This window comes from Elgaria multicarinata, chromosome 6 (assembly GCF_023053635.1).
Source record: "Elgaria multicarinata webbii isolate HBS135686 ecotype San Diego chromosome 6, rElgMul1.1.pri, whole genome shotgun sequence".
Taxonomy (NCBI): domain Eukaryota; kingdom Metazoa; phylum Chordata; class Lepidosauria; order Squamata; family Anguidae; genus Elgaria; species Elgaria multicarinata.
The window spans coordinates 63894811-64038989 of record NC_086176.1 but is presented as its reverse complement, the minus strand read 5'-3'; positions in this window follow the sequence as shown (position 1 = coordinate 64038989).

Genomic DNA, 144179 nt, shown 5'->3' with positions numbered 1-144179 from the left:
GATATTTCAGCCTACTGTTGTGGAACTATTAACTTTTTAGGATGCTACACTTAATTTGTGGGTTTGGCAGGCAGTGATAAATATACATTTTGTTTCACATATTCCTCACTTACTGAGTATTCTTAACCCCAGCTTGCTGCAGGGGAATGAAAAAGGCAGAAGTGCCTCTCCATTAGCTTCCACTACTATATAGCCCCCTCTGTGGAGAGCTCCATGGACAAAACTCATAGTGTTTCCATGAAGAGTAGCCAATAGAAGCCCTTCCAAGGATAGGGTGAAGGTAGTGTGAAGGCAGCCTTGGGTTCTCTGAATTGAAAACTCCTCCATTCCCCTGAGGGGCTTCGGGATTTGGTCCTTTATCTACTGTCCCATTGTAACCAATGGGAAGGAGAATTTGAAGGATACTGATTATCTAGACCCATTCCAGTCTGGGTTTCGATCTGGTTATGGGACTGAATCAGGCTTGGTTGCCCTGATGGATGACCTTTATCAAGAGAGGGACAGGGGGAGTGCATCCCTGTTAATCCTTCTTGATCTCTCATCAGCTTTTGATACCATCGACCATGGTATGCTCCTGGATTAACTCCATGGGATGGGCATCAGAGGAACTGTGCTACAGTGGTTCCACTCCTACCTATGGGGTCATTTTCAAAGAGTAGCATTGGGTGACCACTCCTCGGCCCCTTGCCAATTGAGCTATGGGATGCCGCAGGACACCACCTTGTCCCCAATGTTATTTAACATCTATATGAAGCCATTGGGGGCAGTCATTAGGAGATTTGGAGCTAAATGCCATCAATATGCTGATGACATGCAGCTCTATCTCCCTGTGACAACTGAATCAGGTGAGGCTGTGCAGGACCTGGTAAGACTCAGTAATGGACTGGATGAGGGCCAATAAACTGAAACTGAATCCTGGCAAGACAGAAGCCCTGCGGGTGAGTGGTTCTCAAGTCCAGGAGATAGGCTCATTGCCTATTCTGGATGGGGTTGCACTGCCTCTGAAAGATCAGGTTTGTAGTTTGGGGGTACTCTTAGATCCATCTTTGTCGCTGGAGGCTCAAGTGGCCATGGCGGCTCAGAATGCCTTTTATCAGCTTTGGCTGGTTCACCAACTACAGCCTTTCCTGGACAGGGATAGCTTGGCCATGGTGGTACAGGCATTGGTAACCTAAAGATTGGATTACTGCAATGTGCTCTATGTGGGGCTGCCCTTAAAGCTGCTCCTGAAGCTGGAGCTAGTGCAGAATGCTGCAGCTCAGCTGTTGTCTGGAGCTGCCCCTTTCCAGCATGTAACTCCTCTGCTGAGGGAGCTGCACTGGCTGCCTATTCACTACCAGGCCAGGTTTAAGGTTCTTGTACTTGTGTACAAAGCCCTAAACAATCTTGGGACCAGGATATCTGAGAGAGCGCCTTCTTCTCCCCTACCAACCTGCCCAGTCACTGAGGTCATTTGAGGGCCTGCTCCTGGTGGTTCCACATAGACCCATCCTCTGATTGGAGTTGACAAGGGCAGGAGCCTTCCATGTGGTGGCCCTCCTCCTATGGAACTCCCTGCCTTTGGAGGTCAGGCAGACACCAACTTTGTATTCATTGTTCAAGGAAGCCTTTCCTTAATGACCAGCCATGGTTCACAGTTCACCTTTCATTTTGCTCTTAAAGATCTATTTTAAGGTGTTTTATTCTGTTTTTATTAAATTTTATCTTGTACACCACTCCAAAATTTTGAATGGAGAGTGGTATATAAATATTGTGAATAAATAAATAAATAAATAAAATTTTAAGACACCCAAACCACCTTGGACAAAAGAAACAAAACACCTGCTTGGCCAGGTTATCCTACAGAGCTTTAGATGGGGCCAAAGACCTGCTGCTTCACTCCCCCCATGATGCCCCCTTTGGATCACAGTACTAGGCATTCCTAGCACATATGTTGTAAACAGAATAAGGACAAAACACACAGCCGGAGAACCTTTTGTGTAACAAATCTGAAAGATACAAACACAAGAAAAGAACGCCAGTGTCAGACCAATCCTATTGCCTCTTGTAGGATTGCCAGCACAGTGTTCAGAACTAAAGCCCTCAAGCTCTCGCACAAACAGAGATGTTTGGCTTCCAAACTACTAATTGTGCTATTGACAAACTTCTTCCAACACTTTGATTCCTCATGTGCAGAGAGCTCCTACCAGACATTGGATGCATGCACAAGGTCACAAACTGTTTCATCATCTAATTTTGATTGGACAATGGCTCTTCATATATACTTTCACTTCATGTGCAATTTGCTCGCAGAGTTAACACTTATGTTGCTTTTGGCTTTGTGTATACATGTATGTGGATGTGGATATAAGTGTTTGTTTTGAACATTTATCTGTACTGAGGAATATGCAAATGTTTCTAGAGAGAAGAAAAGATGGATCTCACCACCCTTAAAATAAACCTGTTTCTTTGCCATATGATTGGAAATCATTCAGGTTAGACAGGCTTTACCCAACCTGGTCTCCTCCACTTGAGCTGGATGAAACTCCCATTATGGATTAGGCTAGTAATCCCCTTCAAAAGAAGAATTGTACAGTTTCCATCAACCTGCTTTCCCCCCCCTTCTTTTCTTTCTTGAATTATGACTTATGTTAAGTAGAAAAAGAAAGAAAGGAAGATTGCTGGCATGCTACCAAGAAACTTAGGTATTGTGGGATCTTTAGGTGCTGTGTCTCAGGCACTTTTACATTCATTTTAAGAAATTAAAATGTAATTAAACATTCCAAACCTTCTCCTTTTTCTTCTTGTAATTACTATTTATGTTAAATAAGGAAAAAAAAGAAGAGATATTGCTTGTATGGCTCCAAGGTACTTAGGTGTTATGGGATCCTTAGGTGCTGTGTTTCAAGCACTTTAACATTCATTTTAAGTAATTAAAATGTTGTTAAGCATTCCACATATGTGAATAAATGTGTTCTGCATAGAGCTGAATCAATTTATGAAACATGCCAACATTCAAGTCTAAAGATAAAATCTCAGAGTAGGAAAAAATCATTTTTCACCCAGTCATTTCCATCTTCAAGATACTGGTTCATTGTCTCCAAGACAGGTTTGCAACTTCACAACTTTATAGAATATATATAGCATGTTCACCTAAAATGGAATTCGCTTTCCTATCAAAACATATTGGTATTTATTCTGAGAAGTTGGTGCTGGGTTCAATGACATGACCTCTGGGAAATCCAAGAGCTACATGAAATTTCTAAGTGAAGTCATCCAAAGGTTAGGCTGATATAATATCAGTATGCAGATAACACACATCTCTATCTCTCATTCTCATTGTCTAATCCCAGGGTGGCAGTGGAGAGGATAAACTGGTGTCTGGAGTTAGTGCAGCAAGGGATTGGCGTAAAGAAGCTGAAACTTAATCCAGACAAGAACACTGATGATGTAGATGGGTTTCCATTCTCCTTGAAGTAACAGTTATGTAACTTTGGGGCACTCCTGGATCTATCAATTTCCCCCCTGGATGCTGAGGTGGAGGTTGCTGGGAGTGCCTTTTATCAGTTTTGGCTAGTTTGCCAGGTGTTGCCAATCCTAATGAAGGTAGACTTGGTTTCATTCAATCATACTTCATTTACTTCCAAACTGGCCATTCTGCCACGCCCGGCATAGCCTGGGCATGGGGAGGCGTTTGTGGGTGGGGGAGATAGGAGACGTGCTTTGAGCCCCATGGCCTGCCTGGGAGATAGGACCTACCTTTGGGGCCGACCCTACTCACCCACTCAGAGCTGTACGGCCTGAGATAGGGCATGACAAAAGAAGGTCCCCCCGATCCCACAAGGGCCAGGAACGGGGGAAGGCGAAAGACGCAGTGCCTACCCTTGGGCCACGAATGGCTCACCCAACTTCAGGCGCCTGGCAACAGGCCATACTGAATGCCCGGTAGGATTCATCCCCTTTTGCAGATCATTTAATAAAATGTGGCCCTGTTTAAATCCCGCTGTTGTTGTCTCGTCTCCTTATTTATCAACCTTTGCACCACAATGTATGATTGTAATGCACTCTATATGGGATAGGTCTTGAAGATGGTACAGGAGCTACGATTGGTCCAAAATGCAGCACCCAGACTTTCTGTATATTTTATATCAGCTCCATTGTCTTATTATTGGCTTCTGGGCTCAATTCAAATAGTTGATTCTAGGCTTTAAAACCTTACATGGCTTAGGACTAGGTTACCTTGGGAATTGCTTTCTCTCATATAGGTCTGCCTGGGAATCAATATCAATATTAGAGGCCTTGCTCTTGGTGCCATCTTGGGAAATAAGGTGAGAGAACTACAGAGACAAAGGCCTTTTTAGATGTTGCTTGTTAGTTCTATTCCTACTTTTACTGGTGATGTTACCTTACTTTATGATTAATGGCACTTTGGGTACTTTTAACAGAAGAGCAGGAAATTATTATTATTATTATTGTTATTATTATTGATGATGATGATAACTACTACTTTTAAATCATCATTATTATCATTTTCTTCTCTTGGTTCCATGGAGATTATCTTTGACTGTAGGCATGTAGGTTTTTTTTTAAAACAATATGTTATTCTTTATCAGAAAACGCAGTCATGTGAACGCTTTCAAGTGTGTTTAGATCTTAGCACATTCATTTTGTTGCTGGTTTTACCTTGGTTTTATGTGGAGTAGTGTGGAAGCTTCTGGGTTCATCTTGGTTTTATTATATGCTGTTTTTATTCACTGTTTCATTGTTTGCATTTTATGTTTCAAAAGTATTGTACACCACCCAGAGAATATGGGTTATTGGGCAGTTTAAAAATGCAATAGATAAATACATAAAATATGATAATACTATATACTCTGTTTTAGATATTAAAACAGGGGCATCTGATATAGTAGACAGTTTGCTGGACATGGAACTAGACTTTCTCATCACAGTGTATGATCTGGCTACAATCGTTTTAGCTTCTCCATTCATAAAACTGGGCTGCAGATGAAGTGTCTATTCAGATTCTGTTGTATTCCACCAGAAATGTTCATCTAATAAAGATTGGGATTCACACTTCTTAGGACAGTTGTTCAGAGCTTCAATATTGTGTTTCATTCCACAGGGTAGGCCACTTGGCTTCCCCGATTTCTGGGTTACAGTCTTCTGAGTGTTTCATGAGTAATGGAAGACATCCATGGGAGAAACAGGTGGTCTTGTTACTCCAGCTGCTAAACACTTTGCTTCTCACTTCTGTCCAGTCAGCTGTGATGAAAGGTCTAAGGACTGACAGTATATGCTAGACAAGGAAGGAGCAGCTGAGATAACATTCAGTCTGTTTACAAGAGATGAATAGGATGAAATGAGGAGCTTAGATATCAACAATGTTCTCTTCTGTCTTGATTCTCCCCAATAAAAACAAACAAACAAACGAACACTGTTAATTCATAAAATGACTACATAATCAACAATTTTATTTATTTGGTTTGTACCCTGCCACTCTACCAAGACAAATGTCACTCGTGGTGTTTTACAGTTGCAAATAAAACTTGATTAAAACAAAAATAAATCAGTTCAATAAAACACCATAAAAAGAATAAAAGCAGTATCTATCCCAACAGAGCTGCTTACTTGCCAAGGCTTGCTTGTAAAAATGAGACCTTTGCCTACTGGAGAAAGGACAGCAGAGAGGGAACAACTAGTCTCCATTGCGAGGGTGTTCCACAGCATGGGAGTGGCCACCAAGAGGGCCACCACCAAAATTCCTCTGAAGGTGGCAGTATTGAAGGTCTTAAGATGATGGTCTTTCAGGTAACCTGGTCCCAATTATATAGGGCTTTATAGGTCATAACCAGCCCTTAGAACTCTTCCAGAAACAGACTGTCAGCCAGTGAAGCTGTTGTAAAAAGGGAGTCACATGCTCCCTGTAACCACAGAGAAAGTGACTTCCTCTCAACAGATGGCCACAGCATACTAGACCAGCTGAAGTTTTTGAACAGTTTTCAAAGACAGCTCCACATAACGTGCATTACAGTAGTCCAAAAAGCCAGAATAGACATCTTTAGGAATGGGCTTAGCTGGCGAACTAATGTACACATGCAATTCTTGGCCACTGCTGAAATTTGGGCATGCAGGCTCAGGACCAAATCCAGAAGTAAATTGAAACTGCAGGCCTGAGTCTTTAGTGGGAGCATAACTCCATCTAGCACAGGCTGTTCCCTGATCTGCATTTCAGCTAATGAGGAACACCTTGGTCTTGTCTTTATTAAGCTTCAATTTGGATTAAGCTTCAGTTAGAAAAACACCCACTCAATGTTGGTGAATTGAAAAGACAGTGAGGAACAAATAAATGTCAGCCTGCCACTGATATTATATAGTCTGCGGCAGGAGTACACAACTTGCAGCCTATGGGATGCATGTGTCCCTCTGCCACTCCATGTGTGGTCTGACATTCTGCAGGTGCTCTCTTCAGTTTTCCATGGATCCTAGTTGATCAGCTGGGCCATGGGGAAAAGACAGTTGCTCCAGCACTGGTAGTAGCAGCGCTGGAACAGTAATCCCAATGGAGGTGCCAGGAGGGATTATTGGGAATTTGAACCAGCTGGATTACTGCTTTACCACTGCTAATGGTGGTGGGAAAACAGTCCTTCCAGTCAGGATCCTTCCTCTGGGCATGTATGTGTGATACACATGTGCACTCCCTAGCCCCCAGCCAACATCAAAAGGAACCCTTGCAACCAATATGGTTGCACACTGCTTGTCTATGGAGAAATATTTGGGGCACTGAATCTATTGCCTCTCTTTCACTATCTAAAACTCCTTTCCATTGGCCAGAAATTCCCTTGCTCAAATATAAAACTAGACTCTCCTTGATTTATACAAAACATATGCTTATTTAAAGTGTCCCTTTCATGAACAGAAAGATGATCCTATCACAGATGGACTACTTCCATCAAAGGTTGGAAGGCTGTGGACCAAGCAACATAGATCACATAGTTCCACTCACACAAGGTCCCTCAGCCTGATTGTGGGTTATGCCCTCCTCATCCAGCAGCCCGCAAAGGTACATCACATATTATTCTGGCAGGACATAAGGATGTTTTTGCAAAGTACAGTGGGCTATACAAGGAAGGAGGCAAGAAAAAAGATGGATTGTCCCTGTGACCTCCTATGTATGCAACCTTTGGATGCAATCTAATTAATTAATTAATTAATTAATTCCTTGGCTGTCTTTAAGAACAGAAGCATTCCCAAGATAGCTTATAGCAGTAAACCTAATGACAGAGTACATGCTTATTTCACTTGGAACCTCAGCTTTATGAAGATTCCACCTCACCCTACTGAACTGCATGTTTTCTGTATGCCTCAAAAGTCACATTTGATCCCCAAACAGGGGAAAACAGACAACTATAAACTGTTTTATATATTTAAAAATATGCAATTAGGATGGATTGTGGTACCTCTTCCACATTATGGGGATTTCTCACGTATTTTCAGTCGCTTGTTGAATATGTTGACAGGGATACAGCTTGAAACGTAGGCCTATTGACATCTGTCGAACAAGCCACCGCAGGAATTACTGAGACAGCCGTGCCTTTAGGGACAGCCGGTGGAGAAAGAAATACTTGATTGCTTAAAACTCACAAATGAAAGCTATTAATGAAAGGTCATTGTATGTACACAGATGTCTTCAGTCTGGAGTTGTTCAGTTTCCTAAGGGCCATACACATTGAAAACATTTGATGTATTGACTTCGTTCAATGACAATGACATTTGCCTTTTTGATCAGCTAAAATATAAACGCAAAAGTTATTGCACTAATGACTTAATTTTTATTATAGCACAACATTTTGATACTAGGAGCATCATCAGATGAACTTTTTATAGAACACTTGTTACTGCCCACTCAGGGTTTTTTGCGCATCTGTTTGACGACGAGGTCCACCTCCTATGCATCTCCCTCCCCTTCTGGTCTCAGAGAAGTCTACTGCTTTGTTGGCTGCCAGTCTGGGTCCGGGCCCGATTCAAAGTGCTGGTATTAACATTTAAAGCCCTAAACGGCTTGGGGCCAGGCTGTCTGACGGAATGCCTCCTCCCATATGTACCTGGCCAGACCCTAAGGTCATCCTCAGGGGTCCTTCTCCGTGAGCCCCTGCCAAAGGAAGTGAGGCAGGTGGCTACCAGGAGGAGGGCCTTCTCTGCTGTGGCACCCCGGCTGTGGAATGAGCTCCCTGAGGAGGTTCGCTTTGCACCTATATTATATGCTTTTAGACACCAGGTGAAGACCTTTTTATTCTCCCAGCATTTTAACTGTCTATAAATAAATTTTAACTTGGTGTTTTAAATTCATAATTTTGCATTGCTGCTGTTTTTATCTGGTTGAGCTTTTATATTGTATTTTATATTATGGTTTTATACTGTTGTTTTATACTTTGAATGTTTTTAATTTTTGTGAACCGCCCAGAGAGCTCTGGCTATTGGGCGGTATAGAAATGTAATAAATAAATAAAAATAAATAAATAATAAATACTTCAAAATTTGCTAAAATATAAAATTTGTGAAAAGATTCTGTTCTTTCCCCTTGTTTTCCAAAATACCCATGTGATATTATGTCTCTCACTTCCTGCAACTACCTCTTCAAAACCCACCTTTTCAACAAAGCCTTTGGTTCAATTTTCTAGTCCTCATGTCCTAATGCAACTAAATCTGCAATTGATCTAAACACAAAGAAATGGCTGCATAGCTTCCTTTCTCTATCCCAGTTTCCACTTCTAATTCCCTCCCTTTTCTCTGTTTTTTCCCCCATGGCAAATTTAGATTGTAAGCTCCTGAGGTGCAGTAAGAGTAATAAATAGCAATCATCTGCCTTAAAAATAGAAAAGAACAATTGAGTGAGATTTGACTATTATATTTAGCAATGATAGAAAATGCCTGTAGTTGGTTGAGCTGTATAAAATGATTTATTATAATCATTTATATTTTTAAAACATGTTTTAAAAGTAAGTAATGATTTTTATATAAATTTTGTTTGTGTTTTTAAAAACTCCTGGAGATGGAATTGTATTTCTGAAATGTGTTGGGCAAAATGAATAGTTCAAGTACTTTGTTCTTGTTCAGCATCTAGCAACCTTTTGTTGGTTGTCTGATGCATTTAGTCCGGAATTTTTCATAACTTTTGGAAAGTGGTAGATTAATGTATGTGCGTGCGTGTGGGTGCTTGTGAAGAATGTTCAGGTTTGGTGTGGGCTTACTTTTAAATGTGAGGTAGCCAATGTTTCTTTCTTTATTTCAGAGAAGAAGAAAATGCTTTGATGCTACTTCGGCCAATAGAGGCAGATATCTCCCTTCCCCTCAAAGATGGCCCTGGAAGTCATGGTAGTTCATGACATAGTGGCATTTTCAAGGGGCTTTCTGTCCCAAGCTACAGAAGAAAACCCTCTGGGCTGTTGACCTGTCACCTGAAATGGTGGCAACGCTTTTGTTTCTGTAACACTTCACCCAATACCCCCCTGCCACCTCGTGTTTAAAAGTAAACCCATTCCCATCAGAAAATCCTTTCAGGGGATGTCTAAATGTGGGGAAAGCCCCAGGGTGGCTCTGCAGTGGTGCTGTGTTGTTTATACAAAGCAGAAGCCACTGCTGTGCCATCCCAGGGCTTCCCCCTGAAGCTCCAAAATAAAAAAGACTGGGACTTACCCTGACTTTTTTTTTTTTCGCAAGCAACAACAGCACATCTGCCTTCTGTCACTGCTCCGGAGTTGTGACGGAAGTGTGGCTGGGCAGGTGGCAACCCCTGATTGGTCGCCATCTGCCTGGACAGGGGGGAGGGGTGGCCTAGCAAGCTGAATGACCGCTGGAAAGCCTCTGTGCTTCTTTGGCATGGGGAGAAGGAAACGCTTGGCAGGGAAAGCCAAGGTGAAAGAAAGGTTAAAAAAATTGTGGAGGGATGTGCGGCCGCACAGCAATGTGCAGTGGCATGGCAGTGAATGGGCAGTGGTGCACAGGTGGCAACAGCTCCTCCTTCAATGCAAACTACACACTCACTCCTTAGTGTGGGGACAACCCTACAGGAGTGCAAGTATGGGGTTTTGGGGGCTCGTGGTGCCAATGTGTCTTCAGCAAGACACCCCCTCAATTTGCCTGCCCCCCTGAAAGTGGCCAATATTCCCAACTACACACTTTTTCAAGAGAATAAAAATCCCCACAAAAGGGGGTTGTGTAATATCATTTTACTTCTTTTGTATTTGCCCCCAAAGGTTCATGTTTACCAAATGTGTGACAGAAGTAGAGAAAAATCTTCTCTCAATGTTAGCCTTTGTGTGGAATATGGAGGAAAAAGAGCAAAATTGATGCCAATTAACATAGCTGTTCTGGAGGTACTAGGATGTTTAAAGTAAAACTCAAGGACAATGATTTCAACTCTTACAGCTAAGAAGGACAATGATTTCAAATCACTTAAAGAATTTCAAATGGCTGCAATGAAAGTACATCTCCTGCTATGATATAAGATTTGATTTTCTATAGTTTGCAAAGTTAACAGCACAAAAACTTCCCTAACCTAGGAAGAATTCACAAAGGCTTCGTCCCATCCAAGTTTCATTTAGAGTAGAGCTGTGCATGGACTCCCCAATCTGCTCTGGATCCCAATCTGAAACTTCCGGATCAGGTCCGCGTCGATCCGCCTATGGTCCGCTCTGCTCTGCTTCGCTGCGGAGCTCTGGATCCGAATCGGAGCTCCGTTTCCCCCCATACACTTGCATTGAAATCCAAATTCCTATAACTTTTTTTCTGTTAATGTTAGAAACCTCAAAATTGGCACCATGAGATCTTATCCATGTATCTACATTCATGCCCAGTTGGAAGGAAATCTGAGCCTCCACTGATTTTTGGGGAATATTTAAAAATCCCCCACCCCATTTTCAGAAATGGGATTTACTCTGACATCTTTACAGATACAAACTTGAAAGTGGGCACCCTCAGAGATGCCATCTAGATCCACATTCATGCCAAGTTTCAATCCAATCCAAGCATGCCCTGATTTTTAGCATTTTTTTTAACTTTTAACCCTTAACCACTAACAATCCTTTTCTAGATCTCTGTCAGTTTTCATGTAGAAAACTCAAAATGATCACCATGAGAGCTTATCCATGTTTCCACATTCATGCCCATTTTGAAGGAAATCCAAGCATCCAGTGATTTTTGGGGAATATTTGAAAATCCCCCACCCCATTTTCGGAAATCCAAATATCTCAGAGATTTTTAAAGCTGCAGACAGCTAAATGGGTTTCCTTATTCAAGGCCATTTCAAAGGAAATCCCAACATGCCATGATTTGGGGAGTATTTAAAGATAAACCTTCCACACTTCAAAAATTGACTTGAAACTTCAAGAAGTCTAAACAGGGTGAGTGCAGGAAGGACTAATCCCCTGAGTCAAAGCAAGACATGCACAAACCGTCCCTGTGAGGCAGGCACAGAGGGGGAGAGGCAGCAAGCGGCTATGCCGTTGTAGCACTTGGAGCAAGCATGCCAGAGGCTGGTAGGGTTGACCCACAAAGCCCATCATCTAGTACCTCTCCTAGGCACCAAGAGGGCAGAGAGGCAGGCCCACGATGTACGACTAAGCCATAGCTCTATGGGGAAGCAGGCACAGACAGGCAGGCAGAGAGGCGGGCACAGGCAGGCATTGGCAGGCAGGCACAAAGGAGCTGGTACCTTGCACAGGTAAACCATAGATCTCTGGGGAAGTCAGTCCCAGCAGATCCAGCTACCCCATAAGGACGGCTCCCAGGCAGGCGGGCAGAGAGGTGGGCACAGGCAGGCAGGCAGATGTTTCTGCGGTCACAAGTAAGTGAGCCAAGGATTGTTCCCACTCCAGGCCAGTATTGCAAACCAGCCCTGTTAGGCGGGAACAGCACAGACAGATGTCTTTTGCAACCCATAACTAATAGGGGGCTAGGAGGAGAAGAGTAAACTTTTGTCTTCTGGGCACCTGCTGTCTTTTCTCATGATGAATACTTATTATAAATAATATTATAAAAAACTTATTATAAATAATAATAACAACAACAATGATAAATGTATTTATTATTTGGGGAAATGGGACAAGTGTGTATGCTTTGCACAAAGTTTATTTCAATGCCTCAAACTTTATTTGAATGCTTATTGCACTTAACAGTGCATGGCAAACACACTCACACAATCACACACAGTCCAAAGAAACACACACACACACACACACACACACACACACACACACACACACACAGTAAGAGAGAGAAAAAGAGAATAATTTTGGGGGGGTATTTTTTAAATCTCTTTTATATAGAAGAAAGAAGGAAGATGAAACACAGTAATAGAACACAGGGTTTAAAAGAGGGGGAAGGGGTTGGGGGTGGGTAACCAAACAAACATTCCAAAAATGAAAAATTAAAAGTTTATATAAATCAAAGTAAGGGAAAAACAAAGAGCAAGATAAGCAAACAGTCACAAACAAACAAACACACAACCCAAGCTAAATCCTAATCCTAATCCTATATGTCCTCCAAAACACAGCTGCAGCACAGAACTAACTCCTATCTCCACAAAGTCCAACCCCACAAAGAGAGAAAGGAAAAACTGTGTCTGGGTGGGTCTTCCTTAGTCCCCCCTCCAACATTGGGATTGGAGGATGCTTCACATGAGGTGATCACTTCTCATCATGATTGGGAGTTGAATCTACCTATCATTGCTTCAAAAAACCGTTACCCCCTCCTGCTTTTAGCCATTCAAAACAAAAATGTTATACGTTAATCTTTTCTGCAATGCAATCCTATGGGAAAAAATATCCAAAATGGCATGCGGAGCACTTCGTGAAAAGCGGATCGATGCACTTGTGGTCGCTTCTCTTCGCTATACTTCGCTAGCCACCTGACTCGCTTCTCCTCCACCTATAACGGAGGCGAAGCACCCCACTCCGCTATCGCTTCTAAGAACCGAAGAGAAGCGGAGCACAGCCCTAATTTAAAGCCTTCTTTGTGATCTCTTATATAATTACTAGTCTCACCTCCCAAATCTACAATTCCACATTTGCAATAGAAATTGCGTGGGGAAAATAAGTCCATAATGTATACTTCCTGTTCGTCTGCTGCTTTGACTTCAAAGATCACGTTGGGGTTTCTTGTTCAATAGAGAAATCTATGTGGATCATCTGGAAAACTTTATTTAAGATCTTTCCTGTCGGGTATCATCTGACTCTAATTCATGTTTGTGCAGTTATATAAGAAAAAATCACCAACGTAACGATGTTTATTCTTCAAGCTATTGTCCCAAAACTCAAAACTCAAATTCACTTTAATTGAAAGTCAATGTTAGGTTATATGACGTCTGGACATATTACATATGACAAGTGGGTGGCTACAGTCATCTGACTCATTCAAGGCATGTGGCTGAAGTCATAAGTGTAGTTTCTTAGTTCAAAGAGGGTCACGGATTGTTGAATGGGACCACCAACCAATAATGCAGATTTCTTTTCATGCATGTCCAAAGTTAGGGAGCACAAAATGACTCTCGCTTTGTAATGAACCTTTTTGACAAATTATTTATTTCAGTACTATGGCTTTTTGACACAGACAGAGGAAGAAGTACTTTAAGACAATGAAGGTCTGGATTATCTTGTGAGGTCTGTGAAAACATGAGGATGTGCACTTGAGAGATGCCAGTCCTAGGCTTACCAGCGGGAGAGTGGAAAAGGGTCATTAAATGGGGGAAATTGAGTTGGTGGCATAGATGATGCAAGCAAGAAAGAAACGGGGGATATCAGAACTGCAGGAAAGGAACATCAAGACCTCGAGCTGTAAAAAGAGAAATATGGGATGGGACAGATGAAGCGTATCATCACATCACAATGGTGAAATAAAAGTCACCATATGGATGAGATATTAGGGTACTTACTGTGGGCATAGAAATACAAATGAGGTGCCATATTAAAGTAAATAATGCATTGATTTGAAGGGGAAACAATAGCTTCAAAACAATAGTGAGATGATCATTGTCCCAAAAGGTCAAAGGAGCTTGAGGGAAAAAAAGTATAAAATCTCAGATAAATGCAGGTTGAAGTCTTTATGGCCACCTTAGCATCTGTCTGATACAGGCTGCAGTCTTTTATGACAACCTTAAGCATTTGCCTGCTGTGATAGCATGGAAGTCTGGAAGTGAGAGATCCCAGAACTTCACTTTATTGAAATGAGTTCTGCCTCTGAGCACTAGCAGTGCTACTTTGGAAGGTTCACGAACATTCTAACTGTTCAGGCGCTAATCTGCCATCACAAATACCAAAGTGGCTGTAAGCAGGGAAAGAATGCAGAGGAGTGAGGAGGCAGTACTGTTGTAACAATGACTAGTAGCTATTAGGTTGAAGGGTAACCCTATCCCCCCTGTATTGGAGGTGATGACATCATCTATAGGAAAGAAAGTGATTCTTGGATTCATTCCTGATGCTTCTTTCCCATAAATCACAGCTGTGATGGCATTGCCTCTGGGGAAGTTGGGAAACGAGCAGGGCATTGGATTACACTTCCACTCTGCTTATCCTTTCTTCTGTAAAGAAGGATGAAGGGGAGTGGGTGTTTAGTTCCTTGATGAGTCCCTGCAGTCCTCCCTTATGTGATATGTATATATGCATATAGCTTTAAGAAGCCTGCAGCTGTTAGCTTCTTTTTCCTTTCTCGAGGTCTGGATGAGGCCCCTTCTCTGTTCTCTTTGCGTAGGTTTTGGAGCTGGGCAGTCTGGTGTATGTTGCTCCCCAGGAATTTGTCTCATCTCATGTAGATATCAATAAAGAACCGTGTTGTGGAATCTTTGGAGCCAGAAGTGCATGACTAGGAGAGTCATGGATTGGAAGTTGAGCAGGTAGGGTGACCATATGGAAAGGAGGACATGGCTCCCGTATCTTTAACAGTTGTATAGAAAAGGGAATTTCAGCAGGTGGCATTTGTATGCATGCAGCACCTGGTGAGATTCCCTCTTCATCACAACAGTTAAAGCTCCAGGAGCCCTGCCCTCTTTTGTATCTGGTCAAGAGTACAGGGGTCTTGCAGCTTTAACTGTTGTGAAGAGGGCATTTCACCAGGTGCTGTATGCATACAAATGACACCTGCTGAAATTCCCTTTTCTATACAATTGTTAAAGATTCAGGAGCCCTGTCCTCTTTTCCATATGGTCACCCTAGGTTATGGTAAACTCACTCCCATCCCCATTAACCAAGGACTGTTATATCTTTTTTCTTGTTCTTCAGACATAGCAGAAAAATCATACTGCTCCCATACTTTTATTATGGGCATCTACCTGTGAAACTATCATATAAAGCCATGAATTCCAGATATTAAGGGAATAATAAGTTCTTTGGACTTAAGTACTGCGTAAAGGCATTGCTTACTTGCATTGGTTCTGTATTTATTATACTAGGAATTAAAGAAAGGAGAACATTGAAGCCTCATTTAATAATGAAGTGCAAAATTCCGTTCAAATGCACATTTTGTTCAAGCCTGTAGAAGAGACATTTCCTGCTAATTTCTCCCCAATTCATTTTACTTACAGAAAGGAATTGTAGTGGCTCACATTGTATGTTTCAGTTATTTTGGGTCCCCCCTCCAAATGACTGCTATAAATCTAAAAAGCAACTTGTACTGGGAGGACATGCATCTTGAGTTTACGTATCTCCCACATGCAGTTTCACTTTCAGCTATCCCCTCACATATCTACTGTTGGTGACTTCTGTATTAACATCAGAAGGGTATATGTAAGGGAAGGAGGTCTGCTAGGTATCCTGTTCTCAAATTGTTTAGGACTTTGTATGAAAATAACATAACCTTGAACATAGCCCAGTAGCTAATAGGCAGCCAGTGCAGTTCTTTTAACGCAAAAGTTGTGTTAACATAGCTGGGTGTCTCTCTGAGCACCATAGCTGCTGCGTTCTGCACTAGCTGCAGCTTCTGAACCAGGCAGAAAGGCAGCCCCACATAGAGCACATTACAGTAATCTAACCATGAAGTTACCAGTGCATGGATCACCATAGCTAGGCTATCCCTATCCAGGAACAGGCATAGGCATACCAATCAAAGATGGTAATGGGCACTCTTGGCCACCAAGATCACCTGGGTCTCCAATGGCAAAGATGGATCCCGTAGCACCTCCAAACTACATACCTGCTTCTCCAGAAGGAGTGCTACCCCATCCAAAACAGGCAAACAGCCCAATTCCTAGATCTGGGAACTACCAGTCTATAGGGTCTCTGCCTTATCGAGATTCAGCTTCAGTTTATTAGCCCTCATCCAAGCCCTAACTGCATCCAGCCAATGGTTCAGAATGTGCATGGCCTCTCCCAGTTCAGATGATACAGAGAAATAGAGTTGGAGACACCTTGGGGACAAGATGATGCCCTCTGGCACCCTACAGTTCAGCTGCCATGAAGGTCACCAAATGCTATTCTCTGGAACTGACCCTACAAGTATGAATCAAACCACAGTTCCTTTAGCTCCCAACGCACTGAGGCAGTCCAGGAGGATAAAGTGGGCAGCACTAAAAGCTGCTAAGAGGTCAAGAAGAATTAACAAGGTCACATTCTCCTGTCTCTCTCCCAAAGAAGGGTGACCAAAGCTGATTCTGTCCAAAAACTGGGCCTGAATCCAGACTGGAATTGATCCAGATAACCACTTTCATTCAAGAGCATCTGCAGCTGAAACACCACCACTCTCTCAAGAGCTTTAATCAGAAATGGGGTGTTTGTGACTAGAAGATAGTTAGCATAGATTTCTGGATCCAGGGAGGTTTTTTTCAGTGGTGGTCACACCACTACCTCTTTCAGGGCAGTAGGGACCACACCATCGTGCAATGATGCATTCACCACTCCCTTGAACCATCCAGTCAGTCTGCCATGGCTAGCTCAAATAAGGGCAAGGGTCAAGAGACCATGTGATTGGTTGTACAGATTCCAAAAATGGAAAGTGATCCCACAAAACAGGATAAGACAGTACACTGAACACCTTGACAGACATTGCAACGATAAATGTGCGGAAGGAACATGGTCATGCCCATTGGATCTGTCCCCAACCTATGCATGACTGCAAGTGCCTCCTGCATGTTCAGCAGAAGGTCTGAAAAGCCCTTCTATATGTGTACACTTGGGTTTGTGCATAGGCTCTTCCATGTGCCTGGAACAGGGACAGGGTTCCTTCCTGATTGGATAAAGAGCCTATGCATGGGCATAGGCTGTACAATAACCTTCCTAAACCTGGTACCCTCCAGATGTGTGGGACTGCATAATTCTAGGAGGAATTATGAAAGTGGCAGTCCAACACACCTGGAGGGCACCAGGTTGGAAAAGGCTGCAGTACATGCATAGAAGCTCTTTTTAGATCTTCTGCTGAATTTATGGAGGTCAGAGCAGTGCCAGTAAGCATGATCTCATTTCTTTTTTCACTTATTCATGCTATGTGTCGGGCAAAAAGTAACTACTAAGTACCAGTGTTAAGAGCCTTTTTATAATTTTTTTCTAACCCTAACTCCAATGTATTTTTACATGTCAAGCTCTAGGAAGTCTTTCTCTTTCTCTGTGGCTTGACTGTCTGCGTTTTACTATTACTCTTATAAATCTCCTCCATTATTCTTCAAGCAGCCAGCAACATTAATCAGGCTCTATTTTCTATTTATGTTATGTGAACAAAACTCTCATTCTATCCAGATGCGGAGACAAAAAAAAAAAAAAAAATCAAACCAAAATAAAAACCAGTCACTGAGCATGCACGCCTGTGAAATTCAAAAAACATGAAAGCTTTTCAGTATTTACTTTACAGTAAGCAAAGAAATACAAAAGGGGAAAAGGTTATGTTTTTAATAATAACCCACCCCATCCCAATCTTCTGTTTTAAAGGCTTGCTGGAGGTTTTTGCCATTATTCAGCAAGTGGTGATGTGTTGTAGCCCACTTAGCGGGGGGTTGCTTAGTCTTGTTGCATCCAGCAGATGCTGAAAAATCAGATGAGAAATGAAAGAAGGGCAAATGGTTTTTACTTTTTAGGATCCATATGGTATCATTTGCTCTAGAAACCACCCGAATGCTATTTATCAAGTCTACCAGATGAATATTTAGCTTTATGTTGTGCTGGAATATGGTACAAGAGTGAAATCAGGGTGTTTAACCTCAGATGGTCGTCACCTTTTCCACATCTCTAGGTGGTTCCTGCTCCCCCCTCAACCACCAATTATTTGGTGGCTTCCTGTTATTTGAATATCCCCCCCACCCAGTCTAAAAGACTGAAATGCATATCCTAAGGGTTAGTTTCAGGCAGTAAGAGCTTTAAGTTAAAACTGCTGGGATTTTGCCCCTGAGAACTTTTCCAATATTGAATTCATACCTCAGGCTCAAAGGGGTTCAACACCCCTGGGCTAAATCTTTGGAGACATTTCATTGAGAGTTCTGTGTCACAGAGAAAATATGCATTCTGTGTGTTTCAAGAATCATATCCTAGCTTGGTTTCTCAGTCGTTACCCTGTTGCTGTGCATTACCCCCTGACTCCCCTGTGCAGAACAACTGGGCAAGTCTGAAATGGGAAGCCATTAGGGTCAGAATTCGCTCCATACTCAGCATGTTATGGCTTTTTCTGATCATCCCCAGTGGCAAAGGAATTTAGGCTACATTGGTGTCCAGGTAGTGATGCTCTATTTGTTGCTTCATCATAACAAGGGCAGAAAGAGGGAAACCCCACAAGAGATGCCCCCCAAATCTTTATATATATATATATTTGATACCCATCTTTGAAATACATTTTTAATAATACATTTCATAGTGTATCTCTTAGGTTTTAATAGAAGATTTTTGTGTGTGTAAAAAACAGCAAATAACAAACAGGGATATTGATGGTTATATAATATGGACTAGGGCTTATGGGCCGCTAATATTATATTATATTGGCCCTGATATATATTCTCATACAGTCACAAGATGTCTGTGTTCCTTTTTATAGACTACACTGTTCTGCACAAATTTCATCTCTCTTGAGCAGCTAAAATAGAGAATGGGTCTTTCTTTACTGTATTCAAAATGCCCACCAGCTGTGGCACAGTGTTAAAAATACACAGTGTATGACTGTAGTTTCCTAAATCAATTGGTCATGTCCTTTTTTGTATTCATAAGTGATTGATCTTATTCTGTACTCCCTTTTCAGGCACTCAAGACTCTTAGGGAATGAACTGAAAAAATATGCATATTTTCCAATTAAAATCCCCCATCAGATCATTACCATTTATTTTCATTAAAACTTGAAATTAATCTTGCAGGAACGTGCCTAGGGGACATCTTGAAAACCTTTGGACATTTTATCTTTCAGTCACTCATTTAGGTTTTGGTAGCAATAACCAAGGGCTCTACTCTCTTGTCTATCTTAGAAGTTGAGGCAGCTCAGCACTATCCAGAGAACACTGAGCACCTTGCCAGAATGCAATCACTGCACTAACTCAGCATCTGAATTCATTTACTCACAGTGGATTTGTAAAAGTATCATTCTGACTGTAAATGATGTGATTTACATCACAACTGTACTGTAGGATGCTGAATGCTGCCAGTGAGTGAGAATAAGCATGTTGCCCAAAGCAGAATTTGGATTTCAAAATGGATGAAAAATGCTTATTTGCTATACATACTGCAGTATTTATTCTCACTGGCCAGCTCTCTTCTTGTGAGTCAAGTCGTGGAGCAGTACTGGTTAAAGAACAGAAAGCAGAGTAGGAATAAATGCTGGTAAATTGTAAAAAAAAAAAAAATCATAACAATGGTAAATTCTCCCAACAGAAGGATGTAAATGGTGGGGTGCCACAGGAATCTTTATTGGACCAATGCTTTATAACTTCTTCAGAAACTGTCTGGAATTAGGTATGAGCAGTGAGGTAGGCAAGGTAAGCTGAAGAGCTTCAAAAGGATATCTCCAAATTCTGAGAATGAAAATAAAAAATGACAAATCCATTTCAATGGGCAGTAACTGATGGGATTCCTGTGCTCATGCTGGTTGTGTTGTATCAGCAGGAGTGACCACTTGCACAGTGGGGATTTAGTGCTTTGTAAAACAATCCCAGCAATACTCATTACCCTTCTGTGGGCTCTGTTGACCTGCCCCATTCTGGAAACTAATGTTACCATTACACAAGCAGTTCACTTCCACTGGTGCACAGACACAATAGGATACTGCTCACTGTAAACAAGTGTAAAGTGATGCATTTTGGGGCAAAATAATCCCAACTTCATATATGTGCTGATGGAATCTGAAGTAGCAGTGATGAACAAGCAAGATCTCTTGGGTTGCAGAGAACAACTCAATGGTAATGTTGACACAGCAAATTCATTGCTGTGAAAAAAGGCAAATTCCATGTTAGGCGTAATTAGAAAAGGAATCAAAAATAAAATTGCCATATCGTATTGCAATTGTTGTTGTTGATGATGATGAGGATGGAGAAATTCTTTGAACAAACGTTATCTGTCCCGTATCCTCTGTCTACCCAAAGGAAGGCTTGGCAGAGGTAGATTCCCAACTGTGTACCAGGTCCTTGACTTCTGTTGCACCCAATCACTTCTTGATCAGGGTCACTGTGTTATTTACTTTCTGGTATGGTGGGACATTACCAAAGCATAGCAAAATAAAGACAGATGAGCAAAAAGCTTACATTTTGAATAAGCTCCAGGTTCACTACCCAGCAGAAGAGGTTCTGGGCCATGGCCCTGTAGAAGCAGTCAATAGCAGCATGGCAATAAATAATATGAAAATGAGACAGAGGCCCACGACTATTTTATGTAAGTAGTAGATTATGTTTTAGAATCACTCATATAATTAGCAGAATCAACTGTAGCATTTTTATCCATTGTGCTAATTGTAGTGAAGCCAAAATCTGTGGTATTCAAAAATAGAATACTTACGATGTGTTTCTGTACTGTTAAGACATAACAGCCATTAACAAGAACTGGCACATAGGATTGGAAGCATTTCTGAAGTGCTTGCGATAGAGAAACAGACTGGCGTATTTGCCAAGATGCAAGAGAGAACAGCAAATGAGCAAAGCAAAATGGCAAATTTGGATGTTTTCACTGACTATTCATAAGTCGTTTGGATCATTTATTCAAGTTCTGAAGACAGTTGGGATCTTTATTTTACAAATGTTTTGAGAAATGCCTAGAGTCAAGTATGCTCTTAGGAAGGAAAGGCAAAAGCAAAGGTAATTTCCAAAGTATATTTAAGCCATTTATCAAAATTAAGCTTCATGAATAACTCACATCAAGCTAACAGAAAATACATTTTAGCATCATCCCTTTTTTTCAATTTCCAAGTCAATTGCATAGGGGGAAAATGTAAAACACATCTTAGATGCATTTGAAATATAACAGAAAATTACTGTAGGCTGCCAGGGTATACTTATAATTCCAAGGCATCAGATTATAAAAGTGAATCCATTAGGTTTCTAAGCATATGAATAATTCTGCCCTATATTTTGTATTTCCTGAATTTTCTCAGTGATGTTGATAGAATGCACATGGAGAAACTAGAAATTATGAAGCCTTCATTAACTGCATGATGAAAAACTGAACCTGCCCCCACCTATTAAAAATGTGTTTTCTGTATTGCTTATTATTACTCTTTTAATAAATAGCTAGCTAATATACCTGGTGTTGCTCGACCCCCCTAAGATATATGTCTGCAAGGTAATCATCTTAAAGTGGGAGGGTGGTGCTAGGCTATGAGAACTTTTAAACGAATCAAATTTGTCTCTTTTTTACCCCTCTCTCACCCTCATGACAACCCCGCAAAGTAGGCCAGTGCTAGGCTGTGAGATAACTTTAAATTGAATTCAATTTGTTTCTTCTTCTTCTTCTTCTTCTTCTTCTTCTTCTTCTTCTTCTTCTTCTTCTTCTTCTTCTTCTTCTTCTTCTTCTTCTCCTCTCTCTCTCTCTCTCTCCCTCTCTCTCTCAGTCCTGAGGCCAGGGCTACCTTGAGGCCACCGCCATTGCTTTCTGATTGGATAGGGCAATTTTAAATCTATCTATCTATCATCTATCTATCTATCTATCTATCTATCTATCTATCTATCTATCTATCTATATCTTATGGCTAGTTCACTACAGACAACAGTAATGTCTGTCTGTATGTGTGTGTTTTAAAACTCCTGTGCTCTCTACTGCTGATTAAATGGGCTATAACAGATAATAATTCAAATATAACACATGAGCAATATTTGGCCATGTTGAAAACAAATATGTTCCACATAAAAATACTTGCCACTTTTTAATGAGGGTTATTTGTGGCATTATTTTTATATAGCTCAACTATAGCACATGCAGGATAATTAGATGCCAATATCCAGGCCCCTGGCAAAGGAAGTATTGTAACCTGCAAAGAAAATATTAAGTAGGACTGCTTGCATTGGCACTCTCTGCTGACTTAATGTTAGATGGCCATTGGAATTGCCACAACTGTAGCCATTATTGAATTTATTTATTACTCAAGTGTATATACTAGATCTGTGTGAAAGTAGCCTCTCAAAGTTCTCCAGCCTATTTGTGGGTAGAGAAATTGGAGGGGGGGGCCCAATTACTCCAGGGAGAGTAGAAATTCTCCAACAATTTCACACAGGTAGGCGTCACCATTGGCGAGGTTTCTAGAATAGCTTCTTCCCCCCCCTTAAGGGCTTTTTGTTTTTTGCACTGCCACTACTAATGACAACAGCATCAACTGTGTTGGCAGCCTGGACCCCACAATACCCCATATACCTAGCATCACTCCAGGGCACTGATGGGAGGGAATAAAGCCACCACACACAAAAAATGAAAAGTGACCTTTTATTTCTAGAGGATAAGAAAAGAAAATTCTCAGGAATTTTCTGAACATTTCCTTTCCCCATGAAAGGGGCTTCCATTTTTTCTGCCTCATTCTCAGGGGAGTTTATAATATATTTTGAATGTGTGTTGGTGGTGTTTTTGACCTGACCGAATCAGTGTGCGGTGGCTGATGGTACTGTCTGTATTTTCCTTTTTATCACCATTGCTCTTTGGCAGTACAGTTCTTTTAGCTGGCTGTTGGAAAGAGGTCCCGGTTAACAGCATCGACACTACATTCTGCACTAGCTGCAGCTTCCGGACCAAGACCAAGGGTAGCCTCACATAGAGCACATTACAATAATCCAATCTTGAGGTTACAAAAACTTGAACCACTGTGGCTAAGCTGTCATGGTCCAGGAAGTGCCATAGATGCACATTGATGGTGCTATATTATTATTATTATTATTATTATTATTATTATTATTATTATTATTATTATTATTATTGGCATACCAGCTGAAGCTGGTAAAAGGCACTCCTAGCCACTCAGGCCACCTGAGCCTCAAGTGACCAAGATGAATCCAGAAGTACCCCCAAACTCTGCCCCTCTTCCTCCAGGTGCAGTGTAACCCTATCCAAAACTGGGAACTGACCTACTGCCCAGAACTGTGACTCACCTATTCACGGTGCTTCTGTCTCACCAGGATTCAAACTCAGTTTATTGGCTCTCATCCAGCCCAGCACTGCATCCAAGCACTGATTGAGAACCTGCACAGCCACACTTGATTCAAACGTTATAGAGAAATAAAGCTGGGTGTCCTCTGCAGACTGATGACACAACACTCCAAATCCCTGGATGACTGCTCCCAGTGGCTTCAGATATACTGCTTTAATAATGTTAGAAAAGCCATAGCTATATAAAGTACCTTCATTCAGTGTGCACATGGCCCGTAATAAGCCATCCTGATCACTCACAGGAAAGGACAGTGCATAGATGCAACACAATCCACAGACTGGAAGTTGAGGTGCTGATGTGAGAAATACTACCCCTTATCCCTTATTTCTCCTCCTTCCTACAATGATGCCTGTGTAATAAGGCACAAGATGAGGGCTTTGGAAAGCTTCCATATAAACGTGTCCCTGGGTGAAATATATATATATATATTGTAATATCCATGGAATTCCAATGGTTTGCACCAGCCTTCCCCATCTGGTGCCCTACAGATATTTTGGACTGCAACCCCCATCAACTACCATGGCAAATGGTCAGAAATCCAAAATATCTGGAGGGGACCAGGTTGGGGAAGATGGTTTACACTAACTGAGGGTCTTACTCTTTTGTTCCCCCACCCAGCTATACACTGTCAGTTAATTCTTCCCAAGTTGTTGCTGTTGTTGTTTTACTCCTTGATTTTAGAAATCTATTTTCGATTCTTTCTTCTCTTCAGGGATGAGGAAATTCAGTATCATAGGCACTGACATGGCACATTAGGTTAATTTCCCCTAAAGTCAAGCTAGCCATTTTTCCTTTGACACAAGCAGAACCAGCAGTTGATCTGCTGGGATCAATCTTCTGATTTTCATGCACTGGCAGTGCCAGGAGCTTCTCTAACAACAGATGTGTCAGCATCTGGAGCAAGCTTTGCTCATACTTTAAACCAATGTTCATGAATGTGTTCAGCCAAATATCTCTCCAAGATCTGCAATCATGTGAATGCTGGATTGTGTCTTTGATTATACATAAGGAGGAGTCTAGCTTGTTGCTTAATCAAGTGAGCAATGATGCCTCTTAATTTAGTATTTTAAAAGTGCATAACTGCAGAGTGAAGAGTACTTGTATTATGCTTGGTCTTGTTTTGCTTCATTTCAGTGATTCGGCCAAATTTTGGCAGTGGGCATTTTGGTTGAATCCCCAAATGAAACAAAATGGGAAGGGCATCTAGAATAGCTAGATCTTAGTTGATCATGTTATCTACTCCACAGAGTAGTGTAGGCTTCGTTCTAGGTCCAAGATCATATAAAGAAGTAAGTGGGTTTCTGGAGAATGACAAGACAGAGATAATACCGGATCCTTTGACAACAGTAATACTGTAATACAAATGTTACCATAAATTGTCAAAGGATGTCAGTGAGAGTATCAGTAATTTACATAGATACATCTAAACGAGCCACAGGTTTCTAACATTCACAGTATTCATAATGACATTTAGTCCATTTCTACATGAAGCATATGTCATGTGCTCTTGATTTTTCACTCATGGAAGTTTGTGGGTCCTTTTAATGGTATCATCAACTTCCAGTGCTTTCCCCATCATTTAGAAGTGGGAATCTGCCATTTTCTAAATCACCAAAAATACAGTAATAAATATAAACAACACAATTTCTGGTATAAATGAAACATATGTAAAGGAACTGGCAAAAATAAAGTGGAGGAAGTGTGTGTATTGTGCCCACTGTAAACCTGCAAAGACTCTGGAAAATGAAGCCCTGGTACAGCTGCAGGATTTTTGCCTACTGTTGAGAAGCCCATGCTCATACTCCTATGTTTAACTGAAGGTGAAGTACAAGTCTATGGCTTGGATCCATAGATGTCTTGTGTAAGTGGAAAGTTGCTTTCACATTCTTCTAATTTCCCCCATCCTGTTGAGACCTCTTGACCTGCAGAATCAGCTTTGGGAGCAGTGCAGGCCAAAAACCTGTAGGTGGAGGACAGCTGGAGGTGGGTGGCTTGGAGAAGGAGCTAAGAAAACCCTGTTGAATGGGTAGAATTCCATTCACTCTACTCTGGATCCAACACCATAACTTCTCTTCTCTGAAATGCCAAAACATTTGTTCTTAGCTCTGCTGTGAGATCTCAGGTAGAAAGAGGTGGTGCACTAGAGGAGGCTTTTATTGTGTAATTGCCCTGCCTCATTCTCTGTGAAGTTTGAGGGGTTCCAGAGGATGCCATCTTCACTTTGTAACGCTCCTGTGTTTTCCACCATTTTTTCCCATCATTTTTCTTACCAGAAAAAAATAGTCAAGGATGAAAAGATGAAAGAGCTGCCCAATGCCTTTGTTGGTAGTGCTGGGAGACTTCCACCTGGAAATACCAAGGTTAATACATATTCTTGTAGACTAAGGTCTCACGCTCCTCACTACTTCTGGCATCCTATTGAGTCTACTGCATGAGCTATTGCCACCGTAGGGTCTTGTGCTGAGGTAGCTGATCTCATGCCCAGTATTGTCTATGCAATATTGTTTTGCATGCTACTGCAAGGCTAGCTTTATGAGACCTGAGAGATCCATGCAGTCAAGGGGCTAGAGCATCTCCCCTATGAGGGAAGGTTACAACAACTGGGACTGTTTAGCTTGGAAAAAGGAGGCTAAGGGGAGACACGATAGAGGTGTACAAAATTATGCATGGTGTAGAAAGTGTGGATAGGGAGATATGAACCCAGTGTCATCCCATGAAGCTGATTGGTGGGAGATTCTGGACAGGTAAAAGGAAGTACTTCTTCACACAGCACATAGTTAAACTATGGAATTCACTACCACAAGATGTGGTGATGGCCACCAATTTGGATGGCCTTAAAAGGGAGTTGGATAAATTCCTGGAGGAGAAGGCTATCAATGGCTACTAGTCCTGATGGCGATCTGCTATCTACAGTATCAGAGTGTTAGAAATATGGCAGGTTCTTGTCCCTGACCTTAGGTACGAAAGACGAGCGTAGAAAAACACTGCAGAGGACACCACGTATCAGTATACTGAGGTGCGACTCGAATAGGGTCGGACCCTGATCGGAGCTTGCACACCACTTTTATTCACATAGGGTCAGCTGACAATGGAAAAAGGGGAGTGGAATGAAGGGGGTGGGATGCACAAAGAAAAAGGGGAGTGGAATACATTTACACAACCTGTGTGAGAGAAGTGGGATACAATTATAAAACCTGTGTGAGAGGAATGGGCTAAACAGGATACCTTTACCTAATCCCATCTCCCTTCCCTGCCATTCCACATCTTTCTGGAATGTGTGAGTCAGCCACTTCCTCTTGCAGGGTCCACAGAAAGCACAAAGGGCAGCTTAGAGTTCAATTAACCCCTTCATTTCTTACAATCCCCCCTTTGAGACTCACTTCCTCTTTAAAATGATGTGAAGTCTCACTTATTTCTTCTACTCTCACGGGGTATTGTAGTGTATTCTTCTCTCAAGTCTCGATCTTGCTGGCTTAGGGTCATGTAGGTAACTCTTATTTGCTTTTGAGTGACTGACTCAGACACATTACGAATCAAAACAGTAAGGCAGGGAATACAGCATGGCAATAAAAGAAACAGTAATGACACCATGAGCACTATGGGAACCAGACTGTGAAGCCATCTAATATCAAGCAACCATGACCATAACCAAGAAAAGATAGAATCACTTCCTTCGTTCTTCTAAGGACCTTCTTGAATCAGCGTTTCTATATGATGGATAGTGCGTTCAATACTTGGTGCATAATCAGAAATATACATACAACAATGGGACTTGATCAAAACACACACACTTCTTTTCGCGGCTAAAATAAAATCAAGGGCTTGGCGATTTTGTAAGGCCACATTCTTAATTTCACTTTGTTCTTTGGCTAACATTTTAACACTAGAAATTGTATCATTGAGCAAACTCTCTGTCCAATTGGATAATAGGTGTAAGTCTCTATAATTAAAGGCAACTCCCACTCCTGGAATTATTCTTCTAGCAACCTCCGTCCCTCAATTAAATCTTAAGGGAGAGTTAACTTCCCTTCGATTACGAAGCCTTCTTTTGATTGTGACCTATGATGAATAATTAAAGGGGATAGCATGCACTACCAATCTTTTACTCCCCCCCTTCCCGGTGGAACATGCAGACACATCTAACAATCAGATACATTTAGGGTTTTTGACAATTGCTTAATATCCTGAAAATATGCATTTTTCTCTCATAAATGTTTTTCTTCATATTCAAGAGCATATACCTGGGAAAGAATGGTAAGGAACAACACAATTTTTGCCCACATTCTCATGATTTCGCAATTGCAAACCTCAATAGATTTTCTTGTGTGCTACTGTTCATAGGTACAGATTTTAAGCTTAGCCTTCCCAAGGTGCTTTGACGTGTATGTCTTTTCCTTGCTGGCTTCTTGTGTGGGACCTCTGTCAGCTTCCGGTACTGTGGCAGAGGGACCTACGTTGGTGTCCTCAGGGATGTATGGCTTTAACCTATTACAATGTGTCCACTTAGTTGATCCTAGCAATTTTATACAGGCATGCGTCACCAGTCCAACCACATATGGCCCTTCCCAAGACTCCCCCAAAGTCACTTTATTCTACTTGTTCAGCCACACTCGGTCTCCTGGCTTGTATTGATGCAAGGGGGCATCCAAGGGAAGTGTCTGGGTCGTCACTGCATATTCTCGAAGCTGTAAGAGACATAACTGAAGGCCAGTTAAATGTTCTCGTAATTGGCTGTCTCCTATCTCCCATGTAACTCCAAATGAATGTGGCCAGGGAATGGGGGGGTGGAAATCCAAAAAGCATCTCAAAGGGAGACACCCCCAACCCCTTTCTGGGCATGATTCGAGCTTTTGTCAGGGCTATTGGTAACGCCTCTACCCAAGACATCTGAAGTTCTATTTGTAATTTTTGCAACGTGCTCTTCAGAGTCCTATTCATTCTTTCAACCTGCCTTGAGGCCTGAGGCCTCCAGGGTGCATGCAGCTTCTACTCAATTTGCAAAGCTTGTGCAAAAGCCTGTGTTACTTTTGAAGTAAAATGAGACTTTAAGTCACTCTCTAAACATTCAGATACTCTATACCTGGGGACAATCTCTTGTAACAGTTTAACAACCACAATGCGAGCTGTACAGTTTCTACAAGGAAACGCTTCTACCCACCCCGTAAGCTGGCAAACAATAACTAAAAGATATTTATATCCCTTGGAGGGCGGGAGCTCAGCAAAATCAATTTGCACTCATTGGAAAGGGTAATATGCAAGCGGACGACCACTTGGTGGCACTTCCTTTGCAGAAGGTCCAGCCTTCTGACATACTTGACAACTCTGGGTGACCCGCTTCACTGCCATGGTGATCCCTGGGCAAAACATTTGCCCTTTAACATATTCAATCAGGGCTGTCATTCCTGGGTGCCCCAACTGGGCATGAATCATTACAGCAAGGGGGTGTACTAAGGCCTCTGGGATACAAATTCTTCTATCTGGGAGGTCCGTCACGGTCAGCTCTTTTTCTAGCGGCCTTTTGCGCTGCCTCATCTGCTATCTGGTTTCCTTTTCGAAGGTATGGATCAGTGCTCTTCTCGTGTGCCCGCACATGCACTATGGAGACTTTTTCTGGAAGCTTGACAGCCAAAAGCAGTTGTTCTAGCAAACTCTGGTGTTGTACAGGCTGTCCATTTGAAGACACAAACCCCCGAGTGGATCAAAGTCTAGCATGGGTGTGGCAAACCCCAAATGCATACAAACTGTCTGTATAAATGTTCACTTCTTGCCCCTCTCTAAGTTCAAGGGCTCTCATTAATGCCACTAACTCAGCTGCTTGAGCTGAATATTACTGGGCAATTTCTCTAGGTACTTTCGAGCAGGTTTAATCATGATTACAGCACATCCGGTATATCTCTGTCCATCTTTAACAAAGCTGGATCCATCCACAAACATCTCAAGGTCTGGCTTCACAATTCACCTGGTCCCTTCTTCTGCCCCTCTCCTTCCTTCTAAAATGCTGCTATCATCTTCACAGTTCTCTTTTCCTTCGCCCTTTCTTCTTCTTCGTCTCTTCTCTCAAACACCCCCCTTTCTATCTCTAGTAAGGCCAGCAGGGGCAATCTCAGAGCTCCTGGAGTCTTTTGGAGCTTTCTCTGAATATCTGGGGCAGCCTGCCCGATAAATTGCATAGTCATTAAATGCAAATTCTCTGGTAGGCTCATATCAAGGTCCATATTCTTCTTCGAACTCTGTCTTCAGCCTTTCCAAAAAGGCAGCTGGAGTCTCATTCTTCTCCTGCCTGATATCAAGGGCCTTACTGAGATTCGGGGCTTTCCTGGCTGACTTTCGCATTCCTTCTAGTAGCAGAGAAAAATATCTCTGGTGCCTTTCTCTTCTTGCATCACTATTCACGTCCCAACCAGGGTCTTGTGTAGGAAGGGCAGCTGTAATTTCATTTTCAGTGGCCCCAGGCTTCCCGGACAGAAACTGCACTCTTGCTCTTGCCAATATCGTGGACTTAATCTCCGGCAGGCAAGAATTAAGGAGCGTTTGGGAGTCATGCCATGTGGGGCAGTGGGTACCAGCGAGAGATTCACTCTCCTGACGCGGATGCCATGGGGGCCGTGGGCATAGTATATGGAGTAGGCACAAGATCATCATCTTCTCCTTGCTGAAACACTTCCTTTTTCACAGAATGTTTCAATGATTCTTCTTGAGGTTTTATTCTACGGATCACCATGACAGGGTTGCAGGCAAACACCCATTTGGGTGGTGGCTTAGAGGTGACCACAGTCTGCCAAGGATTAATAAAGGAAACTGATCTAGTCTCCCTGTGTCTGTCACTACAACATGAACAGCGCTAACAAGTGCCGGGGAGAAAGAACCCCCCCTTTTGGCCAAGAAGGACACAGAACAGGCCATTCTTTTTCACATAAGTGCTGCAACCTATCTCTCTTCATCTTAACACCATAATCACCACAAAAAGCCTTAAAATTCTTTAAACAACATCCTAGGGGCGTTGCCCCTCCTGAACGGGACTGTGCACCACCCATCGTGACGGGGTCCTAGGGTCTGCTCCCAAACACTCTTGCCAATCGCTTTGCTCCTCGCCGGCCCTGATCCGCCTTTCAGCTTGCAATCAGAGAACCGCGGCTAAGAGCTCCACACTCGCTCGGACCGTCGGACCCTGCTCGGAAGGTCTCCTTAGTGTCCTTCAATCAACTCTACACAAGCAGACCCTGCCCTCCCTCTATGTGTCTGGCGTTTCACAGATCACACTCACCGGGTCTCGGTGCACTCCTTCCGTTCCCCCGGCCGACCCTTTAGGCGCATCTGCAGTGGCTCGAGCCTAGCCCGTTTCCGACCAGTGGGTTCTACGGAGCTCCAAAGCGCGGTCCCACGTTGGAGAGACAGCTGAACTCAGCCGGTCGCGACTTCTCTTCCACCGTGCCTTCACAGCTTTGGATTACCGCAGCCCACTCAGGGACGGATCCGAGTCCACGGCACCAGAAATTGTTAGAAATATGGCAGGTTCTTGTCCCTGACCTTAGGTACGAAAGACGAGCGTAGAAAAACACTGCAGAGGACACCACGTATCAGTATACTGAGGTGCGACTCGAATAGGGTCGGACCCTGATCGGAGCTTGCACACCACTTTTATTCACATAGGGTCAGCTGACAATGGAAAAAGGGGAGTGGAATGAAGGGGGTGGGATGCACAAAGAAAAAGGGGAGTGGAATACATTTACACAACCTGTGTGAGAGAAGTGGGATACAATTATAAAACCTGTGTGAGAGGAATGGGCTAAACAGGATACCTTTACCTAATCCCATCTCCCTTCCCTGCCATTCCACATCTTTCTGGAATGTGTGAGTCAGCCACTTCCTCTTGCAGGGTCCACAGAAAGCACAAAGGGCAGCTTAGAGTTCAATTAACCCCTTCATTTCTTACACAGAGGCAGTAAGCCTATATACCCAGTTTTCGGGGAACATGGATGGGAGGGTGCTGTTGCATCATGTCCTGCTTATGGGTCCCTGGCCACTGTGTGAACAGAGTTCTGGACTAGGTGGACACTTAGTCTGATTTAGCATGGCTCTTCATATGTTCTTATGTCCTATGGACTGAACTTGTAAGAAATTATGCAGGTAGTAATTGCGATAGAACACAGTGTCAGACAAGTGGTATTCCTTCCAGAAAAGCAAATCTAGTGTAATCACCAATTATCAGACAGTAATGAAAATTATGGACCTCTTATGTGCTGTCCTCCAACAGGGGCTTTAAGAAGGTATAATCTGTGAAATCGGTACGATATTGAATAGGATATCGCTTAGGCAGTATTAATATTTTCAGTTCTGTAATTCTTCTTTTCTTTTCTTTTTAAGCTGCAGCATCTAACTCTCCCTCAGGAGTAAAATCTTTTAGCAGAACTGTTTAGGACCATATGTAGAGAGAAAAGTTCAGGTAGGCTGTGTGAGCAATAGAAATTTCTTCTTATTCAGCCAGCAGATGTGTGTTTATCTCCCTTCTGAATGACTCTTATGTCCTCTCATTATCTGTGTGATTAAACAACAAAACGTTTAAGCATGATTCAAGGAAGAAGAGAAACCTGAGCAAATTACAGATCCTAGTAGCAGGAGACACAGATCTTTTGTGAGATTGGTTCCTATTTATTATCATTGTAGTTTTCATGTAGAAGGAAAAAGGAAATCAAAGAATTATCTTCAGGCCTTATCAGCATAAAATGGGTCAGCTGGAGCTGCAATTAGCCCCGTGTCTGCCTCTTTTTCTCTCCACGCTGTAATTCTATTGGTTTCTTCAGAGCTATTCCCTATGTAAATGAGAGTGAATTATGCCCAGTGTAGTCCTTTATATCTGAACCACAGGGCTCACAGCTCATCTCAGGAGGGGAAGGAGATTCGAATGGGTTTTTGCTTTCTTGGAAACATCTAGGCATTAAGTTGCTCCTTGGCAAAAATTAAAGCTGCCTAATGTTTGTTCTAATTAATGTTGGCTGCCAGTGGGACAAAGCAGCAAATGCAGATGCCAGGAATGGTTGTCACCCCCCTTTCCTTTCAGCTACATGTTTATTTCAATAACTTAAACAGGCTTATGTACCTTTAGGGCCTTTGGGGGATTTCTGATCATGCCATTTCTGATGTGCACCTCTCAGGGAGGAGAAGATCAGGGTCAACTCCTAGTACCACCATGCCACCCCAACATACAGTGCGCAAAGCACGCCATGTCCAGTGGCACATCAGTTGTCTTCAGGCAGGGCTGGCAATTAGGGAAGAGATATGGGGTAAGGATAGACAAAATTCTCCATTCCGTTTTCTCCCACATTCGTTTTTTTTTAAAAAAAACTCAAATTCTTTCTGTGCCAAACATGAACATAAAGGCAATTTTTTGTTAAATTATTATAAAAAATGAATTGAAACAAAATTCTCCCCTATCTCTAGTTGGGGGCAGTGACTGAATGGCTGTTGTGGGTCTTACAAACAATTACATGGGGCTGTGTCTGAAGTATACAGGCCAAAGGTACAAATACTCTTCCTCCTATCTATCTTTTTTCATTTATTACATTTCTATACTGCCCAATAGCCAAAGCTCTCTGGGTGGTTCACAAAAATTAAAACCACAAAGTACAACATAAAAACAATATAAAATATAAAAATTGTAAACTACAGTGACTGTGAGTTATAAAAGAGAGTAAAATGCCTTTCTAGCTCTCCTCCTCCTCATCTTCATCGTTAATTTAACCTCGAATGGATTCAATAATTTGACTTGTTGTCCAGGACCCATGTCCCTGGATAAGACTAACCCAGTGGGAGACATTATGAACCCTGACAAAGCAGATAAAAGCCACCCAGGGGAAATAGGGTTGATTGGCTATACCAACAAAAATGATGAGATGGATATCGGAGGTGTATCAAATTATGCATGGTGTGGAGGAAATGAGTTAAGGTCATCCAGTGAAACTGAATGGAGATAGAGTCAAGAGAGATAAAAGGATGTACTTTTCTTCCAGTGCATAAACTGTGGAATTCACTACTACAAGATGGCCGCTAACATAAATAGCGATTAAACCAATTCATGGGGGATCATAGAATAGTAGAGTTAGAAGTGGCCTACAAGGCCATTGAGTCCAACCACCCGCTCAACGCAGAAATCCACCCTAAAGCATACCTGTCCAGCTGCCTCTTGAATGCCTCCAGTGTGGGAGAGCCCACAACCTCCCTAGGTAACTGGTTCCATTGTCGTACTGCTCTAACAGTCAGGAAGTTTTTCCTGATGTCCAGCCAGAATCTGGCTTCCTGTAACTTGAGCCCATTATTCCATGTCCTGCACTCTGGGTTGAATTGTCTCGATCCCCTACAGACAGGATGAACTGGTGCCAGCAGAGGGAAATGGAATGAAATCCAGGAGCAGGAGAGTTGAGCCAGGGAAAATCTGTTGAGCTCAACCACTCCTAAATGAAATACTCTGACATCCCTACACCTACCATGAGTGGAATCATCGTCTCACAGAAGGTGTCTTGTGGAAGACAGATCCTGGATCCATCTTTCCAATGCTTTGTTCCTAATATTAACTATTGCCACTTTTAAAATGTCCATATCAGGTTGTTCTGCGACCGATGGGAGAGATCTATTTCTAGCCAAATTTCAAAATTGGATTTCTGCTTTGTAACATTTATAACATAAAGTTCCTTCACCCAAGCCTTGATCAAAGCATGAGAAATGTGGGCTGTCCCTGAAAATGGGTGATTTGCAGCTGGTTTGAATTTGACTTGGTAGATATGGTGCTTGCTTTCTAATTTCCACACAGTCATAATCTGTTGTGGTGGGGTGGCTGGCAGCTGTGGTAAAAGCTGATGTGAAACAGTTCATGTATATGTGCATTTAATATTATATATCAACCTAAAATATCCTCCCTTGAAGTTGGTATGTAATATTGAATGTACACATGATTTAATGACATGGACTGCTTTGCATCATAGGATCCCAAACTCTTACTTTGGAGTAAAAGAAAGAGTACAGGAAAAGAAGAAAGAGAGCTGCATGCTATGTAGTTAATCTGAGATGTAGATTGACCCATTGAATTAGGTTAGGCTGCTGGTTTCTTCTAGCCAAAACCTCCTGAATCATATAACACACTTTGCATAATAGATATACAACACAACCCAGCCCAGAGTCCATAAAACTACTGTACTCAAACCACAAGTTCAGTTAATTCTGACCTGGCAAGCTTCAGGGATGCAGCCTTGTTGAACAAGAAGCACTTTCCTTTTTGGAACACATCTTCAAATTTGTAAGTATTGTGTTTCCACAAACAATAGATGTATAGCATTCACATGCATTTTAGTTGATTCTCTTTCTACATTGTTGACTTCAAAGCAATGCAAAGCCCTTGTTCACAATGAGACACAAGAAGAATTTCACAGTCTTATCTGTTTCTGCTGGATACCATTTAGCTTCAACACAGACTAATTTGATTTAAGTTTGCCGCTGCTTCAACAGGGCATATGTCCATCTTAGGTTTATTCATTTATTTGGAACATTTCTATCCTGAGTTTTCCTCCAAGGAGCCCAGGGCAGCGTACATGATCCTTCTCCTTTCTGTTCCACAATTGTTTGCTACTGTCTATCTCACTGCATGGTGAGAGTTCATATGCAGTGGTTGTGGTGGTGGGTGTTGTACGCTTCTGTAAAGTGTATACTTGGGTTACAATTATGTCCAAGGAAAGGTTGTTAGATGCACAGTCTCCACATATTGTGGCAAAAATGCTCTATGGCCTTGAAAGTTTGATTGCTCTGCAAACCTTGTAGTGTTCAGTGTGTGTGTGTGTGTGTGGGGGGGGTAATGTGGGATGTTCTAATGTAATACTCTCAGGCATGGGCTTTCCCCAAACGCCCCCTGAGTCCCCTGTATATCCACATTGCCTGTGTGTATGTTTGTGTGGTTTTCCCCCCTTGCAGCACTAGTTATAGGGTTGGAGTGCTTGTGTCTGGAATCCTGGCATGGAGCAGAGGTTGGCAGATTTCAACCTTGTGAGAGTTGTTGTTGTTTATTTTTGTCGTCGTCGTCGTCGTCGTCATCATCATCAGAACCCAAGATTCACCAACCAAAGCCCTGTACAAACACTTAGGGCGTTACTAGACGAGGCTGTAGCGCGCGTTACCTTCCGCAGTCACGTCGAGGCTTCCAGATGACGTTCACGAGGATCCGCCGTTATCCCGCGGTGAAGCCTCTTTCTCCCGACTTTAAAAAAGTGAGTTTTAGGGCGCCTTTTCCTGCTGTCCCGCGGTAATTCGGAGTACGTGTGGGAGGATGTGAGGTCACTGCGGTCCGCACTGGGCAGGAAAAGGCGTGCTAAGGGGGAGTGGTCAGCGGCTTCGGTCAAGCCGCCTCCGCCATTTGCGCGCAGTCCGCCAGCTGGGGCAGCGCGGCGGAGCGGCTTTTTTTTTTTATTTCCCCAGTGACAGTTTGCGCAGGAACGGAGGACCGGAAAAGTGGCTGGTGACTCCTTGCGGTGGGCAGCTACCGTGGCCGCATAATGGCGGTGCTGTACGCTGCCTGTTAGTGTGGGTACCAGGCTGGCAGAGGGCAGAGCTGTTTGTGGGCTGCTGCCATGGCTACGGCCAGATGTGGGTTGGCTCCTTGGGATGGGGCAGAGGGCACAGAGGCGATCATCGCCGCCGACACCTCAGAGGCATGATGGGAGATGTAGGCACAGAGTGGCCATGCAGACGATTGACCTCGGGTCATATGACACCCGCCACGACCCCCATCAGGAAGTGAGCGCATCAATGTTGACCCTCAACAGCACCAGCAGCACTTCGGCTGGCACTGGCACTGCCGCCGCTGCCGCCGCCAGGGCCGGCGGCGGCATCGCTGACGGCTGCGCAAGTTTGCGGTCTTTCGGACGTGCGCAAACCGTGCAGCGAGCGAAAAAAAAAGCCGCGGCAATCAGGCCGGTGTGGCTGCGCAACCGTTCTCGCGGCGGCAGCAGCACAACCGGCGCAAACTTCCGCCACAAATCGAAGGCAGGTGTGGATGATGAGGCGTCACGGCTGAACGGGAAAAGCCGCTTTCACCGCTCCTCAACGACGGAACACCCGGTACGTCTAGCAACGCCCTTAGAATTAAAGAATTTTGAGCCCATGAATTTATTTTGAGTATCAGAACTGAATCAAATTCACAGTCCTCCAGCTTTCTTTATACAATTTAAGGGTATGTGTGTCATTTTATTGCTGCCATTGTTAAAATAAATGGGAGTAAACAATCCTTGCAGATCTACTGCAAATCACCCAGAGATCTTTCAGCAGGTCCTAATCTACTTTCTGCCCACCCCTGCAGTAGAGTAAATATACTGATTCTGAGATAACTGTTATTCATCTGCACTTCCTATATTTGCTGTTCGCATTTGCTGTTTGTCAATTGTGCAAAGCACCAACTTTTTGACTAAGTTCCTCTTCCTCCAAGTTCCCAATCATGAAACTTCCCACTTTTTTGCTCAGTTTTTCTCCTTGCACTAGGAGCGTCTTGACAGCAAGTGGTTACTCTGACAGTAGCTGACTGCTGGGATAAGGTTATTATTACGAATAGATTGACTACACAGGCATATCATTTTGGGCTGCCTATGTGAAGGATTTAGTAGCAATCTCATCCCTCCCAGCAGGCATAATTTAAGGTCAGGTTCATGTGGCGAATCTGTTGCAAATTATGTTATCAGTGGTCTATACTGAAGTTTATGCATAATTCTGCTAACCCTAATGGAACTTACTGCACACTTTGGGGAGAAAATGAGCAACTGTTTACTTTGCTCAATGCTTTCTCTTCTGCTGTTTGATTCTGCCGCAAAAGAATGAAAGCACAAGGGCAACATTAGCTTAAATATTTTTTAATTATTCTCATTTTCATATGTTTCTATTATCCAGTGGCTATCAAAGAAGTGATGTCGGAGCTAATTACTATTTCAATGCACTTGTCATTTCTTGTTAGCCTTTCTCGTGGTTCTGACCTTTAATTCAGTAGAACAGAAAAAGCAGTGATCATCCTATAACTGTTTGCCATTCTCCTCAGTCCCATGAGGAACTGAGATTTTGGGTGACTGCAAGGGTAATTACAATGATAGTGTGAATAGATGCAGGACTTGTGCAACACAAATTATAGGTCAGTGCAGTTTGTGTCCTGCCATTTTGATAGTGATAAAAGAAATTGCTGTTAATTACTAGATTATTACCGTACTTAATTCTGATAATTCCAGGCTATCAAAACAATGTGTAGAAGCACAAATCATATTATTGCTCTTCTTTCTGCAAGGTGGCAGTACCCTGGATGTATCATTAGCTTTAGGAATGCTGCAATTTTAGCTAATGAATTACATTTACAGCTTTATTACTGGTACACAGAGAGTACAAATTTGCCTTGAGATGTTAAACAGCCCTCTCCTGAGCGATTTACTCATCTGCACATTGTCCCTTGAAAACAGGGTGGCTAATGTTTCAGCATAGTTATTGGTCTCTGACTAAATCATTTTTAATTTATTTTTTGCAAGTGGTTTCACTTAGATGAGAAACAATTCCCATTTTCTATGTAGCCTGATATAGAAGTGGGGTTCTTTATGCATTTCTTTATGCGTCAACATTGTTATCTTTTAGGTGCCAGGTCAAGACTTTTCTCTTCTCCCAGGCATTTAATGGTATTGGACAATGCTAAGTTGGTTTTTTAATGGACCCCAGAACTGTTGTTTTAAATGGATGCTGCTGTTTTTACACTGTTGTTTTTATGTCTCTGATGGTTTCTAAATGTTGTATACTTTTAATGTTTACTGTTTTTAGCTTTTGTGAACCACCCAGAGAGCTTTGGTTGTGGGGTGGTATCTAAATGAAATAAAATAAATAAATAAATAAATAAATTTCAGCACTGTTGAGAAAACAAAAACTCGATTTGACCATTGCCTGGACTGCAGGGGCTGATTTTAGAACTGAATTTCCTAAAGATGCTGAGGGTTCCATAGTAGCCATTTTTAGATAAAATCTATCTCTAAACAAGCTATTTATAGCATGCTCGTTTCTGGTAACGGAAGTTTCCCAGTCAATTGAATGATGCTGTAAACAAACAGGATGTTTTCCATGGCTTCTCCTCCTTATTCCATTGGAAAATAAATCAGAGAAAAGCTGGAATAAACCCTTAATGGTGAAATCGGCAGCATGTAAAGCTGGCATCATGTTATGAAGTTGCCGAGGAAGGACTTTAAATGGAGGGAGAAGAGGATAAAATGCCTCCCTGCAACAAAGGGAGGCAGATCTGAACCCCATGTGTCTGCTCAGAACTAAGTCCCATTGTGTTCAATGGGTCTTACTCCAAAGGGGCTGTCTAAATGCTCAGAAAGCCCTGGGGTGGATGCATGGTGGCACAGTGTTGATTATACAACACAGTAGCAATTGCACACCCTCCCTGGGGCTTTCCGCCAAAGTTGCAGAGAAAAAACATTGGGGACTTACCCTGACTTTTTTCTCCAGAGTGAGTTGAGGACGTGCAAGACAACATCAAAACATCCCTTAAGCCTCATTCCGGAGCTGCAGCAAAGGTGTGGCTGGGCGGAGCCTCGTGTAAGGTGACCTGTGATTGGAAGAGGGTGGGTTGGCTCCAGTCCCCGGATGGCCACAGAAACCCTGTGCTCCCTCCTCGGCATGGGTATACTCAACGCCACCCCAGGAGAGGGAAAGCACAGTGTTGAGGGGGAGGCACCACCAACCTGGCTCTGTGAAGGCAGCCCCTCAGATACCAATTCAGTACTTTGGAAAATGGCCCAATTCTGCTCAAACCAATTTGGAGGCCACCTGGTTTGACTCAAGTATTAAACTTGCCCCCTCCCTTCCTCTTCCTGCAGCTTCTGGTGACCCAGAAGTGGAAGAGCCGGGCTGACCTCGCTCTGGTTGGAAAAGTTGGGGTAAGTCCTTGACCTTTCAGCCATGCATCTTTGCCCTGGGGTGGCTCCGAATCTGCAGCTGCATCATCTAACCAACACAGCATGGATTTGGAGTCACCCCGGGGCAAAGATAACATCAAGATGGCCCCCAGTTAAGGTGCTGGTTGTTTGGTGGTATTTTTCCCCATTCTAAAAGGTTGAAATGCTTAGTTACTGGCAGGAAGATGCTGGTATTTTGGTCCAGCCCCTTTTCCTATTATTATTATTATTATTATTATTATTATTATTATTATTATTATTATCATCATCATTTATATCCTACCTTTTTTCCCCCAAGGAACCCAAGACAGTGTACACAATCCTCCTCCTATCCATTTTATCCTCACAACAACAACCCTGTGAGATGGGTTGGGCTGAGAGTCTGTGACTGGCCCAAAGTTACCCAGTAGGTTTCCATGGCCGAGTGGGGACTAGAACCTGGACCTCCTGGCTCCCAGTCCAGCACTTTTGCTGCTACACCACACTGGCTCTCCTATGTCACCACCCTCCATGTTGAAGACCTTTTCCATAGCTGAATTTGGCCCTTGGGCTGAAAGAGATTCAACCCCCACAGTGTATAGGATTGAAGCCTATATTATAGCAAGGGCTGGGGCTGAGATGTGTAAAACCTTTTCAGACAACCATATTGATCATATGTAAAGTAAAATTAGTGAAACAACTGTCCATTTTGATTTTATTTTCGCCAATTCCCCTCACAATATCAATTTATTAATGTGTTAAAAAAGCACAAGTAAGTGAGATCAGAATTTTTTGCATCCTCGAGTCTCAGCTGAAAATAATTCCTAAGATTTGATTGATCCCTGAAGGGTAATATTAAAACAATCTTTGGGTTTGTAATGGTATTCAGATAGACACTCGAGTCCCTGTTATTATCTCCAAAGAGCAGAGGCTAACCGGCAGGAAGTCCTTTTCTTATGTTCCCTTGCTGAGTTAATACCAATACAGATTAACATTAAGTTGCACTATAATGATCCAGACTGCAAGGGGGCACTTGCTGAGCTTGCATTGGCTGCTCCATATGTATGCAATCAATTCCATTTCCCATCAAAATAAAATTCAAGCTGCTGCTTTGAAATGTAGCCTATAAAACGATTGTCCTTCTGCAAAAACCCAAAGCTGTGATAAAATTACTTGTGTGAAATTTACAAGGATGCCCACTTCACCTGTTGGAATTTTCCAGGGAACTCCATTTTGGCTGAAAAGTAGCGAACCTGGGCATTGCTCTCTCAGCTACCAAATGTTAAACTTTGAAATCTTAGCTTTCTAGCAATATTGTGCTGCAGTTCTTAGTAACCTATGATCCACCAACCAAAATATAGTCCAACAGCTGGGAATGGTGATATGCCAGGTTCTTAAGGGTTTTCCTGGCTTTGCAATTCTGGACAGACTGCAGGAATGGGAGACCAGGGAGCTGTACTTAGCTTGGTGGGTCACAAGCTGTGCATGCCCATTATAACTCTTGCTCGTGCTAGAGTTGTCAACTGCTAAAATGATAATTATACAACCAAAGTGTTAATCTATAACAGGGATGGGGAATCTCTGTCCCACAGGCCTCCGTCTAACCCACTCTGCTCTGTAGGGAAAAGCTCTTCTCTCCCAGTAGCAGCTGGTCAGAGATAAGTGTGCCTGCCCTGCTTAGCACTGAGAAAGGCTGCCTTTTTCTGTGATTCACAGGGGAAAGCACTTATCTCTAATCATCTGCTGATGGAAGAAAAGGGGTTTTCCCCTGCAGAGCCAAGCCAGGGGGTGAAGTCGCTGAGCTGATTCAGTCCTGCTTACGCCTGAGCCCTGCTTGTTTGTGAGTTGACATGATGCTCATGCTTACTTAGAAGTAGACATGACAGGCATGATATTTGGGGTGATACACAAAAGTTCTGCTGAGTTATTTAGAGGCATTTAGAGGCTTACACTGCTCATTTGTGAGTACAATTGTCAGAGAAATTCTATCTGTCCTCTGTTTGGCACTTCCCCTCTATTTGGGACTGGTAAAGCTTCATCTTGAGTATTGTGTCCCGTTCGGGGCACCACACTTCAATAAGGATGCAGACAAGCTGGAGGGGGTTCAGAGGAGGGCAACGAGGACGATCAGGGGTCTGGAAACAAAGCCCTATGGAGAGACTGAAAGAACTGGGCATGTTTAGCCTTGAGAAAAGAAGGGTGAGGGGAGACATGATAGCACTCTTCAAATACTTAAAAGGTTGTCACACAGAGAAGGGCCAGGATCTCTTCTCAATCCTCCCAGAGTGCAGGACACGGAATAACGGGCTCAAGTTACAGGAAGCCAGATACTGGCTGAACATCAGAAAACATGACTGCTAGAGCAGTACAGCAATGGAACCAATGACCTAGGGAGGTTGCGGGCTCTCCCACACTAGAGGCATTCAAGATGCAGCTGGACAGCCATCTGTCAGGGATACTTTAAGATGGATTCCTGCATTGAGCAGGGGGTTGGACTTGATGGCCTTATAGGCTCATTCAAGCTCTACTATTCTATGATTCTATAAAATCTGTAACAGAATCAAATGAGTTTGGAATTTTATGATTCTGAGTCACAGATTCTGCAGCAGGCCAGCTTTTCCTCTGTTAGGTGGAGTACTTGGACTTATGGGCTGTTTTCCTAACCTTAGAAAAATATGCAAAAATACATGAAGGTTAAAAACAACAGGAGGAAAAGGAAAGGAACCTCTCGTGCAAGCACTGAGTCATTACTGACTCTTGGAGGGATGCCAGCTTTCATTGACGTTTTCTTGGCAGGCCTTATAGCGGGGTGGTTTGCCGTTGCCTTCCCCGGCCGTTATTACCTTTCCCCCAGCTAACTGGGTACTCATTTTACCAACCTCGGGAGGATGGAAGGCTAAGTCGACCCGAGCCGGCTGCCTGAAACCAGCTTCCGTTGGGATCAAACTCAGGCCGTGGGGAGAGTTTCAGCTGCAGAAACTGCTGCTTTACCGCTCTGCTCCACACGAGGCTCTAAAAACAACAACACCCACACAATTGGCCAAAAATGAGCATTTTCTCCATTGGCTAAAGTGTGAAAACTGGGGGAAGTTGTGCATTTGGGGGGGGGATTTGCACAAATGCAAATTTGCACAAATTCACAAACTGGGAAAAAATCCAATTCTGTGGATGGCAAAGGGAAGGCACTTGACAATCTATGAAACACAGCTGGAACAGATTTTGAACAATCTCTACATCCGTATTTGTGAATAGACATGCTACTTGTGCTTACTTCTCTGAGTAGACATGCTTCCTAATTTAATTGGGTAACAATGAAATTTGGTGTGTGTGTGTGATTTTTACAACCCTGCCTACTCATAATAATAATAGTAATTAATAATGATAACAATAACAATAACAATAACAATAATAATAATAATAATAATAATAATAATTTATTTCTTACCTGCCTCTCCAATTGGATTGAGGCAGGGAACAACAGCAATCATAAAATACATAAAATACTGATTAAAAACATAGCATACACTGTTAAAAACATCCTAAAAGCATCCTAAAATTTCCCTGGATAGGCCTGCCGGAAAAGATCAGTCTTGATAGTTTTCTTGAATGCTAAAAGACTGTCAAGCTGACGAGTCTCCTCCGGCAGGCTATTCCACAGTCTGGGAGCAGCAGAAGAGAAGGTCCTCTGGGTAATGACTATTCTGCCATGCCTGGCATAGCCTGGGCATAGGAGGTGATTGCGGGCAGGGCAAGGGGAGAGACGTGCCCTATTCTTATTGGGCACTGGGTTTTGGTGCCACTGATTTGGGAGGGGTTAATAGGGAGCCAAAAACCAGGCACTTACCCCTCCCAGTTCCACTTTGTTTTGCGCAACTTCCTCCCTCCCTGTAGGCAGTGTGAGCTTGCTGGTTGCCATTAGGGGGCTGAGTAGGATTTTTTTTACTCATGTTCCAAATTGGGCTTGAGTTTTTTCGCCTACTCCGCATTGTAAGAAGTTTGGGAGAATAACTAGGTTGATTCAGCAATGCTAGCTAATCCGGTCAAATTTCATTACCGGCGGGTAGGAACGGGCATCCAGAGGGATTTGGAATGGTGAGCATTCAGAGGCACTGTTGTGGTGATAGGTAATTCCTGAGGGTTCCCAATGTTGAACCTTGTGGTCGGGCTGGGGGATAAGGATTACCTCTGAAGTTGACCTTCCTCACCCACCTTGAGCCTGGTGGCCTGGGTTGGGGGTGACGAGGGAAGGTCTCCCTATCCCATAAAGGGGATGGCCAGTGGGAGGGCAAAAGATGCAGCACCAGCCCACTGGACAAGAATGCTCGCCCTTACTCAGAAAGGTCTGTAAGCAGGCCACGTTGGATGCACGATAGGATCACCCCCTTTGCAGATTTTGAATAAAATGTGGCCCTGTTTAAACCCAAAGTTCTGTGTGTAGTCTCTTCATTCCTTGCTTCTGTCACGCAATAGTTGTCAGGCTAGTCTTTGCTGACTGAAGTAGATTCTTTCCAGAGGACCTGAGTGTGCGGGGCAGATTGTACGGGAGAAGGTGATCACGCAGGTAGCCTGGACCCAAACCATGTAGGGCTTTAAAGGTAATAACCAATACTTTATACTTTGGCCGGAAACTAATTGGCAGCCAGTGAAGAGATTTTAAGACTGGTGTAATGGGATCACCCCTAGATGTACCAGTGACCAACCTGGCTGCCATATTTTGAACTAGTTGAAGTTTCCGGACTAGGCACAAAGGTAGCCCTATGTAGAGCGCATTGCAGAAGTCGAGCCTCAAAATTACCGGTGCATGAACTACCGTCTTTAGGTCTTCCGTCTCTAGGAAGGGGCGCAGTTGGCGTATCAGCCGAAGTTGATAGTAGGCACTCCTGCCTGTCACATCTATCTGGGCTGTTATTTGGAGAGATGGATCCAGAAGAACCCCCAAGCTGCGAACGCAGTCTTTCAGGGGGAGTGTAACCCCATCCAGAACTGGTTGACAAACCTCCAAACCCAGGTTATGTCCTTTGACAGCAAGCACCTCCGTCTTGTCTGGATTCAGCTTCAATTTGTTTTTCCTCACTCTTGCCTTTCACCCCATCCACTGCTAGAATGCAGCCCCTGAGAGCTTCTCCAGATTGAAATCCAGTCTTCCGGCTGTAAAAGGTCCCTTAACCCTGATTTATAACTTTGAGACAACACTTTATTTGGGACACCTGTCAACTCTTTCTTAATAGTTGATAACTTATGGACATGCTCTTAGGTCACTTGGAGCTGTTGGAGCAGAGGAAGGTGTGAGAGTGCTATAGGAGTTGTTGACTGTGTCTGCGGATTAGAATTGGTTTTATGCCAGTTATTCTGTACTTTTTGTCCATGGTGTGAAAAATATTCCATACAGCTGTTAATTCCCCCAACCCCACAACCCAACCCAATCCTTTTAGGCCACCGTTGCCAGACAAGAAATGAGGAAAAAGCTTCTCCAACTCACTGGTCCCTCATCTCATTTGCTTTCACATGCATGGTGGGATGAGGTGAATGCCAGAATCAGTAGCAGAAGTAATTATGTGTGTATAGGCTGCCAAATTTAAGATAGCTGCCATGTGCTGCTTCGCTGTTGCTGCCAATGAGACAATTGAAGACAGCAAGTAAAGAAGTGGTGAGGACAAGATTGCTTGTTTACAGGGCTGCCTAGCATAGTGGTGGCAAGGAGGAGAAACTTGCTCAGGGCTTGGTTGATAGGAAGCAAGCAGCAGCTGTCAGCAACTATCAGAAGCACATCCCGACATGGAGACATTGGGCAGAGCAAGCCAGTTTCCACCAGGGAGGCTACCCCTCCTGAGTAGTTCCCAACCTACTATTCCTGCTAGATAAGCCCTTTGAGTAGTAACTGACTAACAGTTACCACAGCACATTGCTTGTATGTAGGTCCCAAGTTTAGTTCCTAGCAGCTCCAGTTGAAAGGATTGGGTGGAAGATGATTTTGAATGAACTCTGGCTGAGACCCTAGGTTGCTGGTGGGAGTAGACAGCACTGAGCTAGGTGAATGAACTGCCCTACTAGAGCTTGGTCCATGACTGGATGTTGAGAAAAACAAGGTTCAAATACAAAGGAGAAAGCCAAGACACAAGCACAGAATCAGGATCAAGGCAAGGCTGAAAGTAAGGAATAAGCAAACAAGTAAGTGGAATATGGTTTGCTGAGCATATAACCTGTATTTTTCCAGCAGTGGGTAGATAGTGCTGAAGGCTTATGTAACCTGTTCTTCACAGCCCCACTGAGTTCTGAGTTCCTAAAGTTTCCTTCTCCTGAAGAACCCTCCTATGTCTATGGAGCCTTACTACTCCTGAGGAGTCCAGTTTCTCTGGGACCCGAAGTGTGTACTTTATCCCTGCTGCTGCACCTTTTTGGCATGGATGCTTTCTGGGGCTGGGCGATTGCTCAACCGCTTCTTCCACCTCCACCAGCAAGGTAAGTTTGTCAGCAGGCCCATCTGAAGGTGCCTCAAGGACCACTGTTGCTGAAGGGCCTGGAATGGCCTCCTCAGGGTGTATGAGGGGTGCCTATGCAAATGCTGGACTTGGGAAGAGGTTCTTAGGGGGTCTTCATATTCAAAATTCTCCCCAGAGGAGGAGACTTCATGGGCTGGTCCTAGGTCAGACTAGACACAAATAATGTGACCTGGTATCAGGTAGCTTCCTGTGGTGCATGAGACACTACTTGACTACTGATGGTTATAGAGGACAGCCTGTGAAACAGGCACCAGGTCACAGCCATCATTCCTTACCATTTTTTTCCCTTGTGTGACAGAGAGAGAGAGAGGAGATCTGATGGTCATTTTGTTGGCCTGGTCTTGGTCTCTCTTCTCACTATATAAACAATGTGCACAGCCTTCTACTTTTGCATGCTCTATCTTAACTCAAAGAACTCTTTAATAATAGGATGTTGAATTGATCTGCTGGATTGGGACAACACTACCATCAAAGTATTAATGCTTCAATAGACCATAAAGTTATTTATTTTTAAGAATTTGGTTGGAAGTAGATAGTAGAATAATGTTAGAATCTTTGGCTATAGTTAACCCTTTAGTTGCCTTTGGGGAAGGGGTGTGTTGACTCTTTGGCCTGTCTATTTTCTGCTGACATGTGCTTTCTGCTTCTTTTCAGTTCACATCCTTTCCTAAGCAATGGCTTGACATGCTCATAAATTAGCTTTTCTTTGGTTATACAGGCGTCATAAATTGCCATGAAATCACACTGATGATTTGTTGATTGCCCATGACTGAGTCTTTTTTGAACTTCAGCACTTACTACTGTCAAGATAAGTGGGCTCCCTTTCAAATTAAAATGTTTGCTTCTGCATCACAAGTGTCGGAAGTATGGGTTTGTTTGGTTGTTGTCAAGTAGGGATGAGGCTGTATCCAATGATTGAGCTTATGTGAGATTCTATCTTTTAAAATAACATAACAGGCTCTACTAGAAGCAAAGGAAGTAATGGAGAGAAAAGGCTAATGAAAACTGTGAGATGTAAGTGGACCAGAACAGCACAGTTCCCTTAGGAGTAGCACACATGATGAGTATAAGGTTGGATGGATCTGTCAATTTTGGTGTCTTTTGGTGTCACTTTTCCAAACTTAAGAACATAAGAGCCATGCTAGATCAGCCTAAAGGTCCATCTAGTCCTGCACTCTGTTCACACGGTGGCCAGCTGTTGACCAACAAAGCAGGAAATGGTGCAACAGCACCCTCCCACCCATGTTCCCCAGCAACTGGTGCATACAGGCTTACTACCTCGGATACTGGAGGTAGCCCATAACCATCAGGGCTAGTAGCCATTGATAGTCTTCTCCTCCTGGAATGTCTCCAGCTCCCTTTTAAAGCTATCCAAATTGGTGGCCATCACCACATCTTGTGGAAGTGAATTCCATAGTTTAACTATGTGCTGTGTGAAGAAGTACTTCCTTTTATTTGTCCTGAATCTCCCACCAATCAGCTCCATGGATGACCCCATAGGGGAGATGATCCAGTCACTTGATCATTTTAGTTGCTCATTTCTGCACATTTTCCTTAACTGTGATTTGTCCCAACTTTGATACATTTTTTGAAAAGTTTACGAAAGTCTGTTCATATAATTTTTATGCCCATTTGTCTCAATACATGTATGTTTGTATGCAATTTTACTTACTATACACATTTTAAAGTAATTTTCCTAATATGCAGTTTCAGTGTTAGTTTAACTAATAAATGCATATTTGTGCATGCTTTCCCTTAATTTATACATTTTTACGTGTGTGTTTTTATTGGAGAAATCCACTGAAATATTTGGAAAAGTGTGAATTTCAAAGGATAACTGAATTCTGGTTCACATATTGGATTGAAAGTATGAAAAGAAGTACGTTTGCATTAAAATGCAAACCAAACAAATTTCTCTCCCACTCCTAGATGGGTGGGGGGAAACCAGGAAGATGGACAATGTTAGACTTCTGTCCAGACTGAAACTGAAGACAATTGGATCTCTTTCATGTGAGAGATACTTCTGGAGTACTTACTTCCATTGGTCAAATACTGGGATGAGATGTGGTCTGCTCTTCCTCTTTGTACAAATATCAATGCCAGAGAACATGAAAAGCTCCTGGTGTAAAGGCACATTATGTTGCAAGATTTACTTTTGCTAGGATTTCTGATAAATCAATCTTGTAAGCCTGAACCAAAACTATGTTGAAGGACTGAAGCTAAATATTGTGCTTCTGGGACAGTTCTGGTTAAAAGTCTATTTCCATGAATTGGAAAAACAAGATTGGTTCTTTGATCTTTAAAGGTGTTTGCCAAGAAAATAAGGGAAACCATTCATCTATTATATATTGGTTCATTGTTCATAAAAGTCTGAAGGAAATGATTTTCATTTTTTAGTTTAAAAAGTTAACATTACTGCACTCCCAAGTGGCTACAGTTTATTCCCTGGTGTTTACAGGATTTCCAATGCCTTTTATGTTTGCATTACAATCACTGCTATGTGTATACATTTTTTTCACATTTTCATTATAACTAGCTGTACCCGGAGTAACATATGCCGTTGTAGCATATCTTAATGTTTATTAATTAAATATCATCGTGGGGGTGCGGGCTGCTTGGAGGCTGCTGATACAGCACCGTTTGGCAGACCTAGGGGGCAGGGAGGTTGGGGGGAGGGGGAGCAGGTGTCCCCCTCTCCCTGGGGTTCCTGTCAGCCTTGGGCCACCTGCTAAGCTTGCATGAGATTAGGCCGGGGCCTCGGCTCGCAGCAGGCGAACGGCCTCCCACCCGGCCACCAAGGGCTCCAGCCGTGCCTCACTCATGCTCTGGACTGTGGCGCTGCGCCCTTCATGGGGAGGGGGAGCGAAGAGGCAGAAAGGGAGGTAGGATTACCTTGGAAAGCCCGGAGGAGTCGAGCAACCTGTATCAGCTGAAGCCTTTACAGAAACATACCTAAGCATTTTATATAGATAGATAATGAATGTCTCATGATGCTATGGATAACTTCATTCATTTATTTATTCATAACATTTCTATACCACCCAACAGCCAAAGCTCTCTGGGCAGTTCACAAAATAAAACTTAAAAGTGTACAACATAAAAACATTGTAAAAACTGAAAGATATAAATCAAAATAAAAATCAATGTAAAAGCCACCTGCATGCAAGGCTTAAAACACCCATTACCATTTTTTTAAAATGACCTAGAAGAATAAAAAGTTCTTCATCTATCTGGCACCAAAAAGATGAGCCTTTTCGGGGGGGGGGGAGATATCATAACTGAGATGGCACCACTGAAAAGGCCCTCTTCTTAGTAGCCAGGGGCACCTGGAGGTTGGCATCTAAAATTGATTTCAAGGTCCAGGAAGATAGATATGGAAAGGAGATTATGCTTTTGGTAGAAATGAGGCTGCAAGGTGGGTAAGCATCCAAGATGAACAAGAAAAAGGAAGAAATGACTCAGGATGCTATGGATAACTTTATTCTTGTTCACAATAAAGTTGTCTACAGAATCCTGAGACATTTCCCTGGCCTGAAATTGTTTATTATTATTTATTTTATTTATTTATTACATTTATATCCCACCTTTTTTCTTCCAAGGAGTAGAGGAGGAAAAATCATATGTGGAATTAATCAGAGTGAGCTTACATTGGAATAATTCACATTTTGTAAAGGCATTGTGATGACTGCATTTTATAAATGGCAGCTTGATATGTCCCATAAAATCATATTTGACTGCCAAGTCTGTCTTCTAAAGAAGGCTGTCGAGAAGAACTGTTAAGATTGCCAACACAGGACATAATAAATAGCGCTGTAGTTAATGCACCAAAACATATTCTTTTCAGACTAGATAATTGTTACGGTGTGTAATCAATGGAGTCTTTAAGTATAATGGATGGTCCAATTTTAAATTTGCATGGGAAAACCAACCAAATTACAAACAACAGCATTGCGGTCCATGGATAGTGGTAGCACAGCGGTATATTTGGAAGTACAGGAACCACTATAGTCACAATCCCATAGCCACAATTCCAAGAAGCGTCCAAAAATGTAAGTAATTGTGTTAATCCATCTATGGCCTTAGCTAGACCTAAGGTTTATCCCGGAATTATCCCTGTTTATGTAAATGTCACACAGGATATCCCGGGAGCAGGCAGGGACGACCCCGGGATAAACCTTAGGTCTAGCTAAGGCCTGTGTGTGTGTGTGTGTGTGTGTGTGTGTGTGTGTGTGTGTGTGTGCGCGCGCGCGCATGTGTGTACTGAATTTGGACTGTTATCAAGCTTCATGAACAATTCAGCACTTCAGCACTGCAGAAAGCCAGACTGTCGGGAAATTATTATTATTATTATTATTATTATTATTAGTATCCTGACTTTTGCCCAATGCTGGGCCTCAAGGTGGCATCAGAATCATTTTATGTTTTGTTTCCTTGAAAACGCCAGGGCAGGGAGAGGGGAGCAGGGAGGGAGTGCAATTGCATGTTTGACAGATCTGTCTTGTAATGACAGGACATGTTTTACTAGGGGCTTCTCCAATCATTGAACTTTGTGGGAGAGTAAAGCTTAAACTCTTTGCTGCAGACAATTTCCTGCTCTTGGTAAGGTGTTGTCTGTCTCTGCATGTTTACTGAGAAGTAAATCCCCTGATGCCTGTAAACCATTTTATTCACTGAACTGGTGCAGCAGTTGCTGTGTCTAACCCTATAGTTGCATTTTTGGATTTTCTGAACATCAGGGTGAAAATTATTCCTACTAGACAGCAGTTCTGTGCACTTTTGCTAAGGAATAAGTCCCATTGACATCAGGGGTTTTACTTATGAGTAAACATGCATAGGATTACACTGTCAATCTATTACAACTGGAACTGGGAGGAGTTTTTATGTGTTGGGCTTTTCTTGGAAATTGAATAAAGCCCGAATATTAAATAAATTTATCATGAAAGCCTGTGACCTTAATAGTAATAAAGACATTTTAGTTTAAGAAGGATTATTACTCTGGAGAGGATTTAGGGCTAGTTTGAGCAAATAGTAATTGATTTTCATCAAGATTTTCACATTCAATGGGAATTCTTCCAGGACCAAGATTTCACTTTAAGTTAATGAAGATGTCCTCTTGCTCTCAATGGCTTTTGAATCATGTTCTTGGGATGTCTCATCCTTCTTTCAGAATGACTTCAATTACAAACCTTCTGCTGAACATAGGGGAATAAAAACATGCTCCTCCTCTTGCATAAACTCCCACTCCCTTGCACAATCAGAATGATTTTGGTGGTATACACCAATTTGGATGGCTTTAAAAGAGGAGGAAACAAATCCATAGATGATAAGGCTATCAAAGGATACTAGTCATGAAGGCTATATATCATCTTCAGTATTGGAGGCAGTATGCCTTTCTCAAGGCCAGTTCCTGGAGGATGGAACATATTCATGTTCCTGCACACAGCAGGAAATGGCAGCAAGTTTCACTTTAAAAAAATAAGTCGGATTTACTGGGGTCTATTTTGTCACAGAAAAAAGATCAGAAGGGGTGGAAAACGCATGGGAGGTGGACGTCCTCATCAAAAGGACACACGAAGAACCATGAGCAGTAACAAGCGTGCGATAAAACACTTGTCTGATGACACTCCTAATGAAGGGCTCAATCCTTTGTATGTCTAGACATAGAAAAAGGTCCTACAACTCCCAGCATTCCCCAGCCAGCATGTTGTAGTTATAGGACTCTTTTCTTAAAATGTCTAAACATGCTAGCATTGCTCCTAAAGATGTTTGCGTTGAGGTCAGACATTGAGGTATTTTGACATCCTCTCATACATGTCCTCACTATAACTAGTGAGGACATGTAGTGAGGACATCTTTTATCATGTCCTCACTATAACTAAGCAAAGCTGATATGAACATCTGTTCAGCACTGCAAATGTTTACAGTTCTTTTGAAATTTAAGTAAGATAGCGTTTCCGTGACCATGTTCATTTTTTTAAAAAGCCCAGTCTTGTATATTAAATGACTTGATGCTGATATTAAAATGTTACATAATTACTTTAAAAAAAAGAAAATCTAAAAACAAAAAGGAAACAGATTTTAAGACTTCCTCTGCACTTCTTAAAAGAATGAGAAATGGTCCATGCTGCATAGGTGTGCACTGAAAGCCCATGTACGTGGGTACTATATAGTCTTATGTATAAAACTCTATCTGAACTTCTGCTTTATTCAGATATTTTAGATGAAAAGAGTCTTGATGAATCAGACCAAAGGCCCATCTGTTCCACTATCCAGGTACACCAAGTAGTCAACCACTGTTGCCCTTTACTCAGCGAGTTACTACCTCTGAACATGGAGATTCCATTGAACCATCATGGCTAATAACTATCGATAGATCTAGCCCCCATGAATTTGTCTAGTCTTCTTTTAAAGCCTTGTAATCCACTTGTCATCTTCACATCCTGTGGGAGAAAGATCCATTAATGAGTTACTTTCTTCTATCTATCCTAAATCTACTGTCCATCAATTGTATTGTGCGATATAGAGCAATAGTATTTGGAAAGAGGGAGAAAACGTTAAAATACCTTGACTGCAATTTCTTTGTGAAAAGGTGGGATTATAAAATAAATACATAAATATTATCTTTTGTCCACTTTTCCACTGGATAATTTTATAAACATATTTCCTGTCATCACCGACCTTCATGTTTTATATTTCACCCTTAATTTGATCATACTGTCATGCCCCCATGAGAGGAAGCCCCCCCTCTTCCGAGAGCTAGAGCTCCCAGAGACAGACAATGCCATTCATATTAGGAGACCTGGGGGAGTTTGGGCCCTCAGGGGAGAAGACTATTGTTCTGTCCTTGCAGGAAGAAGGGACTATTTATTTATTACATTTTTATACCGCCCAATAGCCGAAGCTCTCTGGGTGGTTCACAAAACTGGTTCATAAAAACTCTGGGCGGTTCACTACTGCTTCAGAGGCTGTGTGACCACCCAGTCCCAGAGAATGTTGGCATTTTAAGAGGCAAATCAGTAGGGTTCCTTTAATAAGACATACCCAACTCCAAAGAAGGACTCATCAAGAGGAGGGAATTCCTCAAGAGTAAGGCTTGTAATGTACTTCAGCTGAGCCTTGGGTGTGGCCCAGCACGCTCTGGTAGTATAAGCCGGCATTCTCAGTCTATACTGATAGAAACAAGGAAGTTAGTCAGCTCCAATATCATGCCTTGTGTTATTGATCTTTGGACTTCTGCCTGATACAGCTTTTTGGACTCTGATTCTACTTGACTGATATTCTGTGCATTTGACTTTGGCTACTCTGACATCTCTCTGGAAAATCCATGTTTGCACAGTAAAACTATAGACTTCTGCTTGCCTGACTTCTCTATTATAATTAACTGTGTTTGCATAGCAAAGGGCTGAAACTAGTTGGAGCAGGACATATACATGGTTGCCTTATGTGTTTCAAATATTTGGGGCTGGATTTATCTATAATAGCACTGCTGAAATACCATGTACAAGATCTACAGTCAATGAGTGATGGAAGTTGGGATTTGGGCCAAACAAGGCACTTTGGAAGTATGCTCAAGCACTGGATTCTAACTGTTTCACATGAAGTCTTAGCTGTTAAAGAGACCCTTACTAATTCTGAGCCAAGAGGGAATCTTTGGATTACTATCAAATATATTTTTGAATGGTATGGCTTTCTCTAGTCTATAAGAGATATTTATAGAATTGTAGAGTTGGAAGGGAACCTGAAGTTTGTATAGTCCACCCCTGCCTAGTGCAGGAATCATGCCACAAAAGCAGCCTTCTCCAGCCTGGTGCCCTCCAGATGTTCTGGGCATCAGCTCCCATCAGCCACAACTAGCATGGCCAATGGGGTTATAGTCCAAAAACTCCTGAGAGCTGTAGTTCAAACCATTTGGAAGTCACCAGGTTCTTCTGGCAAAGAGCTGTTAGCGTTAGCAGGTTTCTCCTAATGTTTAGCCAAAATCTGCTTCCCTGCAATTTTCACCCATTCATTCTAATCCTGTCCTCTGAGGCAACACAAAAAGTCTGCTCCATCTTCTACATGAGAACCTTTCCAATATTTGAAGACAGCTATCACGTCTCCCCTTAAACATTTCTTCTCTAGTCTAAAACATTTCTCATAATTTCCAGATCCTTCACCATATTGGTTCTCCTCCTCTCAAGATGCTGTCATTTGTCAATGTCCTTCATAAACTGTGGCACTTAGAACAGTATTTCTCCAACAGATCAACAGAGCACTTTAAAAAATGGGTTGGATCCAATGTGTTGTTCCACTGACACAAATGGCTTTGTTTGTGGAACTGGGAAGGGGGTGATTCCACCTCATCAGGTCCCTATGTACACTCCAAGTCTGCTCTGGAGATTTTTGAGTTGCATGGAAGGAGAAAGCCCCATCATGCTAGCAGATTTCTGCTAGAATCATGATGAATTTAACTCTATATCTGGAATCTGGAAAACAGGGTGATATATAACAGTATATTTAACTGGACACAATATAACTGGGTATCGAATGAAGAACAATTATCTAATGATTTTATCACCTAATTAAAGCTGCATTCTATGCACTGAAGGTGTTATTGACTGTTCTATTATCCGTTTGAATATATTGAATGAATGAAATGGACATTGAAATCTAAAGCTCGGGTCATCTCTGCCCATCTGGTAAGTAAGCTGGCTACTGTCCCTTCCTATGTAATGGACCAGAACAAATTATAGTTGTTACCTTGTGTGCATGTGTAAGTAGACCCTCAGCTTCAGACTCTTCATGGTAAGGTAGCTGGAAATGAGCATCCCTTAGACAACTTAGTTACAGTGGCATTGTTAACACAAAAGACATGTTTAATATATGAAATACATTGTCAGGGGAATCCAGGTTGTGATGGACACAAGCATAGATGGTTTTATAAAAGGATTGGATATGTTCATGTAGGGGATGGGAATAGATCAATCAAGAGATATTTTAGCTGCAATAGCTGTATGGGACCTCTTTGTTCAGGACAGAATAGTTCTCTATAGGCAGAGCAGGCTCTTGCCTTCATGTCTTGCTTCTAGGTTTTCTACAACAGCTTTTCTCAGCCTTGGATACCCAGATGATGTGGGTCTACAACCCTGCCCCCCACCCCCACCCCCAGACAGAAGACACAATGGGTGTGAGTGATGAGAGTTGCATTCCAAGGGCAGTATCCAAACGTGTCATTCCGTTAACGCAAATGATGATGCACTTATGGAAGCTAGTTTTTGAACTAAGCACAACAGAAGAATCCAACTAAAATTATGATTGCGCAAGTGTGGTGTGCAACCCATTGTGCAACTGGTTGCACATTCCACCTGTAAATGTTCACACACAACTGCTTTCAATGCCTTGTGCAATCGGTTGCACATTTGTTCATGCAACTGGTTGCAAAAGCAAAATGGGCAACTCCTCGCACAATGAAAAGATTCAGCTGAGCTCTGTTAGCATGAGTTGGGTTTGTTGAATGTCACTGTTGGGAAAGACTGTTCTACTGAAGTAGGAATGGGTGAACCCATTAATTTTGCTTTCTCCCATATGTATTTTCTTTATTAAAGTTCTTCCTACTACTGTATAGTCTTGTAATTTGCATATTTAAAAAGAATGGAGAGGTACTATAGAGTGTGATTATGATGGTCAAGCTATCAATAAGCTTATCACTCTCTCCTTATCAACAAAATTCCCAAATGCTCTCAATTCTGGCTTTGTGTGGATTTGGACTAAGTTTTGCTTTCACCCAATCTATGCAGTAGACATGCATAGAATGGGGGTAGACCCCACCACTCTGCTCTCTATATGCATTCTTTGATTGCATTTTTGGATGTCAATAGTAATAATAATAAATTTATTTATTACCCCCCTCTCCCTCTGGATTGAAGCGGGGAACAACACTAAATACAATATAATACAAAATATAATACAAAATGTAGAGAGTGCCATTCACAATGCAAGTTGAGAAAAGGCTTCTAAGAACTGCTACATGCTTTTTCTGGCACCCAGAAACTTTTTTTTAGGAAGCCATCACCAATTTTAGGGATAATATTATGGGGGTGGGGAATCCACCTTTTCATTTTTAGAAAGCCTTGATCTTGGTGAGCTTCTAATTTTAACCTTCTGGTTTATTAGTTGACATGTTTATTTGGTAGTCTCTCTTTTTGCAATGTAGCTTTAATTGTTTTGTTTTTTAAATCTTATCTGCTGCCTTCAGTCCGTTTTTTGTGGAATGGCAGGGTAGATTTTTTCAGAACTGCAGCTTTTGAGCCAAATTCTTCCTTCAGTGGAGTTTGACAAGTTTACTGAAAAGGAACACATTAATGAGGACTTTTGAATAGTTTTGTGGAGCTGATACTATTATATCTTTCATATTACAATAAACATGCATAGATAAACCATAAAACCAGCTCATGAGGTTATATACTTAGTATTTTATTATGATACATTTTAAATAAACACTTTAATACTAATCTTTCATATAAAAATGACTTGCACAATTCCCATAAGTTCACATGTTTGTCTTTGAGTTTATCACTATATGTTATTTATATACTTCCAAAGCACTGAACAGAGAGTGGAGAAATCATTTGCTGGCAAATACATTTAATGAATATTAAATTTTCAGTTGACATAGCTCAGTTAGTTTTGTAACCGAGTGAACAATGTGAAATGTACCCATCCAATAAATTACTTGACAGCATTCAGACGTCACACATCAAGGAAACTGTGTCAGAGCATTGCTGAACTACTAACATGAAACTTAGAAATGCCTTTTGGTATGTTTTTTTTCTCTATTTTAATTAAAAGAAATGTAAATACATTGTTCATGTAATTATTAATTAAATGGAATCATTAGTTTTGAACATTGATTGATAGAGGTGTTGAACTGCAGGATTACACCCAAGAACCATGAATATTTATAATATAGCACTGGATGAAGTATTAATCATTGAGGTCCTAGGCTCTCCGTGCTGTGGCTGTATTTGTGGTGGGAGTGGGAATAGATAATTGTGTGGGCCACATTTATTTAATTATTAACCAAAACATACAGAAGGGGGGAAACTGTGCAGGAGGCCAGACCAGCCTATGAGCTATTAGGGCAATACTGCCTCCTTCAAGACAGGAGTGGTTTGGGTATTCCATTCCTTCCTTTGGGGAGAGTATCATCACCCCCCCCCTGCTCCCAGCTCTGAGTAGATGATCCAGGTTAGCACCAGAAGCCATCCTTATCTGGCCACTAGGTCATGCAGCCCTAAGTGACATGTCTCAGAAATAGCTAATCACCATAAAGATGCCTTAAGGTGTTCATCAGTCCCCAGTCCTAACTGTTACTTCCTGTACATCCCTGCCAACCAAAACATCAACCAAATATGACAGGATTAACCGGCCTTGACTTTACTAAATTAAACCCATCTCCCACACTTCATTGCAGTGTAGGCGAAAAACACCCCAACAATACCAATCAGTTGGTGAAAAAAAATCCTACTCGGCCCCCGGGAAGAGTGACCAGCTAATCCTGTACTGAAACAGGGAGGGAAGGAGAGTGCAGTCAGAAGGAAAGAGGCTGAGCCAGGGTGTGGTGTAGGCTTTTAAATCCTCAGCTCGGCCCCATCTCAGTACCACATGAGGTGCAGCCACATGCCACACTGAATAAACCTCATGTCTCTCTGGTCAATTGGTGGAATTAACTGCACTATACAGACAGATGTCTCTGGCTGGGCACCACCACTTTCAATAAATTGAAAACAGCCTGCAATTAATTTCTTGGTATCTTAAAAAGGCATTGACTTCTTTAAGAATGAGGTTGAAACAAATTTCCTCCATCTGTTACACAATGTAAATCTTTCTTGCTATATCTATCATTATGTTGACGGAGCAGGAATTTTTGTTATAGCTCATAGAGGAAGATGGCAAGTAGAATAAGAAATTCTGATGGTGTACACTGGCTGCCCATGTCAGTGTATTCGCAGATTGTTCCTCTAACATTTGCAAAAGACTGTTGCCTCTACTCATATGGGGTACCACAACATGGCAGGGAGCATTGTAACTGAAGGACATCTCATGGTGCTCTGGGGCCAAGCCATGTAGAAGATGGCTGGTGATAGTAATCTCTAGAGAAATGCAAGGAAATGAAGTGAATCAATGATTTCAGGGGGTCTTAAACTTTATGTCAATTTTGTGGGTTTTTCATCTGCCATTACTAAAGGGTCAGGTAGAATGCAAACTTTTCCCTTTCTGCACCAGTAACACAGTTTCTTCTGTAATGCACCATGAAATGTAATGGGTTATGCTATATTTAAATATGCCCATTGCTTCTCTTGAGAGCCAACAGTGGTTTTGAAGCAGAGTACATTTACGGGTTAAAAATATATACTGCAGGAAAAAAAATTAAAAAAACAAACTACTAAAATACTCTGTTTTTATTATGTTATTTTTGGGTATTTAATTGTCTTTTAATGCATTTGCTTTACTATTATTTTAATCAAGTTTTATTTATGGTTATAAGTTGCCTTGAGTGCCATTTTTCTTGTAGAAAGTCAGGGTACACATCCAATAAATAAATAAATAAATAACTAAGCAAGCAAGCATAGGAAGCTGTTTTATACCAGCTCAGACTATTTGTCCACGTGGTTCAGAATTTTATATTATGTTGACTGGAAGATGCTCTCCTGGGTCTCAGGCACAGGTCTTCATCACCTGCTACCTGATCCTTAATTAAAGAAGGCAGGAACTAAACTTGGGACGATTTACAAGTAAAGCATGTGCTCAACTACTGAGTGATTGTCCCTCCCTAGCGGCCATATACAGTGGTATTTAAATCCACTCTAGTTTCAAATAAACCTTGATGGACAGAGCATCTCTGGCCCACAGCATTGCAAGAATGGCATTTCTGAAAACCACTACAAACATTACATAAGTAACAGCCTAATAGGGGTGTGTATGGACCCCCCGATCCGCTTCTCTTCCAGATCTGCAACTTCCAGATAGGGTCCGCTCCGCTCCGCCTATAGTCTACTTCGGTTCGCTGCAAAGCTCCGGATCCGGATCGGAGCTCCGCTTCCCCCCATATGCTTGCATTGAAATCCAAAAAAGCCTACAACTTTTTTTCTGTTAAAGTTAGAAACCTCAAATTCGGCACCATGACACCTCATGCACGTATACACATGCACGCCAAGTTTCAAGGCAATCCAAGCCTCCCCTAATTTTTTGGGAATTTTTGAAAATCGGACACCCCAATTTCAGACATGGACTGTTCTCCGACATTTTGACAGATTAAAACTTGGAAGCAGGCACATCCACATTCATGGCAAGTTTCAAGCAGATTCCATCATCCCCTGATTTTTTGGGGGGGCTTTAACCTCCAACGCAGCACCCCTAACCCCAATTCAAACACCCCTTTCTATATCTCCGTCAATTTTCATGTTAGAAACCTCAAGTTAGGCACCATGACACTTCATGCACGTATACACATGCATGCCAAGCCTCAAGCCAATCCAAGCCTCCCCTGATTTTTGGGGAATTTTTGAAAATCGGACACCCCAGTATCTCAGGGATTTAAAGCTGCAGACAGTTCAATGGGGCCATTTCAAAGGAAATCCCAACATGCCATGAATTGGGGAGTAGATAAACCTAAATATGAATCTTCTTCCACACTTGAAAAAATTATTTGGAACTTCAAAAAGTCTAAGTGAGCGCAGGAAGGACTTATCCCCTGAGTCAAAGCAAGACACACACAAACCATCCCTGCGAGGCGGGCAGGGGAGGAAGGAGGGAAGGCAGGCAGGCAGCAAACATTTCTGGGGGCACAAGGAAGTGCAGCAAGGATGGCTTGTTTCTTTCTAAGCCAGCAGTAACGCATTGCAAACCAACCCTGTGAGGCGGGCGCAAGGAAGTGTGCCAAGGATGGCTTGTTGTTTCTTTCGAAGCCAGCAGTAACACATTGCAAACCAACCCTGCGAGGCGGGCGCAAGGAGTAATCCAAGGATGGCTTGTTTCTTTCTAAGCCAGCAGTAACGCATTGCAAACCATCCCTGCGAGGCGGTCACAGAGGAGGAGGACAGGCAGGCAGAGAGCCAGGCAGAAATATGCCATAGATCTAGTATGGGGGAGGCAGTCCCGGCAGATGCCCCACCACATCAGCACCCCGGGGGGAAGGCAGGCAGGCAGCAGACATTTCTGGGGGCACAAGGAAGTGAGCCAAGGATAGTTTCAAAGCCAGTAATGCAAACCATCCCTGTGAGGCGGGAGCAGCACAGAGAAATGCCTTTTCTTTTGCATCCCATAACTAGGAGGCTAGGAGGATCAGAGTAAAGCTTTGTCATCCTTGCTTCAGAGTTGATTGACTGCACTGTGATCACAGCCATTATTAAACAACAACAACAACAGTAACGTTAATAATAGCAGTACTAATTAACATTAGTTAATTAACAATCGGATTCAAATTTGGTATGCTTAAAGTCCTCCTTAATATCTATTACTGTGCCAATTTTGATGTCTTTATCTTTAAAACTTACGCAGATGTAAGCATTTGTTTATTTTTTCTTTAAACATGATCCTGCACCCCCAGTGGCCGCTTGGAAAACAACAAATGATTTGCTTGAAAACTAGTAGCTAAATACCTCGATTCTTTTCCCTTTATAGCACAATTAAAGCAGGATGCATGGGAGTACTTCACAGTCAAAGCAGATTATAAACTGGAAAACTTCAGAGTCCTTTGCACACAGTTTTCAGTGATTGCACAGTATAACGCTGGTATGATTTTGGAATCTGCTCTTTGTTCTCTCCTTCAGAGGAGACAGCAATGGGGAAATGGGTAGTAGCACCCACAGACACGCGCAACATGGCTGCAGCCCTTTCAGCATTCATGGTTATTTTGGTATGAACTGTCAAGAATTAAAATCAATAACTCATTTCCCCCATCAATCCCCCTCTGCTCTCTTTGTTCACATCTAACCTTTTATGTGATATGCTAGGTTGACCGCCGCCCCACCCCCACCCCCATTTTCATCTGCAGCCTATTAGAATCCTCAAAATGGGCTTGGTTGAAGCTGGGTGCATAATTACCTCATCTATAATCACACTTTGGTTGCAAATATGAAGAGTGGAGAAAAAAGAGGCAAGCTCTGGTGCTGTGTACGAATGAGCTATGAATGTTTTATTATTTCACGATGTAAAAAGCTTCATTGCTCTTTCGAACAGAGCACCAGCGCTCGTCTCTTTTTTCTCCACTTTCCATTGGTGCTATTCCCCCTTACCCAGCAATGCAAATATGAAGATCCAGGCTCTCTTTTATTATAACACTCTTAGCATGCTCACCATTTGATGGATGGGATGTGGGTTCCCAGTTAAAGCTGCAGGAGCTATACTAGAGTGACCAGATACAAAAGAGGGCAGGGCTCCTGCAGCTTTAACTGTTGTGATGAAGAGGGAATTTCACCAGGTGCTGCATGCATACAAATGATACCTGCTGAAATTCACTTTTCTATGCAACTGTTAAAGATACAGGAGCCCTGTCCTCCTTTTCGTATGGTCACCCTATTGTGGAGGGAAAATTACAGAGTGTTTTAGTCCTTACTTCTGAGGCCTGCCCTAGTTACACAATATGCTTCTTATGCTTAATTCTGAGTAGACGTGCAGTAGTGTGGTACTTGCAATGCTATTTGGAAGTGCTGCTTCATGATTCAGTCCTGCTTACTTTTGAGCAGACATGCAGAAGCCCTGCCCTGCTTACTTTTGAGTAGTTTAAAAGTGGTAATAATCACATTTGGCCCCACCCACCAATGGAATGCAGCCCCTTGAGACCTTTCCCAGACTAGAATTCAGCCTTTGGGCTCTAAGAGACAGGTGAGACTAAGAGAGGTTTTTTCCAAGGCCAAATCTGTACCATCAATTGCAGCACAATATTTGCTCATACGTGACACCATCTGGACCTCCTGAATGAGTGAATGATGCAGTGCAATTGCCCCCCAAAACCCTGTCTGGAATCACCTGACATGCCTGTGTCGGCTTCTGTTGTGTGTACGTCTAGTCATGAAGGCAACTTTTCCCAACAGAGATAGTTGTGTTTAGCCATCCTCTGTGGTATGTGGTTTGGCTTGCTTGCTTGCGTTATTTGAGACTACCTGCTCCATAGTGCAAAGGAAGAAGTGGGTCTCTAGCTGGTGCTAGAATATATAATTATATTGCCAAAAATGGCAGTCCTGCGTTGAGTTCTCTCTTGACTTTCTCTGTAATGGATAGTACAACTGATCTTGTGTCCTGATGCCATTTCTCATCATAAAATAAAAATGCACAGCATATTTTATATTCAGTATATTATATTTTGGTTATGCATATCCTGAGTCAATGGTAGTTGTGTGTGCTAATGTAGACTTAAAATCAACATTTCCAGGGACATTTGCAAAGGCAAGTATGATCAAATCATCTAGTTTTAAAATCCTGTTTCAGTAATACTGCTGGTTCTGGATTGAAAGAAAAAGCATTACATCATTTTTAATTGGAGGCTTGCTGTATCAGCATGAAAAGATCCCACACACAATTAGTGCTGGAGTTCTTTCAGGTCTTCTAACCATTTTGGACTATTCATTTGACCTTGGTAACACTCTTGACTATATTGTTTGTTTTAATTTGAACAATAGTAGCCTGATCTTTCATTGGTACTGGGATGTTAGGCTTGAAGACACTGACAGTGCATAATATTGCAACATTCTTAGTATTGGAATGGAGGAAAATGTTATATAATCTATTTATTCCAGAGTGGTCCTGTTAAAATTTGTGAAACTCTTCTAGAAGAAGCACATTTCCATCACCTAATGGTACATTTTCAAAGTAAGCTTATTAGTGCTAACAGAGAAGGCTTGCCACATTTCCACAGGGAGGCTAATCCATAATCAAGGTGCAACTGGGGAAAAGTCCCTACTCTAGTACTTATCAAAGAAGTTTGTGACTGTTCATACCAAAGTCAAACACACAGTGATACATTTGGGGGAACAAGAAACAGTATTGCAATATCAAGTCCTGCCCCCTGGCCTGCTAACATTCACTAGGCCAAGGATGGGCATCCTTTGTCCCTGGCCTAATTTAAGTCACACTTAACCTAGTTTTAAAAGCCTTCTACATGCAATCACTTCAGATCTCTAGCAAGAGTGATCTGCCCCTTTCTTGTCTGGTCTATGAGTGGGAAGGAAGAAAGAAAGAAAGAGAAAGAGAGAGAGAGAGTGAGAGAGAATGAGAATGAGAATGAGAGAGAGAGAGAATGAGAATGGATTGGCAGAAAGAGAATGAGAAAAGGGGTGATCCATCCACTTTCAACTCTGGCTTTGCCTACTGTTGGTCTTGACCCTGCCCACTACTGAAACACAGCCTCCATAAGAAAACAGGTTGCTCAACCTTGCACTAGACTCTCTATAAGACCCTATTCACACTGTCTAGTAGTGAAAGCATGGAAAGAGATTACATCCAATCTGCTTAGACTGAGCCAGACCATTGGTCCATCTAGCGCAGAGCTGGCCAACTTGTGGGCCTCCAGATGTTTTGGCCTAGAAGACCTATCAACCCTCAACATTGGCTATGACTGATGGGAATTGTAGGCCAAAACTCCTAGAGGGCCACACATTGCCCACCTCTGATCTTGCTTATTATTGTGTACACCAGGAGTAGGCAACCCAGTGTCTTCCAATTGTTTTAGACTGTACCTCCATCCGGCATGACCAATGGTCAGGGATTATGGGAGCTGTAGTCCAAAACATCTGGAGACAGATAACCTTTCCTACTCCTGTTCTACACTGACTCTCCAGCTCTAGCTGGAAATACCAGGGATTGAACCTGAAACCTCCTCATGGGAAGCATGTGTTATGACACTGAACTATATGTCCCCCAACCCCCATAGTATGCTTATGTTATCAATAATGCTACCATTTCAATCATCCAGGGTTCAAGTGTAAATATTTTGTGTATAGAGCTCTGAGGCTTCTCTTCTGACTTCAAGATGGAAAAAATAAGTAACATATCCATTGTTAAGATACTCACCAAATGATAAAACATATGAAACTGAGTAGTCTGGTAATCCATTAATGAGGTATATGGTAAGTGTTGATACAACAAAAATGTAAAGTACTTATATATGGCAAAGTTCCTAGCTCTAAAAGAAAATGTTAGTAATTTCTGGAATAAATCCAGGACGGGTAGAGCTGCTTCAGTCATAAAAAGGTATGGCCAAAAAAATAAATAAATTAAAAAAAAATCCATTGGATGCATCATCAGCATTTCAGCAGAGATAAATCAGGCTCCTCACTATATCTTCCAACTAATTTTCTGCTGGAGGGAAATTACATTGCATTTCAGATTAGGCTATTTTTAGTGTTAGTCAGTGATCCTGCATATGGATATGCAAAGATGTGGGTATTGCTTAACTAATGCTATATTGGTAAGCTGAAAGATTCATTAATATGCCATGTAAGTTTTCAAGGTAAATTTATATATGCATTTAAAACATTATATTTAAGCACCAGAACAAGCCAGCTAGTCTTGTTATGGCAAATATTTTATGATTTAAAAATTTATTTCAGAGCATCAAGCCCACAATAATATGGAATGGATAATTCACTAATAGGTAATTCTTTCAAACCAATGCCTGCCTGCTTAGGGTGGGATATGCCAACACAATATGCCAAAATGTGACATTGACGTGGCATTTCTACAAGGTTATATGGCATAACAAATGGATGCAGTGCTGTAAAGTTTATCATTTTTAAGAGACAATTCAATGTTCAGCCCCTGACATCTTTATTTATATAATCACTGTAAACCAAGATCATTATAATCTAAACTGTCTTTCTTACTGTTATGTGCATCATCCTTAGTATCACAGAGTTTGTTAGATTGTGAAAGGTTTTTATGTCCATTTTCTGGCAAACAGGTTGATTTTGATCTAGAGACATGTGGGACTAAATCCGTGCATACAGTAGAGCCTTCCCCCCCTTTTTTTGAACCACTCTTTCCTATCCTACCTGTTGCCAACCTGAAATACCTCCTAAAACTAGGGATGGATCAGTTTTCCTTTCTCCCACATTCAGAGTTTCTTAGTCTCAAATTCTTTCCATCCCCTTTTTGAAGAAACTTGGAAATTTGGGTGTATCCTTACCAAAAAATGAACTTTGCCAATATCAAATTCTTCAAGCACTAATCATAGAATCATAGAATAGTAGAGTTGGAAGGGGCCTATAAGGCCATCAAGTCCAACCCCTGCTCAATGCAGGAATGCAATAATGTAATGCCCCTGTCGCCAAGGGCACCGATAGTCCTGCTCCGTTCCTGCTTTTTTTTGCCCTTAGCCCCCTCATCACAGAGGGGCTCATGAATAATACAATGTGGCTCATGCATAGTAAATACCTCGCCTCAAATTTGTATCCCCTTCCTCGTGCATCCCAATTGGGCTCCTCTGTTCTCTTCGCCCTCTCTGCTGGCAGTGATAGCCTGCTGTCCTGGGACCTGCCTTCATGCCATGCTGATCAGCTGAGGAAGGCTGATCCCCACTGGTGGAGGAGCTGCCTTGCCTGTTTGGTGCAAAGGAAATTAATGGCTATTAAAGTTTGTGCTTTAATTTTTTATTTTTTATTTTAGTTTTTCAAATTTTTCTGCACATCAAGCTCCAGTTTAAAACAAATATGAGAAAAAATGATCTGGTAGATCTTGAGTAATAAGCCTTATGCTACCGTATTCTTATATAAGGTATCATTCAGGAGCAGATGATGAATTCAAATTTGTGACACCCCCAAAACTGCTTTCACATTTGATTCAAGGAACACATATATACTGGAAAGCAAAAGAGGTTGGAGACAATTGGGGAATTTTAATCTGAACCTTCAGTAACAACAGCAAGTGCTAAGGCATGGAACCTCAATGGTGCTCATAAAGCAATCCATTCCATGTCTGCTTCAAAACATTTTTTTAAAATAAAAAAATGGGAAGATATTAGGGCAGTCTGCCTTCTAGCCTTTAGCTTTGATCTTTCTCTCCCCTCTATCTATTTGTCTTGCAATTTCCCCCTCTGCCCCAGCCTCTAGCCTCACTAATTCTGCCCCCCTCACAAACATCTTTAGCCCACTTTTGACTAGCCAGGCCTCTACAGGAACCATTATTTATTTACAGCACTTCTATACCTCTCAGTATCTAAAAAAGATAACAGAGCATCGAACATAAGTATAAACAGAAGATTAAAACAGCAAATTAAAATTGTTAAATTTAAAATAAATGACCGGGGGGGGGGGGAGTGGCTGGTCAGTTGGGAAAGGCTTCCCGAAATAATGTTGTTTTCAGGAGGCACCAGAAGCATCCTAGCATTGGTGCCTGCCTGACCTCCAGGGGCAGGGAGTTCCACAGAGAAGGTGCCACTACACTAAAGGCTCTCCTTCTGATGGATTCCAATTGGGCCATATGTTCATGTGACTAGCCACACCCAAAATGGGAGCCATATTGTGATGACATCCCCAGCAGTTTCTCAAATTACCAAATGTATCCATGGCTTCAAAAGGCTGAGGACCTCTGGTCTAGGGAAATACTAAAATACATTGGTGGCGTAATTTAATCCCCTCCTGCAAATAGATAAAACCAAGTTCTTTGCTAGATTATTTATTGTAGAGATGAATCATATTTTGCTATCCCATTCTTCCTCCAAGTAACCCATGCATAGTGTTATCTAATTTTATCCTGACTCCCACCAGTAAGGAGGATGACTTGAAAGCACGGAAGTGAGCTTCCTGGATAAGCAGGCATTTGAACCCTATTCTTCCTAATCCAAATTCATTGCACTTTGCCCTGGACCACACTAGTTTTATTATAATGTTTAATTTCCTTCTTGAACAAATGTAAAATTCTAGCATTTTAAATATACAATGGTGGTCTTTGTAGGTATGTATTTAAGACTCCGTAACTGACTATTACTTCCTTCCTTTCCAAAGTTTGTGAACTGCACAGTGTGGCCGGCTCTTTGGGCTGCATGACTAAACGAAAGAAAAGGGAAAACAAACATAAGAGGCTGTGATTTATTGGGTACTGTCCATTTCGTAATGCAGGGGGGAAACTGAAGCTTGTATAGAGGCTGGAAAAGAGGAATTGTTGGAAGGAATAGGGCATGGCTTTTAAAATGCAAATATGGGAGAGGTTGGGAATGGCTTGGGGTATTTTCTTGGTCAATGCGCTGGCACTAAAGTGCAAACCAGCTGGAAACTTGCTTGAGAGGCACAAATGGCATTTAGAGCATGCAGGGCTTACTGCCAGGAGCCAGGGTAGCAGGAACTCCACGGGTCTTCATATTGAGCAAAGCTTAGCTGCAATTACTTTGAATGTTGTTTCGGAGCTATTTCATGAATGGTTTCCTGCATTTGGCAGAACTACTAATTTCCTTGAAAAATCTGGAAGCCCTTCTTCCCTAATCTGTGATATTTGAGGGCTCTCTACAATTAGTCAATGGCAAAGGAAAATTGGTCTCCAGCCCTTCACTATCTTTGTCACCTTCCTTTGGAAATGTTCCAGTTTGTCAATACCCTATGATACCATGAAATGGAAAATACTAGAATTGGGGAAAGAAAGAAAACAAAACACGGTTTGGGGCCAGAATCTACCTTCCATGAAGGGGATCTTCCAGGAGAGGAAGGTCCCTCTGCTGGATTTTAGGGTTCCCTGCCACCCATTCAGAAGGACTCCTGGCTCTCTGTGTTGCATTTTCAAGGGGCAGCTGTGTGAAGGAGAGGACAAGGAAATCTACTTTCATCACCACAGGATCTAGCGTAAACCTAGGCCAGATCTACACCAAGCAGAATATTGCACTATGAAAGTGGTATGAAAGCAGTGTATAATAGGCAGGAGCTGCACTACTGCTTTATAGTGGTATTGAAGTGCTCTGACAACTGTTGGGGCCCACTGACACATAACATATACCACTTTCATACTGCTTTCATACTACTATGTCCTGCTTGGTGTAGATCTGGCCCTAGATCTAACTCAGAGACCATTTTGGCATTATAAACTTGCTTAGATACAAGCAAGCAGCTTAAATATAACCAAGTTTAATTCAGCTGGGCTGTTTTAAATGTAACTTTCTTAAATATGTATGGTGGCTACAGAGTTAGAGTAGCTGGTTTCCAGGCCCCAGTCTATACGACAGCGGGATTGCTTCTCATTTAATTTTAACCTGAATTTTCATTGATTTGAATCTAGGTAAAGAGCATCACACTGCAGCAGCAACAGCTATTTATCTCCTGATTTTTTTATAGTGCAGTTATTAATGCGCATATGCACACATATGCAAATTCACACATACGAGACTATGGATTATAGACGAGGCAAGCTATAAATTTTATCTGCGGAGCTCCACAGATTCATAGAAGAGGAAAAACGAGTGGGGAAAGGAAAGAGGCAGCAGAAGATGATGCGAGCGGGGGACTGAACATGTCTCCTGTCTCTCGCTGCCAGTTCCCACCTCTTTGTTTTCATTTTAAAAGCTCTATCTTAAATCAACATGAAAACGATGGGAAGGAAAGAGGCAGCCAAAGGATGAGATAAGTGGGAAGGCAGGGAATTAGCCAATCACTTTGCCCTACCTTCAAAGCTTTGCCCACATGTCAAAATGCGATTTAACTCCCCCAATGACACATAACCATAATGTGATGCAAACTCAAACGTGATCCAAAAGTCACGGTAAATCGCAAATGTGAATATGCGCATTAGCGCGTTAAAAACCCGGCACTACAGCAAATGGATGGCTGCGTCATGTGTCCTGAAATGCGAATAAGTGCATTTAGGTCAAGGTAAACAAGCTGTATATACAAGCCCCAGATATTTATTTATTTATTTATTTATTTATTTAATTTATATACCGCCCCATAGCCAAAGCTCTCTGGGCGGTTTACAAAAGTACAAATATAAATGTTGTATATATTTTTTCATGCCCTTTCCAAAAATACATGTCTTTTTGTATGCATTTCAAATGTATGCTGTCAAATGGGAGAAAGCAGTTTTTCGGATGTCAACCAAATCCAGCAAGACAATTCCTAGTGGTAAGAAATACTAGAAGGAAGTATGGACCACTATATAGACTCAATTGCCTGTACTTTCCGTCACTTCTCATTGACAATGCATCCTTCACCTTTTCCGCCCTACTCCACAGCACTTTCTCTGTGTTACCCGTTTCATTATGCTTTTTGTCATTGTCTCCCTTGGCTGCATTTGCTCCTGGAACTGATGGGCCCTGAAAGCATTACCCACAATCTCATCTAACTCTAAATGTGATCATCTTACTTAATGAAAGTGGAGGTAGACGTACTTATTTAACAACCAAAATCAATAAGACATTCATCAAAAGGAGCACATTGATTTCATTTACACCTGCAGCGATGAGCCTTCGCCCAAATGCCTGCTTGTTGAGAAAGCGTCACAGTAAAAGGTCATTGTTGTCAAGTGAGTATAACATTATTTAACAGTGTAGGCTGAGCTTTGAGATGTATTTGTAACTATGTAGTTATTCAATTATTGATTTGCCTTTCCTTCTGCAACTCCATCTCGGGGTTACCTCTGCATTATGAAAAGTATGGGGTCATCTCCACTTGTGAAAATAGAACTGAATTCCCTCATTATGATGGGATGTTGTGAGAAAAGAGCAGAAAATCTACCTACTGCATTGGTTACTCTTGCTTATAGTTTTTAAAAAGAAACAGTAATATGTTAGTGTTCAGGACAATCATGTTAGATATCAACAGAGGTGGCAGGATGCCAGCAGTCTTCTGAGGGCCTGTTCAGACAACACACTAAGCCATAGTTAGGCTGCTAAGCCTTTTCCAGCTGATAGTTAGTGAGCGGGTTTAAACTGTGCTTATGTAGCCACCATGGTTAGGAATGGTTCTCACGACATGCTAATTCATGGTTCTCACGACATGCTAAGCCATTATGTTTAGCTCAAAATGCTTAACCAGTGTGGCTTAGTGTGTCGTCTCTGAACAGGGTCATAGTGTGGCAATAGCCAGAAGGAAGCAGCAATGGCAGTACTGTAAGAAGATTAGAGGCTGCCATTTTCACTTCTTACAGTTCCCATCTGGAGCACTATAGGAGGGGGAAATGGTGTCTATCCAGCACTCAGAGTGCCAGTAATTAGACAAACTGGTGGTTTATAAGGCTATGAATGGCTGCTAGTCACAATGGTTCCAGTATAAAACTAGTATGCCTTCTGTATACCTGTTCCTGGGGAATTATTTTTAATACTGTATTTTAAATGGGATTTTCATGTTTATATGAATAACACTTAGGTTTTTTATTATATTTAGCAGTAAAGATATCACAAATAAATAAACAAGAGAAGGAGGCTTCTATTGCCGTCATGTCCTGCTTATGGGTTTCCCATAGGCAGTTGCTTGGCCACTATGAATGCTGGACTAGGTGGTCCCTTGTTCTGATCCAGCATGGCACTTCTTATCTTCTTAGTTTTGTTTTGTCTTTTTGAAAAAGCTGCCCATGGCAGGCATCCGCCGTGACTACTGTTTGGACCCTGGTAGCTGTCCAAGGACTCTGCCTAGTGGCGGCAGGCCTGAGTAGTTGTACATGAAAAGGTGTCAGGATCAGTACTATTGCTGAGTGCTTACAGGATCCAGGTCCGTGCTCAAAGGGCTGCTCTGCTGCAGAGTGCTAGCAGAACTCAGGCCCTGGCCAGCAGCATTTCATGGTGGGTTAATTCAGTGCAGCTGGGAGCAGCTAGAGTCAGGGCTATTTAAGACCAAGACCAACATTGTAGCTCCAGCTTTTGCCACAGTAACACCATTTCTGTGGTGCTCGGCTCCTGTTTGCCTTGTTTCCTGAGGCCTTGTTCATTCCTGACCTTGGACTGCTCTCTGGATTACGCTGCTGCTCTTGCCTCTGCCTTGCCTTGTTTGTTCGGACCTTGGACTGTGCCCTGGACCACACCCTTACTTCTGGCTCTGTCTGGACTCAGGTTGGACCTTGCTTTTGAACCCTTGTTTGACCCTGGACTTGCTACTACCACTAGTCTAACAGGTCTCTGCCACCGGGTTGCCCCCAGAACCTTGCCCCTGCCTCTTGCTCCTGCCATGTCTTGGTGGTACAAGTAAACCGGTCTATCCCAGACAGCTTTTGTGTGTTAGTCTCTGTACACCTTTGCTCTCCTGGGTCCCGGCACCCAGTCTGCGCTCCCAGCCGCCCCTGCCCCTGTTACAAAAGGACACATCTCCTTCAAGTTCCCTTCAGAAATAACCATTTCCTATTTTTATCTGTACCAAACAAGCTACTTCTGACCATTACTCCTATTATTGAATTTTAGGAAGAAGGATAAGATCAATGGTTCTTTGAAATCTCACACTACCTTGACAACTAGAGAATGCTCTTATGGTGTATTTGAAACTGGAATGCACATTAAAAACCTTTCCCTTGCTCACTATTGCAACTTGAATCTCAAAATGTACTCTCAGCCAACTATCTGTTTCCCAAATCGTTCGTTTCAAATATTTGAGCGTTAAGAAAGGTGTTCCTTGAATGTCTGATAAAAACTTGTTTGTGTATCTTTTAACTAATTTTAATTTGTGTAGAAGGCAGCACTTTGTAGCAAAAGGAACTCTTACTTCAGTTACTAGCCATGTTTTTCTTAATTTGACAAATATCTGCTACTGTGTAACAGGATAGAAGAAAGCAATAGCATAGAGCTCCAGTCATGCAAACCATAGTTTGCTAAGGACTGGCTCAGACATTACTTCTGGCTGTTTTGACTATGACAGTTGCACACTTATGTGACAACTTTGTGATGCATGAGTCAGGATCTTTAGATGTTTGTTATTATGATGCTTTCCCGATCCAGCTCAGGAAATAATAGGGCTGTGTACCACTTTGATTCCATATCCGAATCCTGGACCAAAGCAGGTTGCTTTGGTCTGAATCTGGATTGGTACCAGATCAGGCCAAAGCAGCCTGTAGTGGGTCAGATCAGGTCTGAAGTGCATCAGCCCAGCCCAGGGCGACGGCTCCCTGCTGCCCCCCACCTGCCAACATGCAAGCAGCTGGGGCTTACTTGCCACTTGGGGGAAATGGTCCTTTATGGCTGCTATCGTTTCCAACATTAGGTTTATGACAATAGAGAGCCCCCTCTTCATTCAACATTTATTTATTTTATTCTACATTAGCGGTTTACAGAAATTCTAAAATTAAGATAAAAATGAGTATACAAAATTTAAAATTCTAAAACACAGAACATACACACATAAAGCATTAAAAACCGTTAAAAAACTAAACATGTGGGTGATTAAGAACATAGCAGGTCTCAGGGAGAATGGACAGCTGCTGAGTACGAGTGGACATGCCAGGTAAATTTTGGCTGCTCCTGCAGTTTGATGGGGAGGGGACAGTGGCTCACCAGGTTCAGGGGATGAGCAATGTACTCACATGCCTCACATGCTTGACAAGTGCCTGGGAAATCACAATATCAGACCTGCTTCAGATGTCTGGATCTTGCTTCAGATCTTGATCTAAAGTGGAATGGACTGAGTCCAGATTGGGTTAAGGTGGTTCAGAGCTGATGCAGAAGCTCTGAAACAGCCCCTGAAGTGGGTCGGGGTGGTATACAGCTCTACTAAATGCCTCGAATGAAAGGCAAGATTTTAAGCAGGTCTGCAAAACAGGGAGGAAACCTGAGGCAAAACATAGCCCTGGGGGCCTCATCCCAAACTGTCAGTAGATAACACAATATATTTATAACACAAACAAAAGTCCTGTATTACAATAGTTAATGAATCATCTAAAACTTAATGAAGTTGCCTGCTGCAATGACTTTTCCCTTGCTTTCATTTTGGCAAACTTACCAAGTATGTTGTCAAAAGAGATTTTCCTAGCAAGCTTACTTTCTGCTGAGATCATAATGTAGTTAAGAGCACAATCCTAACTCTCAGGTTTACTGTCTGCAGGACGCTATGATGTGGCAGATGAGCCTCTGGCAGAAAGAAGCTCGGGAAAGGATGTCTACTTAGCACCCTCTGACATCCCAGCAGAAAGCTCTGTGGGTTCTTGGTGGTGTTTCAACTACTAATATATCTCGTAGTGGGATATTGCAGGAGCAGCCTTGCATCCATTGGATCCAAGGGCCCTTGGTTTTCTCAAGGGTCCCAAGATAGGCCACCAGGGAGGGATTTGTCTTTTTTAAAAGAACCACCAGCAACCAAAATGGTAAGTCCACCCTTCCCACTGCCCACCATAGGTTGGCAGGGCTTTCGAGGTGGTGCACAGTTTGTCACTTCATCTCTCCTCCATTTAGGATAACTCTGCCCTCTTCTTTTCCTGTCAAAGATCTTAGCCGATCTTCTACAGTCTTTCAGTTTACTGAAGGTGTACGCTCACCTGATGCAATCAATATGCAAACAGCATTCCCCCCTCCCAGGCCTTGGGCATAAATGACATTCAAAACAATGTGATCATGCCATAATCCTGAGTCTATTAATATTTTAACTTTGATTCATCATACAACTTTTCCCCCCTGTTGTCCTTTTGGAAGACTGTTCTTACAGGCCTACTGGTTTTGTTTAAACAGCTGCATTTTTTTAACTATTGAATTCTTAACTGGCCCATTTTATTCCTATTTTATTGTACAGTTGTTATGAATTTATTGTGGCTTGAATACTTTGACTCCGGTTTGTAAACCGTTCTGGATGCTGCGTGAACGGCAGAGGACATGGAATATAAATATTTAAAATGAATAAATAACTTCCAAAATCTCAAAGGTGCATTCTTGAGCTTCATAGATGGCAGAAGTTGCCAAAGTTGGAAACTGCTCACATATCACATTGTTCTTGTGAGCAGTCAATTCCCATGGGTAAAATGAACAGCTGAAAGTATCATAACACAGATACAGTATGGCTAGAACAGACCTAGTCAATTAACTTCTGTTCAAACTTTGAGGAAGCTGAAATAAAGGCTTACAAAATTGTGTGTGCACCTTTTGTTCAACGCCATAATTCCTGGGTAAACGGATACCCCTCAATAATAAGGCTGCAATTCATAAACTACTTGCTCCAAAGTAGTCTGATGGACCACTTAGTCTAGGGATCTAATTCCTGAGAAAGTGGTCTTGAAATTCCAGTACATCATTAACCTAGGCTTGTCATATCCCAAATCTGAACAGCCTAGGTCGTCCTTCCCAAACCTTGTGCCTTCCAGAGGAGTTGAACTACCAGTTCCCAGCATCCTCAGCCAGCATGGCTAGCTGGGGAATCATGGGAGTTGTAGTCCAACATAACTGGAGGGCAGCTGGTTGGGGAAGACAGACCTAGGTGACATATTATACAAAAGGCATATTAGGCAAATCAGACATGTGAATTTGGGAACATTTCTGCAGGTACCTTGCATTTATTCCTGATACAGACTGCAACAGCTGGGGGCAAAGTAGTAGACAGGCTGTGAAATACTGGCTTTGTATATTCTGTCTGTCTTGCTTCTCTGAATCTGTCTGAGAGCAAAGCAAAGGCTGTTTTGAAAGGAAGGAAACTAACAGGATATTTTGTACTACCAATAGTGAGGCAGACCAGATAGACACCTTATATCAAATCATTACAATCCCATCAGGGTAATGCTATAGCCCTCTTTCTCATTTATACCTTGTAGGACACACAATGACATTTGCGGTATTTTGGATAATGTAGAATAAAATGCAGGAAAAACCACTATGAAAGCAGTATATGGAATGTATAATGTGCCCCAACAGTTATAAGTGCACTTCATTATCTCCATAAAGCAGTAGTGTAGATGTAGCAGCAGCAGCTCCACTGAATGAGCTGAGCACTATACCAATGTGTACTGTACAATTGCTAAGTTCTATTATCATGAGAAATACTTAACTTTGTACATGTTAAATGCAACAGATACCATCGTACCATGTGTGTGTGTGTGTGTGTGTGTGTGTGTGTGTGTGTGTGTGTGTGTGTGTGTGTGTGTCTGTGTCTGTGTCTGTGTCTGTGTCTGTGTCTGTGTCTGTGTCTGTGTCTTACAGATAACAGTATTTAGCATGGTATAGAAATGTCCAGCAAGGAGGATAATGGAAAAAGTGCCACCTTCTAAATGTATATATGCCAGGAAACTGTTTAGACCATGTGAGGGGGGTGAAGCTTTTGTGATAAAGTTTCAGAACATCTGAAGTTATTTCTCATGTTTTCTTGGAGATCTGAGAGAGAGAGAGAGAGAGAGAGATTAGGAATTTGACCTTGAAAGGCAGTGAAACTCAAGGCCTGCCTCACAATCTCAATTGCCTTTGCTACAGAATATTGCATCTGCATAGATTTTTTAATGAGTGTGCTTCATTTAAAGTTCCTTCCAAAGTACAATGCTACTGGCCAAATGAAAACGTTATTCCTTGGTTGATTTGCAAGAATAAGAGGATGCAACACACAAAATCCAAAACAGCAGCAAAGCCATTCATGTTGTTAGTCACATATATGTGTTAGCCTAGCTCATGCCTGTGCTCTAAGGATTACATATGGGTGGTGGTTGCATTTAGCAGTATAGTGGGAACATCATCACTATGAAGGCTGTGTGTTGTGAAACCATGATCACTCTGCTGCCATATGGATTGGAGCTCCTTCTCAAAAATTACATGGATGGATTGGCAGCATTTAGAAGATATGAAGTCGCCTTTATACTGGTGCTATGCTGAAAAGTTCAACCATTCCATTTTTGCCTTTTTGTGGGGGTAGGTGGGGCGGGGAATGAAAATTCGGTCAAAAGAGGCTGGGAGAGGTGAGAATTTTGGAGAATTTTCTCCTTAGGGAGGGGAACAGGTTTTCCACATACATTTTTAAATGTAGCCAGTTGTCAAGGGGGTCTTCTTTCTTTCTATTTTTTTTATAACAACCCCTGCATTTTCAGGAGCCCAGCGGGGCTTCCACACACAGTCTTCGGGGCGCCCCGAAACTCCTAGTGTAGCTACCTGGTCAGAAGAGACGTAGGAAGAGGCAGCGGCGAAAAGTTCCCAGGGCTCGGCGGCTTCCTTGCCGCCGAGCCCAACTCCCCGCCGGCCTCCTCCTGCTGCCGGCAAAAGAGCCACCCGGGTTGGAGAGCTTGGCGGAAGACTGTGTGTGGAAGCCCTCCAGGTGTGCTTATTGGATGCCTATTGGAGAGGGCGAGGTCACTAGGGCCAGATCTACACTACTGCTTTAAAGTGCTTTATAATAGTTTTGAAAACGGTATACGGAGTATGTCCTGGGCCCCAAAAGTTGTCAAAACTGTTATAAAGCGCTTTAAAGCAGTAGTGTAGATCCTGTCATGGTTTCCAATAGGTGTTCATTTAGAACTGCTGGGCTCATCCAAATGCTGGAGGAAGGGTGTTTTTTTAAAAAAAACCACACCAAACAAACACTAAAAAATAGGAAGAAGGGCCCTCGGCAACCTGCTACACTTTTAAAAAGTTATGTGGAAATCCTTTCCTCCCCAAGAAGAAAATTCTCTGAATTTCCCTCCCTCCCTGCGAAAGAGGAAGAAAAATCAATGCCTCTTTCGCAGGAAGAAAGTTCCTGAAAATAGGGGGCAGGTTTCGGTCCAGCACTACTTTATACTGAATGAGACCGCTGATCTCTAGGGCATGCAATGTGAGCTCTGGTTTTTGAAGGCACTTGGGCAAGATATCCTCATTGGGCTCCCTCCCTCAGTGAGTCTACCTTTTCACTGCCATTGTCACCAGCTGCTATTGTCCCCTACCCTCCTCTTTATCTTTGCTACTGCTGGCTTGTTTGACTGTGGGCCCCTTCTGGCAGAAGTGTCCTCAGCAGGTGGCCCAACCACGCCTACCATTGATGCCAGCTCTGCTGCCATAGTACACTACAGTTTGATTGACAGGAGCTTTACTTATTTTTATACTATGCAAATAACTGAAGTTTTCTGAGTGATTTACAAAAAAAACAACATTAAAAATGAAATACTCAAATGCAAGAAAACAATGTAAGCAGTCACAGGTGCCACCACTGAGAAGGGCCTCAAAGATCCTTCCCAGCCTTGCTGCCTGACCTTCCTTTAGTTGGGGGGGGGGGGAATTGAACCTGGTGCCTTCTGTAAAGAAAGCATGTGCTGTACCACTGTGCCCTGCTCTTTCCAGATGGAAGAGAAAAGTAGGTCCATTCCAAAAAGGGACTTTGTTTAAAACCCTATTCCAAATTTTTGGTCTCCCAACAGTCCATCACTCTCTGTTGCCCAACTGTATCTTCTCTCTCCACCCTTTTTCCGTTGTGTGTCATGTCTATTCCATAAACAAAAAACCTACGGTTTACAAAACAACGTTATAGGCTGTACAGTTTTCAACCAAACTCCAAAAAGCAGGGAAATTGAGAGTTAAGGCTCACAGGCCTATAACGCCACATCCTCCCTAAGGAGGCAGAAAGTGCCAGTGAAATTCTCATTCTCCCAAAGCAGATATAAACCATGAGGACAGGATGGAGAATAGGATATGCAGAGGTGACTGTGGGGTTGTGGAAAACTGATGACGAACAACTTAGGGCCACCTACTTCTATTTTTTTTTTAGTGCAGCCCTTCCCCAACCTGGTGCCCTCCAAAGGTGTTAGACTACAACTCCCATCATTGCAAGTCAGTATGTCCCATGGTCAGGAAAGCTGGGACAGCAGGAGAGGGAATGCTGTTCTATATCCTTACCAAATACAGGGGCTGCGCAATATTTTTTTCTCACACACATCTCGCATAGAGCAGCACGACTGATAACAGAAGGGGCACTATTTGTTGGAGATGTAGAACCAGAGCAAGAGCTGGCACTTTCAGCTTTTCGTAAATACCCTGCCCTTCAAAGAACCAATTTTTTTCTTAAAATGTGTTCATACAAAATATACTGTTCACTCCCCACAATCCCTCCACAATACATCATCTCATCAGAGTGACAGAGGAACAGAAAAGGATTAGTTTGGGTGTCTTGAACTCCTTTCAGATGAGATTAGTTTGCAATCCTATACCACTTGGGGGGAAGCCCTAGTAAACTCAGTGGCACTGGCTTCTGAGAAGACATGTATAGGACCCAAGTATAAACCATCCTTCTCCAGCCTGGTGCTGTCCAGATGTGCTGCGCTGCAACTCCCATGTTATGGTGAGGACGAAAATCATTTTCATCAATAGTTTTTAAAATAATCCTTCCTTACACATGAATCTATTAGGTGGTAGCTCTGCCTTTGATCTCACACTGCTGAACACTAAGAAAAATCCTCTGCGGTCACAGCATTCTTCTGCGGTCACAGCATTCTTGATCACTGTCCATGCTGACAGAGACTTTTATGAATTGAATGCTAAAACATCTAGAGAGCTACATTTTGCCTGCCCTTGCTCTAGAACAGTGGTTCTCAACCTGGGGCACTCCAGATGTGTTGGACTGCATCTCCCAGAATGCCCCAGCTGGGGCATTCTGGGAGTTGTAGTCCAACACATCTGGAGCGCCCCAGGTTGAGAAAGGCTGCTCTAGAACAACATTCCCCGATCAGTTTTCCAGAATCCCATAGTCACCTCTCCACATGTTTGAGAGTACAAGTCGCAGCATTCCTGTCCATGGGACATACTGACTTGCAATGATGGGAGTTGTAGTCCAACATCTTTGGAGGGCACCAGGTTGGGGAAGGGCTGCTCTAAACTGCCCAGAGAGCTCCGGCTATTGGGCGGTATAGAAATGTAATAAATAAATAAACAAACAAAAAGTAGGTGGCCCTAAGTTGTTCGTCATCAGTTTTCCACAACCCCACAGTCACCTCTGCATATCCTATTCTCCATCCTGTCCTCATGGTTTATATCTGCTTTGGGAGAATGAGAATTTCACTGGCACTTTCTGCCTCCTTAGGGAGGATGTGGCGTTATAGGCCTGTGAGCCTTAACTCTCAATTTCCCTGCTTTTTGGAGTTTGGTTGAAAACTGTACAGCCTATAACGTTGTTTTGTAAACCGTAGGTTTTTTGTTTATGGAATTTCATGGTTTTGTGTAACGGATGACCACACAGGAAAGAAGCCATATAAATGTATGGGCTGTGGGGAAAGTTTCAGCTCTAGTGGGACCTTGAGTAGACATCAAAGAACCCACACAGGGGAGAAACTATAAAAATGTGTAGAGTGTGGGAAAGCTTTAAAATTATGTTCACCCTTACTTTACATCAAAGAGAGCTTCGGCTATTGGGCGGTATAAAAATGTAATAAATAAATAAATAAATAAATAAATTCACCGAGGTGAAAAACCATTTCTGTGTACTGAGTGTGGAAAAAGCTACAATCCCCTACACACTTTCCAGGGAATAAGACCATTACATTCAATGGGACGTACTTCTGAGAAGACACTGACAATATTTGCTAGAGGAGGCAGCCATTTTCTCTCAATGTTCCAATATAGCTGAGGCAGGTGGGGGGAGGAGGCACTACTGAGCATGCTTACAAATCAAGATGGCCACCCTATATATTATATTCAATAAACAAAAAACCAATGGTTTACATAATAACATTGAGGCTCTAGGGCAAAACAATAATAATTAAAAATCAACCGAAGGGATTTTTTTAAAAAAAGAAAAGTCATTCCACCAACTACAATGAAGGCCGAAGAAGACACCACCACTGGATTAATGAGTAAGGGTCTCATTCCATCAATTGTCATGGTTCACATGACACTCTAAGCCATAATGTTTAGCTCAAAATGCTTAACCACTGTGGTTTAGCATGCCTTTTGAACAGGGTTAGTATGTAATAAACGACACACAGGAATAAAAGCCACACAAAAAGCTAATGCAGTTTTTGGAAGCATTACTTTCTAAATCTTTTAAATATCAGATGTGCATATTACATATGACTTGGGTCTGCTGGAAAGAAGGTGACCATTTTTGATCAATTTCTCAATGTGAGCCAATAGTGTAATGTTGCAGCATAAAAGGCTAATGCAGTTTTTGGAAGCATTACTTTCTAAATCTTTTAAAAATCAAATGTGCATATTACATATGACTTGGGTGTGCTTTCAGATAGCCTGCTGGAAAGAAGGTAACTTTTTTGCTGGCAGTTAGAGTAGAAAACATATAATAGCGGAATAGGTGATGAAATCATCTGACCTGGCGTAAGGCATCTATGGTACTTCTGTTCCTTCCCAGGAGCTCAGGGCAGAAATAACATCTCCCCTTCCTAGCCCCCCCTCCAACAACCCTGTGAGGTAGGCTAAGCCAAAATTGGGTGGGATAGCTAATACCCTGGAACACAGAATCAAAGTTGAAAGTGAACTTGATAGGCTGCAGCGCTGGGCTGGAAACAACAGCATGAAATTTAATAGGAATAAATGCCAAGTTCTACACCGAGGAAAAAGAAACCAAATGAACTGTTGCAAGATGGGGGGGGGGATACTTGGCTCAGCAATACTAAAAATGAGAAGAATCTTGGAATTGTTGTAGATCACAAGCTGAATATGAGCCAACAATACGATATGGCTGCAAAAAAGGCAAATGTTATTTTGAGCTGCATTAATAAAAGTATAGTTTCCAAATCAAGTGAGGTGCTGGTTCCTCTCTATTCGGCCCTAGTTAGGCCTCATCTGGAGTATTGCGTCCAGTTCTGGGCACCACACTTCAAGAAGGACGCAGACAGAGGAGGCAACCAGGATGATCATGGGTCTAGAAACAAAGCCCTATGAAGAGAAACTGAAAGAACTGGGCATATTTAGCGTGGAAAAGAGAAGATTGAGGGGAGAGATGATAGCACTCTTCAAATACTTAAAAGGTTGTCACACAGAGGAGGGCCAGGATCTCTTCTCGATCCTCCCAGAGTGCAGGACACGGAATAACGGGCTCAAGTTAAAGGAAAACAGATTCCAACTGGACATCAGGAAAAATTTCTTGACTGTTAGAGCAGTGCGACAATGGAATCAGTTACCTAGGGAGGTTAAGTGCTCTCCCACACTAAAGGCCTTCAAGAGGCAGCTGGACAAGCATCTGTCAAGTATGCTGTAGAGTGGATTCCTGCATTGAGCAGGGGGTTGGACTCAATGGCCTTTTAGGCCCCTTCCAATTCTACTATTCTATGATTCTAAGTGTGGTAGGCAACAGAGGGTAGAATCCCACATGAGTCCTATGTAGTGCAGACCCATTGACATGAATAAGACTTATGTAAGTTTTGACCAAGTTAAGTTCCATTCATTTCAATGGGTCTACTCTAAGTAGGATTTACCTTGGATTTTACCCTCAATATATATTTTGGACTACAACTCATTGGCTGTGTTGGTGAGGGCTTATGGGAATTGTAGTCCAAAACATGAGAAGCCAGGATCTAATTTGCAGTAGACCTAGAATCCAGTTTTAAAATCAGCAGGAAGCCTAAGCAGTCTCCCCCCCCCTCCCCATACTTTTAACAGGGCAATCCTGTGCAGGTCTGTATGAGGCTTTTTTCCAGAGAGGCATGCCCAGGATTGCAGCCCCAGGATTGCAGGAGGCGGCAGCAACAACAACAACAAGCAGCAGCAGCAGGTTTGCTCGGCAAGGGGAAAAAGCCCTGCAACTCCCAGGGAGCTGCTAGACCAGTCTAAGGCTTGGAGATGCTGGGAGTTGTAGGACTTTCTTCTTCCAAACACGAGAAGGGCCAGGAGGTGAGCTGGATCCAGGCACTCACCCGAGGAGAACTTTCTTTAAAGTAAGCACCCTGGAGACCTCGTGGCGCGCTGATCTCTCTCCCTTGTGCTCCCTCGTGCCGAGGCCCTGCATGGGAGCCTGTTTCCCCGGGAGAGCAGCCGTGAGGAGGCGGGGCAGCCGTTTGTGTTGTTGTCGTTGGGTTGCTGCTGCTGCTGCTGCTGCTGCTCCGTCTGGTCGTTGTTGGGTTGCTGCTGCTCTGGCTCTGCCTCCGGTCCTGCTGCTCCGCTTCCGCCCGGCTCCCCCTTCCACTCCCCAGCCGGCCGGGGCTTCTCAGGTGTTGCTAGGCTGCTGCTGCTGCAAGGCCTGCGCTGCCATCTTGGGGCAATTGCCGGGTCGCGCTGACAGGGAAGGAGGGGCAGCGGCAGCAGCCACATTTTGTGTATCCTGGACTGGGCAGCGAGCCCCCGGGCTGGCTCCTACTCCGGATAGCCCTCAAGACAGGAGGGAGGGGGGGAGAGCGCCGCTACTGCGCATGCGATGTGTTATGAGGCCTCCATTGACTTTAATGGGGCAATTTTTTTATTATTAAAATTCAATGGAAGGGAATTTTAAAAAAAGAAAGGCCATTCCATCAACGAGATGGACTGGGGAACACGATCCCACCAATGGATTGGAGGGTAAGGGTCCCAATTCGGAGCTTTCCCTGCGCAAAAAAAAAGTCGCCAACCCCAGTTTTCAGTTTCACTTTTGAGTCAGAGAGGATTTTTTTACTTTCGTCCTTTCAACTGCCACCACCCCTTCAATATTTCACCAAACTTCTTGAAATTGCCAGGGTATGTAAAACCAGCATTTCTTTCTGGCAGGTCGAATTTTCAGAAAGATTGGTGAAACATTTTCCATTTTATGAACGCTAGAATGACCCACCCCCCAATTTACAGGGTAACATGGTGGAATGCTCTTTTTACTGATCGCCTATAACACAGGGGACACTACAGTGTCCCCTGTAATTAGGGGCTGTCTATATGCCTTATTTGCCCCACGGTAGCTGCACAGTGCTGCTGCTGCTGCATAGATTATACAACACAGCTGCCAATTCACAGCCATTGCAGGGCTTTTCCTGAAGCTGCACATTTAAAAAGTTGGGAACTTACCACAACTTTTTCCTTTGAAGTGAGGTCACCACGGTTCTTCCACCATGTGACCTCACTTCAGCATTGAGCTGAGGGTGTTCTGGTGGATGGTGACCACTGATACATCACCGGAAGCCAGGCAGTAGTTATCAGGGAGGACAATGAGCCGAATGGCTGCCGGAAAATCTTCCACCAGCATTGAGAGCAAGGAGGAAAGAGGTAATTAAAACAGAGAGGGAAGGAAGGTTTGAAGATGTAGGTTGATAGCTTCACTTCAGAAAGAAAGATCCCCAAAGAGAAAATCCTCAGCGTGGGAAGCAGAAAGTGAAAGAGCTGAGTGAGATGGATGAGCAGCAGGTACCCAGAGTGTTCTCTCCTGCTGAGAGGACTTCCCACCCCCACCCCCACCCAGCAGCAGCAGCGGTGGCGATACTGCGGGGCATCAAGAGGAAGGAGCAGCAAAGCGGTGCTGTGAAGACCCCCTTAGATTGTAAATCTATTGGTAGTTACTGTCTTGTTTAATTTATATGTAAACTACTCTGGGAGCTTTTTTGGCTTAAGACTGGCATAAAGAAATATTTCAACTAAATAAGATTCCCCAAAGAAGATTTTTGAGAGGCATAGGGAGCTGCAAGGGGAAGGAGGAATAATTGAAAATTGCCACCAGGTTTCTGTCTACAGGAATGTCTAGTTAGCAGAGTTCTTCTTCAAACAGGTCTGGATCCAACCCACTGTATATTTCTTTAATAAACTTTTAGAACACCTCTTATGCTTCCTTCATGCTTATTTTGGTATTTTCACTTCCATTTTATTAATACGTAGTAGAGACATAGTTTGTAGGGAAAAGCAGGGGGTTGGACTTGATGGCCTTATAGGCTGCTTCCAGCTCTACTATTCTATGATTCTAAGGTAATAATTTACTTAATTTGCATCTGAAAGGAAAAAAAGTGTGGGAAATGAGCAAACCATTATATTTAATATTTATTTTGCTCTTTTGTTTAGTACATTTTTATTAAATGAGTCTTCAGCTTTTCTGTTTTGGGAATTATTCTTCAGAATGTGAGGCAAATAATTTTCACATTACACAATGTCTGCAAACTCTTCCAATTGAGTATTCATTACATTTGCTATTTATGGTTGGCAATTGGTCACCCAAGTCACATAATATTTCCCTCTCCCCCTTGACAGGACGATAAATATTTCTAACAAGGGAATAGCAAATACGAAATCACTTTGGGTATGACTTTTTGAAGGAATATTTATTACTGATAAACCTGCAAAACTTACAAAATTTACTAATACTTTTAAAAAAATATTTAGTTGCTGTCACAACATTTACACATAATCAATAATGTCAAACCCATAAATTATATTCTCATCTGGCTCTAGCTACTTCTGGCAGATAATAAGTACTAGAGCAACAGTAATAAACTAGAAGGTGAGAGCATGTAAAAGAGACCTTCTGTGTGAACAGAAACACACAAATTTAAGGTTGCACAATCCACAAACTCCTAACTTGGTGAAGTCACTGGCACTGAATTCATTCAGTGGAAGTGATCAGATTCAGTTGTGTCTGTCATAGCATCATTCAAAGTTTGGGTCATATGTTTTGTGGGGTGAAATGGTTGTGTGGTGCTATACAAATAGATAAAGCATGCCATTTAATGCTACAAAAATGGGAAATAGATCTCTCAGATACTCACATACATTAAAAGTATAATAAAGAAATACTCACAACTAAAATGCCACAAACAATCTGTGATTTGTCTGGGCAGGCAGAGTTCTAGTACTTAAGGGTTTCTTGTGCTTTCTGTTCCTCTCAGACACAAAATTGAACCTTTGTATTGCAGAAATATCATTTAATTAAAGCATTGTTTTGTCTGTTGAAAGGCTTTTGTTGACATTGAAAAGTTCATGGAATGTAATTAAGGGACCTCAAAAAAACCAAGATTATGGCAACCAGCTTGATTGATAGCTGGCAAATAGAGGGCGAAAACATGGAGGCAGTGACAGACTTTGTATTTCTGGGTGCAAAGATTACTGCAGATGCCGACTGCAGCCAGGAAATCAGAAGACGTTTTCTTCTTCTTGGGAGGAGAGCAATGACAAATCTCGATAAAATAGTTAAGAGCAGAGACACCACACTGACAACAAAGGTCCGCATAGTTAAAGCAATGGTATTCCCTGTAGTAACCTATGGCTGTGAGAGCTGGACCATAAGGAAAGCTGAGCGAAGGAAGATAGATGCTTTTGAACTGTGGTGTTGGAGGAAAATTCTGAGAGTGCCTTGGACTGCAAGAAGATCAAACCAGTCCATACTCCAGGAAATGAAGCCAGAATGCTCACTTGAGGGAATGGTATTAAAGGCAAAACTGAAGTACTTTGGCCACATAATGAGAAGACAGGATACCCTGGAGAAGAGGCTGATGCTAGGGCAAGTGGAAGGCAAAAGGAAGAGGGGCCGACCAAGGGCAAGATGGATGGATGAAATTCTGGAGGTGACAGACTTGACCTTGGGGGAGCTAGGGGTGGCGACAGCCGACAAAAAGCTCTGGCGTGGGCTGGTCCATGAAGTCATGAAGAGTCGGAAGCAACTGAACAAATAAACAACAAAATTCATAAATTAAAGTCTAGAAGCATATTTTGAACAGCATGTTGAAGAACCAGGCTGCTATGGATTTTAATAGGGCTGTGCACCCACCCACCAATCCACCTCAGAGGCCGATCCGGAGCCTCCAAAGCAGCCCCGATCTGCCTCGGGGCTGCCTTGGGGATTCCCGACCCACCTCAGTGCCGAAGCCAAGGTAAAATTCGGTCACTCCCAGGCGACTCGGAGTTTTCTACACAGCCGGCACCCAGAAAACTCTCCCCACTTACCTGATGCCACCACCGTCCGCTGCTGCAGATGGTGGAGGCACCAGTTATGCCCCCTCCCCCTTCCCCACTTACCTGGATCCACCATCATCAGCTTGCGTCCAGCGGCTTCCACTCCAACAATGTTGAAACCTGGAAGTAGGCCACAGCCTACTTCCAGGCTTCAGCGTCATCAGAGTGGAAGCCGTGGGATGCAAGCCGGTGGCGGCAGCCCCAGGTAAGGGGGGAAGTGGGGGCAGGGGGCTTACATGAGTCCACTGACAATGACAATTTGCGTCCAGCAGAGGACCCAGGTAAGTGGGGAAGGGGGAGGGGGGCTTACCTGGGTCCACTGCCGCTGCCGGCTTGCATCTGGCAGCGGCAGACACAGGTAAGTGGGGGAAGGGGGGAGAGGGGCTTACCTGCTGCCTCCGTCGCCATCTTTCTTCTGGCGGCTTCTGGTGCTGCCGGCAGAAATGAAAGGGAGTAGGCTGCGCAATAATTTAAACTGTGTGACCTACTCCCTTTCATTTCTGCTGGCGGCACTGGAAGCTGACAGAAGAAAGATGGTGGCGGTGACGGAGGCAGCAGGTAAGGAGACTGGTGGGGTGGGATGGGGTGGGGTTGGCTCCGAAGTGCCGAGGTGGCCTGAAGCTTCAGAGCCAATTGGCTTCGGCGTGCCTTGGCCTTCGCCCGAAGCGCCTCAGATCCAGTTCAGAAAGGTCCAAACCACCCCGATCCGCTTCAGATTTGGGGTTTGGATCTCAGGAGTTGCACAGCCCTAATTTTTAATGACATCAAAGTCCATAACTTAGAAAGTAGGTAGGTTTGTTGCTTGACTAATGGAGAGTCTCATTCTATACACATGTGGTGGACACACAGAAACTGTGATCAATTATGTATTGCCTGACCATCACCTTTTTCTGTCACTGAAACAACCACATATACTAAGAAGCACACAGGTTTGGATCCAGAGTAGCCCTTCTACAAACAGAAGAGCTCTTTCCATTCACAAAAAAGATGGGTGATCCTGCGAAGGCTGCAACTCTGCCTGTTTCCCTCCTTCACCTCACAGTCTTCTATGCCAACTCCCATGGTCTTCTAGAAAGTCGTCCAACCTTTCAGAGTAGTTTTTGGTGAGTTCAAGGGCCAAAAGGAGAAGAGGGTATCAGCAAAAATTGTTTCCCCCTTCCACGAGCCTATCTTTGCTCACTGGGAGTGAAATCCAATGTTGAACAAGCTACCCCACACCTTCAAAATCTGGAGAGGCTCCCAACCCTCTGGATAAGGAGGTTCATCCCACATACACTTTTGTTCTGGTTTACCATCGAATTATCCCATTTCGGTTATATAGTGCTTATATAGTGCTTACATAGCATGTGAAAACTTGTAAACTTACACTTCTGCTGTAGCACATTGCAGAGATCCATTGAGGTTCACTCACACATGTTGTTATCCCCACCCCCAGATCTTCTTTGTACCTCCTCCTACCATTTATTGGTTGTTTGAAGTGGGAACAACTCCCCCTCTGACAACAGGGATTGGGATTTGCTTCTCTTGTTACTGAACACCAAAGTAGAACATTACGTAAGGCTGCAGTCAACTAAATCCCATTGAGTTCAACGGAATGCATTTCCATATTAGAGCCCCTCAGATTGCAGTCTTAATTTTTGCAACTTTAAAAAGGGGAGAAATGGGGTGGGGTGGCTGGGGTGGGGGAGTGAAGCGAGGTAGGAAGTGGCCATCTCAACTCCCAGTGTACAGAGGAGAAGACTTCAAACGCAGCACCAGGACCTCCAATGACAGAGAAATTGAGACGGAAATCACAGTTAGTGAGAGCTTTAAGCCATCATTTCCCATGTGGGGGCTACCAATAAAAACTGGACCCCCCATTGTTAAAAAAAAGAAAAGAAAAAGGTGGGGAGATGCAGGATCCCCCCATGGAGAATGTTTCCATCTCTGCTTCCCCCTGTTTGTGTCTCCTGCCATCCCCCACTCAGCATCACATGCTCAAAGAAATGGAAGTACGATCTGTGTCCTTCCTCCCTCCCAACTCCAGTTCAAATAAGAACAGTGGAAAACTATAAACTGTAAGGGTTTAAGGGAGGATTTTTTTTTTTAAAAAAAAAATCAAATATAATCAACAGATTGAACAATCTGATTAAAATTTGGTATACCGAAAGCCCTCCTTAAGGCCTTCCACTGTGCCAATTTGGATCTCTTTATCTTTAAAAATGAGGGTGCTGCTGGCAAGGAGGGTGCATTTTCCACATGCTTTGAAGCAAAGGCTCCATTAAAAACACACACAGATCTAAAGAGTCTCTCTCCCCCCACCTTCCTTTCCTCCCTCACAGTCCTGTATATATGTGGGTGAGGGTTGCTGCTGCTTCTTTTTGCTTGTTAAAGCTGGTCCTGTTTCCCCTGCAAGGAGAGAATGGGGTTTTTTTTGGAAGCAGTAGAAGGAAAGGTTTTCAATTGGCACATCCCTCTCTTTCATCAGCAATACCCCCCCTTTGAAACCATGCCCACAAAACAGTGCAATGACACAATATTTGAAAATACATGTTAAAGTTTGAGCGATGTTCTTTTGCATGACTGGAAGAACCAGACTTTCTGCGCACCAAAATATTTTGCTATGAGGGGCAGAAGAACCGCAATCAGAGCAGGACATAGTCAATGTCATCGGAGCCCTTCTCAGGGAAAGAAGATTTATAACGTCCAGATCATTTGAGTCCATTGCATAGAATTTGCTGCAGCAGCACAATATAAAGCTGGTGGGATGAAGCTAAAGCTTTGCATAAGTGTGTATGCTGGGGTGGCGGCGGTAATGCATGTGGGAGAGCAAATCTTCTCTGCTAGATAACATTTTGTCATCAGACAGACACAATGGGATTTTACCCAGCACCTCTGGATCTAACCTGTAGTGTGCTAGTATAAATACAGTAATAAATAGATGTAAGTGGCAATCTTGGGTTTAGGGAAATGTATGAATCGGCTTATTGATGTACCTTCTGTTTGTCTTTGTCTATCTCCTCTAAGTGCAGATGTAGGTATCACAACATTGTAAAGCACAAACCGAAGTGCTTTATTTACATGACATGGCCAATCCTGTTTATAACGATATCCCCTCCAGGCTCCTCAGGCATTTGTTGCCACCTCCATCTTAACTGCTTTCCAGGCACTGTCATTGTCTGATGCTCTGGCCCACTTGGTATTCCATTTATGGACCTGTTAGCTAATAATATGACAAACAACTTAAAATACAGAAAGTGAATGTCCCTTTTAGCAACCTTCTGCTTCCATTGGGTTGAATTTCAGACAGATGGTATGAACAGCTGGGGATTTAGGCGGTGAGGTAACATTAAGGGCCCTGCAGCTAAATTTGCTCATGCTCAAAGACAATTTTGATAGTTGAGAGTGTATATCAGTATCAAGAAAGTGAACACTTGAAAGATAATGGTAAAATCATTGCTTTGTCTGATAAAAGCTTGCTCCTGACTGACATGGGATAGATTTTTTTTTCCCCCCCTTGCATAAAAACGGGTAGTGGCTGGATAAACTTCTCCCAATTTTAATGGATAAATATTGCAAAATTACTCAAATGTAGTGGAGATAATATAGTTCTAAACTGTGACATCTGCTTTAAACTTCCCTGGTTTCTGTTTTTATTTTTATTTTATTTATTTGCCATGCTTTATTGACCATTGCTTAGGGTCAGATTGAATAGTCACACTCCTCTTATTGTGATGTTTGTTACTTCTCCAGCTTTGGGGAATGTCTTCATAGATATTTTTTTAAGAATGTTGATATCCTGATATTGGTAGGCAGTGAAATGGAATAGTAGAATGCTGAAGTAGTAGAACATATTGGACTACTTCCAACTACAGACTGAGTATATCATTTTGAATGTTTTCCTAAAGAATAATAACATCCTGCAATTAAAAAAGCTGTACATCTGGGAGAGAGGCTCTCATCCAACCCCTTTCTGTTTTCAGGGAGCTATTTACAAAGGGGAGCATTCAGAAACAGTGTCTGAAAGTGTACAGTTCAGTCTGCTTCCTTAGAACTCTACCCCTTTGATTCACCTCACTCAAATGCTGTATATTATAATAATTCATGGCAGCAGTATTGCGGCTAGGGAATTTTGAACCCTGGACTTCATAAATCTGTGTGTGTGTGTGTGCATATATTTGTGGAGACACTGTAGGTGATTTTGTATAGTGATGGGTGAACTTATCCTGGATGAATTTCTTCCTTCAGATAGCAACTAATTCACCCTTATTAGCGTGGATGAGAGTTGAACTTTAATACGAACTCTCAATCTGTGTATTGCTTGAACAATATCAAAGTGCATCTTGGGAGCACTATTCTGAAAATATGTAGTGCGTCATGAAGTTGCGTGTCACTGTGCTATATACCTCCTCTCTGGTTTGTTGTTTTTGCATGACCTGCTTGTGTGATGTGATGTTTACTCGCTACTGCTAATATATATGGAGGAGAGAAGATGGACCCACAATACACAAATTCCAACCCACCCCCCAATAAACATGTTCATGTTTTATCCTATGGGGGAAATTAACATTTTTGGACAGTGTTTTTTTTTTAATTTTACATATTTTTCTATGACTGCATTTACACTAAAATTCCAGAAAATAAAACAAACAAACGAAACAAAAATGGTCTGCAAGTACATAAAATATGTGCGACTCAGGAAAAGGCAGTCCGCTGTGGAATCTACAGGTCAGATTCATAAAAATCTGATTTCGTTGGATTCCGTTGCAGATTTCCCCAGTATTCTTACCACAGAGTCCTCTTCTTCATAGAGCCAGAGCTGTGATAGTGACAAGGAGGAGGAAAGGCTTAAACCAACCGAGTGCATGTGCAGAAATGGCATCGTTTAGATGCAGAATGCACATGCCCAAAGCTCACAATCAATGCCAAACTTAATAATAAATATGTAATATATTGATCCAAGACTGCTACAAAGCTGATCATTATGAATGAACAAGTTTCGACCAATAAGCCGACTTATTAAAAAAAATCAGCAGCATCACTAGTCGTGTATATTACTTCTATTATGAAACACACAATTAACATTTCTCTTCTCTCCCTCTCCTGCCACGTTTCACACTTTACAACTGCTTCTATATTCGTGATACATCAGAGAAGAAGGGAAACTCTTTGCCAACCTTTATTTTATTTATTTTATTTATGACATTTATATACCATCCTATAGCTGAAGCTGTCTGGGCAGTTTACAAAGATTACCTTGATTTTAAATCCCAAATACTCCACACCTTTTTTTTAAAAAAAATCCCAAATACTCCACGAATATGCAGTTTCATGTGTTAAACTCAGTTAAATCATAGCACCATCAGGACTACAGGAATAAAATATACTTAGCTTCTGTTGCTACACACATTTACTTGGGAATAGGTACCAGTTTGCTGTAAGAAAGGATAATATAGGGCATAGCTAGATGGGGCAATATTCCCGGGATCGTCCCTGTGCGTCCACATGACGCACAGGGGATCCCAGGAGCAGAGAGGGATGATCCCTCCCTTTCCCTGGCGTATCGTCCTACAGTTGTAGCCTGCTTTTTCCGTGGTCTCTGGATGATCACGAGACTGCGGAACGTGTGGGTGGGCGTCACGGTTTGTCCTGGCTCCTCGCAGTTACTCAGGAGCTCAGCGCCCATCAGGGGTGGGGTGGGGGGGAGCAGGAAAAATTGTTTTAAATTAAAAAAAACTTACAATGCCCGCAAGTGCTACTGCACTCTTCTCCTTTAAGAAAAAAAACCAAATTGGCGGGCATGATGGCCTGTTCCTCCAAGGACGCCGCACGCCACGTGTAAACAGAGGGCGAGATCTCACGATAACAATATCATGAAATCCTCACCCCTCTATCACGCTAGACCCATAGGTCTAGCTGAGACCATATTTTCACAGTAAAAATAATAAAATAAGCATCTGTAGCCATGTACATGCCTGGTTAGCTGTGTCCTGACTCTAAAATGTTTCTAAAAAGAAAGAAAGGATGCTGCTACAACCAGCACCAGCCTTGGTGGGTTCTGGCCTGCCCATCCCAGCCTAGGTGCTGACACTGAGCTGGTTTGTTGCTCCCCCCATCATTTGCTGCTCTTTTGCCCCACCTCCCTGGGCTGTGGGAGCCCTGGACTTCAGCCCTGTGGCCCAGCTTCATGGCAGTCCAGTGAAACAACAGGGGTACCAAAAAATAAATAATTTCTGCAATGCCCTGCTACGCACTGCGCTGTTTAACTACTGCTGTCCAGCTCTGAATTGCAGCAGGATCCTATAAAGACATGCTCCTTCATTTTAAAGTAAAGCTCCCTTGAAATGAATAGGATTGACTGAAGGAGCTGATTGGCTATTCAGATTTCCTAAATAAAACAACATATACTGTAGTACATTAAAGCTCATGGGGATATATTAGCCTCTCTAAATACCATAGTATAATTAGCTTATCATTGGGACAGAGAAAAAAGTTCAAAATATCCTCAAGAGAATTCCTGACAACACAAAATCTAGTATCAAAATATATTTAGACTAGCAGACCATGAATAATAGGTTCATGAATGGTATCCTTGAGGAGACAAGGGTAAACAATGAAAAACAGTCATAAAGCACCTACTAACTTTGCAATTCTGGTGGAATTTTTAGTCTGTATAATAAAGGAATGCTCTATAAATTATACAAGAGGCAAGGAGATATGATAAAGAGTGAGGAAAAGGGGTTCTTTGAAATTGCTTAACCACCATTTACATAGTTGAAGGTTAGAATGTCTGTGTGGGTGGTGGAGGGCATTGTGGCTGCCACGAGCCCATTCCAGGAATACTTGGTCCAGTCCAGAATTTGAACAATTCCTGCATGATACAAATAGCTGACTGTTAGTCTGATAAGCAAATAATGTTACTCTTTTAGCTCTATGAAAATTGGGTCCAAGAAGTGGAAACGGACGTGGCTTCCTTTACTTTTAAAAGTGAGGTGAACCATGGGATCATGTTCAGTGTTGGACCAATACTTTTTGTGGCCCAAGCAGCACATCCCCGTGCCAAGGCCAACACTTCTAAAAGTCTTGCTGCATTATTCAGACACCAATTCCTGTCTTCATTCTGCCCCCCTCCCCCCATCATGGTACCAGCTGAGGGAAGTCACGTAGCCCAGTTGTATAGCTGGCCCTGACCATGCTATATCATTCTGATATATACAGACATCATTTACAGTCATGATATTATTGTTGTTGATTGAGTAGTATAGCATCGTTTCTAGAAACTGAAGAGAGATCTTACCTGAATAAATCCCTTCAAATTATAGAGAATTTAAAAATGTTCTTAACTCTCATTGATTTGTTGCCAATTACTGCTTAACAGACTGAATCAGTTATGTCTTCCTTTGTTTTGTTTTAAACGTACTGTGTGGCACTACTTGTTTGCTTGGCCCACATAAATGCAATCTTGTCCTTGTCTAGTGGCGCTGTATACACTGCGTGCTCCTTCTCCCCCCTTTTTAGCATACACTTTGGATATCGCAATGGAGTTATTATAGCATAACGGAAGGGCCATCACTCAGCAGTAGAGCTCATGATTTGCATGCAAAAACATCCCAGGCTCAATCCTTGGCATTTTCAGGCTGGGAAAGTCACCTGCCCCAAACAGGTCATGTGGCAGGTTAGTGTAGAACAGGGGAGGGGCAGAATATTGCTGTTGAAGGGTGAGGCCAAAGCCATAGTTAGTGCCAACGCCAAGAGTGCTCTTTTTTCCTTCTCTCCTCCATTTTATGTGTCACTCTTCTCTTCACTGGATGACTTTGGCCATTTCTACACATGCCTTTCCCTCCGGTATCATCCTGGGATCATCCCGGGTTCATCCCTGTGCATCCAAATGACACACAGGGGATCCTGGGAGCAGGCAGAGATGATCCCTCCATTTTCCTGGGATAATTCTTAGGTGTAGAAAAGGGCCTTGTTGAGTATAAAATGGGACAAAATCAATGTTTGCCACCCTAGCCTTATTGGAGAAATGATGAGATATAAATACAACTAGACTCTAAACTCCTTAAGAGACAATTGGTGCATTGTTTTCAATAGGGTATATTGCAATCAATTCATTGAGGGGGTTCTTCTTCTTCTTCTTCTTCTTCTTCTTCTTCTTCTTCTTCTTCTTCTTCTTCTTCTTCTTCTTCTTCTTCTTCCTCCTCCTCCTCCTCCTCCTCCTCCTCCTCCTCCTCCTCCTCCTAAATTTGGGCCTTACATTAGAGCCTCCATTGATTTCTGATGTCTCTTTATAAATATTCCACATGATGAGGCAGTGAATTCTATGGAGAAAGACTGAGTGATTAAAGTACCCTAAGTTTAGACAAAAAGAAAGTCTCTAGCTCCCAGCATTCCCCAGCAACCTTGGCTGGCTGGGGAATGCTGGGAGTTGAAGGACTTTTCTCTCTCTAATTGCATCCTAAGACATTTTCTATTCATTTCATTTTGGCGTTTCATAAGATCTGACCATGTTATAGTGTCTACCATGGCACCAAAACTAGCTAATTTATACAAATTTATAGGAGAGTTTACTAGTGGGTTGTGCCAATCCCTCCTTCTCTGTGTGTGTATGAGTGTGTGTTTCAAATCTACAAGTCTATCCTAGTTATGGTTGTTGAAACAAGTTAGCCCAAGGTCCCATCCAATTTTATAATCATGATTAGCTGTTAAGAGTATTTATTTTATATTCAGAAATTGATGGAGTAGCTTCAGCTAAGAAGTTCATCTTGGCAAGTAAGTGAGCCATATATTTTCATGCTGAAATGTATTCCTTCTTCAGCTCATTAAGCTCATGATCAGATTGCCTGGTGTGGAAAAATGCAATGTCCTTTGAGCATATAGGCTTCTATATTTGTTACCATTACAATACACCAGTGTTTCAGATTTCTGTCTGAGTGCTCAAACAAGTGAAAAAGTTTTATCATGTGGAGCATGGTTCCCCCTGGCAAAATAAAAGAAGAAGAATTTCATCATTTTATCTGCCACTACATTTTCATGATGGGCTAGGGAGTGAAATAATTAGAGCTCTGGTGCAGAAATTATCTCTTGCCCGTGGATAGATGTTTAAAGACTAATAGCTCATAAAAGGAGAGCACAATAATGGAAAAGGTGAGGAGAAACTTGAGTGATTGTCTTCCAAAATATTTTCTTTTTCAAACAAAGTTTTCCGAACTGACAATGACTTTAATCAAGGCGTGCTTTTGAAACACAGACACACAAAACAAAAACAGAGAGAAGTTGGTTTGTGTCTATTTCTAATAATAAGGTATCCTGTTTCCACTCTGTGAGATAATTTTGCAGAGCTACAGTAGCCATAACTCTTGCATAGCTATTATGGAGGAAGAACATCTGTTTCTAGCTATAAATCTGTCAAGTAACCAGTAAATCCCAACAAGGAGACATTACCAGTTTATAACTTAAGAGCCCACAATAGCACAGATAAAAACAATATGTCTTTCTGAACAGTTGCAATGTCACCTGGAGTTCACTTGAAAGTGTAACAGCCTCATAACCCACACTTTCATTATGCCTTTACAAGTGTGACTGTTTACTATAGAGATATGCTCTTAATACTAGCTCCGGCCAGATTTTTTACCTCGTAAAAAGAGAGATCTGAGGCTGGGGTAAGGAAAATACAAAACGAGAGCTCATGGTATATTTTTCAGCCATGTTGTGAGCTCGCCTTCATCACTAAGCTGACAGATGTGCATAACCAATGAACTAAGCACCGGTCAAAGCCAGTCCCCCTTAAGGTTGCTGGAGGTATCCAATCTTTGTGAGGGGTCATCTACACCAAGGAGGATATTCCACTATGAAAGTGGTATGAAAGCGGTATATAAAAGGCAGAAGCCACACTACTGCTTTATAGTGCGCTGACAACTGTGACACATACCATATACCGCTTTCATACCACTTTCATAGTGTTATGTCCTGTTCGGTGTAGATGTGTCATGGGCGCCAACAGTTGTAAGTGCACTTCAGTACCACTCTAAAGCAGTAGTGTAGATCCTGCAGTACACTTCAATACTGCTATAAAGCAGTAGTGCAGTTCCTGCCTTTTATATACTGCTTTCATACCACTTTCATAGTGGAATATCCTCCTTGGTGTAGATGAGCCCTCACAAAGATTGGATACCTCTAGCAACCTTAAGGGGGACTGGCTTTGACCACTTTCATACTAGGGCTGTGCACCCCCTACCCGAACCACTTTGGAACCCGATCCAGACCTTCCGGATCAGGCCAGAACCGGTTCGGGTCGATCCAAACCTCCCCCGATCTGCTCCAGAACTGGATCCAGAGCAATATCCGGAGGTCTGAATCAATGTTCGGCCCCCATTTTGCCCCCCTTCCCCACTTACTTGCCTCCGCTGTGGATGGTGGAGGAAGCTAAGTGGAGAAGGGGGGACAAAATGGGGGCTGAATAAGCCTCCCTCTCCCCTTACCTGGCTCTGCCATCTGCCGTCGCATGGACCACGGTGGCAGCAGACAGCGCAGCCAGGTAAGCCACCCTCCCCCACCCCCATTTCCCTGGCTCCGTCGTCCGTCACGGTCTGGGCGGCGGCTTCAACTGTGGCCTAGGCCTCAGGCCGGAAACAGGCCGCGGCCTGTTTCTGGCCTGAAGCCTGGGTCACAGTTGAAGCCGCCGCCCAGACCACGACGGAGCCAGGTAAGCCCCCTCCCCCTTACCTGGCTCCGTCGTCGTTGCCGCACGACTGTGGAGGCAGCGCTAGCGCCAGGTAAGCCCCCCCTCCCACTTACCTGGCTCCGTCGTGGTCCGGGTGGCGTCTTCAACTGCTTCCCAGGCCTCAGGCCAAAAACAGGCTGTGGCCTGTTTCTGGCCTTAGGCCTGGGCCGCAGTTGAAGCCGCTGCCCGGACCACAACGGACCCAGGTAAGCCCCTCCCCCTTACTGGGCTCTTCCGTCATTGCTGCATGGACCGCGGTGGTGGCAGATGGGGGAGCCAGATAAGCTCCCCTCCCCACTTACATTGCTCCGAAGCTTCAGAACGGTCCCAATTGCTTCAGACTGTTCCAAAATGCTTCAACCTGATCCGGACTTCCCCTGATCCACTCTGGAACAGGACTTCGGAGGTCCGGATCAGCCTGCTCCACTTCGGATCCAGGGATCCGTAACGGAGTGGAGCACACCCCTATTTCATACCACTTTCATAGTGGAATATCCTGCTTGGTGTAGATGAGCTCAACATCTTGATATGAATTGACCTGATCCAGACCTCTCAAACTAATATGTACATTAGAATGTAGTATTCTTTGGATTTTGCAGTTCTCCAAGTTTTGGGAATAATAATAATAATAATAATTAATAATAATTCCTTTTGCTGCTGACTTCCTCATGTCACCCTTCCACTCTGGTTGAGGAAAGTTAAAAATTCAGCCTATAGGTACGTGCCAGAGTCTAGAGGAGGTGGCCCTACTTCTGTCTCAGCCAACCATTTCTTGGTCATTTCAGGGATGTGTATTGTTGTGTGTTTTTATGTCATTCATGTCAGGGGTTAATAATCCTTTTGGTATGAGGGTGTGGGGGGCACCCTTTGTTGACAAATTGCTTGTAGTGAAAAAGGACTAGAGTGGAAAAATTGTTCTACTTCCTATTTTTCTTTGCAGCATAATAGGGATCTTGTCTGTGGAGAGAAACCTTAAGAACTCTTTCAAACACCTTGTTTCTCATTCTGTGCCTGCTTTTATATACAGTGTGTGTGTGTACAATTTTAAATTTTTTTGGATAAATTTTAATTGTTTTAATGCCACATCTCAACATTGTGGGCACGCAACTCATTACTATGCCCTTCTTTTACTTTATAAAAATGAAGCTGAGAAGTCAGGGCTGGGCTGGGACCTGGTTGATATCTTCTTCTACCCAGTTCTCTTCAGTTTTTAAATGAATCCCTCATCCTTTTGCTGCTCATTTTGTCTAGAGTGGTTTCCCTTAGTTAGTTAGTTAGTTGAACCCTCCTTCAAATCACCTTTTCCATGATGCCTATGGCTTAATTTTCATGTCCTCATTCCGAACCTAAAGAAGACAAAAGCTGCAATCCTTGAGTCCCACTTACTGTAGTGGTACTGACTTTTGTGTAAACATGCATAGCATCAGTCCATAAATATGTATAATCAAACTGGCCTCTTCTCTCCCCCTGCCCTATATCTGTTTGGGCTGGAACAAGTACTTTATGAGGAATGGTTACAAGATTTGGTTGTTGTTTTTTTATCTCAGAAAAAGGTGAGTAAGCAGAGGCATGACAAAAAGGGTTTTCATATTCCCTATCTGCTTTTTTTGGTGATTGTATAGTACCTTCGTGTGCCTTTTGAGAATGCTCCACTTTTTCTGAGATTATAAACTGTACTGCACTAGGTTGGTGGTGCAACAAAGGCCTGCACCCCTGGGAACTGGCCATCAGACAGTGCTCCTTCATGGTAACTGCAGGTGACCTGAGTGCAACACGAGCCTGCCACACCCTGTAAAATCCCATAAATGTTCCCATAATAGGAATATTCAATAATCAGGCCAGATCTAATACGATCCAAATTTAATAAGTTCTGATAAGTCCAAATGTAGCCCCCGTGATGTATTGGCACCAAGTGTTCTCACTGAAGAGCTGAGAAATGTTTATCCCGGTGGCATTCCTGCAGAAATAGGCTACCCATTCATTTCAATGGTGGAGGCAGCTCCATGCTAAGGAATGCAGCATGTATGAATTTCCTCTGTTGGATAAATGGCAAACTGTACATCAGCTTTGTGTGGCAGCGTCTAATTGTGTCCGTGTGTCGGAGGAAAAGAACAAACTTAAATGGGTGATTCAATACCTCCAAAATTGCGCTTTTTCATGGTGTGTCTTTTTTGTTTTTGTTGTTGCTTTGAGGTCACCACATTGTTTCTCAGGCCTTAGCTAGACCTAAGGATTATCCCAGGCAAATGGAGGGGTCATCCCTGCCTGCTCCCGGGATCCCCTGTGTGTCATTTGGATGCACAGGGATGATCCCGGGACAATCCTGGGATATAGGCCTGTTCTAGACATGGCTTCAGTCTGTCTGTGGCGGCCTCGGTTTGGGTTCAGTCAGTGGGTGCTGTTGAGGGTGGATGCAAGTCCGGTATGTCCAGGGTAAGTGTGACAGGGCAGGGGACAGGGGTGGGGGGCTTGACAAGCCAAATGGCTGCCAGTGCTGCAGCTATTTGGACGAATAGCCCACACTCCCTCCTGCCATCTAAATTTAATGTTGCTGCCCTGCAATAGTGGTGCTGTGGGGTTTTGAGGGAATTAGCTGCAAAGCAGTGTCAAAGAGACACCCCCTGGGAGCCAGATCCTTGGAACTCAGTGGAATTACATATAGGATGGTGCTCTTAAAGTTGGATTCTGCAGTGGCTAAAGAGGCTTTTATTTATTTTTCCTAGCTCCTGCATAATTTTCAGGCGTCAGTATACGTGGGCTGCTGTTCATTAAAAACCTGTTTACAATACATCATATGATTGCTTAACTCAATACTGGACAAAGAAGCTCTGTACTTGTACTCTTGATAACTTGCAGATTAGTTTTCAAATTAGGGTTACGTTCAGCCCTAGCAATTAGAGCTATAGCTGGCTGATTTCCACTTTAGATATGTCTGGCTGATGAGGGCATGCAATGAAAGGAACAGACTTCATGCTATCAGTTTAGGACTTTTACTTATATTACTAGTTAATTGGTTCTAGATTGTTGTTGTTGGTAGAAGAATAACAGGAAGTTATCCAGTGGAAAATTTAAAAAAAATAGATATAAGGAAATTGAAATAAAACATATATCCTATGCATATGATGGTATTTCTACGTAACATTTGATGTGTACCAATATGCTCTCCCCTGCAATCTTCTTATAAAATTACTACTTAACTTAGTCATGACTAACTTGTCCCATTGATTTTAATGGCATTAATCTGGTCAGTATCTAATTAATAATATATAAACATAGAAAGATAAATATGCAAATTGTCATCGTATTGATAGATCTGTACTTAATATTTCTCTATGTAGATGGTCCCACTGAAGTCAACGTTATCCTTCATTGTCACTTCAGTAGACTCTGACCATATCTATTGTGTAATCCTGGTTGTGCTTTTATATTGTGTTTTTGTGTTGTGGTTTGTTTTATACCTTGAATTGTACTTGATAGTTTTAATTTTTATGAACTGCCCATAGTGCTTCAGCTATTGGGAGGTATAGAAATGTAATAACTAATTAATTAACTAAATAATTTCAGTAGTTTGATGATTGCTAATTTTTCTAATTCTGAAGTGTTTTAAGATCTCACCATTCAACTCTAGTGAACCAGTGACCTTCTTTAAAGTGTTTTCTTTATGAGTGCCTATTGGAATCAGAATAGGGCTGTGCACGGACCCACCCACCCCGATACGCTCCCGATCCTGATACACTCCTTTCGGATCAGGTCCGCTCCACTCCATGTCAATCCGCCTCCGCTCTGGATCGGAGCTCCACTCCCCCCCCCCCGTAGACTTGCATTGCAAAGGTGAAATGCCTATAACTTTTTAATTTTCAAGTTAGAAACATAAAAATGGGCACCATGATAGCTTCTAAATAGCTTCTAAATTCATGCCAATTTTGAAGGAAATCAGATCATGCCCTGATTTTGGGGAATATTCAAAATATCCTTCCCATTTACAGAAATGCAGTTATCTCCATTATTTTTAAAGATACACACATGGAACTGGGCACCATGATAGCTTCTAAATAGATCCTTAGGCATAGCCACTTTGAAGGAAATCAGATCATGCCCTGGTTTTTTTTGGAATTGTTAAAATATTTCCCCCCCCCCATTTACAGAAATGCAATAATCTCTGTTATTTTTAAGATACACACATGGAACTGGGCACCCTGATAGTGTCCACATAGGATATTAGGCATGGCCACTTTGAAGGAAATCGGACCATGCCCTGATTTTTGGGGAATTTTTATTTATGGGGGAAATGGGAAAAGTGTGGTGTGGTGCTTTTCTCTCACTTTTTGTATGCTTTTGCATGGTAAGCAAAGCAAACACAGTTACACACACACACACACACACACACACACACACACAGAGGATAGATGTATTTTTTCATAATTTTTTGTTTAGTTTTTTTTATAAAGAAGAAGGAAAATAAGAACACACTCACAGAGCACAGGGTTTAACTAAGGAAAAGACAGGGGTGAAGGGGGGGCACTCCAAAGAAAGAATTATATGTTTATATAAATCAAAGAAAGGTAAAAGAGAGCACAGGAAAGCTAAAGAAAAAGTAAGAAACAAACACACACAGAGAAAAATCCTAAATCTCCAACTAACTTCTTCAAAGACAGCTCAAGAAAAACCCACTCCTCACTGACAGAAGTCCTACCCAAAGACAAAGAAAGAAAAGTGTCTCTGGCTTAGTCCCCCACATCCAACATTGGGATTGGATGATGATTTACATGGGGTGATCACTCAGCACGATTGGGAGATGAAGCTGTCTATCAACACTGGAAAAGGCTTATTTCCCCCTCCCGCTTACCCACTAAAAAATTGTTTGCAACCCAACCGCTTAACTTTTTCTCCTGAAAATCAACACAAATGACCCCCAATCATCCATCTCTAAGCACAGTAAGTTTCAGGGATCTAGCTTTAAAAATAAAGAAGTTATAGGCATTTTTTCACCCAATACAATCCTATGTAAAAAAACATCCAAAATGGCGATCGGAGCTCCGGATTGAGGCGAAGCACTCCACAACTGAGCGAACCACTTCACCTCGATCTGCTGCCCCTGACCCAATTCAGATCCACCTTTGGTGGAGGCGGATTGGGTCGCTCCGCTCTGGATTCGCTGATCCGAATCGGAACGGAGCACAGCCCTAAATCAGAAAGGCTTTTTACCTCTGCATGTGATTATTATTATTATTATTATTATTATTATTATTATTATTATTATTTTATTTATTTATATCCCACCTTTTTTCTTCTAAGGAAGCTAAGGCAGTACACATAATCTTCCACCTCTCCATTTTATTCTCACAACAACCCTTATGAGGTGGGTTGGGCTGAGTGTCTGTGACTGGCCCAAAGTCATCAAGTGGGTTTCCATGGCTGAATGGGGACTAGAACCTAAATCTCCCAACTCCCAGCCCAACACTTTAGCCACTACATCCAACCCTCACCCACTTCTTCTGTGGCATTAACTGCAACAACTTGGATAACATGTTGAATTATTTAAATTTCTTCGGGAGGGCTGAGGTCTTGGATTGGGAACTTTAAATTTCTTTGGGATGATTTAGGTCTTGGACTGGGCGTTTTTTCATCATCAACAACAATAACATTAAGTTCTGACAGTCAGAATGGCTGAGGATGGCAGGGGCCTACATGGGGTGTATCAAGGGAAGCCTTTGCTCAGTTAGTGCAGAAAGTTTCTCCAGCTTCCTGGAGCCCATAAAAAAAGGTCTCTGGGGCTTCATACATAAAACCTAAGAGGTATTTGTTGCAGGGGACTTGGACATTGCAGAATTACAGTTATATATTTTGAGTTGCATGGTAGTGCCATCAGCCTCCAGACAGCATGGAGAGTTTTAATCTGATTATGGATTTGTCTGTGTTGAGCATCATACATATCCTGTGGCCTTGTAGGCAACCACTACACAGATGGCTTTGATGGTCGATATCTTGGTGGTGTCACATCACATCTGAAACCCATCTAGTGGATGCTTTTTGTGCACATTTGGGCTCAGGAAAGACGTTTAATTCAGGTTCTGAGTCAGATTGTCATGGAAGTTCTGTTGCCTTCCCCTGAAGTGTGTTTCAATCTTCTTGCATACGTAATCTCAAGTTCTTCATCCTGTAAGCATGTAGTTGGTTGGGAACAGGGGTTAGTGGCTGAATAATCATGAGTTAAAGGAGGGAGTTAGGTTAGGTCTTCTGATATCTTTAAGCTGTATGACCAGTGCTGGCGCAAGCTCTCCTCCTCCTCCCCACCCTCCTCCTGCATCTGTCTCTTTTCCTCCATGCTTATCATGTCTCTCTCTCTCCTCATCTGTCTCCATCTCCTGTTCGTCTGCATGTCATGTCTGTCTCCCTTTGTGCTGGCCTGTGCACTGCATCTGTCTCCCTTTCACACTCGCCATCTGTCTGTCTATCCCTGCTTTGCCTTCCCTTCCCTTCCTCCCTCCCTCCCCCATTGCTGCTACTGCCATCTACTCTGCAGGGTGGCTGAACTCTCTGAAAAGATGTATTGGTTGCTCTTCTCAGACCTGGCTAATCCCAAAGACTTAGCTTTAGGGGGCCCTATACAGCCAGGCATTGTGGGAGGAGGGGTGTCCTTGGAGAGCACCTATACCATGGGTGATATCCAGGGACATCACTCCTCCCACAATGCCTGACTCTAAGAAAAGACCCTCGTAGCCAGGCATTTTGAACTGGCTGGCTCTCTGAAGAACTGCACCAGCCATTTTTCCAGCTGCTGTGGCCCTTCAGAGAGCTTGTTTGCCTGCCACTTACTCTGTGGCTCCACTGAGTGGCTGGTGTCAATGTGGTAGGGAGAGAGGGTCTAGAAGATGCAGTGGAGGTGGAGGAAGCTGAGGGAGGGAAGGCAGGTGTCAACATTCTGACAAGATGCAAAATAACAAAAAAAAGTGCACTTGACACATTTTAAAACCATATTAAAAGAAACTATGGTCAATAACAGATGCTGTCAAGTATTCCTTCTGCATTTTGCTAATGGAGGTTTTAAGAGGGATGAAATTGTTATCCATTGCTACCATCCACTATGAAAAACTTCTGCATGTTGACATATTAACTTGCCCAGCCAGCTACAGAAAGTTGGCTTTAGGGAACGTCTGCATTACTGGTTCAGTTATACTATGTAATAAAAATGAACATTAAAAAATTACCCAGAACACCTTTTATATATATGTGTGTGTGTGTGTGCCATGTATATAACCACAAAAAACTCCTCTTGTGTTATTCCTTTTTAAACATAGATTAATTTACTGGTACTAACAGACAAGCAATAAATGACATAGGTCATCACCAATGGTGTGTATGATCAGTGATTAGTATAATTCTTGTAACTACTGAGTGTTCCATTCTTGTAACTACTGAATGTGCCAAGATACTTACTCACTGGAGCTAGGGGATATTAATGTCCCTGATCTAATCAATCATTGATTTCTCCATCAGAAGCCAGTCTCTTGGCTTTATTTTTCTTTTGCAATTTGTCCAGTAGTTTGTTTCCCAAAACAAATATGGCTTTCTGTAATATAAGGCCAACAGTCTGGCATACCATAAAGCACAAGGCTTTTCTCCTGCTGGAGGCTAATATTTCATTATAAGAATTACATTGCACCCTTGTGTGGACCTGATGGCTGGCCATGCTCCAATATAAGGCATGGCCCTAATTACGAATGCCAACATACTTCCATCCTAAATGTATAAAGTGCACAGAGATTTCCTCCAAGATTTACTTAGAGAAAAGATTGCTTTTGTTTCTTTTAGGCATTTGGAGAAGAACACTTTAAGATAAGATCTAAAACTCTCATGGGGTTCTAAGATTATTGTGTTCAAAGCCAAACTGGAAGAGAAACCATTCATACAATTAGCCACCGTGTAAATGGCATCTTAAAAGTAATAGCAGGTGTGTGTCTGGGAGTGGTGGTGCCCCAACCCTCTGTTGTGGTCCTTACCCATATTGCTTCCCTCCCCCATGACACACACCTGCTATTTGTATTGGAAGAAAAGTTTCCATTTACACCCATGGAAGCTTTTCTTCCAATGCAAATAGCAGGTGCTGGGCTGCTAATCCACATCAGTACCACTTCAGAGGGTGAATGGTTCAAGCCCCTGCACCCTCCGTGCTAGGTTCCCAATCCTGATCAGGACCTCATTATTTATTTATTTATTTATTTATTTATTACATTTCTATACTGCCCAATAGTCAGAGCTCTCTGGGCGGTTCACAAAAATTAAAAACATTCAAAGTATAAAACAACAGCATAAAACCATAATATAAAATACAATATAAAAGCTCAACCAGATAAAAACAGCAGCAATGCAAAATTACAAATTTAAAACCATGTTATTTAAAATTTATAGATTGTTAAAATGTTGGGAGAATAAAAAGGTCTTCACCTGGCGTCTAAAAGCATATAATGTAGGTGCCAAGCGAACCTCCTTAGGGAGCTCATTCCACAGCCGGGGTGCCACAGCAGAGAAGGCCCTCCTCCTGGTAGCCACCTGCCTCACTTCCTTTGGCAGGGGCTCGCAGAGAAGGACCCCTGAGGATGACCTCATGTCTGCTATTTACTTTTAAAATGCCATTAATACATGACATCTTGTCTAATATAGATTTCAGATACAAAAGTAACACACATTTAGGATAGGGGCTTAAAGCTATGGAGCATGTATAAAGTAATCCAATGAAATGCTCTATGTATGTTTTAGTCTTTTCTTATATAACCATAAATAATTTTTCATACAAATGTGAAAGTCTGTCCAAGTAGAGTGAGACCTGAGCAAGTACTTCAAGACAGACATAAACTAAATCCAAATAATGTTTACGAAGACATAATCTAAACATGATGTAACCTAGAATCTTAGAATCATAGAATAGTAGAGTTGGAAGGGACTAAAAGGCCATCGAGTCCAACCCCTTGCTCAATGCAGGAACCCACCTTAAAGCATACCTGACAGATGGCTGTCCAGCTGCCTCTTGAATGCCTCAAGTGTGGGAGAGCCCACAACCTCCCTAGGTAACTGGTTCCATCGTCGTACTGCTCTAACAGTCAGGAAGTTTTTCCTGATGTCCTAGACATGGCTAACACTTGCCAGGTCAGATCAATTCAGGAAGGGTGGCATCTGGCACACCAAGCATACTTCTGAAACACACTCCTTACCACCGCTGCTACCTGAAGATCCAGATATCAAGAATGAAATTGCTCACCTTCATGCTATCAATGTAGTGTCTGTTGTGGTGTCCAGTGCATTGCCTTATCCTGTTTTGTGGGATCAATTTCAGTTTTTTGGAGCCTGAAGATGTGGACAAGATGTTTGCATATGAAGCCCCACCACATGCTCTCTTGACTCTTGCCCTTCATGGCTTATTTGATATAGCCAAGGGGGACTAACCGGAAGGATCAGGGAACTGGTAAATGCATCACTGTGTGATGGTGTGGCCCCTACGCCTTGAAGGAAGCAGTGATGTGACCATTACGGGGGTGGGGGGAATCTCTCCCTGGATTCAGAGATCTGTGCCAATATCATCCGGTCACTAACACCCATTTGTGAGTAAGGTCCTCGAGAGAGTGGTGGCATCTCAACTGCAGGTGTTCTTGAATGAAACTGCTTATCTGGATACAGGTGACCTTGGTGGCCCGGAGTGCCCACTGCCAACTTCAGTTGATGTGCCAACTATGCTCCTTCATGGGCAGTCTAGCCACAGTGATCCATGCACTGGTACCCTCACAATTAGATTATTGTAATGTGATCCATGTAGGGCTGCCCTTGTGTATCGTTCAAAAGCTGCAGCTAGTGTAGAATACAGCAACTAGGGTGTTTATTGAGATATGCAGCTGTGCTCACATGACATCTGTTAAAAGAACTGCACTGGCTGGCAAGCTCAAGGTTATGCTATTGTCATACAAAGTCCTTAAACAACTTGGCACCAGGATACCTAGCAAACCGCCTTCCTTTATATGTACCCAGCCGACCTTTAAGATAATTAAGATAATTAGAAGAGGCCTTGCTGGTGGTACTTAAAACAACACAGTGGCAACATTCTGTTGTTTTCAGAACCACCAGCAAGGCGTCCTCTGATTATCTTCAAAGTTGGCTGGGTACCCATAAGGGAAGTCGGTTTGCTAGGTATCCTGGAACCAAGTTATTTAGGACTCGGCAGCTAAGGCATTTCTTAAAGCATTGACTTTCTCAGTGAAGCATCTTATTTCTACCATTTCTGGCTCCATCACTGTGTGTTTCCAGTTTTGAAGCTTTGTTCTGCTGACTCGTGATGTTTTATCACTTGGTATACAATATACACCAGGGATTGGATGAATGAAGCAAGACAGAAGTAATGGGAAGCACTGCAGCACATAACTCAGAAGAATCCAAGTATGCACGCTTGGGTATTGCAGAAGTGTAAAATAGACTAGGCAAACTCAGTGCCATCTTCTTTCAACACCTTCTCAGCTTTACTGAATCTCCGCACGAGGACTGAGACATCTGTAAGTCTCAGTCCTATTAGTGAGCAGTTTGGTTGAGCGCAAATCTTTTCAGTGGAAATTGTGAACATGCATTTTGCAATTTTCCTTCTCTAGGGTTCTTTTTAAGGGCAGACACCTGGATTTGATCCTTGGAAAAATCATTTCAACACTTTCCTACATATGTTGAAACAGATTTCCCATATGAATTCCAGGTTATTTTATAGGATAGTGACTGACCTTTCCAATGTTTTTAGAGGCTCATTACAGGAAATAAATGGAGCCGAAATTATAAAGAGTTACCTGATGAAGGAATGTAATGTTTCTAAATATTTTGCCCAATCTGATTCATAAAGTTACTAAAAAGTGAATATTTGGGCATTAAAATCCTAATTGTAGACATGCTGATGGGACCCGAACTGGTGGTGACGTCCCAGAAAAGAGATCTTATGGAACTCCCTGCCTGTTGATGTTAAGCAACTACTGACATTGTTTCATTTGCAGCACTATTGGAGACTTTTTTATTTAAACAAGCCTTCCCCGATTGACCAGCCATGGTTTTATTGCCCTAATCGGATTCAAAATATTTTCATTCTGTATTCTGATTCTCTTTTCCTTTTTTTTTTTTTTTTTGCAGAAAGATCCTGTCCAGACAACACATGAAGTCATAGTGGATAAATATTTTGAGCTAAACATTATGGCTTAGAGTGTCATGTGAACCATTCTTAACCATGGTGGCTACATGAACACCATTTAAACATGCTCACTAACCATTTGCTGCAAAAGGATTAGCGGCCTAACCATGGTTTAGCGTGCTGTAGCCCATTGAGTGATATATAACAATTAAGTCATGGGATTGGATCGTAGTGGACAGTTCAGTGAAAACATCAGTTCAATGGTAGAGCACATATTCTGCATGCAAAATGTCTAAGGTTGCATCACTTTTAACTGGAGATAGAAAGCTTTCAGGTGGAAAGACCTGGGAAAGTTCTCTGCCTGGGGGGGCTGGTGAGATGATACCGTTCAGACCACACAACTGCCATGTTCAGCTGTCATAATTTAGCCTGAAATAACAGGCTGCATTAACCCTTGGGCTTGCATGCTCCCCCTTCATCCTCTGGTGTGAAGGAAATCATTAGCATTAGCTTCTGATTTTTATTACCTAAAGTGCTGTCCACTTAAACTGGAAGCATGTGTTTCCAAGTTCTTCTTTGTGGCTGCACCAGGGGGGAGGGGTATACATGTGAGAGTTTATCGTGATGTCCAAACATGGTCAATATGTTTAGTCTGACTTGGTATAAAGACCTACTGCTTTATTATAGAATCAAGCTTTCTAATGCAGTGAAACAAGCACAAATTCCTCAGGCAGAATTTACATCTTATGTTTAAGTTGCGTATATTCTCATGACTTTTTTTTAAAAGACATGCACACATAAGAGGTAAGATAATGTATGAAATTGCACATAATTCTAGTGAGAAAACAGTTGCTGTTTAGAAGACCACTGTTTTGTTCTATTGCTTTTCTAAACAGATGCTTGTTTGCTTGTTCCTGTCAGCAGAGTTTATTCCTTAACAGTATTTGTGTATTCGTTTATGTAAAACCTGTGATTTTTCTGAAAGTCAAGCAATGATTTTGCAAATGTCATTGTTGCATTGAAGCAACTGTGGTCATTTCCTCTCTACTTTCAGCTTAATGCATGTGGTACATCACACTCATGGAACAGTCCTAGCAAGTTAACCATTATAATGAAAAAAAAAAACACTGCTTGGCTTTCCATGTCTAAAATAAATTTAGAGGAGCAGGAGGATAAAAAAAGAAGAGGGATGATCAACAATTCATACTGATGCAGCCTGATTGAAGAACTTTGTAAATTATTTGTGGTGTTACAGGGGATGGTGTGAATGCTATAATTGAAAATGTATTCAACACTTTTCATTATTGACATAAAAAGCTAGCATGTACATGGAATTGCAACTTCTGAATAAGATAAAAGACCATTCTGCATTTACAAATGTGGAATGCTGCAGTACATGGTGCTCCTGTTTAGGGTTCCAACCAGCATGTTCTCTTTCAGGATACTCCATTCCGTTCCCCCTCTCCATCAGCCAGCATTCTGTGGTCACTGAGCAGGTTCAGTTCTCATTGAGGTAGAGTGACCATATGGAAACGAGGACAGGGCTTCTGTATCTTTAACAGTTGTATTGAAAAGGGTATTTCAGCAGGTGTCATTTGTAAGCACGCAGCACCTGGTGAAATTCCCTCTTCATCACAACAGTTAAAGCTCCAGGAGCTATACTAGGGTGACCAGATACAAAAGAGGGCAGGGCTCCTGCAACTTCAACTGCCTACTCCTGAACTGTGCGAAGCCCACCTTGCAGTAGGTGACAGTGGGTATGTGGTTTATCTGCTCCCCCAATAACATATTAGAACTGCAGTGTATGACTATACATACTTGTCACGCTGATTACTAATATGGCCATGATATCAATTAAAATTCTATATACTGATGGCCCTCTTCAGACAACACACTAAACCATGATGGTTAAGCATTTTGAGCTAAACATTATGGCTTAATGTGTGAATGCGAGGGGGGGAAAGCACCAAAATAGAGTAGGCGCAAAAGAGGCAGGCTCTGGTGCTGGAAGTAATCATAGCTGCTATAAAACCACGTTGGCTACAAAACCATAGTTTAAACATGCTCACTAACCACTTGCTGTAGAAGGGTTAGTGGCCTAACTATTATTTATTATTATTTATTTTATTGCATTTGTATACTGCCCCATAGCTGAAGCTCTCCGAGGGATTTACATAACCATGTCTTAGTGTGTTGTCTAAACAGGCCCATTGTAAAGGTTACATTTCTTATTTGTCGTGTGCCCAGTTACTGAATAAAGAGATACAAATGATACAAGCCTAGCTACAAATCATATACTTTATTCTCTTCTAGATACTCTCCTGCCTAATCCCAGATGTGGGGGACTGGTTGGAAATATGCAAGTGGTGTTGGAAAGGCATTCGGTACCTCAACAGATTCTGGGTGACATTCTGGTGAGCACTGGCTCACATAAAACCTTCTTTCCTACTTTTGATAGATATATAAAATCTGTTTCTCCTTAGTATCCCTCTTCTCCATACCAGGATTTATAACATCCTCTACATGGAATAGGAACTGCATATTGAGATTAAAGCTACAGTTTCATCCACTGCAATGCCTATGGCGGCGCATGCCAACCTCAGTATTCTCTGTATTTCATTATTAAAACTATGTATTTATTATGCTGTGAATATAATTTCCATATGTGATCTTAAATCCCCCAACATGAGCCATTTTCCTAACTGCATCTCATTCTGGCCTGAAATAAAAGATCGCACTCACTTTTGCCAACGTCACTCAAAATTCAGAGCAGCTGGATCATTTGGCCAAAATGATGTTCTAGGTTGTCCCCCGCCGCCCTGCAAAAAAACCACACACAACACCTCAGTACCTGAAACTTGTAAAACTGCTTAGCTTGCTTTGTTTCATCATGGACGACAGCCAGCTGAAATACATTTCAACATAATTTTACCACAAAATTTCTGAGAATGCTGTTGTGAAAACTGCAACACCTCCCTGCATGGAAACTGTCTCCTCTTGATATGCACAATTATCTTTACATATTAATATTTGTAGCATTACAGGAAAAACATGTGGTACACAATGAAGAAAATATTATATTCCAAAAGTTAAACCACACACACACAATTTTGTTGCAACATTTGAATGTACTACGTATTTTAAATCATAATGAGAAATACGTTCAGCTTGAGTTTGCTTGTGAAGTATTATTTCAGCAGCACACAGTAAACAGAAAGTGTAAAAACCTCTGTTTTCATAGTGTTCTAAATACCTTGGAATATGCACTATAGGTTAATTGATTCAGAGCAGTAGATCAAGTTGGGTAAAGAAACAACAGTCCATGTATAGAGGATGGGAAGGGAGCAATTCATTGATGGTGGTGGCTGCTTTAATGTGTGTACCTTGTGGGCAGTGCTAGTAGATAGATATTTAATTCTCAACAATTTTCTGGGAAACCAAGTGTGACTGACAGGTGGTTTTTATTAATATGGCTGTTGCATAAAGTGAAAAGCATTCTAATAAAATGAATAATTTGCCCTTGAAAGATGAACTTATCATTACGAATTTTTATATCTAGAGCTGAGCTGAATTTTCTCATAGGACATTTCACTGAGAAAAGTTCTGAGATTTTCCTTTTACTCATCCCTACCCCCATAGACATGTGCAGCCCTGATTGGAATGGAATAGGGGAAAGTGTGATTTCTCACCCCCACTGACCAATTGGGGCCTTGATTGGACCAGTGGGGCAGGGCAAGAAAGCGTGCTGTCTGGGGCCTCCGGAAAGTGTGCAGTCTTCTCCCACCACACTAACTGGAGTGCTGATGGCGACCACTTTCCCATCTTCCTCAAAAACTCTGATTCAAGCAGAGGGGTGGTGGCTGGAATGCAGAAGTGGCCCAGGGAAATTAGGGTGTGCCTGGGCACAACTAGTCCACCCCATGTAGATACCTATGCCTACTCCCACACCCCAGGTAAAGAAGGCCACAGAATTTTCTCCACCATTTTTGGTGTGGAAGCTGTCTTTTCCCCCACAATGCCCTGAAAAGAAGTTAGGCCTGGAGCATTGTGGAGGGATGCAAAATGGCAACCACATTGTCAGAAAGTTTTTCCTCAATATGTGGAGGGTGATAAGAATGAGGATGGGATGGGCAGAAATGGGTCCAATCTACATGGGGAATTTACTATAGTGTTACTGCACCTCATACAGGGGTGTGACACATAACATTACCTCCAATCTATATCAGTCCCGCATTTTCTTGCCATAAAACCTGCATTTTCTCAAAGCCCCTTTGTGATGGATTTTCCCTTTACTACAAGTACTATTGGGTTTTGGGACTCAATACTGGCTGAGGGGAGTGGTGATGTTAGGAGGAACAGAAAGTTGTGTCATGGATGAGAAGAATTAACCCATTCCTGTTGGTTTCACCCTCTGCTGACCAAGATCAGGGTGTGTGTTTTATATAGTGTTTGCTAATGTGTACCTGCAGAGCTGTAAATCTGTGAATAGCACACACAAACTCACACGCTCTCTCTCTCACACACTCCTGCTGGCTTCTCTCCCAGACTTTCTCTCTCTAGTTCTCTGTCCTGCCCAGTGAACTGAAGAGTGAATGCAATGCTGCTTCCCCTCCCTGCTCCACCTGCCTTTAAAAAAAAGGTTGAAATGTCTATCCAAGCCTTCCCGATTCTCTCCTTTGTCCTTATTTCTTTGCATCAAGGAACAACTAGCTGAAAACCTACCAATATACATGTCTTCTTAGAAGTAAATCACATTGTCTTCAGTGAGGCTGACTTCTGAGAAAATCAGCACGTTGCTTTTGGGCTTAGTTTTGTTTTTTGTTTGTTTTTGTTTTCGAAATCTCCTCTCCTTTGCACAATCAAACCTGTGCATAAGTTTAATGGGTGTAAAAAAAAAAGAGAGAGAAAGAAACTTATTGATGTCACAAGATTCCACCTACATAGCCAAGTTAATGTTGTTTAAAATGATCTTTGCAAGATTTATATCAAAAGCAATATTTATATCAAGTCTGCACCATATTAATTGGCTACCTGTGCCATGGGAGAAGTAGGTGTGCATTAAAAAAAAATGCATTTTTAAACTGCCTCAGTCTTGGAAGCCTTCAGGTAGATTGGGCCCAGCTGTGCTTTTCCTCACTCCACCCCAATGCCTGCAGGTTTGTTAAAGTTAAGAATATAATGCCACAATAGGACTACAGACTGAACTATTTCCACCTCACCCAACAATGAAACCTGAATGACACCCTTGCCTTCAAGATATACATTGCTTTAGTTATGTGAATAAGTGTTGAAATATATTTATTGTGTCCTTTTGCTATAGGATGTATTATTTATTTATTTATTTATTTATTATTTTATTTATTTATTTATTTAGAGTATTTTTATCCCGCACCTCAGCCAAAAGGCTCTCGGAGCGGCTTACAATGTATCAATAAAGAAGACAGTCCCTACCCTCAGGCTTACATTCTAAAAAAAGACGTGACACACAAGGAAAAGTGGATGGGGAGGGAAAGGATGTAGAATGCAATCCTATAAACACTTATGCAGAGTAAGTCCCATTGAACTCAACTTGGTATACTGTTGTATAGAAATGAATAGGATTGTCATTTTAGACCTCCTTCTGTATATGTAGTATATAAACACATAAAGGACTTCACATTTTCCTCCACTGGTCTAGTTTCCACTTGAAGGGAGGATGCTACCATGTCTGCTGGCCCTGCCCTGATGTCCTGCAACCTCCTGTCCCAGCTCCAGTGTTCACATATTTAATAGGACATCTGAAAAGGGGCACCTATATTATTTATTTATTACATTTTTATACCGCCCAATAGCTGAAGCTCTATGTAATCAGGAACCCCAATAGCAATCTGTTTTAGATGTCCTGCTGAACATACAGACCAGTAGTCCTGCCTGCATCATGCATAGACTGAAGGCATGAAGGAAATCATCTGTAAAGCCTTAATATCATCCTACACGCGTTCCTTTTAAGTACATTAGCACGTTCCTAAAATCTGCATTGCAGATTATTCTTTCATTCCCAGAAAACAAAGGAAGAAAAGTGATGGGGGCTTTTTTTTAAAAAAATTACCTTCTTCTGTTGGTGAAATGGGGGAGCTCTTCAGAGCTGGCTCAGCAGATATTTCAATTTAGTTGGGACACAACTTCCTCAACAAAATAGCAATGGAAAGAATCAGGGGACTCAACTAATAGATCTCTATATTTTCGTGATGTTCAAAACATACTTCATTTCTATAAATGCTTATAGCAATTCCAAATAGATTGCTATAAGAGATAGACCTCGAGCTGTTGATTTTCTGTTAAGAAAACACACACACAACCCAACACATTAATACAATTGAAAATCTCCATTTGCCGACTTTAAAAACTGTATGAGGAATTCCTATGAGTTCAATATGATGACAATGTATTCTTCCTGCAATTACAGAAGTCAATAAGCAACTATCGGTGTCTATATCTGCTCTTAGTAGCTCCAAATTGTTTAGGCCCATGAAAATATTTATATGTTAGAACATTGTCTCTTCTTATCAGGGCTCAACACATGTGCTCCTATAGACTGAGTCTTGAATTAATCAGAAATGTACAATTCCGTAGTGCTTCCAAGGCAGTCTTCCACAATATGTATGGAATGAAAAATGTGCAAGATTAGCACTCTTGTACTCTGCATATCAATGTACAGTATTCATATTTTAATACCTTTACCCCTGTCTTAACCCCCTTTCTGTCACATTGTATTGGCTTGCACAATGGCAATATGACACAGACCCTTCCTTCATTCTCTCCACATTCTACTGTGCCAGAGAGATTCTATAATAAGGCGTTTCCATAATGAGCAACCCACATGCTAGTATTTGGAATCAAGTTGTATGCAAAGAACGACTTGATGGTTTGAAATGTTACCAATACAATCCTTGTTCTTTCTCATAGGAGAAAAATGCCAAGTTCTCTTTTTGCCAAGTATTGCAGTTTTGGATTACAGATAATACTGGAACTGGTGTATGTGAGGTGCATCTGTACTGATTCCACCTTCACTTCTCTACAAATAATTTAACATGCCTAAACATCTGTCTAAACATGCATAGGATTGTGCACTTAATTGTTTAGTTCTCCCCCTCTGAGTTTCTAATCAGGATCTAGTGAGTGTTCATAGAAAAGTATTTCCATTATGGAAGAGAAGTCTTCAAGAATGCCTGTCTGTATGCCTGGTTGACCTAGCTTGGCATATGGATCATAATCCCAAAAAGGTATGTTTAGTTGCTATTTGAGCCAAAGTAAACAAGATGTAGGGTGATCCATGATCAGATCTCCCAGGGTTTTGCCCTGTCAGCTTGCTGTTTAAAATGGCAGAGATTCCCCTTCATTCACTTACTCATGAATGGATTGATATGGTGTATTAGCCTGCTATTTCAAGAGGCAAGATGATGAGCTTCTTTATCATTTGATCTACTTGCAATTAAGCACTTTCAAGTGACACTAGAAAGCACCCACCCATGATTGGATCTGCTTGCAAGTCACAACATCCTTAATACAGGATGAGGGAACTCTACAGGAACAACTATAAGTCCTTCTCCTTATAAGAAAATACACCACTCACCAGCACTTATCATGGCAGAGAGTGGTTCTTGCAAAATAATGTTCTTCTCCACTCGGGCCTTTTATCCTGTGATAAGAGATGGATTACTAACAGATGTACGTGACATCATCAAGCTCAATGGGCTCTTCTGTGCTTTCTGTCCATTATCCCATTTTTAAAAAATCACAGATAATGAACTATTTAAATATTGCAAATTGTTTTTCTCCGTGAAAAGAGGAAGTGGTGCTATAACTGGCTGTATACTGAAACAGAGTTTGCAGATAAAAGAACTCTGGGTGTGTGTGAAAAGGGGCGATCTTAATCCCACAAAGAATATGGAAGCAGAAGTCCTGGTAAAATTGCATGATAAAAAGCATCATGTGGAGAAGCCCAAGGTCTGTGGTGCTCTTTGCATGTGTGAACAGCAAATAACTCCATGCGTGAATGGACAATTCTGACTCAAGGAGGGATAGTTTTTCCTTTTATCCTGCAATGCAATATGGGGGTGGTATGCTAACTATGTAAGTCATGTTCATGCATGTGTTACCTTTGTGCAATATCATTTCTATTGTAAGCTCTCCAAAGCTGTCAGTTCTTTTCAATGGTTGTCCTATCAGCTCATCAAATTAAAATGGGATGAGATTGGTTCACGTCATCGTTGGCTTACATCTAACCATATTTTCAAGCGTTCATCCACTTTGAAGAATGTGAGGGATGTATTTGTAAGCAACAATGGTGATGTTCAGCCAAGTCTGCAACTCATTCCCCACTTACCGCATCCAAGGATACTGGGGAAAAATGGTATTTAGTGTTACAATTCTGAAATAATAGCTCATCAGATTCATAGCTGTTCCATATGCTTTGTTACCCAACATTGACATTGCGTGATAAAAATACACCATGAAAATATCACTATAGTGTCTTATGAAAATATGTACAGAAGGCACTTGCAAGGGCAGCTACATAGATAATTCATTGAAGTACAGATGTTCATCCTCATTTGCTGTAGCAATATTCATATTTTGGTGATAAATAATTGAATCTGCAGAGCCACCCTAATTCATCTCTACAGCAGCACACACTGAAGTTTCCTTTCATTGTAAAAATATTCTAGACACAAAGATTTAAACACAGTGATCTGCAGAAGACAGGGCTGACACTTGTAGGAGGCAAAGGAGGCAGTTGCCCTGGTACCAGCTAGAGGGGATGCACTGTTACCCTCTCTGCTAAGTAAAACAGCTGGACGGCCAGCTGAGGGCAACCATATTTCTGTGGCTCACTGGCTCCATTCTCCTCTTAGTGCACATCCCTTCAGTGTGGCTCTGAAGAAAAGACCTGGGGGATTCAATTGGGTGATGGTTTTGTTTGGCACCTCACGGTGCAGGCACTGCCAAGAGACTGACCCTCTTCTCCCCTTGGTGAGCAAGTCCTTTACGCCAGAGTTTGGGGACAAGGAAATTGAGCTGCAGAGGCCCATGGAGCCATACCTCCCCCAAACACACACTTAGGCTTCACAGGCCTAGCCCTAGGATGGCTTGGGAGTAAGCCCTGCCCAAGGAACACAAGTTGAAACATATTTTTGCTCAGGAGCAAGGACCACTGAGGACAATGAGGCATATGATTACAGCTTCAGCACCTCTCTTTCGGAACATGCATTCATTTATACCAAATCATGCAATTTAAGCTTGAAGTTTGAGTTAATGACTGCCCTGTTACCCCAACCTCCCGAAATCACCTGGTAATGCCCAGTGACGAGGCTTCACCTATTCCCGGGGTCAGTCCTGACCCAGCAAACAGAACAAAACAAAACACCAGACATCCTGTGGCACCTTCAAGACTCTGTCAGTATTTAATTTATTAGTATTTAAGGTGCCACGAGACTCTTCGTTGTTTGCTTTACAAGTTGGCTTTGGCACCCAGCTCTTCATAGCACAGAAGTCAGCCAAGTGGTGGCAGCTCTCTATATAAATCCACTGAAGCCAATTAGAATTCCTCGGGAAAGTTATTCACGTGTTTATTAATCTTTTAACACCTTTATTATAAATTTTATATTTAACTTTTAATTCCCCTCCCTCTTCCTGGGTATGTTTTCCAGGATAAAAAAATCTTTTTCCAGAGTACAGTATTTTTAAAAAAGCCATAAAAACAATTAAAAGGGAATACTTTTTTTAAAAAAGCATATAAAAGCAGCACAGAGTCAGTTTTCAAGGAAGTAAAAACTGATAGTATGTGGAATTCCTCCCCCCAAAAATGTATTTTACTTGGCGCTGGGAAATAATAAAATAGGGGAGAAGATTCCACACCTTGAGTGCCCCCGCTGAAAAGATGTTCTCTTACATTGCCACCTGCCTGAGATAGTAGGGCACCTGGAGGTGGGCAAAGTAGATTGTAGTGTACAAGATCCTGTCTTGTAACAATGGCTAGGATCAACTATTTTGTGAATAATTTTCTTCTATTTTTATGGTGTTTCCTTGACAGTGGTTATAATGCCACTCCCTGAATTTTTCCCCTTTGGAAAAAAAAAATCTAATTTTATATCCTTGTACAATGCTCTTCAAGTAATGCAGCATTCTTTACTTATGGATTTCTTTCTTTAGCTATTTCAGATTGTGGGAAGCAGCGAGGGCTGGCTTGATCAAATTCTGCTACAGGAAGGTGAGATGATAAGCAGTGGAAATCTCTCCATGTCTAAAAACCGCTGAAAATTTGGGCTGCACAGCTGCCCTTGTGAAATCTAGTTCTTTGTAGTTATCCGTGACATATGTTGGTCTGCCTCTTTGATAGTGCATGTCCTCCATCTTCTTATGTCTAAGATCTATGGAAGAACTACATGGACAGTTTTACAGATAGTGCTTGTGGCAAAAGTAAATTTAAGTCTTAATAGTCAAACTGTCTTATTTTGTGTAGCATAAAAAGGGCTTCCTTCCATTTTCAACAAACCACAGTTTATTTATTTAATTTTTATACTGCCCAATAGCTGAGGCTCTCTGGGCAGTTCACAATTAAAACTATAAAATACAACATCAAAATATATAAAGTCTTAAATGTTTAAAGACACCACATAAAAACAAAACAAACCCAACAGCAGTTATAGCCCAGGGAAAGCCTGTGTGAAAAGACTTATTTTCAGGAGGCATTTAAAGGATATTATGTCTGAAGCAGGATGAAATGTGGTTAACTATGGTTTGTATAAACAAGCCAACATTAAACCATGGTTTAAATTCTGGCATGTATGGATAAACCATATTTTAAAGATCCTAAGGTGATGAGGTCTGGTCAGTGCCTAGGAATCCCATGTAGCCACCTTGAATTCCACAATGGAAGAAACGTGGATAATAATATAAACTACAGTTCCTGATTTGGACATAACAATGAACTGTGGTTAGTTGAAAACAAAAGCAAATGCTTCTGACTTCAGGGGCTGCGCCAGAGGAGGAGAGGAGAAAGGGGAGCAGTCTTATACACATAATGCTGAACTATGGTAAACATTGTTTCTGATGTAGGCTATGGATAGGGATGTGCTCCGCTTCTCCTCGGACCGGAGAAGCAGGAGCGGATCGGGGGGCTTCGCCTCCACTTAAGGCAGAGGCGAAGAACATTGGGGGAGCCGCGGAGTGTTGCGGAGCGGATCGAGGTGAAGGCGGATCCTTCGCCTCGATCCGGAGCTCCACAAAAAAGGTAAGGGGGGTTTACTTGGCCCTGCTGTTGTCACTGCCGCCCGTGCGGCGACGGTGGCAAAGCCAGGTAAGGGGGAGGGGGGGGGTCCTACCTGCATCCGTCACGGCCCATCCCAGGAAGCGTAGGCCGCAATCAGGGCCTACAGTTCCTGGTTGAGCCACGGGCTCTAGTGAAGCTGGGATGGGCCGCGACGGACACAGGTAAGGGGGAGGAGGGAGGGGGGCCTTACCTGGTGCCACTCCCCGCCACTACGGAGCTCCGATTCAGAGCCAGAGCTCCGCAGCGGAGCGGAGCGGCCCCTAGGCGGATCGAGGCGGGGCGGAGCGGGCCCAATCCGCAATTTGCAGATAGGGCATGAAGAGGATCGGGGGGGTCCATGCACACCCCTAGCTATTTTATTTATTTATTTATTACATTTTTATACCGCCCAATAGCCGAAGCTCTCTGGGCGGTTCACAAAAATTAAAACCACAAAAAACATCCAACAGGTTAAAAACACTTAGCTATGGAGCAATTCTAGATTAACAATGATGTATTAAAAGTAGTACTAGGCCAATATTTCTGCTCCAACCCTGCTTTTTACCAGTCATGCTGGTGGGCAAAAAGAAAATGTCTTCAAAAACTGGGTGGAGGGGGATCCAGAAATGTTTTAGGGGATAGGTTGATTTTGCTTACCTTAGTTCAGGGAACTTCCAGCCTGTGGTCCTGAAAATGCCTGCTAGGGTTCCTAATCAATTCTGGCCATTTCTTGTCCTGGCCCCTCTACCATGGCGGGGAAAGCTCTTATCTCTGATCAGCAGCTGATGAGAGATTTGCTGTTTTCTGCTTAGCATTGAAAAGGCTACTTTTTTAGTGTTTTGAAGAGGAAAGCCCTTAGTTCAGATATATGAGTTTTTCCTTGTGGGGCAGATGGGGGTGGGACCAGGAGAGGAAGCTGCTGAGTGATTCAGTCCTGCTTCCTTCTGAGCCTTGTCTTGCAGAGGTGTGTCCTTTTACTTCTGAGTAGTCATGCTTACTTGTGAGTAGACATGATACTCATGCTTACTTCTGAGTAGGGAAAAGTAGACATAGGCAGGTTGGGTGTTTAGAATGTTTTTTGAAACTCATGCTGAGTGATTCAGGACTACTTCCTTCTGAGCCTTGTCCTGCAGAGGAACAATTCCAGCTGCTTGCAGCTGTTACATAACCACTCAAATTCTCTGTAGCCTTCTGCTTGGTCCCTAGGTGCTGGGTCAGAATTATCCTAGAAACAATGCTATGGTATACCTATGGGTGACCATATTACACCAACTTTAAAATCACTTTACTGGCTGCCAATTAGTTTCCGGGCGAAGTATAAAGTGTTGGTTATTACCTTTAAAGCCCTACATGATTTGGGTCCAGGTTACTTGCGGGATCACTTTCTCCTGTACAACCCGCCCCACACACTCAGGTCCTCTAAGAAGAATTTACTCCAGTCAGCCAAAACTAGGCTGACGGTCCTTCTCCATGAGCTCCTGCTAAAGGAAGTGAGGCAGGTGGCTACTAGGAGGAGGGCTTTCTCTGCTGTGGTACCCCGGATGTGGAATGAGCTCCCCAGAGAGGCTTACCTGGTGCTTACACTCTACTCTTTCCGTCTCCAGCTGAAGACCTTTTTATTTTCTCAGTATTTTAAGACCTAATTTAACTTAAATTTAAACCATGTTTTAATTCTGTATTTTAACCTATATCATTTTTTGCTGTGTGGTTTTATCCTGGTTGTGCTTTTTATATTGTATTTTGTATTTGTGTTTTTAGATTGTTGGTTGTTTTTTATGCTCTTCATGGTTTCAATTTTTGTGAATCGCCCAGAGAGCTTCGGCTATTGGGCAGTATAAAAATGTAATAAATATTAAAAAAATAAACTGTTACCCAGAGGACCTTTTCTTCTGCCATTCCCAGACTGTGGAATGGCCTGCCAGGAGAGATTCGTCAACTGAATAAACTTGCTGAGTTTAAGAAAGCTATAAAGACTGATCTCTTCTGGCAGGCCTACCCAGATGTTTTTTAACATGTCCAATTGTTATTTTAATATTGTATCAGTTCTATAAGTTTTTAATCAGTTTTATGCATTTTATGGTGATTTTGTATTTAATGTTGTTCCCCACCTCGATCCAGAGGGAGAGGCGGGTAAGTAATAAATTTTTCTATTCTATGCTACTAAAGGGAAGGGAAGGGAAGGGGGAAACCACTATGTGCCCATATATATAAGAGTCTTCACAACTTAGCACATTCAGTGTAGGTGATGGAATGTATTTTGAAATCTGACTTTGAGATACGGGCTCTCCATCCCTGGGATTCCTTGTGCTTGTAGCCCACATGGTAAGGTCTCTAGTTTTGACTTTGGCTGGTACTTGTTCATGCAAAATGCCTTTTGCTCGCGTACCCATTACCATGTTTCTACTTGTATTCTCTTACATTCTATGGGCAAGAGTAATGTATCCCCAAACATGGAACTTAATATGAGGGCAGAACTGCTGAGCTGGCCCTGCTTGCACTCCATGTGAGTTCCACATGTGTTTAGTCAAACATATGTTGCAATTCTGGTCCTGCTCTAATTTGCGGTTTTTAAAAAATCTGCATGACAGTTCACATTTAAATATGCATTTCATAAACACATACACATTTCTAAAAGTATCTTCTCTGAAAACATACATTTTTAAATGCATCTTGATATGTGTTTGACCTGAAAATTACACTGAAACATTCAGAAAGTGCAAACATCTGTGGATAGCTAAGTTCCAATCTTCACATTTAGTTCAGAAGTTGCCAACCAAGGGCCTTGCTAGACCTGCTGGGATAAGCCAGCAGGGAGGCGGGGCGACGGCGCGCTGATGTTAGCGCGCGCCGCCCAGGCTTCCAGACGCGGGACGTGCAGGGACATCGGGATCCCTGCAGCGTCCGCCATTTTTTAAAAAGTTTAAAGGGGCCACGTGCGGCCTGACGACTGTGGAGAAGGTAAGGGGGTTTTCTTAGTTAACCCCCCCATCCGCTCCTGATCCCTTCCTGATCTTTCTCTCCGTCCATGTCCCGTGTTTCGTCTCTCCTCCTTCTCCCTCCATGTGTGTGTGTGTGTCCTGTGTCGTCTTCCCTCCGTGTGTGTGTGTCCTGTGTCGTCTCTTCTCCTTCTCCCTCCCTCCGTGTGTGTGTGTGTGTGTGTGTGTGTGTGTCCTGTGTCATCTCTCCTCCTTCTCCCTCCCGGGATCTCCCCCGGCCGATGGGCTCAGCGCTGTGGCCAGTCCGTGGCTTTTTGCGGCTACTCGCGAGCGAGTAGCTGCAAAAAGCCACGGAAGTAGCTAGACGTTCCCCAGCCCCGGCCTCAGGCCGGGACTGGGGAAAAGGCGCGCCATAAGCGACTTCGCTTATGACGCGTTAGAGGAGGCTTCAGTGCGGCCTGGGGCCGGATTCCCCTGTGCGTCATGTGGAAGCACAGCAGGGAAACCGGCTCTCAAGGCACGCTAAGGCCTCGTCTAGCAACGCCCCAAGTTTATTCATTCTAGTATTCACAAAGACTGAATTCTTCAAGCATCTGTTCAGAAGACACTTTAAACCATGACTTTAACCATGGTGGTTAAGCCAGAAAGCTAGGCCGTGTTCTGAAGACACCTTAAACCACATCTTTAACCATGGTGAATAAGGCTTTTTGCTTTATTCACCATGGTTAAATCCATGGTTTAAGGTGTCTTCTAAACAGGAACATTCTTTCTTGCCATACCAGTGCTCCACCCATTTTTTTGCCCTTGAATGGACCGTTCTCCTGCCTATTAGTACAATGGTATTCCTAACCTAGTGTGATTGTTGCTGTTCTTTTCAAATTGTTTAGCACTGCTCCACAGTTAATGGAGTTAACAGTGATTCTATCCCACACAGTAGGTGTAACTCACAGATCATAGGGTCTCTACATTTAGACAAGGGACTCCATGTTTCACTATTTTTATTCTAGGGGAAATGTGTACTCACCCCTCTGTACCCTCCCCACAGGAGCATTTGAGGTTTTTAAAAAAATCATTTCTCAAGGAGCATGTGTTTTGAACGTCATGAAAACAGGCCTAAGGCAATACCATGTTTATTTGGAGGGTAGGTAAATTGCTTCTGCTACTTTATGTTAAGCTTAATTTGGCTGGCCTAAAACACTGTAGTACCTGAGGCAAACAATGTAAATACTCAAACCTTACTGCTCACCACCACTCCTATAAAAATATGAAGTTAGAAATTAAACAGCTACAAATTGCCACCATGAAATGGTGTCTTAAACCTGCTACCTGAAGTGTTTCCTTCCATCTTCCTCATGGAAGAGCTGATCCTAAGTTTAGACTCCTGTCCGTCCCTTGAAGGAAAGTAGCATGTAGAACCTGCCTCAACTCTCTGTGCCCCTTCTGTGATAACGCTCTAGTCCCTTAGCACTTCCTAATCTACTACAAGAGTTTCTACTGCATTGCTTTTGCTGACACAGCAGCTCAGTATTTCCATATCAAAGAAGAAAGCCTATTTTAGGGGAACATAGTGAAACTGTATTTAACGTGACCACCGCTGCTCAGATTGACTTGCTGCTAGCCTGAGGCCTCACGCTTTGGAATCTAATAAACAGAGTCTGTGTAACAGGTTTCCATGGTCTGCTGGATCATCATGTGTAAAAAAAGAGAAGGAGAGAGAGAGAAAGGGAGGGAGAGAAAAAAAGATACCGAATTGTTTTGACGCGAGCTTGTGAATAAACTATGTTTAGACAGGCTTAGCCTGTTTTTAGCAATTTAAAAATACTACTAAAGCTGTCAAGCTGTCATTAAAGCGCACTTACTGGGGGTTCTAGCCAAAGCAAGTAGAAATAAATTGGCTGTCTTCAGTTTGGAGGCTCAGCAGCTCAGTCTATATTGACTTGTTAGGCAACATCTCATTAACAGTTCAGAGCTCAGCTCTGACACCTAAATGTTCCAGATTGTAGGCAATCAACAAACTTTGTTTCAGTGCATATTCTTAGGTGAGGAGGGGAAAGAAAAAAATACAATACCCAGCCTCAGTTGATATGAAAGGAGTGATTTTGTGATCATGTCAGTTACTGTGATATATTTCCAGGGAAAACACTTGGACTGTGAGTTTATCCAAGAGTCAGTGCCAACCCAGGAAAGGGGGCACCGACTGTTCACTAGAACTGTCACCCAACGAAAGTTTATTTTCCAACCTGGTTTTCAACAGGATTTATTTATTTATTTATTTATTTATTTATTTATTTATTACATTTCTATACCGCCCAATAGCTGGAGCTCTCTGGGCGGTTCACAAAAAAGATGTTAACCAATTCACACTTCTAGGACCTGAACGTGGATCCCAACATAATTTGTGGTGGGAAATCCATAATTTCTAAGCTTGTGATGCATTTCGCAAAACAATGCATTTGAAAACGTTTACACAGTTGAAAAATCCATACCTTTAAAAAATGTGCAAATACATAGTTAAGTCAATGGGCACATGCAAACAAAAATGCACTTGTTTGAAAACAGCACACAAATGTGCACAAAGAAATGTACAAATTTCCATCTGGAGGGGAAAAAAAAAGGTTGCTTCCGATGCAGACTTGAGTCAGAATGAGTTGGTGATGGAAAAAGGAAGACTTTGATGATATCAAGCTTCACAGATGTGCCCATCCCTACTTGCAGCTTGTTAAATGATTAAACAATTCTATTTAAATAAAATTTTGTATGTTTTTATTTATTTATTTACCTGTCCTGAAGCTCCCTTTTGGACCAATTGTAATTTTCTTCAGTGGGTTCATTCAATTCAGCGCAATAATTCATAGTCCAAAACTTCAGTGAAGGTGTCTTTTTGAGTCCTCTAGTTCTTCTTGTATGGGAATTGTAATAATTTACAATTAATAAACAATTTTTATTTATTTATTTATTTATTAAATTTTTATATCGCCCAATAGCCGAAGCCCTCTGGGCAGTTTACAAAAATTAAAACCATGAAGAGCATAAAACAAAAGGTAAGTTTGAGTGGTGAGAAAAATGGATATTATTAAATATTTACTTTTTCATCAGATTTGTGCATAGGGAGTATATTGTTTTATTACAGTAATGTACCCAAACTAAGTGGCTTTAAAAAATAAAGAGGTCCACGGCTTTTCAGTATTGTGCATATTTATGAGACATACAGCTGAATCCTATGAATGTTTACTCAGAGGGAAGTCCCATTGAGCTTAATAAGGCTCACTTCCAGGTAAATGGGTATACGATTGCAGTCTTAATCAATGGTACAAAATTGTATTCGTATAATGCCCACTTACCTGGAAATAAGTCCCATTGAACTCAGTGGGGCTTATTTCTGAACTGACATGTATAGATTGTCCGTGTATAGGATTGCACATAATGGGCCTGTTTAGACAACACCTTAAACCATGGTTAGTCTGCTAACCATTTTGCAGTAAATGGTTAGTGAGCATGTTTAAACTGTGGTTATGCAACTACCATGGTTAGGAATGGTTCACAAGACACACTAAGTCATTGTTCACATGACATGATAAGCCATAATGTTTAGCTCAAAATGCTCAACCACCGTGGCTTAGTGTGCCGTCTGAATAGGGTCAAGGGCATGTATGTATAGGATTGCAACCTTACTGTCATAGATTCCAACAGAGCCTGGTCAGCTTCAATTGCTGATGGCTCTTATGTTTAAAAGGAAAAAAGAGCAATTGAGGTTCAAAGGGTAACAGCAAGCATTACACACTTTGAATTTTCTCTGTTTGAAGTCTCGCACCATTCCTCTAGTGGAATGGTTGACTCAGGCTCTGCTGCTCCTCACAAGGCAACACTGCAACTGTACAATAGGGCTAGGTAAGAATTTCATTTGGTTTGGGTTTAGAAAAAAGAAAAGAACCCATCAAAGTATTTAAATTTCTTCATAAACTAGATGGAAAGAACTTGAAATCAGATATTTTTTTTAACATGGGAGAAAATGAAATCAAGAACATTGTCCATATAGGCCCAGGACTTGGAGTGCTTTGCTCTTACATGTCTGGATTTTCAAATTTGTTCATAAAAGGAATGGAAAGATTTTGAGATTTAATAAATTTGTATGTGGGGGAAAGTGAACCTTACAGATCAAGCGATCCTTATTGTTCAAGTGAATAAGGAAGGATATTTTATACATATATCAGGAAAACAATTTCTTGGAGGGAATAATCAGAGGGAGGAAAGGGTTCATTTTTCAAGGATCTGTACCTGTCCTTCACAGTCCCACTGCATGGAATTTCCATTTGTTTTTCAGCAGATGGAAGGCTGGCAATGTGCGAAGAAACACATACATTTCCGTTAGAAGAAACTGAATAATTTCTTCCCAGGTCATAGTATGGGCCCTCAATAGACCCAACCCAGAATCTTTCTGGACTTCATTTCTTTATGTTTAAAAGCAATGAAAACAATATGAGGTAAAGACTGAGTGGTGGCTGAAAACCTCCAGAAATTTCAATTATTAAACTGAGTTCCTGCACACCCCTTACTTGCTGCTTCATGTTATCAACCCAGTAGGGCTCAGATCAGAATGCCAGCAATCAGGCTCTAACGGGGGAAAGAGCAGCATTGCAGGAAAAATGGTGAAAAGGTTTTAAAAGTTTTTTTTAAAAAAATCTTCCCCATCATTTCAATCCTGATCTGGATTCTAGCAGTAGCTGCTTGCCAAAATGGAAAGAGGTGGGAGATCTGAGAATGGATTGCCTTCATCATGTTTAGTGTGCCTTTGCTTCCTATGCCTAAGAACACTTCCATTGCAACCCTGTACATGTCTTTTCAGACATAAATCCAGTGGAGTTCAATGGGCCTTACTTCCAGGTAAGTTGGTATAGAATTGCAGCCTTAATAAATGGCTCAATGTTGCATTAGTTTTGTTTCTTGTTGCTAAATGAATTTACTTTACAAATAACTCTGAGTTATGTGCAAGTTATTTGAGTTATTTGAGTCACAAATAACTCTGTCCACAATATGAGAAGAAAGCAACCCATGCAAATTATTACATATTGAACTACTTTTCTCTAAATCAAACACATTAATATATTCTGTCCAAATAAAAGAAATGCTCTCTGATTATTTTTTCATATATGGCTATTTTGTTATAATTAGTTCTTGCCCTAATATAAGATGGTACTCTTTTACATTAGTGGATTCTTCTAATAAATGTGTACTGCACAGAAGGCCATATTGCCAATCTTACGTTAAGTACATTTATCTTGCTCTCGCATCTGTTGCTGGGCTCATTCGCATAAAAGATACAAATAGCTAACACTTAGCAAGTGATAAGAGGATGAACATTTTTTGTTAAAGCTACTCCTTTGTTCCACATCTTATTTCTTTCTTAGCTTTGTATAGTGCCGGTCCATCTCCTGGGTGACTTTTGGTGGCTGCCTATGAAACCACTTTTGGAGCGATGTTGGACAGGTGAGTTTTTCTCCCTTCTCTGCTTCTTAGAGACAGTGGTATATGAAGAAAACATAGTAGGTGTGGGGCAAACAGGAAAAATAGAAAACAGCAGTAAGATAATTGGTTCCATCTGGTTCAGTATTGTCTAGACAATTTGACACTGTTCAGCCACGCTAAGCCATGGTGGTTAAGAGTTTCAGCTAAACACTACGGCCTAGAGCATTGTGTGAACCACGGCTTAGCATTTCATGTGAAACATTCCTAACCATAATGGTTACTTAACTACAGTTTAAACATGCTCACTAACTATTTGTTGCAAAAGTGTTAGTGGCCTAACTGTGACTTAGGCCTTGCTAGACCTACCTGAAAATCCGGGCATGTGGAGGGGCCAGTCCATGCTACAAGTAGCGTGGGTTGTCACTCCTATCCATACGTGAGACACGATGGGCTACAGGAAAGCCCCATCGTGTCCACCATTTTATCTTCATCTTAAAGGGGATGGATGCGCACAAGCACTCGTGCGCTTAGGTAAGTTACTTTTTAAAAAATCATTCTCCCTGCTCCCCACTGCCCGATCTTCCCCCGGCTCCGATTCCCCCCCCATCCCCATGGCTCCATTTTCCCCCTCATCCCCCATGGTTCTGTTTTTCCCCCATCCTCCATGGCTCCGTTTCCCCCCATCCCCCATGGCTCCATTTTTCCCCTCATCCCCCATGGCTCTGTTTTCCCCCCATCCCCCATGGCTCCGTTTCCCCCCATCCCCCATGGCTCCATTTTCCCCCTCATCCCCCATGGCTCTGTTTTTCCCCCATCCCCCATGGCTCTGTTTCCCCCCATCCCCCATGGCTCCGTTTTTCCCCCATCCCCCATAGCTCTGTTTTTCCCCCATCCCTCATGGCTCCGTTTCCCCCCATCCCCCATGGCTCCGTTTCCCCCCATCCCCCATGGCTCCATTTTTCCCCTCATCCCCCATGGCTCTGTTTTCCCCCATCCCCCATGGCTCCGTTTCCCCCCATCCCCCATGGCTCCATTTCCCCCCATCCCCCATGGCTCTGTTTTTCCCCCATCCCCCATGGCTCTGTTTTTCCCCCATCCCTCATGACTCCGATTCCCCCCCTGATCTCCCGACCCTGCCCTGATGGCCGCAGCACTCTTACGGAGCGCTGCACCCCGTCCGCTGCTTTCCCCGGCTACTCGCGAGTAATTGCGGTAGTTGGGAAAAGCAGTGGACCAGTCTACACGCCTGTGGTCTTGGGCTCAGCCCAAGGCCACGGGAAATACCGGGCCAAAAGTGGTTCCGGTTATCCCGGGCCAAGGGAGGGTTATCCCTGCCTGGCCCTGGGATCCCCTGTGCGTCATCTGGATGCACAGGGGCTCGCCTGGGGCTCGCACTGGGCTAACCCATGGTCTAGCAAAGGCCTTAGTGTGGTGTCTGAACAGGCCCAACATAAGCTAATGAGATGCTGGGGAGTTTTTCTTTAACCTTTGTACACCATTCCTGATCTAAATTGTCTCCCAATGCTATTTGCTCCACATTGTCCCTGATGGACAAACAGCATGGGGGAAAGGTACCATAGTCCTGATCCACCCCTCTTTAAAGAGGCTGCTTTAAATAAAATTGACAGAGATGGGAGATTGGGTCAGATACTGCAATGGGGGAAGTCTGGCCAGCTCTGGAGCAGCAGGATCCAGTGCAAGAGAACCCTGGAACATAATATGAATGAGGAAAAATTACTACAAAGAAAAAAAACAACATAACCTATTTATATTACAAACTGAGACTCAATCCAGACAAGACGGAGGTACTGTTAGCGGGTGGTTCATTTGTCCGGCGAGGTGATGTTTGCCCTGTCCTGGACGGGGTTGCACTCTCCCTAAAGGATCGGGTCCGTAGTTTGGGGGTGCTCTTCGATCCAGAACTGTCACTTGAGGCACAGGTGAACTCAGTGGCAAAGAGCACCTTTTATCAGCTTAGGCTGATATACCAACTGCGCCCTTATCTGGACAGTGATAGCCTAGCTACAGTTATCCATGCTCTGATAACCTCTCGTTTGGATTACTGCAATGCGTTATACGTGGGGCTGCCTTTGAAAACGGTCCGGAAGCTTCAGCTGGTACAAAACAGGGCAGCCCGTTTACTAACAGGGACTGGCTGGCGAGATCACATTACGCCAGTCCTTTTACAACTTCATTGGCTGCCAGTCCAGGTCCGGGCCCGATTCAAAGTGCTGGTATTGACATTTAAAGCCCTAAACGGTTTGGGGCCAGGTTATTTGAAGGAACGCCTCCTCCCATATGTACCTACCCGGACCTTAAGATCATCTACAGGGGCCCTTCTCCGTGAGCCCCTGCCAAAGGAAGTGAGGCAGGTGGCTACTAGGAGGAGGGCTTTCTCCGCTGTGGCACCCCGGTTGTGGAATGAGCTCCCCAGAGAGGTCCGCCTGGCGCCTACACTGTACTCCTTTCGTCGCCAGCTGAAGACCTTTTTATTCACTCAGTATTTTAACACTTAATTTTAACTTAAATTTAAATTATACTGTTTTAACTCTGTATTTTAACCTTATATCAATTTTGCTGCGTGGTTTTATCCTGGTTGTGCTTTTTATATTGTATTTTGTATTTGTATTTTTAACTTGTTGGTTGTTTTATGATGATTTTAATTTTTGTGAACCGCCCAGAGAGCTTCGGCTATTGGGCGGTATAAAAATGTAATAAATAAATAAATAAATAAATAAATAAATATTACTTATTCGCTAGCTGGCAATTTTGTGGCTTCAATGCACATGCAAAGTATCCAACTGCCTCTCCCCACTCCATCAACCCCCATGGTTCCCCATTACAATGATTCCTGTATTCCTCTCCAATTGCTTCTGTTATTCTAGCACAGTGTGCTGCTGCTGTGCTCTTCTAGGTCAGGCCAACTTTATTGCTTGGAGCCATAGGCCACCACAATATACTTAAAAAGAAAAATAACAACCGTACAACCACATATTTATACACACACACATACACCCACACCCACACCCACGCCCTACAGGAACATCCCCCCTGTGTGTTTCTGCGTATTTTCCTTGCAGCCAAGGTACCTGGACAGGGATAAAACATCAGTCCTTGAAAGGAGAGCACATATGTGATCTAAGAGGGATCTGTTTGACAAAGACCAGAGAATAACAGCAAGAATTTTTGCCTATGGTGATCACAGAGAAAACACCTCAATAAATAGTGTGAGCTCTCTGGTATGGGTTCAACGAATACTTCTTTTTTTGTGTACTGTGCAGGCATGTCTGCATGCAGATCATAGCAGGTAAAATGGCATATTTTCTGAAGGGCATCCTTAGGAAATGATGCTTGACAGCATAAAAGTTTACTCTCCTTAAAGGGAGTGGAACGACTCTCCCAGAGGTGTGCCATGAGTATTGCTAATGGATGGCCAGGTCCCACAGTCACAGATCCCACATGTTCAAACTTGCCAGTGTGTATTTGTCATGGCCTTTGGCTAGCACAATAAACTGATGATGATTATGATGATGATGATGATGATGATGATGATGATGATAACGATAACTTGCCAGTGGGAGGGAAGACACAACAGAAGGATGGAAGAGGAGAGAAAAATCCAGGTCATTGCACTGCAGCCAGCACAGAACAGCAGCAGCAGCAGCAGATGACAATCTGTTTTCAGAGCAGCTGATTGGTGATGGGGTGGATAGGGGAGGGAGATGCTTTGCTGTGCTGTACTGGTGATCCCTTGGCTCTGCTCATGGTTACCCCTTGGTTCCATCTTTGCTACTTGCTCACCCTCTGCCCTCCTTGACCCATTCTTCACCAACCATCACTGGAAGGGTCTCAAAGCACAACCCATGCCGTTGAGTTCATTCCTCACAGGTACATGTGCACAAGATTCTGTCATTGCCAGAAGATACTTTGACCCTCTGGCCTCCTATTCTTTTGTTCCAAGTTCAGTTATCACAGGCAATTTATACACCAGCCTGAAAATCTGGGCTGGTCATGGCCGAGTCCCTGTGCATCCAAATGATGCACAGGGATTCTCAGGGCAGAGGATGACGAGCACCCGTTTTCCTAGGGATAAATAATCTCTGGGAAAACCGAATCCCTCCTGCAGCCTCGGGATCATCCCAAGACTGTGGGAAGTGTGGGCGCCCATTCTGGCTTCTTCCCTCCTCCCCATGAGTAGCGGGGATCAGTAGAGGGAAGGAGCTGGGCTGGGAGGAATCGGGGGTGGGGTGAGGAGCAGGGTTTGGCCTTTTTTCCCTGCTTACCTCTTCCTTGCCCCTCCTCCCATCCCAGATGTCGCGCTGGCTGTTTGGACATGGGGGACGATCCCAGAAAAGGTAAGTCCAGGATCATCTCCCCTCCCTCTACACCCATATGGTGTAGAAAGGGCCTTAGGCAGAGTTATCAAGGATGGAGAGCAAGAGAAGCTGGGGTTGCAATTTTAGGGTTGTACCCAAATGTTAATCCTACTTAGAGTAGATCCTTTGAAATTAATAGGACTTAAATTACACTAAGATTGGATGCAGCCAGAAAATGTAGCAAATTATAATGGTACAAATCAATGTTAGAAAGGGGAAAGATGTAGTTAGGAAGAAATAGGCCATCTCCAGCAATGACAGCATAAAAAACAATTGTTAGGCTACATTTCTTGCTTGCTTCATTCAGTAGATCAAGTATATCGTGCTGTGAAAGGCCATGCTGTGCACTACAGTTTGATAATGCTTAAGGCAGTACATCAGAATCATCACACATTCTCAGTAAAGTTGATCATTCAAAATAGTTTTCAGTTTTTGCATCTTCAGAGTTGTTTTTTGCTCCAAGCCAAAAATCGACACATGAATTAACTAGACATAGGGGTTTGCTTCAAATTCAAAATGGTTATGTCTCCCCACCCCCGCTTTTGGAAGGGTAAGGAAAATTAAGCTTAAAAGTTTTCTGTTTGGATACATCATGAAAATTAACACTGCTGATGCAATTGCTAAAATATAGCAGAGAGCATCATATTTGGGTTTTCTGTCTCTACTTAATGAAGGCTGAATCCAGAAAAAAGCTGAGAGCATGTTCTTTGCCTATTAAAACATTTATGGATAGGCATATTTGGTAGGCTGACTGAGCCTCAAGGGTCTTTAAAGAAGCAAAAGCAGCATTTCAGGATAAGCAGTACAGTCACAAGACCACAGTCATATGCTGATTACTCAGACAAGCCGTAGAAACATCATCATCATTACCTGACAGTTGTTTGGCTCCTGCTAAGGGGGTGGTTCCCAAATTGTGGGGCAAGCCTCCTTGGGAGACATGGGGCATCTGGTTCCTTAAGTCTTACAGGAGAAGCTGGTAGCAAGATCAAGGCAAGAAGGCTGATAAAGGCAGGAAGAAAGTAAGTCCTTGGATAGCTCCAAATGGGTCCGGCTAGCTGGAATTCTCTCCTACTAGGACAATAGGAAGATGTTGTCTCAGCAGGTAGTTAAAGCCAACTGATGTTTTATGCAGTCTCATAAGACCTGTAATATGGTAAGCTCCACCCTTCCTGGAGGAATTAAACTGGATTGTTAAAGGGTTCTCAACTGATTTTGTACCCTGAAAGATCTGCAAGGCTGGGGAGATAGAGGTTCTCAGGTCCTGAATCTGTGTATCTTTGAATCTGTGCTGACATTAAATTACAATCTTTGACTAAGACACCAAAGCGTTTATCACATCTTGAACCTATGGTACCAAATAAAGTCTAATTGAGCCCTTGGGCCTAAACTACACCAAGCAGGATATTGCACTATGAAAGTGGTATGAAAGTTGTATATAATAGGCAGGAGCCACACTACTACTTTATAGCGGTATTTAAGTTCATTGACAAGTGTTGGGGTCCATTGACACATACCATATACTGCTTTCATGCTGCTTTCATACTGCTATATCCTGCTTGGTGTAGATTAGGCCGTACTTATGATTTACTCTACTGCTTTATAACAGTATTGAACTGCACTGACAACTATTGGGGCCGATGACACATTCCACATACCGTTTTCAAAGCACTTTCAAAGTGTTATATCCTGCTTGGTGTAGATCTGGACTTAGTATCAAAAAGTGATCATCTGAAAGGTAATTCCTTTCAGTTTTTTGATGATTTAGAACCATATTTTATTTGCATTAAGGGTTGGCCCAATATTAACTAATTATACTATAACTACAAGAAGATTGTGGGGGTGTGAGGTGGGGATGAGGGGAGTTTCTCACAAGATTGACAGATCAATAAACTATTTAATATGCATGGTCATGGACAACCCTGATTCCTAAGCAGTCCCCAACCCCCGCTGCCATACTATACACTTTTTTGTATGCACTTTTGATTGGGGAACTCAATTCCATGATTTAGAATAGTGCAGAATTTGAAGAATAACTGAGTTTTGGTTCTGATAGGTGTGCAAAATTAGGTAAATTCACATTAAAATGTAAACTGTACAACTTTCTCCCCTATCCCTTGACTCTAATCACACTCACATCTGTTTGTGAGATTGTGACTATATTGTTTGCCTGAAATGCCACTTGTGCTGCCTTTGCTTTTTGAAGATCCCTGGAGCTGTGAGACCCCAGCTATTGCTAATTGTGTTTTGTTAATTCTACAATTTTTAGGAGAAAAGTTGATGAATACATATAACAAATGGATAACCATGAGAAGAATTTATTAGAATTGTGTCAAATAGCGTGTTTCTTTCTCCCCAAAGCTTCCCTTGTTCTTTCATCCTGTTCTTCAACAAATAATAATGCTATTTTTTCTTTTGTCAGAATGAGCATATCACACTGTTTTGTTGCTGTGGTATTGAGACCTTTTTATATTTTAAGTACTTTTGATGCCTGCTGTGCCCATATTTGTCAAATCAAAGAAGAAACACTACTGGGAGTCATGTTCTTTTAGGCTGCAGTGTAGAGGATAATACAATCTTTCAGAAACAATGATGGAAGGGCAAGTATATAGTGAGATTTAAACCCTGAAACTGCACAGGATACCATGCAGAAAGAAAAGGAGGCATCTGATTTCATACACAAAAAATCTCCTTAGTTCTTGTACTCCCTTGGACAGCATTGCAGTATATTGCACAAATCAAAGATATATAGAAGGGGGGGGAGGGAGAGAGTCTACACCAGCCTTTTATTGCAGGATTGTTTCACAGTCATCACTAACAAGGCACATGATGTTCACCTGCTCCCGTGGTGATCTTGGCTCCACCTCTCAGTTTACCCCAGAATATCCTGGACTGCTTTTGTTGTGATTTTTCCAGCTCTCTTACTTCCATTCTGAAGAACGCTTGTGGTGTGCCCCGCTTTGGAGGTCGTTGCTGTTCGCTACTAGTTCAAGTCTCTGCAAAGAGCCAATAAGTTGTGAGGGGCGTGTGCATGGGTATTGCACCCATTTCCCAAGTTATATATTGAAGATGCATAATAGCTACTTCTTTCTCTGACCCAGCAAGAAGAAAAAGTTGTCTGGGCATTGAAGGTTCAATGAAGTATTCAATGAAGGATGTACAGATCTTTCCAACAAATCTTTCACATATGAAGGCTTAGAAATTAGTGTTCCATGTTTGCAAACTGTAATGTCAATGATGTCCTCTGGGAAAAGACCCCTGATTTTTTTGGAAATCAGCATTTGTTCTTCATTAGCCAAAATACAGAAGATGCTTATTGAACCGCTGAAGAAGTTATAAAAACAGAATGGCATCAGCTTCCCTAGGCTACTTCTGGACTTGTTGCCAAGAAGACTGATAGATTATTTTTTATATCATGCTAATATTTGTTGCTGTCTTCAGGTTTTCTTCACCTTTAAATTCTGCTTTGACTTTAATTAAACTAGCCAGTCAGATTTTCCCAAGCTGCCAAAGCTATAGTAATAACTTTCATCAGTTCACAAGACAAATCAATAGCCCCTTGCTATGGCACTTCAGGGATTTTGTGCATTTGGATAAAAGTTGCTCAAAGATGTATTGAATTTATGCAATTCCAGTTATCATATCCACCTAACATAAGTTAGGTTTGATGACTTCCAAAGGATGTTAACTTAGCCTGTTGTGAACTTGGAATATTATGCAGGATCTACACTACTGCTTTAAAACAGTTTATAACAGTAGTGATAAATGTTGAGGCCTAGGATACACTCCCTATACAGTCTTCAAAATGTTTTCAAAACTATATCCTGCTTGGTGTTGATCGCTTACTTTAGTGGAACAAAATACATTCATTTTTGAGGTGTGCTGGACTGCATAGTGACACTTCTATTTCTTTATATGTACAACTCAATCCATCAATCAAAATGTTCGTGTGGGGTGCACATCTATGCGTCTGTGCAAATAGGAGGTGCTCCATTCTCTTCAATATCGGGGAATGCTTGGGAAGAAAGAGGGAATGGACACATGCTTGATTAATCATTCCCTGACATTTTAGAGAATGGGATGGCTCAAGTTAACCTCAAAGCCCCAGAAGGTTTGGATCATGGACAGATGTTTTGAGCCTCAGTTCAATGCACATATAGAAGATTGTCTTAACAGAGGATATTGCTAGGGTGTTTTTTTTTTTAAAAAAAATACTGACTTCCCCCTCTGTCTAGAACTCAATATAAAAGAAAAGAAGAAGGAGAGTGGAAACCCACAGGTGATCACATGATACACATACTTGAATGCCTATAATAGATCATCATGGCTGTAATCCAGCCCACAAGGTACTCATGCTTAAATCCCACTGAAATCAATGGGATTTAAAACTGCATAACTGTGGGTTGGATTGCAGCCAATGGGAACAATACAATATTTTTGTTTTGACAACAGACTTAATTTCTCCAACCTGTGAATGTAATGAAGTTGGGAAGCTTTTATACATGTAGTGAACACAATGTTTATCATAGGACTACTAGGAGGTTTGCTTTATCATGGTGCAGTTTACATGCTCCTAATAATATACTGACATCCATTTACATGGAAATATTTCTTTCGTATGGAAAGATCGGTGAAAACCTTAAAAATTTCTTTGTGGGGTATGGTTCATATCAAGACTTCGGGCCTCAGTGACATCAAAGGACTTGCCCAGCCTCTCTCCCCCTTGCTCCCCATTAGGTTCATGTCCAAATAGGTATTTGAGCATGAATCTTCTGTTTCCAAATCAAGACAGAATACACTATGCTCCATTGCAAGGCTGCCATTCTAGGCACACTTACTTGGGAGCAAGCGTGACTTACTTCCAAGTAACCATACAATGGGTAAATTTTCTTTTGAAAATGAAAGAAACCAAGTATAGAAGCATTCCTGCAAATGCATTGCTTCATAATGTTTACAGACTCTGTTTCATCAAAGATTTCCTAACCAGACCTAAATTAAGTGGAATGTTTCCTCTACAGTTGGCTTCCAACTGTATCAGCATTAACTAGATGGTTGCAGGGCATTGTGGGTTTGGGAGAATTCCAGTAAATGAAAGCATGAATTCTGAGACAGCCAGTGCAATCTATTCTTTACCACTAATATCTATATATCAATGTGTGGTCCATCTGGTTAGCATCAAAGTAAGGTAGCTGGTTGTTGTTGTTGTTGTTTTAAAAAATGAAATGCCATCTTTAAACAAATAAAAAGCATCTTTATGATGAATTATTGCTTTTAGTATTATATATGTGAACTGATGTTACATGGAAAGTTGGTTTTAGTGGGATTAAATATGCTATATTTCATTATGTCCTTAAGTACCATGTATGCATTTTAAGAATCAAGTTCCACATTCAATAGCTATATAAATAAGGTTTTTTCCCATCAGTTGGAAGTTGAGCATACAGCCTTCAATTTTATCTCATTTTGGCTAACCAGAAAAATATCAACCCTTGAAAATGCTAGTACCATAAATAGAGCATGCATTCAATTTGAAATATCTATTAAAGATGTTTTTCTATATACAGCATTGCTAGTGAGCTATGACATCATAAACTTGAACTAGATGAAGCATTTGCTCCTTTTCTTAAAATGACATCTTGGTGTTCAATAGTAAATTAAGTTTCAAATGTGTCTAATTAGGGACCTAACCTGCCTTAAAATACACAGAGTTATGACACTTCCTAGATTTCAGGATGATTTTAGTGAAATACGTTAAGTCTATTATATTCTGGAATAACACGTTTCTTCTTTCATGGAGCAAATGATATTTCAAATATGGAAATTCATGCTTTTTGTCTCAGGCTATTTTTCATATTTATTTAGATATTAAACAAAGAATTGAGTTGATCTGATATTTAGTATTTGTTTTATTGTCTTTTTCATAATTATCCACACACTCCACATAATTACCCATTTGCCCATCATTTAAAATGATAAAAACTCAGACCAGGTTTTTCTTTTCTATTATTTATTTATTTATTTATTTATTTATTTAGCACCGACAACGTACTTGGTGCTGTACAGAATATACAAATAAAACAGCAATACCCTGCCTAGAGGCTTACAGTCTAAAATCACATTAAAATATATGAAGAGGGGAAGGGGTCACACAAAACAGAAATAAGGGAATAATCATAGCAATGAGAACAGTAAATCAGGATAAAATACCAAAAGCTATGGAAAACAGATGAGTTTTCAAACGTGTTTTAAAATCTAAGATGGAACTTGTAGTTCGTAGATGCTCTGGAAGAGCATTCCCAGCAAACGGGGCAGCCAAAGAGAACGGGCGAAGCCGGGCGAGAGAGATATAAACTTTTGGGCAGAAGAGCAACATAGCATTTGAAGAATGGAGGATACAAGGGGGATAGTAGAGTGAAATGAGAGAGGGAGATAAGAAGGTGCAAGACCATGACACGATTTAAAAGTCAGCAAAAGAAGCTTATATTGAATTCTATATGGAATGGGAAGCCAATGAAGAGATTTCAACAAACATGGTCAAAGCGACGAGCCAAGAAAATAATCTTCTGAAATAATGTGCATGTGTTTTACACACATACACACACTAAAGATTATGGCTATCCAGACAAATACTTCGTTAGTTCAGAGATACAAATTCAGGCTTACCCGTAGATGAGCACTCTGAATGCTGATAGCTTCCACATTGTCACCATTGTACTTCTGCCCAATAAAAGTAGTAAGGTCTATCTTTTGTACATTATTATTATTATTATTATTATTATTATTATTATTATTATTTATTTATTTATTTATAGAGCACCATCAATGTACATGGTGCTGTACAGATTACACAGTAAATAGCAAGACCCTGCCACATAGGCTTACAATCTAATAAAGTTGTTGTAAACAATAAGGAGTGAAAGAGAATGCAAACAGGCACAGGGAAGTGTAAACAGGCACTGGGTAGGGTGAAGCTGAACAGTATAGAGTCAGAACAAACTCAATATTTAAAAGCTATAGGGAACAGAAAAGTTTTTAGCTGAGTTTTAAAAGCTGTGATTGAGTTTGTAGTTCTCAAGTGTTCTGGAAGAGCGTTCCAGGCGTAAGGGGCAGCAGAAGAAAAAGGACGAAGCCGAGTAACCAAGAATGCTCCAAAACCATCCAACCATTGGCTGGAGCCAGACCTACTTAGCCTCTGAGACGGCATACGATTAAATGGGTGTATACTACTGTGGTGCTGACAATTTCTCCCACAATTTTTTCGACCATTCTCTTTTAATTTGATTGGGGGAAAATGCTTCCAAAAAGAAATTCAAAAGAGATTAAGGCCTAATCTACACCTACAGCCCTTTCGCAACAGAGGAGGGATGATTGCGATGGTTCCCTGCTTCTTCAATTGGCCCTCATGGGGCACACATGAACGGTGTTTCTGACAAGTAAAGGAGAGCCATTGCAGGAGAACGTGTGCCCCATGATGGCTGTTCTGAATGTGTATCAGCAGAAGTGGGAGGGACTAGGCAGATGGGTAAGGGGCATGGATTTTTTTTTAATAACTCCTGAGAGATGTGCACCAGCCCAGAAAGGTAGCAATACAAGGGGGTAGGTACTGTGTCGAAAACGCGCTGCTGTGCAGAAATATATTTGTGGTTGTGTTTTTTTTAAAAAAAAACACTTGGCGATGAAACATGCCAATGCCCATGCACACACCTATGACAGCAGGTTGGCTGTTCGCTGAGCCAGGAGCTTGAACTGAACAGCAACAGCTTTACGAAGGGGGACACACTAGCCATGGACTTTGGGATTGTAGCAAGAGAGCTGAAAAAAAGTGACAAAACCAGTTAGCGATATTCCTGTTTAATGGAGTGGTGGACTTGAGATCACAGCTGGATTGGCTGTGCATCACATGGCCTGGTAGGGACGACATCGATATTATTCTAGAATAAACTGCTGGTGTAGACATGGTTTTTATTTTGGAAAACTTTTGATGGGTTGGGTTCAGGGTTCTTGTACTTACCTGGGGCATTCCAGTAGAACACAGACTTTGGGCGTTACTAGAAGAGGCTGTAGCGCGCGTTACCTTCCGCAGTCGTGTCGAGGCTTCCAGATGACGTTCACCAAGATCCGTCGTTATCCTGCGGTGAAGCCTCTTTCTCCCAACTTTAAAAAAGTGAGTTCTAGTGCGCCTTTTCCTGGCGGCCCGCGCAAATTCGGAGTACGTGTGGGAGGATGTGAGGTCACTGCGGTCCGCACTGGTCAGGAAAAGGCGTGCTAAGGGGAGTGGCCAGCGGCTTCGGTCAAGCCGCCTCCGCCATTTGCACCCAGCCCGCCAGCTGGGGCAGCGCGGCAGAGCGGCTTTTTTTATTATTTCCACAGTGACAATTTGCGTAGGACCGGAGGACCAGAAAAGTGGCTGGTGCGCTGCTGAGGCATGTGTGCCTGTTTTTTCTACTGCAACCTCTGCGTGGGTCAGTTTTCGGAAAGCCGGGCATCCCACAGTCCGCCTTCATGGGTAGTTGGTGACTCCTCGCGGTGGGCGTACCAGGCTGGCAGAGGGCAGAGCTGTTTGTGGGCTGCTGCCATGGCTACGGCCAGATGTGGGTTGGCTCCTTGGGATGGGGCAGAGGGCACAGAGGCGGTCATTGGCGGCGACACTTCAGAGGCATGATGGGAGATGTAGGCACAGAGTGCCCATGCAGACGATTGACCTCGGGTCATATTACACCCGCCACGACCCCCATCAGGAAGTGACCGCATCAGTGTTAACCCTCAACAGCACCAGCAGCACTTCAGCTGGCACTGGCACTGCTGCCGCCGCCGGCTCCAGCTCCGCCGCCACCGGGGTCGGCGGCGGCATCACTGACGGCTGCGCAAGTTTGCGGTCTTTCGGACTTGCGCAAACTGTGCGCCGAGCGAAAAAAAAGCCGCAGTAATCAGGCCAGTGTGGCTGCGCAACCGTGCTCACGGCGGCAGCAGCACAAACGGCGCAAACTTCCACCACAAATCGAAGGCAGGTGTGGATGATGAGGCGTCACGGCTGAACGGGAAAAGCCGCTTTCACCGCTCCTCAACGGCGGAACACCCGGTAGGTCTAGCAAAGCCCCAAGTATATGTGGTGCATCTGAAGTGGAAGGTCTGGCCCACTATTTACTAGAATGCCAGTTATATAATCCAGTTGTAGGGAACGTTGTTTGTCTCCATTTGTTGGCCATATGAGAGATTGGGTGGTTGAGGGCAAACAAATTTTCTCTTATGAGGATCTAAACAGTTTGTGACTGTTTAAGGATCCTGTGTGAGGATCCTTAGCCCTTTTTTGTGGATAAGGAGGCCAGTTTAAGGAAAATGGAAAAGTAACAATGTCTCATTAAATGAGCTACATAACAGGTTTTAAATAACATGGTGGTGCCTCAATAGGAGCATAAAAACTCATCTTATCAGAAGGTATAGGTATTTTAAATTTTAAAAAATATTTTACTATTTCAATTTTAGACTTTTTAAAAGTTAGTTTCATGTTTTAAGATTCATGTATTTATTGTTTTTTTAAAATCATGGTTACAGTGTTTGAAATGGTCTGTAGATTTATTCAATAAAACTTTGGTTGATGGATCGATATATTGATTGACCTTACTTATGAGGTGGCTAAGGAGTGTGTACACAGAAATGCTGTCTTTCATTGTACAATCATCTCTCTGGCAACCTGTAGCCTCCTCAGCTAAAGCCTTCAGTTAAAGCCCAGGAGGAAGCAATTGAGGTAATTTCTCCCACAGGGCTTTTTCAGATCAAGATACACAGGCAGCATTGGAAGCTGCAGAGCAACTGGCGAGATGTGGGGTAGAAAGATTAACACACACGCGCGTGTGCGCGCACACACACAGCACCTTCAACCACTTTGCAGTGATTAGTTAAGCTCAAAAACACCACCAAAATAAATTTTAAAATGCCCTGAGAATGAGGCAGAACAATGGAAGCCTTTTTCATGGGGGAAGAAAACTTTCAGGAACTGGAAGACAGATTTTGGCACAGCAACACACACACGCACACACCTGCTACAGGGAAGAAGCAGTATAGTATCTGCACTAGAAATAAAAGGCCACATTGCATATATATTTTTCTCTGAATCTTCCTCACAATTTGTTTATGGTGGTTGTTTTCCCTCTTCACCCAACAATGCATTGTAACAATACTATATCTGGGGCATTGTAGAGGATTCAAAATGGGGTGGGGGGAGGCTGCCAAAACAGTTGTTACAGTTGGCACTTTACAACAGCAGCACAAAAGACCCAAAAACCTTAGAAGGGGGTAGAACTGTGATTATTATTATTATTATTATTATTATTATTATTATTATTATTATTATTATTTATATAGCACCATCAATGTTTCAATCTCTTCCAATGGTGAGCCCTACCAGTGATAAAGTAACAGAGAATTTCTCCTCCCCTGGAAAGGAGAAATTATCCCTCCGGTTTCTCTGCCCACAAATAGGGTGGAGAATTTCAAGAGGTCATTTGCACACAGTTCTAGTACATACATGTAATGAATGGTATCATCACAAAAATACTCCATTCAAATTTACAGTTCATCCAAACACTCCATCCAAAACTCCAGCCTCGAAGGCTACTAAAATATTTACATGCACATATTCAATATTCCATTTCTGTTTCAGATTCTTTGATTTAATACTCAGTTTTTTATTTCATTTATATTAATACGTTTCCACAAAAGAATGGTGCTCAAGCTGGCAAATACCCATAGTAATTGGAATATGAAGCCAGTCTATGAGAATCTATGAGCATCTTGGTGGTATATGAAAGACTATATTAAGCTTTGGGACACTTCAGTGAGCAGGTTCACCTATTTCATTTTATGTATTTTATCAGTTTTGCTTGAAATTATTGTAATTTATTGTATCCATAGTTTTATTGTAATTCACCTAAATCACTGATTGAATGGAAGGGTGTTTAAGAAATATTTCATATAAATAAATAAAAGCACAATGGGATGCACCCTGGCTTGGAAGTTATGGATGTCTTATCTATAGAGGGAAGTGCTTTGAGCCTCCCGTTCTGCATTTAAACTAGACAGGTGACTTTGCCCATCTAGTGGAGGCTTTTGAGAGGAGAGGGGAGGGGAGGAGGCTGAGGCAGCCATTGGATTTGTCATATGGCTGCATCCTGATCTCCTCCCCAACCTGTCCTTCCATTTTGTGAGCACAGAGAGGCAGCCATTACACTTCTCTGCACACTGGCTATGAGTGGAAAGGGAAGTGAGGTTTCCTAGCTGCCAACTCAAAGCCCTGTCTATGAGCTCAGAACCAAGAAACTGAACAACCCTATGTCCTCCCAGACACTGTCTCAGGGACAACAGGATTGCTCCCCAAATCTTGTAACTTCAGGAATGGAGCTACCTGTCTTGTAAGCATGCTGTCCCACTACCAACTCCTTGATAAGGTGATAAGGATGTAAACTTCAGCCTGAATTTCTGGAGGTTTGAATTCATGAGCTAATCATAGTTCCAGCAGTAAGGAATTGTAGCAAGAATTTGATCTGGCTTTGTGTTGGTTATGAGAGAAAAGCATGATGGTCATATTCCATCCCACAGGCATTGAAAGGAAAGGGCCACCATCTTTTAGCTAAATGCTAGCACTTTTAGTTATACACTGAGCCTTTGGGGTTAATTTTGATATAAGTTGCATTTAACTTGCTTGTTTCTAGGCCCCATATCTGATGTAAATCTACTTTTTATTGCATCTGTGGAATTAGTCCAAAACAAGAAGGCCATCTCTTGGGTTAATGTAGGTGGGTTTTTTTCTCATCTGACATCCTTAATCAAGATTTATTCTTTTTAAAAAAATCTTGCTAGCTATGCAACTTTACATTTACACTTGCCTCTAATACAAAATGTTTATGGTCACAAATGGGCAATACAAATTCAAAAGGCATAAACAAGATTGATAATGCAAAGAACAACACTATGCATATTTACTCTGGAGTAAGTCCTATAGGATTCAGTGGGACTTACTCCCAGGTAAGTGGATATAGGACTGCAGCCTTACCTGCATATATGCATCACCTTTGCTGTGATGACTGGAAAAATACAATAAGATAATAGTTTTTGTCCATGAGAACAGCCGTGAACATTACATTCTGGATAGACTTATTGCAAGTTTTCTGTCACACGCTTTCTGTTTGTGTGTTTTTTATAGATTATGCTTCAATCATTTAGGGTTTTTTAGCAGGGTACCACCATCGCTGCAGCAATTTCTAGCTCTGCTGTTGGCTAATGCTGCAGTATATATGCACTTTAAATTCACATTAAATAGAGATGAATGGGCAATAGGGAGCTTATACAGACAAGCCGTAAATCATTATTTTTATTTTTTGTCACCTTTCCAATAGTTCAAGGATTCAGATTCAAACCTTGGTTTTCAGTAAGATCAATAGGGGTGCTACTAGAGTAACGATATGTGAAGTCACTACACAGCCTATTTAAACTCTAATTAGTTACAATCTTAGCTAGGCTAAGCCTCATTAAATAAAAATCTTATGGTCTGATCAGCTTACACTTGAAAGTCATGTTAATAATGGTTCATGAATTCTGATGAGTGCTTGGGAATTAATTTTGGACACACCTAATGTGCTACATAATCAACACATATATCCCTT